Below are 107,146 nucleotides of genomic sequence, written 5' to 3' on the forward strand. Positions count from 1 at the left end.
TACATCCAGACCTGGTAAGACGCTGTTCGCTCCCCGTTTTCCCGCGCAGCAAACTATCGCGCTCGCTTCAGGCTCCCACTCGGTCCAGATCCAGGGGCGCACCGCCGGGACACTCACAATCCGAGGTACTAGTTACTCGAAATTCAAACTCTACATTTTGCCCGAACTCTGCGCGCCACTCTTATTAGGCCTAGACTTCCAATGCAACCTCAAGAGCCTCACCCTCAGCTTCGGAGGGCCCCTGCCCCCACTCACGATCTGCAGCCTCGCTACGCTGCGAATTCCCCCCCCCCCTCCTCTCTTTGCCAATCTCACTAAGGACTGTAAACCCGTAGCCACTCGTAGCAGGCGGTATAGCCTGCAGGATAGGGTATTTGTCGGAGCAGAGGTCCGAAGGCTACTCAGTGAGGGGGTTATAGAGGCCAGCAATAGTCCCTGGAGAGCTCAGGTGGTGGTCGTTAAGACCGGGGAAAAATTCCGTATGGTGGTCGACTATAGCCAGACTATAAATAGATTTACGCTCCTCGACGCAAATCCCCACCCCAGGATTGCAGACATGGTAAACCAGATCGCCCAGTACCGGCTCTTTTCCACGGTGGATCTGAAGTCTGCATACCACCAGCTCCCAATCCGCCCGGAGGACCGCCACTACACGGCATTCGAGGCCGATGGCCGCCTCTTCCATTTCCTCTGGGTCCCTTTCGGCGTCACTAATGGGGTCTCGGTGTTCCAACGAGCAATGGACCGAATGGTGGACCAGTATGGGCTGCGGGCCACGTTTCCGTACTAGGACAATGTCACCATCTGCAGCCATGACCAGCAGGACCACGACGCCAACCTCCACCGTTTTCTCCAGATGGCACAGAAACTGAACCTCACGTACAACAAGGTGAAATGCGTTTTCCGCACATCCAGACTAGCCATCCTCGGCTATGTCGTGGAAAACGGAGTCCTGGGCCCCGACCCGGACCATATGCGCCCCCTCTTAGAACTCCCTCCCCCTCATTTTCCCAAGGCCCTCAAACGGTGCTTGGGATTTTTTTCCTACTACGCCCAGTGGGTCCCTCAATATGCGGACAAAGCCCGCCCACTCTTTAGGACCACACGATTTCCCCTGTCAGCTGAGGCACGCCAGACCTTCGACGGCATCAAGGAGGACATCGCCAAAGCGGCCATGCGGGCGGTGGATGAATCCACCCCATTTCAGATAGAGAGCGACGCCTCAGAGGTAGCTCTTGCAGCCACGTTAAATCAGGCAGGGAGACCAGTTGCATTTTTCTCCCGTACCCTCTCCGCTTCAGAACTCCGACACTCTTCAGTCGAGAAAGAAGCACAAGCCATTGTGGAGGCTATTCGTCACTGGAGGCACTACCTCGCAGGTAGGAGGTTCACCCTCATCAACGACCAAAGATCGGTTGCCTTCATGTTCGAGAACTCGCAAAGGGGCAAAATAAAAAACGATAACATTCTGAGGTAGAGGATCGAACTCTCCACCTACACTTACGATATCAAATATCGACCCGAGAAGCTCAACGAGCCCCCGCTTGCCCTATCCCGTGGGACATGCGCCAGCGTGCAGATCGACCGATTAAAAGTCATCAACAATGACCTCCGCCACCCGGGGGTCACCCGGCTCGCCCACTACATCAGGGCCCGAAACCTGCCTTTCTCCAACGAGGAGGTAAAAGCGGTCACCAGGGACTGCCCGATCTGTGCGGAGTGCAAACCGCACTTCTATAGACCAAACAGGGCCCACCTGGTCAAGGCTTCTAGGCCCTTTGAATGCCTCGCGATTGATTTCAAAGGGCCACTCCCCTCAACTAATAAGAATGTTTACTTTTTAAACATTGTAGACGAGTTCTCCCGTTTCCCATTCGCTATCCCGTGCCCCGACATGACCTCCCACACAGTCATTAGGGCCCTGCATAGCATCTTCACCCTGTTTGGTTTCCCCAGCTACATACACAGCGACCGGGGTTCGTCCTTCATGAGCGACGAGCTGCGTCAGTACCTGCTCGAAAAGGGCATTGCCTCGAGCAGGACTACCAGCTACAACCACAGGGGGAACGGGCAGGTGGAAAGGGAGAACGCGACGGTCTGGAAGACCGTCCTACTGACCCTCCGGTCTAGAAAGCTCCAAGTCCCCCAGTGGCACTCCACGCTATTAGGTCCCTTTTGTGTACGGCGACCAACCAGACCCCTCACGAGAGGCTCTTCATTTTTTCCAGGGGCACTACCACGGGAGTCTCACTTCCGGCATGGCTGAGGATGCCGGGCCCCGTACTCCTGAGGAAACACGTTAGGGCGCACAAAACCGATCCCCTTGTTGAGAAGGTGCGCCTGCTCCACTCCAACCACCAGTACGCTTTCGTCGAGTTCCCTGACGGCCGTCAGGACACAGTATCCCTCTGGGATCTGACACCTGCCGGATCCAGCGCACCCTCTACCCCCACAGAAGGACCTCTCACCCTACACCTCATGCTGCCGCCCCCTGGCGCTCCCGAGCCCATGAGCTCTCTCCACCAGTTCCGCGCCCCCGCGCCGGCCATTCCCCAGCTCCCCCTGTCCCCCGTCGAACCAGGAGAGTATGAAGCTCGGATACAACCCTCCCTGGAGTCCCCCATCGTACCCCAGCACACTACACCCATCCAGCCACCGCTAGAGGCTGCAACCCCGGTGCTCCGCAGATCTCAGCGGACAATTCGACCGCCGGACAGACTGACTTTATATACTAGACCACCACCCCCGCCTGACTTGATTTTTTTGCAGGGGGTGAATGTGGTGAATGTAATATAGATGTGTATATGTTAATTCACACTGTCTTTGTAAGCGCAGTAGCGCTATCCTACCACTAGGGGGAGTAGCGCTGGGAGCACTCAGGAACTTGTACTGGGCTCCACCCTTGGCTCCGCCCACGACCCCTCCCCCTAGTGCAGCTGTATAAATACCCGTGTCCAGAGTCAGCCTGAGTTCACTACGAGTTCATCGACAGGTAACAGGCTGGCTCTGAAGTAAGTCGATTAAAGCCTAGATTCACATCAGAAACACGTGTCTGGTGAATTGATGGTTCCATCAATGAGTATGGGGAAAAGGCAAGCAGAATGTTAGCGCACCAGCTCAGGAAAAGGGAGGCGGCCAGGGAGATAGGGAGAGTAAAGAGTAGAGGTGGGAATACGGTCCTGGACCCAGTGAGGGTGAATGAGGTGTTTAAGGACTTTTACAGCATATTATATGAGTCAGAACCCCTGGTGGGTGTGGAGGGGATGAGGCAGTTTTTGGGTCAGTTGAGGTTCCTGAGGGTAGATGAGGATCTGGTGGAAGGTCTGGGAGCCCCAATTGAAATTGAGGAAATAATTGAGGGGCTGGAGAGCATGCAGTCGGGCAAGGCCCCAGGGCCTGTCGGCTACCTGGTGGAATTCTAAAAGAGGTTTTCAGAGATATTGAGCCCAATGCTGGTGAGAACATTTAATGAAGCAAGAGAGAAGGGAGTCCTCCCCCCAACAATGTTGCAGGCCTCAATTTCATTGATCCTGAAACGGGGGAAGGGTCCAGAGCAATGCGGGTCATACAAGCCGATTTCTCTGCTGATTGTGGATGCCAAACTGCTGGCTAAGATACTGGCCACAAGGATAGAGGATTGTGTCCTGGGGGTGATAGGGGAAGACCAGACGGGATTTGTAAAGGGCAGGCAACTCAAGGCCAATGTTCGAAGGCTTTTAAATGTTATTATGATGCCCTCAGAAGGAGGGGAGATGGAAGTGGAGATAGCGATGGATGCGGAGAAGGCTTTTGATTGGGTGTAGTGGGATTACCTGTGGGAGGCACTGGAAAGGTTTGGGTTTGGTGCAGGCTTCATTGACTGGGTGCGGTTGCTCTATCAGGCACCGTTAGTGAGTGTGCGTACGAACCAGCTGAGGTTGGGGTATTTTAAACTACACCGAGGGACGAAGCAAGTGTGCCCCCTCTCCCCGTTACTGTTTGCTCTGGCCATAGAGCCATTGGCCATGGCGTTAAGAGCCTATAGGAACTGAAAAGGGCTGGTTCGGGTGTTTGTGGGGGGGGGGGGGGGGGGGGGGGGGGTGAGGCACCGGGACTCGCTTTATGCAGATGACCTGCTCTGGTATATTTCAGACCCTTTGGAGGAGATGGGGGAAGTTATGTGCGGATCCTCTGGGATTTTGACAACTTTTTGCGGTATAAATTGAACATGGGGAAAAGCAAGATGTTCGCGATCTAGGTGAGGGCAGGAGAAGAGACTGTGAGAGCTGCCGCTTAGAATGGTAGGAATGCGCTTTCGGTATCTGGGAATCCAGGTGGCCCGGGAATGGGAGGCACTGCACAAATGAAACCTATCCCGGCTCGTAGAACAAATGAAAGGAGACTTTAAGAGATTCACGCTATCACTGGCGGGGAGGGTACAGACTGTGAAAATGACGGTCATTTCTGTTTGTCTTTCAGTGCCTCCCCATCTTCATCCCAAGGGCCTTTTTCAAACGGGTGAATAAGGTTATTGCGAGCTTTGTATGGGTGGGTAAAACCCCACAAGTGAAGAAAGTGTTGCTGGAGCGCGGTCGGGGGGAGGGTGGGTTGGCGCTGCTGAACTTTTGCAATTACTACTGGCTGGCTAATATAGCCATGATTAGGAAGTGGGAAGTGGGGGAGAGGTCGATGTGGGAGGGGATGGAGGTGGTGTCATGCAAAGACACAAGTTTGGGAGCACTATTATTGGCACCACTTCTGTTCTCGACGGCCCGATACTCCACAAGTCCAGTGGTGGTGGCGGCTCTGAGAATCTGGGGGCAGTGGAGGAGATATAAGAGAGTGGAGGGAGCATCGGTTTGGACCCCGATTTATAATAACCATCAGTTTGCACCGGGTAGGCTGGATGGTGGGTTCCAGAGATGGCAAAGGGCAGGAATTAGGAGGATGGGGTATCTATTTATAGACGGGAGCTTCCCCAGCTTGAAAGCCTTGGAGGATAAATTTGAATTGGCAGCAGGGAACGGGTATAGGTATTTGCAGGTGTGTGACTTCTTGCGAAAGCAGGTTCCGGCCTTTCTGCTGCTGCCGCCATGTGGGATACTGGGCATGGGTGGGAGAGGGGAAGGTATCAGATATTTACCAGGAACTTTTGGATTGGAGGAAACGCCAGTGGAGGAGCTTAAGGGCAAGTGGGAGGACGAGCTAGGGGGAGAGATGGCGGCGAGTCTGTGGGCGGGTTCCCTAAGCAGGATTAATACATCCTCATCATGTACCAGGCTTAGCCTGATATAATTAAATGTAGTCCACCGGGCACACATGATGGTGGCCCGGATGAGCAGGTCTTTCGGGGTAGAGGACAGATGTACGTGGTGCGTGGGAAGACCAAAAAATCATGTCCACATGTTTTGGGCATGTTTAGAGGGTTTTGGCAGGGTTTTGCTAAGGCAATGTCCACGGTACTCAAAACATGGGTGGTTCCGAGTCCAGAGGTGGCGATCTTTGGAGTGTCGGAAGATCCGGAAGTTCAGGGGGCGAATGAGGCCGACGTCTTGGCCTTTGCCTCCCTGGTAGCCCGGAGATGGACCTTATTAATGTGGAGGGACTCAAAGCCCCCGAGTGTAGAGACCTGAGTTACTGACATGGCTGGGTTTCTCAGTCTCAAGAAAATAAAGTTCGCCTTAAGAGGGTAATGGTCGGGTTCACCCGGAGGTGGCAGCCGTTCGTCGACTTTCTCGGGGAAAATTTAAATGTTAAGCAGAAACAGAATTCCAAAGACGGGGTGGGGGGGGGGGGGGGGGGGGGGAGACTGTTGTTTTATGGTTGGGGTGTGTGAAGATTGTGATGGGGTGGAAATGTTTATTGTTCCATGTTTATGTCGCTGTTATTGTTATTATTATAAAACTTGCAAATACCCTAATAAAAATATTTTTAAAAAAAGATGTGCAGGTTATGTTGATTGGCCATGGTAAAATTTCCCCTTAGTGCCCAAAGATGTGCAGGTCAGGTGGGGTAGCAGGGATAGGACGTGGGGGGGGGGGGGGGGGGGGGGGGGTAGGGTGGAAATTCAGAGGATCAGTGCAGACCCGATGGGCTGAATGACCTCCTTCTGCACTATAGGGATTGCATGAATTTATGATGGAAGAAAGGTCATTGATGAAGTAAGTGAAGATGGTTCAACCTAGGACATTACCCTGAGGAATTTCTGCAACAATGTCCTGGGGCTGAAGTGATTGGCCTCCAGCAAATACAATAATCTTCCTTTGTGCTAAGTATGACTCCAAGCACTGACATGCATTCATTTCAGTTTGGCTGTGGCTCCTTGATGTCATCCTCAGTCAAATACTGCTGCCTACTTTTATAAACTCAATAAGGGATCTTAACTTGATCCTTCATTGGTTTCGCAGTTCAACGAGGTTTTATTTCCAAGACGCTAATTGCATGTGATAATTTCTTTCTTCAACAATATTGCCAAAGCTTTCTTCAGTTCGTGCTGGTTTATAAAGCAAATCTATCCGATCAGGATTGATTTGAGAATATATCTCGCGTTTGCATATCAGCATGCACAACATCAGTTAACTCAAGATTCTGCCAACTCTCTTCCGCAAATTTAAGTTGAAATCATTCCAATCTGTTCATTATAAGCAGGCTCTTTCAAAGACTGCATTTTGTCAAACCCAACAATAGTTTTGTCAGCTGTCAGCAATTCATAGTTAAAGTTCTTTTTGTATCATTATTTGACCCCCCCAACCCCACCCTTACTCCATCATAGGAATTTTAAAGTCATATATTTTTTTCCCCAAAAAAGGGACAAATATGTGACAGAGAACTCGCTGGATGAATAGCCGTATTGCATAACAACATTTAGAGACAGATTTTCATTCTGTTTATGTTTGGAACTTCAAACTTGCTGCCTATGAGGGCGGAGGAAGCAGAGATGATCAATAATTTTGGAAGGAAATTGGATGGGCACTTGAGGGGAACAGACTTGCAGGGTTACACAGATAGAACCAGGGAATGGAACAAACGAGATTGCTCAACTCAGAGCCAGCATGGATACAGTGGGTAGTACGACCTGCTTTTGTGCTGTGATAACTGCAGGACTCTTAAGAGTTTAAGCTCGAAATACAGAAGAGTCAACTTCCCTCTTTAAATAACAACTGCAAAAGCTAACTAGCCTAACCTATCTACTTAGAAGCTTCAAACTGATTCAAAGGAGGTGTATCAATTTGATCGTCCAGGCAGATATCAAGGGACACAGGAATTAAATTCCAATTTGTTTTACATTTCATTCACGGGTTGTGGGCTTCACTGGCATTTATTGCCCATCCCTAATTGCCCGTGAGAAGGTGGTGATGAGCTGCCTTCTTGAACTGCTGCATTCCATTTTGCTTATTTCCTATCCTGCAGCTATGTTCATTGCTGCTCTTTATTTGAGTGGCTGAGGAGCCCACATGACACAGTTGATTGCCTCATAAATGTACGCATGTTGGGATACTATCATTCAAGTAGGATCCCTGCAATTTTAGCATTAAGTGGCGTGTATCCAGTACAGGTAAGAGTAGAGCCTATCCTTGAGGGGCCTGGTGGGCACAAATTTGCCTCTGAACGCTACAAAGAAAGCTTTGATACAGCACCTCAGCCTCTCCCACTACCATCTCCAAGACACTTACAATCTCTCCCCCATCACGTACTTGTCTGTTGTACTGGCACCTTCTAGGTCCCCTGATTCTGGCTCAACGTCAGCAGGTTTCTTGTGGGTTTTCTTATTAGACAATCAGCTGACCAGTGGGCTATGAATGAGGCCTGGTTACAGGCTAGTGGTTCAATGACCTACTGCTGTTCCTTTGCCTGAAGCTTTCAACAAGCAAGACTGACCTCAGGGTCTTCTTGTTCCCCTTGAAAAAGCTTCCCTCCACTCCCACTTTTATCTTCTATCTATTTACTGACAAGTGGCGATAAAAGGTTTTCCAATATGTTAGGGTGCAATGTCTTCCAGTTCTCTTGTCAAACAAACTAATTGAATACCATTTAGTCTCTTAGGGGAAGTATAAAGTCTCATGCCAGCAACCACTTGGAAGTGATGTCTGCAGAAAAGTTTGGTTTTATTCAGGTTAACATACACTCCTACACCCCAAAGGGTCTCCCTTACCCAGCCCAACACTCTGATGTTGCAGATCCCTAAGCCTCCAGTATGGTTAGAACAGCCCTCCAACCCCTCAAGTCTGATACGTCGCCCATGTCGATGAAAGGGGGGAATCCTTTGCACTCTTCGCCAAAGGCTGATTATCCGGCAGCCGCCACTCCGGGCCCAGAAGGGTGTAATGGACTGGGGAGGGCGGCGCTTCCTGGTCAAACATCTGGAAGGTTCCGCTGCCCGTCATTCAGCGGTCAGCCCGGACCTGCATCAATGTTCCTCGTTAGTATAGTGGTTAGTATCTCCGCCTGTCACGCGGGAGACCGGGGTTCAATTCGCTGACAGGGAGTTTGTACCGCTCCAGAAAAGGGATGAGAATCCTGGGGCTGGTTTAGCTCACTGGGCTAAATCGCTGGCTTTTAAAGCAGACCAAGCAGGCCAGCAGCACGGTTCGATTCCCGTACCAGCCTCCCCGGACAGGCGCCGGAATGTGGCGACTAGGGGCTTTTCACAGTAACTTCATTGAAGCCTACTCGTGACAATATGCGATTTTCATTTCATGTCCATTGGCACTCCTGATCGGACTGGTTGAGCTTTGGTCGTAATCAAAAGCGCGTCTGTGCCGCTGTGAGGCAGCAGTGCTAACTACTGTGCTACCATGCCAACCTCAATTTATCTAATGTTTGCGTATTATCTGTCCCTCCCAATACTGTTTGCACCATTGTAACCCTGTCTAGTATTACTTCATGGTTCCTACATCCTGCCAGATTAGTTTTAACCCTCCCCAGCAGCATGGCAAAATCTCACCCAACAAGGACCCTGAAGCCACACAGCCTTTCTTCCTGGGCAACATCATACAATGTGGCTCTTCCTTGTAGATGCAGACATCTCAGTGAATAGTCATCTCATCAACTTTTGGGCAGCACGTTAGCACAAGTGGATAGCACTGTGGCTTCACAGCGCCAGAGTCCCAGGTTCGATTCCCCGCTGGGTCACTGTCTGTGCGGAGTCTGCAGGTTCTCCCCATGTCTGCGTGGGTTTCATCCAGGAGCTCCGGGTTTCTCCCACAATCCAAAGACGTGCAGGTTAGGTGGATTGGCCATGATAAATTACCCTTAGTGACCAAAACAGGGTAGGAGGGGTTAAGGGGATAAGGTGGAAGTGAGGGTTTAAGTGGGTCGGTGCAGACTTGATGGGCCGAATGGCCTCCGTCTGCACTGTATGTTCTGTGTTAACTTTGTCTATGTTAACTTTAAGTTTGATTCTGGTGCTGAGGTGATAGTCCTATTGGACAAAGTAATGTGACTTCAAGACCACTGGGTCAGAATGATTGACACCCCACTCTGCGATTCCTTGGTGGGGTGGGAGGGGGTGGTGGGGTGTGTGGTATTGGAAAGTCAAACTCCCAGTCGTTAAGGTACGGTATAAAACAGATTACTGAGCTGATGTACATTGTGGAGAATCTGCACCTTTCATTCCTCAGCAGAGATGCCTGCATAGCTCTCAATCTCCTTCAACTGGCAGAAGATTCCCGGCTTGGGTCACTGTCTGTGCGGAGTCTGCACGTTCTCCCCGTGTCTGCATGGGTTTCCTCCGGGTGCTCCAGTTTCCTCCCACAGTCCAAAGATGAGCGGGTTAGGTGGGTTGGCCATGCTAAATTGCTCTTAGTGCCCAAAAAAAAGGTTAACTGGAGGTTACTGGGTTACAGGGATAGGGTAGATAGGTGGGCTTGAGTAGGGTGCTCTTTGTAAGGGCCGGTGCAGGCTCGATGGGCCGAATGGCCTCCTTCTGCACTGTAAATTCTATGATTCTATGAAGATGTGAAGATAACCATGGTCCCCACCCTGCCCTTCCAAAGGCCTAAGTACAGCACACCATTTAAATGTTGACATTTTTGTAACCTCCTTTCTCTGTTCATGGAGCAGGTCACCAAACCTAACTAGCACACAAGAGGCTACCTACAGTAACCCCCAGCGGAGGTGACGGCAGCTCCAGAATGACCTCCAGAGAAGCCTCTGCCTCCACCACTAGACGGTGGAGACATTGACCAATGCATGGCCAATGCAATGGCTAACGTGCTGCCCAAAAGTTGATGAGATAACTATTCACTGAGATGTCCGCGTTCTACAAGGAAGAGCCACATTGTATGATGTTGCCCAGGAAGAAAGGCTGTATGGCTTCAGGGTCCTTGTTGGGTGAGATTTTGCCATGCTGCTGGGGAGGGTTAAAACTAATCTGGCAGGATGTGGGAGCCATAAAGCCCAGCAACTACCAACACAGCATGGGTTTCCTCCAGGTGCTCCGGTTTCCTCCCACAGTCCAAAGACGTGCAGGTTAGGTGGATTGACCATGATAAATTGCCCTTAGTGACCAAAAAGGTTAGGAGGGGTTATTGGGTTACGGGGATAGGGTGGAAGTGAGGGCTTAAGTGGGTAGGTGCAGACACGATGGGCCGAATGGCCTCCTTCTGCACTATATGTTCCTTGTTCTATATATTACCTGGAATCAGGTAGCAGCCTCACACAGACACAACTCAACAATGGTGAGCTACCTCCACAAACTTCTTCTATCCCAATATGAAAAGAGCTTTCAAATGTCCCAAAAAGGCGGAAGAAGAAAAAACACCACTGTCAACCGAATGAATATCAGTATCCTCCATCCAGAAAGAAACAATCACGACTCTCTATAATGAGTCACCGCAGCATCCACCAGATTGACCAGGCATAGTGAAACACCAATCAATGGCAGAAATGCATGAAGCTGTGCCTGTCTCCAGATACAACCTCTAAATCACCCAAAGATCACCTTTCCATAAAATCGCAGGTATAACACCTGCCCCTTTACCTCTTCCGTGCTTACCATCCCAAGCCCAAAACACTCATTCCAGGTTAAGCAGCATTTCACTTGCATCTCTGTCAATTCGGTCTATTGCATTCGCTGCTCCCAGTGTGGTCTCCACTATATCAGAGACTGAGTGATCGCTTTGCTGTTCATCTTCGATCTGTGCGCATTCAGGACCCTGATCTTCCCATTGCTTGCCATTTTAACACAAGACCCTGATCCCATCCCCACATGTCTGTTCTTGGCCTGCTGCAATGTTCCAGTGAAGCTCAACTCAAACTGGAGGAACAACATCTCATCTTCCGGTTAGGCACGCTACAGCCTTCCGGTCTCAACATCGAATTCAACAACTTCAGATGGTTAGCTCTACTCCACCTCTACCCATTTGCTTTCATCCCATTTCATTTTAACTCTCTTTTACCATTTATTTCTTTCTTATCTTTCTTTATATACAAAAGGGGGGGTGGGGTTGTTGGGTTACGGGTATAGGGTGGATACATGGGTTTGAGTAGGGTGATCATTGTTGGACACAACATTGAGGGCCGAAGGGCTTGTTCTGTGCTGTACTGTTCTATTCTATGTATCTTCTAACTGCCACTGTTCAGCCGCTGTCCTACCTTTTAGCCTTCCTGCCCAGTCTGAACAGGGCCAAATCTGTTCTTATGCTTATGTCATTTCCTTTGTTTAATTCCAGAACGCAAGTGTGGGAGTCCACTTTCTCATCCCCAAACTGAATTTTGAATTCTACCATACAATGATCACTACTCCCCAGAGGACCTTTAACTATGGGGGCACTGATTAATCCCTCCTCATTACACAATACCAAATCCAGAGTAACGTGCTCCCTGGTTGGTTCTTCAACATACTGTTCCAAGAAACAAACTCTAAAATATTCAATGAACTCTGCCTCCAGGCTGCCCTTGCCAGTTTGATTCTTCCAGTCTCTGTGAATAAATGTGCTCAAACTCATAAAGGAAGTGACAATAAATGTGACTGTGATATAAGAAGAATTCATGAATAAAGGCTGAAAAAGAGAAAGAGTGGTGAACAGTCATTGTTCCTGTTTGCACAACTTCTGCTCTGTGTGAGACAGTTAATACAAAAACAAGCAACTGTGGTTTTACAATTTTGGCCAGTTTATTATGGTGCAACTTATTCCATTATGTATGAAAATATAGGGCTCTTAAGGTTACTTTGGGGAATGAGGCTCAAAAGGATCATGTACTTAATGGTTCATTTGGAATTGCTGTTCTATAAAATAAACTGTTTCTTGACTATAAATGACTGCAGGTGTAAGATTGGTCAAAAGTGGTTAGAAATGGTGAAAAGAGAACAAAAGCACAATTTTATTTTAATATTGGTTTAGAGTACCCAATTCATTTTTTCCAATTAAGGGGCAATTTAGCATGGCTAATCCACCTACCCTGCACATCTTTGTGTTGTGGGGATGAAACCCACGCAAACATGGGGAGAATGTGCAAACTCCACATGGACAGTGACCCACAGCCGGGATCGAATCTGGGACCTCGGCGCCATGAGGCAACAATGCTAACCACTGCACCACTGTGCTGCCCCACAAAAATACACATTAACCTATCCAAACAGATATGCTTGAAAGATTCTCTAAACATGCCGAGCTCCATTTGGGTTTCTAATTTCTCAAAAGCCCTAAAAATGTTTCTACCTCCTTCTCTTCGAATTTTGAGAGAGCCTGTATAAAGTTAAACATATTGCCACTGGATTCTGTTCTAAGATTAATCCCCGCTGTAATTCCTGAAAGCTCCTCTCTAATTTCCAGTGCCTTAAGCTGGAACTCACTATCGTTTGCTTTTTCCCCTTTCTTTAATTCCAATCTTTTCATTTCCATCTCCATTTATTTTCACTTCATCTCCCTTTTATGCTCAAACTGCAACTGAATTCTCTCCAGCTCAATTTCCCCACCAGAAAATGTCCTTGATGCTACACTGCTTTGTGGGCACTCTTTTTCTGTGGCTGTTTAGCACAGGGCTAAATCGCTGACTTTGAAAGCAGACCAAGCAGGCCAGCAGCACGGTTTGATTCCCGTAACAGCCTTCCTGAACAGGCGCCGGAATGTGGCGTCTAGGGGCTTTTCACAGTAACTTCATTTGAAGCCTACTCGTGACATTAAGCGATTTTCATTTCATTTCATTTCATAAATTTAGAGTATCCAATTATTTTTTTTCCAATTAAGGATCAATTTAGCATAGCCAATCAACCTACCCTGCACATCTTTGGATTGTGGGGGTGTGACCTTCGCACACATGGGGAGAATGTACAAACTACACACAGGCAGTGACCCAGGGTCGGGATCGAACCTGGGACCTCAGCACTGTGAGACAGCAGTCTAACCACTGCACCACCGTGGGGTCCCCTTTGAGGGCTCTCCTGTGCTCCTAGCATCTCTTTCAAAATTAAATGTTGAGCAATCACGTTAGTTATCTCCACCTTCCTAGTTTTAGCAGATACCTCCAATTCCCCTGGCAATCCAGCTAACTTGTATTTTCAAAGCTCTTTTAAATAAACCAGAGATAAGTCGCCCACCTTAAAAAAAAACCTCAGCAGCTTCCAGAGCCACACTGTTATATCACTACAAACCTGGTGGGTTTTTTAAAAATTTGTTCATGGGATGTGGGCGGCACTGGCTGAGCCAGTGATCATTACCCATCCCTGAAGACATTTCAGAGTCAACACATTGCTGTGGGTCTGGGTCTGGTCTGTAGGTCAGACCAGGTCAGGATGACGGAATTCCTTCCCCAGAAGACATTTGTGAACCACATGGGTTTTTATAACAATCGGCAATGGTTTTATGATGATATGCATCACTGTAAATACACAAGGGGTTAATGTAAATACACTATAACTAAGTAAACACTAGAGGGAGCACCAGAGACGTCATGAAATGCAGACATACAGCTGATGAGCACATAGAATAGGACACGACCAATGGGCAGTCAAGACACCCAGAGGTGACACTACTACAAGGGGGCATTACACAGCCCATATATAAGGACAGGGCACACATGCTCTGTCTCTTTCCAGAGGCGACACTTGGACAGTAGGACAGGGGCAGATCAGAAGCATCACACACACCTCGTGGCTTAGAGCAGACTGGTTAGTTAGACGGAGTTACTATAGCAAGATGAGCAGGAGAGTTGAACTCATAGAGAACTGTGCTAATGGTTCAATAAATCACATTGAACTTACTTCAAAGTCTGGAGTATCTTTTGGTCAAAGCTGCATCGAGTTGCAGCCTGTGTTATCCCAGAGTACATAACATAACAAGAACTATAATGAAATATGCAGCAAATACAGCTGGTTAACTATTATCTGATCCCTAATCCCCTGCTTTAACTTGCCCTGCCCTCTCTCTCTCTCTCTCTACACACACACACGACAGACAAACACAGGGGGAAGAAAGGGGTAAAAATCATAAGTAAAATGAGTAAATAATCTTTGTTTCAGATGGTGGTAACTTTGCTTTCAGTTCGAGCTTTTACTGTAAATTCATTTAAGAACTGCAGTTTCAGAAATACAACACTCACAGCCTTTCTGGAGAGGGAGACAAGGCAGGTCCTTGTCTTTCTGTGTCTAGGACTCAACTGCTCCTTTAGATCTCTGAGAACCATACCACTGGGATAGGATCCAATTACCACCTGTTACCAGACAGAGTTTGGCCTTTTGGTCAATTCGTTGACTAGCAGCCAATCAATCAAACTGAGTCCCACTCCATCTCTCTCACTAGTGCCGAAACTCCTATTCAAACTAACAGTGACTAGCAGAGTGTTCTCTCCTGTAACTTCTGAATTGCTCATTCTCTCTGCTGCTTGACTTAAACACACATGTCCAATAATCACCCATGGATCAAAAATGATAATGGCAAAATAAAAGAAAGGGGAAATAAGGGAATAACCAGGAAATACCCTGACAGGGTGGTCAGTCTATCACCAGAAATGGAGACAGAGAAGTCAAGGAAGGGAAGTGAAATGCCAGAGATGGACCATGTGAAGATGAGAGATGGGTGGAAATTAAAAGCAAAATTGATGCATTTTTCCAAGACTAGATGAGAGCATGAAGCAGCACCAATTTATTCAACAATGTCATGGAAAAAGAGTTGCGGGAGTGGGCCTGAGTAGGACTGGAACAAGAAATGTTCAACATACCCCATAAAAAGACAGGCTTAAGTGGAGCTCAGGCAGGTGCCCATAGCACAAGTATTGTTTGCAGGAAGTGAAACAAATTATAGGAGAAATTATTGAATGGCAGAATAATTTCGGTGAAACGGAGGAGAGCAGTGGTGGATGGGAATCGTTCAGACTTTTGGTCAAGGAAGAAGCAGAGAGTCCTCAGACTCTCCTGGTGAGGGATGGAGGTGTAGAGGTATTGGACACTCATGTGAAGAGGAGGTGGTTAGGGCCAGGAAACTGTAAATTGGGATATGATGTAGGGCATTAGAGGAATTGTGAATGTAGGTGGGAAGAGACCGGACAAGAGAGAGAGGATGGAAGTTAGGAAGAAATGAGTTTTGTGGGGCATAATGACTTTATGTCACTTTCAGCACCATCCATAGCCCTTTACAATGCCATTAACACTTTCTCTGTCTTGTATTATGCACATCCTTGTTGCAATCTCTACTAGCTCCCACCACTCACTGACCTTCTACTCTGCTCCGGCTGCTCCACCTTCTCTTATATATAATCCATCTCATTTCTCCCTCTCTTTAGCTCTGAAGAAGAGTCATACAGACTCAAAACATTAACACTGTTTGTCCCTCCACAGTTGCTGCCAGGCATGCCAAATTTCTGTTTTTATTTCAGGTTTCAGCATCTGCAATATTTTGTTTTTAATTAAACTGTTTTTGCAATCAATGCCTCAGTCAAGGGTATGTACGTAGGAATATCATGGCCAGGTATGGAGCTTCCCATCATCAGCTCTTTATTGTTATTGGCACAATACAAAGGGGACAGGACAAACAGGAGGAATCTGATAGGCTGGAATAATGGTGGTGAGCCTGACACAACAAAGGGTGGGCGGAAACATTCAGGGAAGATGCAGGCAACTCAAAAATTCGCTCAGGTTAGAGAAATGGAGGCAGGCAAATGGACCAGGTGATAAGAACCCATGGAGCAAAAAGAGAAGGCCCACCACTGCAGCAGATTTAGATCTCTGCCCCCATGACAATGGGTGGTATGATTTGTTGCCTTCTGCATACTTTCACTTCAGTGTCTGTATTGATTCTTGTTTTTGTCCAAATAAAGATCACCTTGAGAAGACTTTGGTATTAGGTTAAGCAAGACATGCACAGGAAAGAATATGCCATATTTTAGAGAATCATAGAATCCATACATTACAGACGGAGGTCATTTGGCCCATCAAGTCTGCACCGACCATTTGAAAGAGTACCCTACCTAGATCTTCTCCTCTGCCCCATCCACGTAATCCCACCTAACACATCTTTGGACTATTTATGTTTCTATCTGTTCCTCTAGAATTTCTACCTTCATCAGCTTGAAGTACAGATCAGCATGATTGATTGATGGTGGGAAGGGGTTGAAGGTTTGAAAGGACTACTCCCTTTCCTTAATTTGAACAAAAAATAAACTGACCGCAGGGCTTTCTGTCACCCCCCCCCCCCCCACCCCCGCCCCCCAAAAAACCTTCAGTTGTAGTCTGCAGAGATTTCATAGGTTATTCATGAAGGTCCCGACGATTCAACGTTGCCCTTGCCTGAGGTGTGGTGATCATCAGGTTCAATCACCACCAGTCAGCTCTCCCCCTTAAAGGGGAAAGTAGCCTCCAGTCATCTGGGATTATGGAGACTTTACCTTTTTTATGCATAGATTTCATGATTGACAGTTATGACACTAAATGTCGAGGCAGTAAATGTTGGAATTTCTTACATAGTATTGCTTGTTTTAGGAAGTCCCACAGTTATCTTGTTCTTGAATTCGAGCGCAGAATGTCATCATTAACTCGTTAGTTTATTGTTGAGAAAAGTTACAACGAACCCAGTTTCTAATGTGTTAACTGTGATTGCTTTCTGTTATTTCGCTGCACATGTTTCACCTCATGAGGAAAGTGCCATTTTTAAGCCTTTACAGCGGAGAAGGAAACCACTTTGCCCGTTGCACTTTACCAGAGTGATCCAAAACTAATGCCATTGCCCACACTCTCCCTATGGCCCTGTAGTTTCCCCTTAGTTCAAGGCTGGGATTCTCTTCCAATGCCCCATCTGAAATTGGACAGAATCATAGTTGGGAATGAGGGAAGATTTGGGCACTGAGGTCCAATTGCTCTCATGGCACTTTCCTGGGCCACAAGGAGAAAATGGTGGTAGGCACCAGGCAATGGTGATAGAGGGCCTTGTGGTGCCCACCGCTCCCTCCAGCCTAGTCCCATGCTTGGGATCACTCAAGGCCTTCAGGGAGGCCGTGATCCTGCTTTTGGGACACGTGCTTCATTCCTTGACCTTTCTTCCGGCGCTGCAGTAATGCCATTCCTGCTCTCCTCTTCATTCTGTGTTGGCAGTGGGACCCCGCCAGGAATTCTCGGTGCCTGCGGGATGAACTCCAGTTGTGGGAAATGAGTTGGAATGAGACTAGAGAGCAGGATGTCTGGCCTGACTTACCCGGAACACCACCGAAAAGAAGAAAATCCACCCCTATTATTATTGTCCACGCGTCTCTTAAAAGACGCAGTGGTCACTTTCTGAAGTATTCCTTGTGGCAAAACGCCTCCACGCTGCAACAGCTGGCGGTGTGAGGAAATATCCCCTCAGCCTGCTCCACATACTGTCAGATGATAATTAAGAAAACGATGTTGCCTTTTCATTGTCTCTCCAAACAGAGCCGGAGGGGATGGTCTTTCCTGGCCTATCAAGATCGCCCATAATTCTTTTAAAAGTCCTTATTACATCTCCTCTGTCCTTATTGTTTCTGTGGAAGAAGCCCCGATATGTCAAGACTCTCCATACCTCCTTTCCCATGTCTGCCACCGTCTTGTGAACCCACGCTGTGCACCCTATGATTTTCCGGAATTTTTGTTTTAAAGATTGCAGCCACATTCTAATGGGGGCAGAACCATTGCCTGTCCGATCCTATTCAACCCATCATTTGTGTACTCCATAATTATACAAACACTGACACCTTGGAAACTCTGTTCAACCTAACTTAAATTGCCTCAACTATCTTAAATGTTAAAATATGGGATTTTAAGTAACCCTATATATATACATATATATATATAATTATTTTTATGGAAGGTCCTTTGTTGATCATGTTCGTGGCGTCCTATCTGGTGTATAAGAGTGTTTAGTACAAATAGTAAAGGCAGTTACCAATCAGTTTCCAACAGTTGTGCTGGAGTTTCTTTGCAGTAAAACTTTCCTCTCCTTTCTCTTCATCATCTCCCCTCTGGACATAAGCAGTGAACACAGACTCAGATGTATACAAAAGGGTCGCTTTAATTGGAATTCGAAGACATACATTATTTTCCAAAGACATATTTACATTGCTGTATATATTTCGTGCCACCTCTTCAACTCGCACACCGTATTCCGTTAAATAAATGCTTGGACCGCGGACTGAACATATAAAAGAGAAGATTCGCCTCCTTCTTTGCACTTTTCGTTATACAGGATCATCGCAAAACATTGAGGAATCTGACACATTGTTAAAGCAGGACATTGTTACGACGTGATTGCCTTACATCGAGTTGAAGGTAAAAATGGAAGACTTTTTAACACCGCAGTATTACACTTAGGCAAAGTCAAAGCTGTTTTAAAACTCCCAAATAAATAACATCTACAGAGCCAGTGAGCAATATACCTACAGTTCACAGTCCTCAAGAGTGTTACTATTCCTATCACCTCGGTCAGTTTGATTGGACTGGAGGGGGCCAGTCTGGTTAGCTTGGTTTTCATTGCTGCTCTTCACTGGCTTTCCTTGACTTCATCCGGAGCTCTAGGACGGCGGGTGAGCGCTTGCAGTCACAGTAAGTGCCACACAGCCAGTCCCAATGCGAGAAGAAAGGGGCGAAGTGGCTCTGAGGTTTCTGATGATGAGCATCGTGCTTCACAGTGCCGCCCCAGAGGCCGAAAGGGACGAGGTTGTGAAGAGCCCAGGGGAAGTCATAGCCACTGTGATCGTCCACCGAAATCCAGATGTTGAAGACCATGAATGTGAAGCCCGTGAGGCAGTGACACTGGAGGATGATTGGGTCGAGGGTGGTCCAGAAGCCAACACTGACCAATTCCCAGGCAGAAAGGTACTGAGTCGACCACGAGAAAGGGGCGTAGTACTCGTGGTGGATAGCATGGAAAGTGGTGTAGAGCCAACGCACCTTGTGGTGCATCATGTGCCAAAAGTAATATTGGAAATCGAAGAGTATTGTACAGCCCAGGATGCCAATGAGAAACTCGGAGACCAGTGGTGCCTCTTGCTGCAGAGGGATGGGTGGCCGCCAGTACCACTGCCCCACCGCTGCTGGGAAGACAAAGATGAGGTGGTTGTAGCCAGTGTGCCACAGGGTCTTGAAGATGTCTTCCCACGTTACATGTTGCTCGGGGTGGATCTTGTATCTCCTGACGAGCGGGCACCTGGGAGCCAGGAGGTCGAGCACCATGTAGAATGTGCACAGGGCGAAATAGGTGGAGACCGAGATGATAACGGGGAAAAGGGGCGAGCGGAGAGCGTCCTGGTGGTTCGAGCGCAGGTAGTCCCACAGGGGTTGCAGCAAGGACTTGTCCCAGATGTACTGAGTGATGTTGGCATTTTGGATTACCTGCACGTAAGGGTCGAAGACTCGGCTCGAACCTATGGAATACATCAGGAGAGAGAGTGGCTGCTTGCGGCAGATCACAGAGGGAAGGTGGCTCAGACCTCACCGAACTGTAAAAGCAAACTTTTGTGAGGTGCTGAAATGGTGGGGAAACAATTCGGCTGAAGCTTCAATTCGAAGCAGTTTGTTTTCCCCTCCGTCCTCTGCACTTTTGCCGAATCCTGCCTCCTTCTGCCAGTTGGTGTGAAGTTCAGCTGGGATAAGGGTAGGTTCGGTGTTCCCTCCCTGTATTTATAGCCAGGGGGTTTGTGCCGAGTGGAATGTGCCTCTGCTTCGGCCCCTTTTTGAAGACGGCGGAAAGCACCGATTGGCCCTGGAGCGAGTTCAAAATCTCAAAGGTCAGAGAGACTGGGGCGGGCGGTGAAACTGGGCCAAATGCACCGTCCATGACTCAACCCTGTTCGTTGCTGTCACTCCCATTGCCTTTGGAGATACATCTGGGCTGAGAGTCAGCGGTGCTGCAGCGAATAGGCAGCACCTTCAGATCCAGACCCTTCATCAAATAAAAAAACGTTAATCGTCCCGTTTGTTTTGTTTCAGATTTTCAACATCTGCAGTCTTTTATCTCCCCCGTGTTGATCAACCCGTTATAAAGAAACTCTAAGAAACAAAACGTTTCCAGATTCAGTTGAACAGAATCCTACCAGTTTCCTTAAAGGTTAAAATAGAACTAATTGTTTTTTAATCGCTTCCTTCAGGAAGAGTTGAATTAAATCCCCTCGCCACACACCTAACTAAAATCTATATGACTGCGCATTAATCATTTTAACAGCGATTAAAGAGGATTGCGAACAAGTGATTGTACAAAGTTCCCCCCCCCCCCCCCCCCCCCCCTCCAAAGAAAGCGGAAAGTATGTGTGTCACCTGGAAGTCAAGCAGTTCACACTGAACTCCACTCATCTCGGAATTAAAAGTCGCCTTTGAGCTCCCAGATTATTATTATTATGATTTGGTCGCTTGTTCCTTCTCATCTCCCTGCATTCATTTTCCCGCCTTTACTACACCGGTCCAAAAATACTTCGGGTAAAGTTAGCTGTGAAGCTGCCGATTTTAAATATCACGATACGGCAGGTACATCATTGGAATCGTCGCAGCAGCAATCAACATTATTAACTCTGAGTTTGTTAGTTTTGCATCGAAGGTTCGGTGGTGTGGATTTTGTAATGGAATGGAGAGAATCCTCTTTCACTCCCGAATCAGACGAGCCATCTGCAGGCTAGCGGTGGTATTGACCTCGTGTTACGTTTTGGCACTTGGCTGGTAGGAATGATGCACAGACAAACGTCTAGTTCTTGACTAGTTAAAGTGTTTTATTATAAAATAAATGTGCGGTAAAGAAAACTATGAGAAATATATTACAAACTAATAATACCGATAAATTATCTTAGAGCTACTGCAAGTATGACTATCCACTAATACGGCTACCTCCCAACTGAGGTAAAGTTACATGGTAAATTTACACTACCACCTGCTGGCCAGAGGTCATTTACATCATTATATACATGATTGCTTATGCATATCATCACATCCCTTTTCCTTTGGAAATGTAACGATTTACATTCATGACTTGTTTTACAATACAATATGATATGCATAATTCTTTAGAACATTTATCTATTTATAGTTCATGACAAATTAAGTTTCTCAGGTTTTCGTCTTTGTCTTGTTGATCTTCTGAGCATTGGTTGAACTTGTGACTTGGTTTCATTTTCATTTGTTGTTGTTGATGCTTCTTGTTAATCTTCTTGAATTTGTGCATTTTTACTTTGTTCTGGCTCTGTATGCTGAAATGTTTATTTTTTAACTGTCTTAGGATTGCTTACAATGTCTTCTTGTGGTTCCGAAACAAAAGGTTACTGAACCTTCAGCAAAGCTCTCCTGTTCCTCCTTAACACTGTTTCATCATCAGTGATGATTAGATACGAATGTGGACCTGTCTGTTGCAGTACCTTAGCATACTTTAATCAACTATTCCCATCAGGACCTTCCATGAAATGAAATGAAAGGAAAATCGCTTATTGTCACGAGTAGGCTTCAATGAAGTTACTGTGAAAAGCCCCTAGTCACCACATTCCAACGCCTGTTCAGGGAGGCTGGTACGGGAATTGAACCGTGCTTCCAGCCTGACTGTATCATCGTTTTACAATGGTTTGAGCCTTCTTGTGGATCTGTCATAGTATCACTTCTGCCTCCTTTTTTGAAAAATAATTTTCCTCTCTAATCTTTGATTAACTGGTTCTTTCGGAATACAGGGCAAGGTCATTCTAAGTTGTCTATTCATCAGCAACTGAGCTGGTAAAAGCCCATCAATTAATGGTGCTGCTCGGTAGCGTGAGCTAAGTGTCTCCTTGGCTATCCATGGCTTTCCTGAGTAGCTGCTTTACAATGTGACCACCTTTTTCAGCCTTTCTGTTAGATTGAGGATACATAGGACTTGAAGTGATATGTTTGAAATCAGAATATGAACTCAGTCTATTCATGACTGCTGAAACATTACATAGAATTTACAGTGCAGAAGGAGGCCATTCGGCCCATCGAGTCTGCACCGGCTCTTGGAAAGAGCATCCTACCCAAGGTCCACACCTCCACCCTGTCCCCACAACCCAGTAACCCTACCCAACACTAAAGGCAATTTTGGACACTAAGGGCAATTTAGCATGGCCAATCCACCTAACCTGCACATCTTTGGACTATGGGAGGAACCCGGAGGAAGCCCACGCACACACGGGGAGGATGTGCAGACTCCGCACAGACAGTGACCCAAGCCGGAATCGAACCTGGGACCCTGGAGCTGTGAAGCGATTGTGCTATCCACAATGCTACCGTGCTGCCCACTAATTGTCACTCATGACAATTAGAGGTATTCCATGGCGGCCAAAAATCTCTCTAGCGTGCTTAATAACGCACCTTGCAGAAGAATTTGCTAACTGTACGACTTCTGGGAAATTGGGACAGTATTCAATTACTAGCAGGTATTCCATATATATAATCTTTATTTGTCACAAGTAGGCATACATTAACACTGCAATAAAGTTACTGCGAAAAGCCTCTAGTCGCCACATTCAGGGGCTTGTCCGGGTACACAGAGGGACTTGTGGGAGAAAACCAGGGCACCCGGAAGAAACCCACGCAGACATGGGAAAACGTGTAGACTCCACACAGGTAGTAATCCAAGCTGGGAATCGAACCTGGGACCCTGGCGTTGTGAAGCAACAGTGCTACCCACTGTGATACCGTGCCGCTCATGCTAAATAAAAGAGATCCATGCCCACCTTCCGCCATGGAGTTGCATGATCTCCCCCATTTGCATTGGTTCTTTGCTCTGTTTACACTGAAACGTTTGGTAAGTTTCACACTTATCACCCATTACTTAAATATCGTGGTTGATACCTGGCCAATAAACTGTATCTCTGCCTCTTTGATTGCACTTTTCTATTTCCATTTGCCCTGCATGCCGTTTTTGAAGAATCATCGACCTTAACGATTGTGGAATTACAATTCTTTGTTGTCGAAGCAAAAACTCATTGGCATCACTTAATTCTGCCCTTACATTATAATAGCTGGAGCAGGATACTTTTGGCCATCTGTCATGGAGTTATTTTATCACCTTTTGTAAGACTATATATTTGGTCATTTCTTTCTTTATCAGTCTTCATTATCATCAGATACTGGAAGTGACTCAGTGACAAGATTGATGTGGACTTGAACATCCTCATCCATCTGGTGCATCTCTTTGATGCCTGTGGCTTGAGATAGTGCATTGGCTATGACAAGATGCTTGCCTGGGGGAAGGTTAGATCAACATCATATCTTTGTAGCTTCATCATCATTCGCTGGATTCCAGGGGACATCTCATTCAGATTTTTAAAAACTATTGCTACAAGTAGTCTGTGGTCAGTTTCCATTGTACAAGTTGATAGACTATATATATAGTCATGGAACTTAGTAAGACCATATATTAAACCTAAACATTCTTTTTGAATTTGCGCTTAGCTGCATTCCGTATCTGATATTGATCCGAAAGCATCAGCAATTGGAAGGCAATTTTCATCATTGTCTTGTCACAATGACAACGCTCCCAACCCATCCTTCGATGCATCTGTGGATATTTTCATCTTCCTGGCAGTGTCAAAAAATGTCAGCACTGGAGCTGTAGTCAATGCTTCTTGTAATGCTTGTTGTCAATCCTGCTCATGTCTAGTAGACCATTGAAATGTTGTGTCTTTCTTGATTGTTTCTCTGAGGTGTGAGGTTTTTGCTGCAGATTAGGGATAAATTTGGCAACAAAATTTATAATTCCTAATATTCTAAGTATACCGTTTTTGCCATTGGGACGTGGCATATTCAAATTGCCTTTTAATTTTTTCTTGATCCGGTTGTATATTCTTTTGCAGAAAGCTTATCTTGCAAGAGCGTGATATTGCTAACACAAATTGGCATTTGGCTTTATTCAACTTTAAGGCATTCTTTGAGAAGCCTTTTGCCGTGCTCTTCTCGTGTTGATCCCCAGACGATTATATCATCAACATACACTCTGACTCTCGGAATTCCTTCTACGGTGTGTTCTATTGCTTGGTAGAAAATTTCTGATGCAGAAATTATATCAAATGGCATCCTTAAGAAACAATATCACCCAAATGGAGTGTTGAAAGAAAATAGCTTTGAGCTCTCCTTATCCAACCTGAGCTGCCAAAAACCTTGTGAAACGTCTAAAAGAGGTTTCTCCTAACATCTCACATGTGATTTCTTCCCTCTTCAAAATCGGATAATGTTGTCTTTTAATGTTGGGATTCAGATCTTTGGGGTCCATTCTTAGGTCATATTTCTCTCCTTAACGCAAACCATAGAATTGACCAAATCGTAGGCTCTTCTATGCATTTCATTACGCCTAAAGCCGTCATCCTTTCTAGCTCATCCTTTAACCTGTCTTTCAATGGAGCTGTATGCGTCTTGGTGTGTGTATTACTGGTCACGCATTCTCTTTTAACTGGATTCAATACGTGAAAGGTAAAGTGCCAAAGCCTTGAAATATCCCGGGAAATTCCTTCAGTGTGGAATCTACTGATGCATTTTGTCTGCTTACAACACATTCTGCACTGTAAACTCGCTTAACAAGCTCACATGCTTCTACTCCCAGTAGAGATTCACGTTCCGCCTCTACAATGGAAGATGTTACTGTGTGAGCTTTGTTATTCACATTTACATTGAGCTTGCATGTTCCTAGTGCAGTAATTTCATTTCCGTTGTAGTCTTTCAGTAGCACTGCTTTATTTAACACTTGCGGTTTAATTCTCAGCTCTTTTAAATCTGACAAACTGGTAAGATTAGCCCTTGCTCTTGTGTTGAGTTTGAAGTTAATTAATGTGTGATTAATCATTAATGGAACTGTCCATTTGTCTTTTGGTGTATTTGCATTTAATTCACTGTTGCTGCAAATCGCCATTAAAACGTTGCCTTTTTGCATGCCTTGACTATCCTTGTCCTCACTAAAAATCATATTGAAGAAGAACGTATCTCCGAGACATACTTCATCAACCATGATGATTGATTTTTTTTGTTCCGTATTTTTACTGATAAAGCATTATTTAGCAAAATGATTTTTGCCTTTACATTTGGAGCATACCTTTCCAAACCCTGGACATTGCAGTGGCAAATATCTATTGCTGCATTGGTTGCATGAAATAAAGGTTTCGGTCGGTAGCTTAAAATGGCCGCCGGCGCTGGGACACGTTTTTTACTCGAGTGCGTCACCACACTAATGCCATCGGCTGCCGCTCATATCTTCGTGCCACAATGTTTGAGATTCAATAATTTTGGCGTGAAAACCTTTTCTCCTCCCAATCGTTCTACCCGATTCCAGCATCAGCCGATGGAGAATCCTGTCCAAGATTCTTTTAAAAACATGACTACTGAGTCAAACACACTCGAACCCAGGCAGTTAACCCTTAAATTGCCAAATGTTTACAATCCGATACATCTAAAATCCTGCATTCATTACAAATCATTCTTCCAGCCCGGAAAACTCCACTGACCGTCACTCTTTGCTTCCTATTCAAATCCCAAAAGTGCAGAAGGAAAGAACAAAGAACAAAGAAAATTACAGCGCAGGAACAGGCCCTTCGGCCCTCCCAGCCTGCGCCGATCCAGATCCTTTATCTAAACCTGTTGCCTATTTTCCAAGGTCTACTTCTCTCTGTTCCCCACCCATTCATATGTATGTCCAGATGCATCTTAAATGATGCTATCGTACCCGCCTCTACCACCTCCGCTGGCAAAGCATTCCAGGCACCCACCACCCTCTGCATAAAAAACTTTCCACGCACATCTCCCTTAAACCTTTCCCCTCTCACCTTGAAAACAATCCTAATCTACTCAACCTTTCTTCATAGCTAGCACCCTCCATACCAGGCAACATCCTGGTGAACCTCCTCTGCACCCTCTCTAAAGCATCCACATTCTTCTGGTAATGTGGCGACCAGAACTGCACGCAGTATTCCAAATGTGGCCTAACCAAAGTCCTATACAACTGTAACATGACCTGCCAACTCTTATACTCAATACACCGTCCGATGAAGGCAAGTATGCTGTATGCCTTCTTGACCACTCTATCTACCCCTTCAGGGTACAATGGACCTGAACTCCCAGATCTCTCTGTACATCAATTTTCCCCAGGACTCTTCCATTGACCATATAGTCTGCTCTTGAGTTAGATCTTCCAAAATGCATCACCTCGCATTTGCCTGGATTGAACTCCATCTGCCATTTCTCTGCCCAACTCTCCGATCTATCTATATTTTGCTGTATTCTCCGACAGTCCGCCTCGCTATCTGCAACTCCACCAATCTTAGTATCATCTGCAAACTTGCTCATCAGACCACTTATACCTTCGTCCAGATCATTTATGGATATCACAAACAACAGTGGTTCGAGCACGGATCCCTGTGGAACTCCACTAGTCACCTTTCTCCATTTTGAGATACTCCCTTCCACCACTACTCTCTGTCTCCTGTTGCCCAGCCAGTTCTTTATCCATCTAGCTAGTACACCCTGAACCCCATACGACTTCACTTTTTCCATCAACCTGCCATGGGAAACTTTATCAAATGCTTTACTGAAGTCCATGTATATGACATCTACAGCCCTTCCCTCATCAATTAACTTTGTCACTTCCTCAAAGAATTCTATTAGGTTTGTAAGACATGACCTTCCCTGCACAAAACCATGCTGCCTATCACTGATAAGTCTATTTTCTTCCAAATGTGAATAGATCCTATCCCTCAGTATCTTCTCCAACAGTTTGCCTACCACTGACGTCAAGCTCACAGGTCTATAATTCCCTGGATTATCCCTGCTACCCTTCTTAAACAAGGGGACAACATTAGCAATTCTCCAGTCCTCCGGGACCTCACCCACGCTCAAGGATGCTGCAAAGATATCTGTTAAGGCCCCAGCTATTTCGTCCCTCGCTTCCCTCAGTAACCTGGGATAGATCCCATCCGGTCCTGGGGACTTGTCCACCTTAATGCCTTTTAGAATACCCAAAACCTCCCCCTTCCTTATGCCGACATGACCTAGAGTATTTAAACATCCATCCCTAGCCTCAACATCCATCATGTCCCTCTCCTTGGTGAATACCAATGCAAAGTACTCATTAAGAAGCTCACTCATTTCCTCTGACTCCACACATAAATTCCCTCTTTTGTCTTTGAGTGGGCCAATCCTTTCTCTAGTTACCCTCTTGCTCCTTATATACGAATAAAAGGCTTTGGGCTTTTCCTTAACCCTGTTAGCCAAAGATATTTCATGACCCCTTTTAGCCCTCTTTATTGCGCATTTGAGATTTGTCCTACTTTCCCGATATTCCTCCAAAGCTTCATCAGTTTTGAGTCACCTCGATCTTATGTATGCTTCCTTTTTCATCTTAGCTAGTCTCACAATTCCACCCGTCATAAGAACATAAGAACTAGGAGCAGGAGTAGGCCATCTGGCCCCTCGAGTCTGCTCCGCCATTCAATGAGATCATGGCTGATCTTTTGTGGACTCAGCTCCACTTTCCGGCCCGAACACCATAACCCTTAATCCCTTTATTCTTCAAAAAACTATCTATTTTTACCTTAAAACATGTAATGAAGGAGCCTCAACTGCTTCACTGGGCAAGGAATTCCATAGATTCACAACCTTTTGGGTGAAGAAGTTCCTCCTAAACTCAGTCCTAAATCTACTTCTCCTTATTTTGAGGCTATGTCCCCTAGTTCTGCTTTCACCCGCCAGTGGAAACAACCTGCCCGCATCTATCCTATCTATTCCCTTCATAATTTTAAATGTTTCTATAAGATCCCCCCTCATCCTTCTAAATTCCAACGAGTACAGTCCCAGTCTACTCAACCTCTCCTCATAATCCAACCCCTTCAGCTCTGGGATTAACCTAGTGAATCTCCTCTGCACACCCTCCAGTGCCAGTATGTCCTTTCTCAAGTAAGGAGACCAAAACTGAACACAATACTCCAGGTGTGGCCTCACTAACACCTTATACAATTGAGAATATCAAACTAAGCAAGAGTCACAGACAGACTCTCGGCGGTTGTGGCAAGGACTAAACAACATAACAGGCTACAAAGCGAGTTAGGAGTTAAACTAAAAAGTAGGACCTCAAAGGTAGTAATCTCAGGATTGCTACCAGTGCCACGAGCTAGTCAGAGTAGGAATGTCAGGATAGATAGGATGAATGCGTGGCTCGAGAGATGGTGCAAGAGGGAGGGATTCAAATTCCTGGGGCATTGGGACCGGTTCTGGGGGAGGTGGGACCAGTACAAACCGGACGGTCTGCACCTCGGCAGGACTGGAACCTATGTCAAAGGGGGGGTGTTTGCTAGAGCTGTTGGGGAGGGTTTAAACTAATGTGGCAGGGGGATGGGAACCGATGCAGGAAGTTGGAAGGTAGTAAAACAGGGACAGAAGCAAAAGGAAGTAAGGGGAAAAGTGCAAGGCAGAGAAGACATAGTCAAAAATCAAAAAGGGCGACAGTACAAGGTACAGTGACTGAGGGGAGCTCAGTGAATAGGCCCAGTAATACTAAAAGGAATAAAACTGGAGATGTTAAGATTCAAAACAGAGGTAAAAAAACCAACATAAGTGTACTTTACCTGAATGCTCGTAGGATTCGGAATAAAGTAAATGAGTTGATGGCACAAATCATCGTGAATGACTATGATTTAGTGGCCATTACTGAAACATGGTTAAAGGATGGTCACGACTGGGAGTTAAATATCCGAGGGTATCAAACTATTCGAAAGGACAGAGTGGATGGTAAGGGAGGTGGTGTTGCTCTGTTATTTAAGGATGACATCCGGGCAATAGTAAGGGATGACATCGGTGCTATGGAGGATAAGGTTGAATCCATTTGGGTGGAAAGCAGGAATAGTAAGGCGAAAAAGTCACTGATAGGAGTAGTCTATCGGCCACCAAATAGTAACGTTATGGTGGGGCAGGTAATAAACAAAGAAATAACTGATGCATGCAAAAATGGTACAGCAGTTATCATGGGGGATTTTAATCTACATGTCAATTGGTTTAACCAGGTCGGTCAAAGCAACCGTGAGGAGGAGTTTATAGAATGTATCCGCGATAGTTTCCTAGAACAGTATGTAATGGAACCTACGAGGGAACAAGCGGTCCTAGATCTTGTCCTGTGTAATGAGACAGGATTGATTCATGATCTCATAGTTAGGGATCCTCTCGGAAGGAGCGATCACAATATGGTGGAATTTAAAATACAGATGGAGAGTGAGAAAGTAAAATCAAATACTAGTGTTTTGTGTTTAAACAAAGGAGATTACAATGGGATGAGAGAAGAACTAGCTAAGGTAGACTAGGAGCAAAGACTTTATGGTGGAACAGTTGAGGAACAGTGGAGAACCTTCCAAGCGATTTTTCATAGTACTCAGCAAAGGTTAATACCAACAAAAAGGAAGGACGGTAGAAAGAGGGGAAATCGACCGTGGATATCTAAGGAAATAAGGGAGAATATCAAATTGAAGGAAAAAGCATATAAAGTGGCAAAGATTGGTGGGAGACGAGAGGACTGGGAAATCTTTAGGGGGCAACAGAAAGCTACTAAAAAAGCTATAAAGAAGAGTAAGATAGAGTATGAGAGTAAACTTGCTCAGAATATAAAAACAGACAGTAAAAGAGTGGCTAAGGTAAATATTGGTCCTTTAGAGGATGAGAAGGGAGTTTTAATAATGGGAGATGAGGAAATGGCTGAGGAACTGAACAGGTTTTTTGGGTCAGTCTTCACAGTGGAAGACACAAATAAAATGCCAGCGACTGACAGAAATGAGGCTATGGCAGGTGAGGACCTTGAGATGATTGTTACCACTAAGGAGGTAGTGATGGGCAAGCTAATGGGGCTAAAGATAGACAAGTCTCCTGGCCCTGATGGAATGCATCCCAGAGTGCTAAAAGAAATGGCGAGGGAAATTGCAGATGCACTAATGATGATTTACCAAAATTCACTAGACTCTGGGGTGGTCCCGGTGGATTGGAAATTAGCAAACGTGACACCACTGTTTAAAAAAGGAGGTAGGCAGAGAGCAGGAAATTATAGGCCAGTGAGCTTAACTTTGGTAGTAGGGAAGATGCTGGAATCTATCATCAAGGAAGAAATAGCGAGGCATCTGGATAGAAATTGTCCCATTGGGCAGACGCAGCATGGGTTCATAAAGGGCAGGTCATGCCTAACTAATTTAGTGGAATTTTTTGAGAACATTACCAGTGCAGTAGATAACGGGGAGCCAATGGATGTGGTATATCTGGATTTCCAGAAAGCCTTTGACAAGGTGCCACACAAAAGGTTGCTGCATAAGATAAAGATGCATGGCATTAAGGGTAAAGTAGTAGCATGGATAGAGGATTGGTTAATTAATAGAAAGCAAAGAGTGGGGATTAATGGGTGTTTCTCTGGTTGGCAATCAGTAGCTAGTGGTGTCCCTCAGGGATCCGTGTTGGGCCCACAATTGTTCACAATTTACATAGATGATTTGGAGTTGGGGACCAAGGGCAATGTGTCCAAGTTTGCAGATGACACTAAGATGAGTGGTAAAGCGAAAAGTGCAGAGGATACTGGAAGTCTGCAGAGGGATTTGGATAGGTTAAGTGAATGGGCTAGGTTCTGGCAGATGGAATACAATGTTGACAAATGTGAGGTTATCCATTTTGGTAGGAATAACAGCAAACGGGATTTTTATTTAAACGATAAAATATTAAAGCATGCCGCTGTGCAGAGAGACTTGGGTGTGCTAGTGCATGAGTCACAAAAGGTTGGTTTACAGGTGCAACAGGTGATTAAGAAGGAAAATGGAATTTTGTCCTTCATTGCTAGAGGGATGGAGTTTAAGACTAGGTAGGTTATGTTGCAATTGTATAGGGTGTTAGTGAGGCCACACCTGGAGTATTGTGTTCAGTTTTGGTCTCCTTACTTGAGAAAGGACGTACTGGCACTGGAGGGTGTGCAGAGGAGATTCACTAGGTTAATCCCAGAGCTGAAGGGGTTGGATTATGAGGAGAGGTTGAGTAGACTGGGACTGTACTCGTTGGAATTTAGAAGGATGAGGGGGGATCTTATAGAAACATTTAAAATTATGAAGGGAATAGATAGGATAGATGCGGGCAGGTTGTTTCCACTGGCGGGTGAAAGCAGAACTAGGGGACATAGCCTCAAAATAATGGGAATTAGATTTAGGATTGAGTTTAGGAGGAACTTCTTCACCCAAAGGGTTGTGAATCTATGGAATTCCTTGCCCAGTGAAGCAGTTGAGGCTCCTTCATTACATGTTTTTAATGTAAAGATAGATAGTTTTTTGAAGAATAAAGGGATTAAGGGTTATGGTGTTCGGGCCGGAAAGTGGAGCTGAGTCCACAAAAGATCAGCCATGATCTTATTGAATGGCGGAGCAGGCTCGAGGGGCCAGATGGCCTACTCCTGCTCCTAGTTCTTATGTTCTTATGCTCTTACAGCCTGTGCACCCGTGATTTCTGGTTCATCAAAGAATGATTTAAATGGCCAAGAATCAAACTGATACTTTCGTGATCACCTCATTTGTGAAATACTCATTGGTTTCGAACTTAAACTCCAGAGTGAAGCTTCATGGCTTCTCATGCTCTGTCCATTTAACATTCACATCTTGCAGCTGCTTTAATACGTGCTCGTCATGCTCCTATATCATGCCACTAAGCACATGCATGTTCTTGAAGACTGTTAACCAGAATTGCCGAATGCTCGCTGGCTATTTGTCTCTTTGGCTGATTTGTCGTCCTCCACTTGGATTTCTTCTGAATACTCATCAAATGTGCACACCCAGATATCTCCTAATTCTGGGACATGCAGGCGCTCAAGTAAGTTCAGGGATTCACATGCATCCGCACCTATGATGGACTCAATTGTCATGTCCACAATATAAAACAGTAGCATGTCCGTCATGTCTCCATCTTTTCTGTACTGTAGTATACAAGCAACCCCGGCTGAACTGCGACAATCATCTGCACTTTTAGCTTTTGCAAAGCAGACTGGCTGAGGAGGTTCGCTCTCGTTTCCATGTCAAAGTCACATCGTAATAATGTGTTATTCAGGAACACCATCGATTTCCATGTAGTTTTAATGGTTTCCAGAGAGTTTTGTTTTCATCATTTTCATTCGGACACTTCTGGTCCCCGGTCATGACAAGGTCGATGAAACACTGTTACATAGAACATAGAACAGTACAGCACAGAACAGGCCCTTCGGCCCTCGATGTTGTGCTGAGCAATGATCACCCTACTCAAACCCACGTATCCACCCTATACCCGTAACCCAACAACCACCCCCCCTTAACCTTACTTCTTAGGACACTACGGGCAATTTAGCATGGCCAATCCACCTAACCCGCACATCTTTGGACTATGGGAGGAAACCGGAGCACCCGGAGGAAACCCACGCACACACGGGGAGGACATGCAGACTCCGCACAGACAGTGACCCAGGCGGGAACCGAACCTGGGACCCTGGAGCTGTGAAGCATTTATGCTAACCACCATGCTACCGTGCTGCCCTCCATGCTACCGTGCTGCCCTCCATGCTACCGTGCTGCCCTTCAGTATTTCTTCAGTTCTTCAGTATTTATCTCATCAACTACATTTACTTGGCGTACACGGTCCATTGTAGGACGCTTTGCAAAGTGCCCCATACGGTCGCTCCTGGAACAAACTTTTCCAAAGGCCAGACATTGCCATGGGCCATGCCGAGTGCCACACTTTTGACACAAGATGGTGGATGGGGCTTGTTGCCCAAAATGGCTGCCCACATTGAGACTACATTTCTTCATGATGTGCGTCACAGCACTGAAGGGGCTGGCGTCTTCCTCTGAGTTGGCGGCAAATGTTTGTGAGCTAAGTGTGTTTTTTTGTTGTGCAGGCACCTCGTTCGCAAGACACATTTTAATGTGGCTTTCTGATTGAAGCCCTTCTTTCTAGGTACGCATATGTTACGTTACGTTCACATGCTTCGTCATGTTTTAACTTTATTAAAAATAAAGTTTTAACGACTTTATTGTAAATGGGCTTGTTTCACTTTGATAGTTTAAAAGTATCTTTGATGTAAACATCTTACTACAACTAATTATTCATTTTGGGCATATCGTCTCCTCTCAGATCTGATTAAAAAATGCTTTGGTTTCAATAGTTAACTTTTATTTCTGTGATTTCGAATCGTTTAATTTTCCAATTGTCCCCAGCTCATAACTTTGCCTTTGATTTTGACTTAAATGATGTGTCTCATAGACAGGTCGTCTCCAATTTTCTTTTAATTGACTTGATGTTCGTAGAATTTTACACTTTAAAATTGACACCAAATTCGACTGGGCATCTTCCATCCTTTCCAGCTGTTTACTAAGAGAGTTTATTTCAATTAAGGTGTGAAACTTTGCTTTTAGCTGTATGCTAAAATTTAACTTGGTTATGACTTGAAAGACTTGCCTGTTTTAAACATTCGTCACTTAATGCAATTGAAACTCTCATCCATGCTTTTTCAGATGCTTCCTGAGATAGTTACATTCCATGAAGGTGTGAGCCATTGTTTTAGCTTACCACATGAAACCTGTGTGTCTGCGAAACCTGCTTGTGAGCAAGAATCTGCATTTTATAACCCTGCTCTTTGAAGCTGCTATTAAACTTTTGTGGGATCTTTCCCTGTATCCTCTCAAACCAGATATTGCCAGACTTCCATGTTTCAAATGACACATTTTTCTGTATTTTCAAGAACACTACACACTATGAATCTAATCTCCTCGAGCTCCAACCTAATCTCACACAGACGTCCACGAGCCTGTGCAATATGTAGCACTGTTCCTTAGCTCCCTCTAGTGGCTAGGCTTAACATAACATTAACTCTTTACATGCTGCACATTTGTATACTATCACAGTCGTTATCTTTAAATCTTCAGCACTCGTGGTACCATGTTGTGTTTGGTCTTCTATACGTTGCAAAGGAATCCACCAAACACCTTGACTTGTCCAAACCAGGATCTTTATTGAATCGCACATGGTAAGATAGCAATGTGTTACAGAGTAAGATATTGTGGATTTGTTTGAACTCCTCTGGAACTACATGCAGCACGACTGTTCACCTGTATGTCTTACTACCATCTCCTACAACCATCTGCTGATGGCCGGATGTGTCTCCACTTATATGAGAGTCCCTGATCACATAACCATGGTCTTGAGACCGCATGGTATGTCTGCATCGCCACCTGCTGGTTGGAGGTTACACACCATCCATCTATGATATTACCTGCAGGCATATCACCACACTCTCCACTTTTTTAATTATCTGTTTCTGGCTCATTACCAATTATATAGTAATTCTTGTTCAATACACATGTGTGGCTTTTGTAGTTTGTATGGTTATATAAATTACAAAATGGCTTCCTTGACCAAGTGTGAGGACAAAATGACTGCCTGATCTTCTTAGCTTACTACAGTGAAAATAATGTGAAAACATGCTAAAAATGGCCAAGTTAAACTAAAATCTACTGCTCGGCCCTATGCCCCCTCCCCATCACCCCCTCCCCATCACCCCCTCCTCCACCCTCTCAGGTTGCGGGTGAAATACATTGCCAATATATCTGTGTATCTTTGTGGGCCCAAATACCTCATATGTCACCAAAAATACAACAGTAAAGTGAGTATGTGACTGCATCATCTTATAAAGGGGTTAATGAGAGTGAAGTAAGCAGACTTAACTGAGCTGGGTATTTCAACCCTTTGTAGACTTTTGATTCCGGTAGATAATCAACTGAAAGAAATTTGTCCATTCCAAGAGGTCCGAGAGGCAATTATTCCACTGATAACTTTTTCTAATTGTAAACATTTGCTTGTTTCATCCAGCTTTAAAATGCTATACTTCGGCTTGGCACCAGAGGGAGCTGTGGCAGCATAAGTGTGTCTAAATTTATGGAAACATCTTCCGAGTATTTTGTTCCAAAACAGAAACCCTTTGAGGATTTGGCTTGTAATAACAAATGCACACCATACCCTCACCTATGCACGATTCAAACATTTCTTAGATTGATAATTATACTGTGCAATGTTATAGATTCATAGAGTCTTACAGCACAGAAACAGGTCCTCCCATCCACACTGTGCCGACCATTGCAGGGACACTTGTATTAAATTCCTCTATTCACCATTTTAAATGAATTAGTACATCCAACAGAGGGCGGTATTGAGACGTGACTGTGGAGGATTCTGGGACAAGTCAGCTCGCTCACAATAACTGAGACGGGATTGTGGAGGAGGATCAGGTGCTCAGCAAGAGGAAGAAAGGGCATCCAAAAGAGGGCGGTAGTGAGAAGTGACTGAGGAGGATACTGGGAGAAGTCAGCTTGCTCACCACAACTGAGAAGGGGATTGCAGAGAATCCAGTGTCAAATGATGTGTGTGCCATGCAAGATGTGGGAGGATTTTGATGCACAAGGCAGCCAGGACAGTCATATCTGCAAGAAATGTCAGAGGATAGCAGTCCTTGAGCAACTTGTAGCTAATTTGAATCAGTGACTCTCTTTACTGGGCCTGATTTTTTGTGATTTGATTTATTATTGTCATATGTATTAATATACAGTGAGAAGTATTGTTTCTTGCACACTATACAAACAATGCATACCGTATATATGGAAGGAAGGAGAGACTGAAGCATATAATGTTCCAGTCATAGCAAGGTGTAGAGAAAAGATCAACTTAAAGTAATTGAATTAGAACATTGTTAGAGAGTTTGAAAGAGTTAGAATGAAATTTTAGAAACATAGAACGAGAGTAAAAGATAGAATTAGAGGGTATACTGCGCACAGCCTGCAAGAAGTCGCCTTGCTCCGTCGACATCTTGGATTCTTTCCATAGAAGAGGGAGGGAGATTTCTTGAACAGTTATACCAGAGACTTGACACTCCACGTTGTGGTAGGCAGGCAAGGAGGAGTTTAGGGTTGGCAGGAGAGTGGAGACCATTTGTCGAAAGGAAAAGAGGCAGCAGGTCCAGGAAACCCAGGTCTGCTTCGAGCTGTCTAATGGGTATGAAGTTTTAAATGCCTATGAAGTGAGTACGGTGTAAATGACTCGAGGGAAAACCTGTACCTTCTAACAAATCAAATCAGAGAAATTAAAAGTAGTATTGTATAAATAATTAGGTTTGGGTATAATCCAGGCAAAACTAAATACATTTTGTACATATTTTTCAAAGATCTAACTGATTAGACTGATCTTTGCAGATTCCTGTAATTCCTAGATATCTTATGTGCAGGGTTCAGGAAATTGCACCAGCTCTGTAAGAGAATCCGAGAGCAGCCCATTTGGAGCTGCAGAAAAATTCTTTGCAGATGGGGGTAGGCAGGATTTGATGGCACCCATCAAATTGGCAGAGATCACAATGCATGATTAATCAGCGCCCATTACATCCAGTGTAGGCAACACAGCAACTTCACTTAAGCAGGTGTCGCAAAATTGTGAGAGGCGAGCGTGAGTTCAAACTAGCCCACGCTATTGAAAGCCAGCTTGCCCCTCTTAAAGGGCAAGTTCATCTTCAGAACACAAGAAATAAGAGCTTTGCAAAGGCACATTCCACAAGGAGGTGTGTGACTGTCTCATTTCCCCCACATCCACTCCGAGGGCAGCGTGCATTGATGCTGAGCCTTCGGGTGTACATGAAGAATCTGACAGGGAGGGCCCTTCTCACCACCAGCCAAGCTAGGTCTTGGTGCTTGTTTGAAAGTTCTGGTGATGAGGCATTCTACCAGATGGCTCTGACAGTCTGCTCAGGGAACCATCCAACGTCCTCCACAGTCTCCTTTTCTCTGAGGGTCTCGAGGACATTACGTGCTGACCACTGCTTCATTGCTTTGTGGTCAAAGGTGTTTTTCTTCAAAAATTTTTCCACAAAGGACAGGTGTTTCGGCGCGGTCCAACTGCTTGGAGCGTTCCGCGGCTATGAGGCCAGGCCCATCCTTCGTAACACCGGGGACAGGTAGAACCTCAGTATGTAGTGACACTTGGTGTTTGCATACCCGGGGTCTACGCACAGCTTGATGCAGTTGCACACAAAGGTGGCCATCAGGATGAGGGCGGCGTTGGGTACGTTCCTCCCTCCTTTATCTAGAGGCTTGTACATTGTGTCTCTTCGGACCCGGTCCATCTTGGATCTCCAAATGAATTTGAAGATGGCCCGGGTGACTGCTGCGGCGTAGGTCCGAGTGATGGGCCAGACCTGCCCATCAGGTCTGGGTACAGTAACACCGAGAGTACCTCACACCTGATGACCAGGGGTTTGCCCGCAATGGAGAGGGAGCGTTGCTCCCACCAGCCCAGTTTCTGTTTTGCTTTGGCAATTCGTTCCTCCCAGTTTTTGGTGCATGCCCCAGCCGCTCCGAACCATATCCCCAGCACTTTCAGGTAATCTGACCTGACCGTGAAGGGGACAAAGGATCGGTCGGCCCAGTTCCTAAAGAACATGGCCTCGCTCTTGCCGCGGTTTACCTTGTCTCCTGACGCCAGTTCAAACTGGTCGCAGGTGTCCAAGAGCCTGTGTACAGACGCGGGATCCGAGCAGAAAACGGCGACGTCGTCCATGTACAGGGAGGCCTTGACTTGCGTGTCTCCGCTGCCTGGGATCGTCACCCTTCTCATGTCCGGATCCTTCCTGATGGACTCGGCAAAAGGTTCTATGCAGCAGACAAACAGGGCCAAGGAGAGAGGGCAGCCCTGCCTGACTCCAGATTTGATCTGGAACTTTTCTGATTCCCACCCATTGATTGAGACTGCGCTATAGATGTTTGTGTAGAGCAGTTTGATCCAATTGCGAATTCCCCCCCCAAACCCCATTTTGGAGAGCACATCCATCATGTAGGTGTTCGATATTCTGTCAAAGGCCTTCTCCTGGTCAAGGCTGATGAGGCAGGTGTCCACCCTCCTGTCCTGCACGTAGGCGATCGTATCCCTGAGCAGCGCGAGGCTGTCAGAGATCTTCCTGCCGGGTACAGCACAGGTCTGGTCAGGGTGGATCACCGACTCTAGAACAGACTTGACTCGATTGGCGATGACTTTGGCTAATAATAATAACAATAATAATAATCTTTATTATTGTTATAAGTAGGCTTACATTAATACTGCAATGAATTGAAAAGCCCCTAGTCGCCACATTCCGGCGCCTGTTCGGGTACACAGAGGGAGAATTCAGAATGTCCAATTCACCTAACAAGCACGTCTTTCGGATCTTGCGGGAGGAATACGGAGCACCAGGTGGAAACCCACATGACACAGGGAGAACATGCAGATTCCACACAGACGCGACCCAAGCCAGAATCAAACCTGGGACTCTGATGCTGTGAAGCAACAGTGCTAACCACTGTGCTACTGTGCCGCCCATAAAAGGATTGGCTCAAGAGACTGAAATGCAAATCAGCTGACATGGTGGCAGCGGTGGGATAATGTGGATAAATATGAGGTTATTCACTTTGGTACCAAAAATGAGAAGGCAGACTATTATCTGAATGGCCATAAATCAGGAAAGGAGAATGTGCAATGAGACCTGGGTGCCCTCGCACACCAGTCACTGAGGTTAAGCACGCAGTACAGCAGGCGGTAATGAAGGCAATTGGCATGTTGACCTTCGTAGCAAAAGGATTCGAGTACAGGAGCAGGGATGTCTTGCTGCAATGATACAGGGCCTTGGTGAGGCCACACCTGGAATATTGTGTGCAGTTTTTGTCTCCTTATGTGAGGAAGGATGTTCTTGTTCTAGAGGGAGTGCAGCAAATGTTCACCAGACTGATTCCAGGGATGGCAGGACTGAAGTATGAGAAGAGAGTGAATCGGTGAGGATTGTATTCACTGGAGTTCAGAAGAATATGGGGGGATCATAGAAACCTATAAAGTTCTAACAGGACTGGAGAGGGAAGATGCAGGAAGGAAGTTCCCAATGGTGGGTGTGTCTAGAACAGGGGTCACAGACTGAGGATATAGGGTAGGCCATTTAGGACAGAGATAAAGAGAAATTTCTTCACTTACAGAGTGGTCGGTCTGTATCATCCGTTACCACAGGAAGTAATTGAGGCCAAAACATTGTGGGCAGGATTCTCCATCCTGCTGCACCCATTTTCTGGTGCGACGTGCCCCCCCCCCCCTGTCAGCAGGCCAATGGGGTTTCCCATTGTGGGCACCCCCACCTCATAGGGAAATCCACAGACGTGAGCGCACTGCCAGCGAAATGGAGGATCCCGCCGATGGAGAATCCAGCCCTAACTGTTTTCAAGAAGGAGTTAGGTAAAGAGCTTGGGACGAAGGGCATCAAAGGATATGGGGGAAAGCGCGATTAGGCTATTGAGTTGGATGATCGGCCATGATTGTAATGAATGGGGGTACAGGCATAGTAGGGTACAGATTTGATTTGGCGGATGCCACACCCCTTCGGGTAGTCCTCGAATTTAACAATGTGAACTGCATACTGCTAATGACACCAGAAAAACTACATATTTCACAACACAATGTTCACCGGCTATACTGATGTTCAAAAGGAAACTACGCACACAGTTCAACTTTTTGACTCCCCCTTCAACTTCAGAGATAGTAAGACAACAACATCAGACGCTAGTGGCGAGAATGGAACAACATTCCAATAAGTCTTTGACTGGGGGGGAATCGTGATCCTGTGAGAAATTACACCTCAGGCGGAAAATGGGCTCCAGCAATTGGGCTAGCCAAAACAGGTCCGATTTCATATACTGGACAATCGGACGATGAACAAATTTGGCATCAGCACGCTGACCAATTATTGTCTGCAGGCAGTGAGAGTGCAGAATCTGTACCATATGTTTACACCACAGAGAGCGTGGACAGTGACATGCCCGACTTGAGGATTACAACTTCTGAGATTATGGAACTACTTATGACAAAGTCATCCACACAACCAGAGACAGTTCCTGAGTTGGTTTTGTCAGATGTAACACTGACCAGAGTGCAGAAAGACACACCTAGCACCCCTAAGAGCCAAGTTCCTGAACATCGTGTTCTGCCAAAATGAGACAGATGTCCACCCAAGGGACTGTTTTACTAATCTACATATGTATCTGTAAGGTAACAATGTTAGTTATAGTATAATGTGTTTGATCTGTTTAAAAGTGTTTGATTAAGTAAAAAAGGCTGCGGACACCAAAGGAGTAAAGAGGGAGGCGTGTTATGTATCAGAGTAACACCATTGGCTGGTGTAATGTCACGTGTTATGCAACAGCACGGTAGCACAGTGGTCCCAGGTTCGATTCCCTGCCTGGTTTACTGTCTGTGCAGAGTCTGTGGGCGCGATTCTCCGACCCCCACGCCGGGTGGGAGAATCGCGGGAGTGGCGGGCGAATCACGCCACGCCACCCTGGCACCCGCACGTGATTCCCCCCCCCCCCCACCAAAACGGCGTGTGGCGTTTTGCGACAGGCCGCTCGGAGAATTGCTGCTCCAGTCGAGCTGCGATTCTCCGGCCCGGATGGGACGAGCGGCCTGCCTAATCCGACCGGTTCATGCCGGCGCCAACCACACCTGGTCGCTGCCGGCGTGAACAGCGCGCGACCGCTGCGTGTGGGGCCTGTGGGGGGGCGGAGAGACGATCGAGCACCTGGGGGGTACTCAGGAGGGGTCTGGCCCGCGATCGGTGCCGTCTCTGAAAGACGCACTCTTTTCCCTCCGCCACCCCGCAAGATCAATCCTCCATGTCTTGCGGGGCGGCGGAGGGGAAGACGGCAACCGCGCATGCGCGGGTGACGTAATTTAGGCACCGCCGGCCGCGTCATTCAGGTGGCGCCGCTTTGACACGGGCGGCAAGGCCTGGCGCGCGAGATTGACACGCCGCCGCTCCTAGCCCCCGGGGATGGGAGAATAGGGGCTGAGGAGTGGCCTCCGACGCCGGAGTGAAACACTCCGGTTTTCACTCCGGCGTCGGCACTTTGTCTCCCTTTGGGAGTATCATGCCCTGTGTGTTCTTCCTGTGTCGGTGTGGGTTTCCTCCAGGTGCTCCGGTTTCCTCCTACAAGTCCCAAAAGATGTGCTGTTAGATAGTTTGGACATTCTGAATTCTCCCTCCCTGTACCTGAACAAGCGCCGGAATGTGGCGACTAGGGGCTTTTCACAGTAACTTCATTGCAGTGTTAATGTAAGCCTACTTGTGACACTAATAAAGATTATTATTATGATGTCACTGGAGCGCTTTGCAGGTTTTTGTTGTGTTCACCATTGTACCCTATTTGAGCAGCATCTTGTATCCCTTGTACTATGTTATATAAACAAAGCTCTCAATAAAGCCCTTGTACTATGCTATGCAAACTTGTTGTGCCCCCCTCTGACAACAAAGGGCATAATAAAACCAAATTAGATCATGGCTGCCTCATCAGTCTGCTTTCAACCAGCAGCAAAATGATGGAAGGTTTTGCTCGCTAACAGTGCTGTCAGCAATAAACTGTTCACCAATGCTCAGCTTGGTTCTTCCAGGGCCACTCATCTCCACACCTCACACTGAAACCTGGGCCCAAACATGAACAAAAGAAGCAGGGGGGGAACTGACAGTGACTGCCTTTGACATCAAGGCAGCATTTGAAAAAGGATCCCGAATAATAGTGAAGTCAATGGGAATCAGGAGGCAAACTCTTCACCAGAAGGAAGGTAACGCTGGTTATCGGTGGCCTGCCATCTCAGCCCCAAGACATCACTGCAGAGGTTCTTCCGGTCGCATCTTAGGTGCAGCCATTTCCATCAATGGCTTTCCCTGCATGAGAAATCAGAAGTGTTTTTTTTTGCTGATGTTTATTCAGTTCTTTTAACAAGCAATCCATGCCCACATGTAGCAAAACCTGTACAACGTTCAGGCTTGGACTGTTAACTAGCAAGTAACATTCACAATGACACTGTCCAATAAGAGAAAATTCAACCGCCACCCCTTGACATTCAAGGCATTGACATCTCCAACTCCTTCACCATAAATGTCCTGGGAGTCGCTATTGACGAGAAACTTAACTGGACCAGCCATATAAAAACTAAAGATATGAGGATACATTGGAGGCTGGGAATTCTACGGCAAGTAACTCACATCCTGATTTCCCAAAGACTTCCAGTCATCTACAACATGCAAGTTAGGATGTGTTGGGATATTCTCCACTTGCCTGGATGAGTGCAGCTTCAACAACACTCAGGAAGCTCAACACCATCCAGGACAAAGCAGCTTATTTAATTGACACCCAACTTCAGCCTTAAGAATTCACTCCCTCCACCACCATCTCACAGTGGCATCAGTGTGTACCATCATCAAGATGCGCAGCAGCAATTCACCTAGGCTCCTTCAACAGCATTTCAAAAACAGTGGCCAGTAGATGGCAACTAAAGTGTCGTAGTTGGGGCAAGGACCAGCTTCCCATCCGAAGGCCTGCCCACCCCAGCACAAAATCACAAACCAGTCTGAGGCGGGTAGGAACCCAGAGTGAATCCTGCCCATGTAAATTCACGCACCACCTGCGTCTTAGAACATGCCAGGGGGTGGAGGGGGCGTGGTGGCGGACATGGAATTCTGGCCATGGGAAAGATTTTCCAGTTCTGATGAAATGTCATCAACCAGGGATATTGAACATGATTTAATGGAAATGAAAAGAATGCTGTTTCTGGCGCGTTTAGAGGGGTGTTTCCCAGCGCCTCCAGTGTCGAGAACAACCTCGCTATTAAATGGGACTGTCAAAGACCTGCCAAAGCCCGCTGAGGCTCATTTCCTGAACTAACGAGTTCAGCTCGCCAGTGCAGGAAGATATCGGGGCGACATTTATAAATGGCGGCCTGATATCTGGGAGCCTCCTTCCATAGCCTCTGGACCCCCCCCCCCTCCCCCTGAATGCCCCAAGTTACCAATCAGGGGGGTCCTCAAGCCACCCGCACCCCACCTCATAAGAGCAGGGCACCTCCAGGCCCGATCCCTGACATGGGAAAAATGCCACCTGGGTGCTGCCAGCCTGATGGCAGTGCCCCATCAACCTGGCAGCACCTCCTGGGCACCCTGGCAGTGCCAGAGTAGCATTATCAGGATGCCCTGGTGGCACTGCCAGGATGTCAGTGCCACGGTGCTCAGGTGACATTGGGAGTGCCAGGGTACCACCCTGCCCAAAACCCCATCACCCAGGGGCCCCCGATCACCTGCGTGAACCCACCCCAGGTGCCAGTACGCCTGGTCCACATTTGTGGAAACCAGTATTAAACGGCACCCATTTGAGGTCTCCGAGGCAAAGTTGGTAGGTCCCACGCTTGGGTAACTCTGGCACTAACATATTTAAGTGAGCTTAACTGCACGCTTAAATATGAAAATCTGGATCCTGTCCATTGCAACGCCTTGCGGGATCTCGTTAGGGCAGCACGGTAGCATTGTGGTTAGCACAATTGCTTCACAGCTCCAGGGTCCCAAGTTCGATTCCCGGCTTGGGTCACTGTCTGTGCGGAGTCTGCACATCCTCCCTGTGTGTGCGTGGGTTTCCTCCGGGTGCTCCGGTTTCCTCCCACAGTCCAAAGATGTGCAGGTTAGATGAATTGGCCATGCTAAATTGCCCTTAGTGTCCAAAATTGCCCTTAGTGTTGGGTGGGGTACTGGGTTATGAGGATCGGGTGGAGGTGTGGGCTTGGGTAGGGTACTCTTTCTTAGAGCTGGTGCAGACCCGATGGGCCGAATGGCCTCCTTCTGCACTGTAAATTCTATGAAATCTCGTGAGGCCTAAGGAGCGCTCACGAGATTTACCGGCCTTGTTGCGTTGCGGGTCGGGCACGATGACGCCGCTAGATTGCACCGGCTAACTCTGTTTGTTTCTCCACAGATGCTGCCAGACTTGTTGAGTGTTTCCAACATTTTATGCTTTTATTTCAGATTTCCAGAATCCATAGCATTTTATATTGATAATACAATTGTTTGTTTTTCCATCACTTTAGGGGCAGTGGGTGTTTAAATTGTCGGGAATTTTTATTGTCACAATGAGAACTGAGTGATTACTTGGGTTACACAGGAAATATTCTGAAGCTACATAAATCGCTGTGTAATATTTTCTCAATCCCTATAACTGCCATGTTGGAGCTGGATAGGAGCAATCACCTTCTGTAACATCATTCAACACTCCAGCACACATCAGGTGAAAACAGAAAGTGCTTGCAAAACTCAGCATGTCTGGCAGCCTGTGTGGAGAGAAAAACAGAGTTAACTTTTTGAGTCTAATATGACACTTCTTCAGACCAGCTGAACAGTTTTTTAAAAAATATTTTTATTCTCCTCATTTTCCATTTTTTCATCAAATATACACCCACCAAAAGATAACCAACAGTAACAAATACCTTCAACATACAAACCCAAACATCACCCCAACATCCCAAATACAAAACAAGAAAGACTAAAAGAGAATCCACGCTCATCCCACACATGGTAAACAATAAACAATACACTCAACTGGGTGGGCCTCAACCCATTTAATGTTCAATGGCATCCAATTCTTGAAAGTGGAAGATATACAATACCCATGAATTGTAGAACACTTCCATCCTTCCCCTCAACTCAAACATCACCTTCTCGAGTATCAAAAATTCAAGCAGGTCCTCCCGCCAAGCCGAGGCACAGGGCAGAGAAGCTGATCTCCACCCCAACAGGACCCACCTTCGGGCAATCAGTGAGGCGAAGGCTAAGACATCTGACCCCGCACCTGCCTGCAGCCCGGGCTGGTCCGACACCATGAATATGGCTTCACTGTGAATTTCAGGTCATAGAAGGCAGAGAGTAGCAATGGAAGGGTGTTGTTCGGATTGGAGGGCTGTGACTAGTGATATTCTGCAAGGATCAGTGCTGGGGCCTTTGCTGTTCATAGTATATATAAATGATTGGTCTGATTAGTAAGTTTGCAGACGACAGAAAGTTTGGTGGAATTGCGGATAGCGATGAGGACTGTCAGAGGATACAGCAGGATTTAGATCATTTGGAGACTTGGGCGGAGAGATGGCAGATGGAGTTTAATCCGGACAAATGTGAGGTAATGCATTTTGGAAGGTCTAATACAGGTAGGGAATATACAGTGAATGGTAGAACCCTCAAGAGTATTGACAATCAGAGAGATCTAGGTGTACAGGTTCACAGGTCACTGAAAGGGGCAACACAGGTGGAGAAGGTAGTCAAGAAGGCCAACGGCATGCTTGCCTTCATTAGCTGGGGCATTGAGTATAAAAATTGGCAAGTCATGTTGCAGCTGTATAGAACCTTAGTTAGGCCACACTTGGAGTATAGTGTTCAATTCTGGTCACCATACTACCAGAAGGATGTGGAGGCTTTAGAGCGGGTGCAGAAGAGATTTACCAGGATGTTGCCTGGTGTGGAGGGCATTAGCTATGAGGAGCGGTTGAATAAACTCGGTTTGTTCTCACTGGAACGATGGAGGTTGAGGGGCGACTTGATAGAGGTCTACAAAATTATGAGGGGCATAGAAGAGTGGATAGTCAGAGGCTTTTTCCCAGGGTTTGGGGTCAATTACTAGGGGGTCAGGTTTAAGGTGCGAGGGGAAAGGTTTAGAGGAGATATACGAGGCAAATTTTTTACACAGAGGGTAGTGGGTGCCTGGAACACGCTGCCGGAAGAGGTGGTGGAAGCAGGGACGATAGTGACATTTCGGGGCATCCTGACAAATACATGAATAGGATGGGAATAGAGGGATACGGACCCAGGAAGTGTAGATTTTAGTTTAGACGGGCAGCATGGTCAGCAGAGGCTTGGAGGGCCGAAGGGCCTGTTCCTGTGCTGTACTTTTCTTTGTTCTTTGTTCTTTGTTCAATCCAAAACTCTGGAATTTTCTGTAGCAGCCATTTCCTGGCCCCACCATCCCCCGGCATGCTCCTTAAACCTTCAATGACACCATCCCCTCCTTGCTCGCTGATCTACCAATCATAATCTCTCATTTCCCCCTTGCTCGCTGATCGACCAATAACAGCTGCCCCTTCCCTTCCATGTTCACGAATCCACCAATCAAAACAATCAATTCCCGTTAGTGCTCACTGATCCACCAATGACACCCAAACCAGGTGTTCTGATCCTCCAATCGTAGCCTCCTATTTCTCTCCATGTGCTCACTTGCCATTCAGTCTTAACTTTTCCATTCCTGCCCCTCCCACAAAAGCTCACTGACCCTCCAATCACAGTTTGCCCCCTCCTTTGCTGCTCTCTGCTACCATTCATGCCGGTTACTGAAAAAGTCCATGATTCCATCAAATCAGAAAGCTCCTGAGTGTTCAGGTTTTGCAGAGGGGAACGTACAAATATAGTGAGTGGAACCAAGGTAGCATGGTGCTGGAGAACAATGGGAGGCTGAGACTGGAGGGAGAGCAGGCCAACTATTCCAACTACCCGTGAGTTTGACCATTTTTAGCAGTTGTGTGAGAGGGTTGCTGATGGGGAGCAAGTGTTAGCACCACTTTACTGAATTCACTGTCGATAGTTAATTGTCGGGGAGGCGACAGGAGATGCAAGACTGAAGGATAGCATAATACTTTTACAGTGGCACTGGTCCTCAGCACTGGAATTCCTTCTCCATACCTCTTCATCTCTTTCCCTCTCTTTCCTCCTTTGAGACACGGCTTAAAACCTACCTCTTTCACGCAGTTTATGATATTTCCTGATCAAATTTTGATTTAAAGCACTCCGGAAATGAAATGAACATCGTTTATTGTAGGCTTCAAATGAAGTTCCTGTGAAAAGCCCCTAGTCGCCACATTCCGGCGCCTGTTCAGGGAGGCTGGTATGGGAATTGAACCGTGCTGCTGGCCTGCTTTGGTCTGCTTTAAAAGCCAGCTATTTAGGCCACTGTGCTAAACCAACCTGTGAAACTCCTTGGGACATATTACAATGTTAAAGGCACTATGTAAATGCCAGTTGTTGGTTGCTTTTGGTATCAAATGCTGCAGAAAGGTCAAGTAGGACCACAGGCGGAGTCACAACAAATGCCATTGGTAACTTGGAAACCAGGATTATCTCAGTGCTCCAAGTGGGAGAGAAATAAGAATAAAAGTATTTGAATCTGAATAAAGTGATAGGACAGGTGGACACAGAGTTTGATAGAGATAGCACATTCCATAAGCTTGGGAAAAAAAAGAATTGGAGATAGAGCAGGGGTGGATTTGGGGCCGATGTTGACTTCCTAAGAAGCAGGATGATGTTCCACCGCCCCCCCCCCCCCCCCCCCCCCCCCCCACCTTTACAATACTGCTTAAATCTGACCTTATTGATCAAATCTGTCTCAATACTTCAACAACAACAACTTGCATTTTGTAGCATCTGTAACAGAATAAAGCATCCCAAATCACTTTCCAGGAGCATTAAGGAACAAAAAAATTGATACTGATCCACATAAGGAGATTCTAGGCCAGACGACCAAAAGGTCCGTGAATGCAATAGGTTTTAAAGGGGATTTTGAAGGAGAAAAGCGGGATTTAGAGAGGAAAATCCAGAACTTTGGCTTTAGTAGGCAACTGATTGTCCAGCCGCCCTTAGTGCAGAGTAATTGTTTGGTAATTCAGAACTTGAGTATTGCTGATAAAAACAGACATGTTGAAGCTTTTCAACTTGCATACATCAGGACACCTCACAAGAATACCCTTATACTGGTATTAGAACAAAGAACAAAGAACAATACAGCACAGGAACAGGCCCTTCGGCCCTCCAAGCCTGTACCGGTCATGATGCCACCCTTGAAATGAAAAATGAAATCACGAGTAGACTTCAAATGAAGTTACTGTGAAAAGCCCCTGGTCGCCATATTTCGGCGCCTGTTCGGGGAGGCTGGTACGGGAATTGAACCGTTCTGCTGGCCTGCCCTGGTCTGCTTTCAAAGCCAACGATTTAGCCCTGTGCTAAACCAGCCCCCTGGCCAAAACTCTCAGTACTTCCTAATGCTGTATCCCTCTATACCCCTCTATACCCATCCTATCCATGTATTTGATGAGATGCCATTGATGTATCTGCTTCCACCACCTGCCCTGGCAACGCTTTCTAGGCGCTCACGACTCTCGGCGTAAAAAACCTGCCTCGCATGTGTCCTCTAAACTTTGACCCACAAACCTTAAACCTATGCTCCCTGGTAACTGACCCCTCCAACCTGGGAACAAGTGCCTGCCCATCCATTCTATCCATACGCCTCATAATCTTGTAGAGCTCTAACAGATCACCCCTCAACCTCCGTCGTTCTAATGAAAACAATCCGAGTCTATTCAGCCTCTCCACATAGCTAACCCCCTCCAGACCAGGCAACATCCTGGTAAACCTCCTCTGCACTCTCTCCAAAGCCTCCACATCCTTCTGGTAGCGTGGCGACCAGAATTATGCGCAAAATTCCAATTCTTGACAAATGTGCTGGTGCGTGCTAGATAAAAAGTTTTGACATATCTCTTTTATTCAGCCTTGGTGGAGAGATTAAAGACAAATTATTTAAAGGCCAGAGTTGGTGGAATGCACAGATCCAAGGGGAGGTTAAGTGATTGGAAGTGATTGCAGAGGTGGTAGGGTCATGGAGGCATTTGACAACAAGGATCAGAATTTTAAAACTGAGGTGTTGCTTTAATAAGAAACCAATGTGGATCAAACAACAACACAGCAGAGAAAGGAGAGTGGAACCTGGGTGCGATTTAGCACATGGGCAGAATGGCATCACGTTTCTGGAGGGTGGGTGTGGTGAATTATATGCCTTGTAATTCACACTGTATTGCCTTGCATGTATTGTGTCCTTGTGGGCTCTGTATGTGAGCAGTTGCGCGGCTCTGCCCATAGGGGGAGATGAGGTGTTTGTACTGGGCTCCACCCTTGGTTCCGCCCATGGCTCCTCCCACTAACCAGAAGTATAAAGTACTGCTGCCATAAGCCTGCTCTCAGTTCCTCTGGTCGCAGGCTGGCTTAGTTGTAAGACTATTAAAACCATAGTTTACTTCCAATCGTGTGTCTAGTGAATTGATGGTTCCATCAATTTAATAGTCTTAGAAAACTTGAAGAAAACTACTATGGAATCAGCCCTCAAACCTGACCGACTAGAACTCAACCCGCAGGCTGCAGAGGCGAAGGAAATCTTCCTACATTGGCTCAGATGTTTCAAGGCCTACCTGGCTGAATCAAGCACCTCAGAAACTACAGACGAGCAGAAACTCAGCCTACTGCACGCAAGGGTGAGCCATCGTATCTCTGCGCAACTTAATTGTACCATCTCATATACGGAGGCCATGGCCATGCTCGACCGAATGTACGTGTGGCCCATCAACGAGGTCTACGCGCGGCACATTTTCACGACCCGCCGCCAGCGCCCCACGGAGTCGCTGGAAGACTTTCTGCGTGATTTAAAAGCCCTAGCTCGGGACTGCAATTTTCAGGCTGTAACAGCCGCCCAGCATATGGAACTCGCTGTCCATGATGTATACGTGGCAGGGCTCAGGTCCAACTATGTGTGCCAATGGTTGCTTGAGAAAGGGGCCCAGAATGTGGAGGACACTGTAGTGTTAGCTACAACTATGGAGGTCTCGTTCCGCAGTCTCACCTCGTTCCCCGCAGACCAAGCGACCCCATCATGAGCCTCCGACCAGTGACTGCCCCAGGCCTGCGCCGCGCGGCCATCCACTCACTATGCAGCACCAGCGTGCCATTTTTGTGGGCAGCCCCAACACCCACGGCAGCAATGCCCGGCCCGCAACGTGACCTGCAGCAGCTGGGGTCGCAAAGGACACTATGCCCGGGTATGCCTAGCAAAGAAAACTCCAAACTCTCCCGCAGCCCAGATCACTCGCTTCCCAAACTCACAGGCCCGCAGGCCCCGTAATGCTGCAGCGTGTCTGCCGACTCTGCCCCAGCTGACATGTGCGATTCATGGGGGCCGCCATCTTGGCAACCCTCCTCCACGCGGCCGGCCACGTGCGTCTCATGGGGGCCATCATCTTGGACGCCATCTTCCTCGCCGTCCGCCACATGCGTTACACTGTGGCGGCCATCTTGGGCTCCATCCTCTCCAGCCTCCGAACCTCATCTCGAAGACTACGACCTCAGCGGACAGTCATCACGGGGCCACTCCAGCACAGCTGATCGAGCTGCCGACTACCCGCAACTCAGCGCGGTCACGTTGGACCAGTCGCATCCGGAACACCTCCGGAACTCTATGATGACCGTTAAAATAAACGGGTACAGGACACCGTGCCTCTTCGACTCCGGGAGCACCGAGAGCTTCGTACACCCAGATCTGGTAAGACGATGTTCGCACTCTATCTTCCCTGCATGGCAAACTATCTCCCTCGCCTCGGGCTCACGCACTGTTCACATACAAGGGCGCACTGTCGCGACCCTAACGATTCAGGGCGCCAGCTACTCTAATTCCCAGCTGTATGTACTCCCCGAACTCTGCGCCCCACTCTTATTGGGACTCGACTTCCAGTGTAATCTCAAGAGCCTCACACTCAGCTTCGGCGGACCCCTAGCTCCACTCACTATCTGCAGTCTAGCGACGCTAAAAATCGACCCCCCTCCACTCTTTGCTAACCTCACTCCGGACTGCAAACCCGTAGCCACTCACAGCAGGCGATACAGCCTGCAGGACAGGGTGTTTATCAGAACCGAGGTCCAGAGACACCTACGTGAGGGAATCATAGAGGCCAGTAATAGCCCCTGGAGAGCTCAGGTGGTGGTCGTCAAGACCGGGGAAAAATTCCGAATGGTAGTGGACTATAGCCAAACCATTAACCGGTTCACGCTCCTCGATGCGTACCCCCTCCCCAGGATTGCAGACATGGTTAATCAGATCGCCCAGTACCGCATATTCTCCACGGTAGATCTGAAGTCTGCATACCACCAGCTCCCAATCCGCCTGGAGGACAGCCCCGACACGGCGTTCGAGGCAGACGGCCGCCTCTTCCACTTCCTCTGGGTTCCCTTTGGCGTCACAAATGGGGTCTCGGTGTTCCAACGGGCAATGGACCGAATGGTGGACCAGTACGGGGTGCGTGCCACGTTTCCGTACTTGGATGACGTCACCATCTGCGGCCATGATCAGCAGGTCCACGATGCTAACCTCCACCGATTTCTCCAAACTGCCCAGAAACTTAACCTCACTTATAACACGGAGAAATGCGTTTTCCGCACGACCAGACTAGCCATCCTCGGCTGTGTCATGGAAAACAAAGTCCTGGGCCCCGACCCAGACCGTATGCGCCCCCTCTTACAACTCCCTCTCCCTCATTGTCCCAGGGCCCTCAAGAGGTGCCTGGGATTCTTCTCCTATGCCCAGTGGGTCCCTCAGTACGCGGACAAATCCCGCCCACTATTTCAGGCCACACTCTTTCCTCTGTCAGCTGAGGCCCGCCAGGCCTTCAACTGCATCAAAGATGACATCACCAAAGCGGCCATGCGGGCGGTGGATGAATCCATCCCCTTCCAGGTGGAAAGCGACGCCTCAGCGGTTGCTCTCGCAGCCACTCTGAATCAGGTAGGGAGACCAGTCCCCTTTTTCTCCCGAACCCTCTCCGCTTCGGAACTTCGACACTCCTCGGTTGAAAAAGAAGCACAAGCCATCGTGGAAGCCATACGACACTGGAGGCACTACCTCGCAGGTAGGAGGTTCACCCTCATCACCGACCAGAGATCGGTTGCCTTCATGTTTGACAACTCGCAAAGGGGCAAAATTAAAAATGATAAAATCCTGCGGTGGAGGATTGAACTCTCCACCTACAGTTATGATATTATGTATCGACCGGGGAAGCTCAACGAGCCCCCAGATGCCCTGTCCCACGGCACGTGCGCCAGCGCGCAAGACGACCGCCTGAAAGCTATCCACAATGACCTCTGCCACCCGGGCGTCACCCGGCTCGCCCACTACGTCAAAGCCCGAAATCTGCCTTTCTCCACCGAGGAGGTAAAAGCCATCACCAGGGATTGCCCGATCTGCGCGGAGTGCAAACCACACTTCTATAGACCAGACAAGGCCCAACTGGTAAAGGCATCCCTGCCCTTTGAACGCGGAGCATCGATTTCAAAGGGCCACTCCCCTCGACCAATCGAAATGTGTACTTCCTGAACGTCATCGATGAGTTCTCCCGCTTCCCGTTTGCCATCCCGTGCCCCGATATGACCTCCCACACAGTCATTAGGGCCCTGCACAGCATCTTCACCCTGTTTGGTTTCCCCAGCTACGTACACAGCGACAGGGGTTCGTCCTTTATGAGTGACAAGCTGAGTCAGTACCTGCTCGACATGGGCATCGCCTCGAGCAGGACTACCAACTACAACCCCAGGGGGAACGGGCAGGTGGAGAGGGAGAACGCGACGGTCTGGAAGACCATCCTACTGATCCTCCGGTCCAGGAATCTCCCGACCTCCCATTGGCAGGAGGTCCTACCCGACGCGCTCCACGCTATTAAGTCCCTCCTATGCACTGCCACCAACCAGACCACTCACGAACGGCTATTTGTTTTCTCTAGGGGCACTACCACGGGGGTTTCGCACCTAGCTTGGTTGAAGACACCGGGCCCGGTTCTCCTCCAGAAGCACGTCCGGGCACACAAAACTGATCTGCTCATAGAAAGAGTGCTCCTACTCCAGTCCAACCCCCAATACGCTTTCTTCGAAAACCCTGACAGCCGTCAGGACACTGTTTCCCTCCGGGACCTGGCGCCTCCAGGATCCAACTCCACCACTACCACCGCCGAGGTACCCCTCACACAACACCCCACCCAACCCTCCATGCCCTGCGCCCCCACACCTATAGGTTCACTGCCCGTGCTCCGCGCCCCAGCGCCTATAGGTTTCCTGCGCTCCCCGCCGCCCATCGCACCGGTCAGGTATGAAGCTCAGACCGAATCACACCCAGAGTCCACGATCGTACCCTCACCGACCGCCACCACCCAGCCACCCGAAGAGGCTGCAACCCCGGTGCTCCGCCGATCCCAAAGGACGACTCGGCCACTGGACCGGCTCAATTTGTAGACCCGTCACCCCTGCCGGACTTGATTTTTTTACAGGGGGTGAATGTGGTGAATTATATGCCCCGTAATTCACACTGTACAGCATTGCATGTGTTGTGTCCTTGTGGGCTCTGTATGTGAGCCTTTGCGCGGCTCTGCCCATAGGGGGAGATGAGGAGTTTGTACTGGGCTCCACCCTTGGCTCCGCCCATGGCTCCGCCCATGGCTCCTTCCACTAACCGGAAGTATAAAGTACTGCACCCATAAGCCTGCTCTCAGTTCCTCTGGTCGCAGGCTGGCTTAGTTGTAAGACTATTAAAACAACAGTTTACTTCCAATCGTGTGTCTAGTGAATTGATGGTCACATTAGTGGGATAATGAGAGACTGGCCACAAGTGCATTGGAATTGTCAAGTCTAGAGGTAACAAAGATCTGAATGAGGGGTTCAGCAACACATAACCTGCGGCCAGGGAAGGATTGAGTGACCTTAGAGAGGTGTGTGGTGAATGTGATTCACACTATATATAGTTGCCATATCACTCCATGTATATATGTTCGTTATCGACCCATTGTAAGTGCAGTTGCACTATCCGACCATAGGGGGAGTCGCTCTGGGAGTACGCGAGAGTTTGTACTGGGCTCCTCCCTTGGCTCCGCCCAGGACTCCTCCCCCTGGGACCGATGTATAAAGATCAGTGCCTTAGAGCCAGCCTGCCAGTTCACCTGAAGTTCAACGACGAATAGGCTGGCTCTATTGTAAGTGTATTAAAGCCTCTGTTCAGATCCAACTACACGTGTTCGCTGAATTGATGGTTCCATCAATTTAATACACTTAAGAAGCTGCCGAAGTAAAGCATGGAATCCGCTCTAAAACCAGGACGTCTAGAACTCGATCCGCAGGATGCAGAGGCGAAAGAAACTTTCTGCCACTGGCTGAAATGTTTGAAGGCCTACCTGGCCGAAATCAGCACCGCTGAAACTACGGAGGAACAAAAGCTCAGCCTACTGCACGCGAGGGTAAGCCACAGAATTTCTACACAACTAAATCCAGCCGGTTCCTACATCGCTGCGCTGCCGATTTTGGACAAAATGTATATTAGGCCCATGAACGAGGTCTTTGCCCGCCATGTGTTCACGACTTGCCGACAACGGGCTACTGAAACTTTAGCTGAATTTGCACGCGAGTTGAACAATCTCTCAAATGACTGCAATTACCAGGCCGTAACCGCGGCCGAACATAGGGAGCTTGCTGTGCGGGATGTTTTTGTAGCGGGTCTTCAATCTAGCTATGTACGCCAGAGACTATTAGAAAATGGGGCCCAGGGCTTAGAGACTACCGTAGAGGCTGCTATCACGATGGACGTTGCCTTCCGCAGCCTCAACTCATTTCCTGCGGACCCTGCTAACCCCGCATGGGCCCCCGACCTGAGGACCCCCCAAGCCTGTGCCGCAAGACCCCCCAGCTATCGCGCTGCCACAGCCGGCCGCCCTACTGTCCCAGTCAACTACTCAAACTATCCAGCTGCTCCAGCTAATTACTCAGTTCCCCCAGCCAGCTACTCAGTTCGCCAAACCAGTTATTCAACTGCTCCAGCCTGCCACTATTCAGCTCCCCAAACCAGTTATTCAACTGCTCCAGCCTGCCACTATTCAGCTCCCCAAACCAGTTATTCAACTGCTCCAGCCTGCCACTATTCAGCTCCCCAAACCAGTTATTCAACTACTCCAGCCTGCCACTTCTGTGGACAAAGCCAGCACCCGCGGCAGCTCTGCTCAGCCCGATCCGCGACCTGCAGCAGCTGCGGGAAGAAAGGCCACTATGCTAAAGTGTGCCTCGTCAGAAGGGCCCCAGCCCTCAACACCCCAACAGTCCAAAAACATCGCCCCCAGCACCAGCAGGCCCGCGGGGCCTGAAACGCTGTGGCCTATGCTCAGGCTCCGCCCTCTCCCGCCACATGCGATCCATGGGGGCCGCCATCTTGGCAAACCTCCACCATGCGGCCGGCCATGTGCAATTCATGGGGGCCACCATCTTGGACGCCATCTTCATCACCACCCTCCACGTGCGATCCACGGGCCCTAGCTGCATCCCCAGACTCAAACAGCTCATCGGAGGAGTACGACCTCCCCGGGCAGTCACCACATGGCCCGCAACTCAGCGCAGTGTTCCTGCATGAAGCTCGCCAGAACGCAGCGGCATCTACTCGACAGGACGCCCGATCGGAAGAATTCGACTCCTCCGGGCACCCACCACGCGGCCCGCAACTCAACGCGGTCACCCTCGACCAATCTCACCCCAAGCATCTGAGAAATTCGATGACGGAGGTCCAGATCAACGGGTACAACACATCGTGCCTCTTCGACTCCGGGAGCACAGAGAGCTTCATACACCCAGAACTGGTAAGACGCTGTTCCCTCCCTATTTATCCCGTCAACCAAACTATCGCCCTCGCTTTGGGCTCCCATTCCATCCAAATCCAAGGCCGCACTACAGCAACGCTAACGATTCGAGGCACTCGCTATTCCAAATGTAAACTGTATGTCTTGCCCGACCTCTGTGCGCCACTCCTCTTAGGCTTGGATTTCCAATGTAATCTCAAGAGTCTCACCCTCAGCTTCGGCGGGTCCCTGCCCCCACTCACTACCTGCAGCCTCGCCACGCTGCGCATCGCCCGCCCTCCTCTCTGCGCCAACCTCACCCCGGATTGCAAACCGGTAGCCACCCGCAGCAGGCGGTACAGCCTGCAGGATAGGGTATTTATCAGAACGGAGGACGGAGGCTGTTCAGTGAGGGGATCATAGAGGCCAGTAACAGTCCCTGGAGCGCTCAGGTGGTGATCATCAAGACCGGGGAAAAATTCCGCATGGTCGTCGATTATAGCCAGACCATCAATCGCTTTACGCTCCTAGACGCGTATCCCCTCCCCAGAATCGCAGACATGGTAAACCAGATCGCCCAATATCGGCTATTTTCCACGGTGGTTCTGAAGTCTGCATACCACCAGCTCCCAATCCGCCCGGAGGACCGCCACTACACGGCATTCGAGGCCGATGGCCGCTTCTTCCATTTCTTCCGGGTTCCCTTCGGCGTCACTAACGGGGTTTCGGTGTTCCAACGAGCAATGGACCGAATGGTAGACCAGGACGGGCTGCGGGCCACGTTTCCGTATCTGGATAATGTTACCATCTGCGGCCATGACCAGCAGGACCACGACGCCAACCTCCACCATTTTCTCCAGACGGCCCAAAAATTAAACCTTACATATAACAAGGAGAAATGCGTGTTCCGCACAAACAGACTGGCCATCCTTGGCTACGTCGTGGAGAACGGAGTCCTGGTCCCAGACCCGGACCGCATGCGCCCCCTCTTAGAACTCCCCCTCCCCCATGGCCCCAAGGCCCTCAAACGGTGCTTGGGGCTCTTTTCGTACTACGCCCAGTGGGTCCCCCAATATGCGGACAAAGCCCGCCCACTCATCAAGGCCGCACTATTTCCCCTGTCTGCTGAGGCGCGCCAGGCCTTCAGCTGCATCAGGGGCGACATCGCCAAAGCAGCCATGCGGGCGGTTGATGAATCCACTCCCTTTCAGGTTGAGAGCGACGCCTCAGAGGTAGCGCTAGCAGCCACTTTAAACCAAGCAGGGCGGCCCGTTGCATTTTTCTCCCGTACCCTATCCGCTTCAGAACTCCGACACTCCTCAGTCGAGAAGGATGCACGAGCCATCGTGGAGGCTGTCCGACACTGGAGACACTACCTCGCAGGTAGGAGGTTCACCCTCATTACCGACCAACGGTCGGTCACCTTCATGTTCGACAACTCGCAAAGGGGCAAAATTAAAAATGACAAAATTCTTCGGTGGAGTATTGAACTCTCCACCTACAATTAGGATATCAAATATCGACCGGGGAAGCTCAATGAGCCCTCGGATGCCCTATCCCTCAGGACATGGGCCAGAGCGCAAATCAGCCGCCTAAAAGCCATCCACGATGACCTCTGCCACCCAGGGGTCACCCGGCTCGCCCACTACATCAGAGCCCGAAACCTGCCTTTCTCCAACGAGGAGGTAAAAGCGGTCACCAGGGACTGCCCGATCTGTGCGGAGTGCAAACCGCACTTCTATAGACCAGACAGGGCCCACCTGGTCAAGGCTTCTAGGCCCTTTGAACGCCTTGCGATCGATTTCAAAGGGCCACTCCCCTCCACTAACAAAAACATTTACTTCCTTAACATTATTGACGAGTTCTTCCGATTCCCCTTCGCCATCCCATGCCCCAATATGACCTCCCACACAGTCATTAGGGCCCTGCATAGTGTCTTCACCCTGTTCGGTTTCCCCAGCTACGTGCTCGACAAGGGCATCGCCTCGAGCAGGACTACCAGTTACAACCCCAGGGGGAACGGACAGGTGGAGAGGGAGAACGCGACGATCTGGAAGACCGTCCTACTGACCCTCAGATCCAGGAAGTTCCAAGTTTCCCAATGGCAGGAAGTCCTCCCTGACGCGCTCCACGCAATTAGATCCCTCCTGTGTACAGCTACCAACCAAACCCCCCACGAGTGGCTCTTCATTTTTTCCAGGGGCACTACCACAGGGGTCTCACTTCCGGCGTGGCTGAGGACGCCAGGCCCGGTTCTCCTAAGGAAGCACGTCAGGGTGCACAAGACCGACCCCATTGTTGAAAAGGTGTGCCTGCTTCATTCCAACCCACAGTACGCTTTTGTTGAGTTCTCGGATGGTCGCCAGGACACAGTATCCCTCCGGGACCTGGCACCCGCTGGATCCAGCCCCCCATCTACCCCCACCGAGGAACTCCTTTCCCCGTTCCTTATGCGGCCACCCCCTTGCACCCCCAATTCTGTGAGCTCACCCCACCAGTCCCGAGCGCCAGCACCAGCCCGCCCCCAGTCTTCATTCGACCAGGAGGTGTATGAGGCTCGGACAAGACTCGCCCCGGAGCCGGCAACCGTACCACAGACCTCGACGCCCGCCCAGCCACCGCAAGAGGCTGCAACCCCGGTGCTCCGCAGATCAAAACGGACAATTCGTCCACCGGACAGACTGACTCTTTGAGCCATCGCCTCCGCCGGACTTGATTTTTTTTAACAGGGGGTGAATGTGGTGAATGTGATTCACACTATATATAGTTGCCAATATCACTCCATGTATATATGTTCGTTATCTACCCATTGTAAGTGCAGTTGCACTATCCGACCACCAGGGGGAGTCGCTCTGGGAGTACGCGAGAGTTTATACTGGGCTCTTCCCTTGGCTCCGCCCAGGACTCCTCCCCCTGGGACCGATGTATAAAGATCAGTGCCTTAGAGCCATCCTGCCAGTTCACCTGAAGTTCGACGACAAATAGGCTGGCTCTGCTGTAAGTGTATTAAAGCCTCTGTTCAGATCCAACTACACGTGTTCGCTGAATTGATGGTTCCATCAAGGTGGAAATAGTCGGCCTTCATGATGGTTTAGATATGTGGCAGAGAGCTTATATACCTGTGTGCTAGATTTTGTTGTCTCACCCTCCTCTGCAGCAGCATGAAGTATTTTGCTACATTAAAGGCACTATATAAGTTGATGTATTTTTTCTATATTCCTTCATATGCAACATCACTGGCATGTCTGGCATTTATTACCCATCCTTAATCACATTCTTGAACAAACCCGAGTGGTTTGCCATTTTAGAGAGCAGTGAAGAGTTAACCACATCGCCATGGGTCTGGAAACAAATATAGACCTACATTGGGAAAGGATGACAAATGTCCTTCCCTAAAGGACATAAATGAACCAGATGTGTTTTTTCCAATGATATTTTAGCTTCATGGTCACCATCATTGATACTAGCTTTTCCATATTTATTTAATTAACTGTATTTAAATTCCCCAGCTGCTGTGCTCAGAATATGAACTCATATCTCCGGATATAGTCCAGGTCTTTGGATTTAGGGGCCAATAATATACCCCCAATTGGACAATGCCTGAAGGGCTGTATTGCAGCATAGAGATGAGAGGAGTCAGGGAGAGGAAATGGGGACATTATTTAATTAACGCCGTTTTATCTAGTTGACATCTTTGAATGCTTCTATTTCCCAGAGAGGGACAGAAAGGAAGGAAAAAGTATTTCCAACAAGGGGATTGACACAGCTGCCACTAGACAAAGTAAGGAGAATAACAAACACCGAGAATCTAATACAGTCAATGGAGGTTTGGTAAATGAAAGACCAGTGAGAGAAGGAATTGTTTTAGACTGGGTTACAGTGACTGTATAAAGTGTGAGTTAATAGTTGGTGAGGAGGATTTCAGAAATTATACAAGAGGCTCTATGTGATGCTAACTTACAACGTGCAGGCGAGCCATGTTGGTGAGTAAGTCACCTGAACACATTGGCTGTGAAGGGACAGGAAATTAATACTTGTGACCCTCACAGGTGACATCCCTGAATCCAGCAAACTGATGATCCAGCACTAATCTGGGCATTTAGTTCAGTATCTTGGGAGGGCTGTTGTTTGTGTTTCTGTATTTAACCAACCAAACTGGTTTGTAATTATTATTGGTTGATGCACTCGAATAGGTGTGTTTCAAATCATATTTCAGCTATAAATTGTGCAGGAGGAGAGTTGTCCCTAGTCAGTCCACTATCATCGTGATTGATTCTAACTGCCTTTCCGACAGCAGGTAATCACTCTCTTATTTTGCTTCCTCGTTTACTCAGCTTCTTTCATCTTCCAGTTGGCTAATGTGTTTACATGAGCATCTTTTAGTGATAATTTTCAAGTCAAAATTATTTATTAAGTGCCAGTGTATTGATTATTCACAGATATTCTGCAAAATGCTGGATTTGTAATCACTGCCAATATTCATAGCTGTGGTGGGTACACTAACACTAGCATTGCTGTATTATTAACAGGGATATATTTTACCTGGCTATATTTTTCTGGTAATTAGATTACATGCACCGCCCCTGTTTAGAAGGATCGCCTGCAATTACTACTTTAGTGCTTGTGATGAAGGAGGTAGGTAGAGTTACACTGTGCTAATGTGCTGGTTTTTGCTTGTGCCTTGCTTTTCAGAACTCTGCCAAGATGCCATCCCAGCTGGAAGGTGCCATGGACTCGCTGATCCACATCTTCCACAATTATTCCGGCAAAGAGGGGGACAAGTACAAACTCAACAAGGGCGAAATGAGGGAACTTCTGCAAAGTGAGCTGGGTAATTTTCTGGCGGTAAGAACATGAAAGGGAAAAGGACACAATGGCTCCTTTCTCTTTATTTTTTTTTCTGTCTTACTTTCTCAGTTAACAGTGCATGATTTCTCCATAGTGGCCTTCCTCCTTTACCCCGTTAGTCTAACGTGAAGATTGCTTGAATTTTGAAGTTTCCAGTATTATGTACCAAAGACTGGGGGTGGAATTATAAGGGAATTAAATTGCAGCTATTCAATAAAAGCCAAATACTGCGAATGCTGGGAATTGAAATTATAAAAAGAAAATGCTGGAAAAACTCAGCAGGTCTGGCAGCAACTGAGGAGAGAGAAACAGACAACATTTTGTTTCCATCTGGCTCTTTTTCAGAGCTGAATGGAGATAGAAATGATGAATTTTATACTGCTGAAGATGGGGCGGAGAAAGGGGGAAGCTCAGGAGAGATTTGACAAAGATGCCATGGACACAAGACAAGAGGAGTGTATATGGTAGTGTTAAAGACTAAAGAAAGTACTAATAGTAGCATAGAGGTTAGATAGCACAATGTGTCAATGGCAGAACAAGGGTTAGTGCTCTGAAAGCAAAACACAAGAACAAGTTACAGACTGACCATTCAATGTCTGGTTTCTCTCTGAAGCCCATCCCCATACCTTCTACTTCCCAGCAGGCATAGGTAAAATACAGCCATAATTCAATCATCCAAAAAGGATACTCTTCACTACATCATGCCTGTATTGCCTCTTTCATCCAATTTACTCTGCTCCCCTGCCCTGTCCCTGCAAATAGGTCCTTTTCGATCATATACCCAATTTCCTTTAGAAAGTTGCCGTTGAATCTGCCTTCACCATCGTTTAGCCTTGTGTTACTTCAGATCATAACAAGATCATAACATAGCTTTAAATTGAGGGGAGATAGATATAGGACAGATGTCAGAGGTAGGTTCTTTACTCAGAGAGTATTAAGGGCATGGAATGCCCTGCCTGCAACAGTAGTGGACTCGCCAACACTAAGGGCATTCAAATGGTCATTGGATAGACATATGGACGATAAGGGAATAGTGTAGATGGGCTTTAGGGTGGTTCACAGGTCGGCGCATCATCGAGGGTCGAAGGGCCTGTACTGTGTTGCAATGTTCTATGTTCTATATGTTCTAACTCACAAAGCAAAATATTGTTACTGTGTTCAATGAGCACATGGGGCAGGATTCTCTGCTGGTTGATGCCAAAATCGGGGTGTACGATCGGACGGAGAATAGCTCCCAATGCTCGAAAACAGCGTCATTGCGACGCACGCCGTGCATAGTTGCAACCGCATTCTTATCTCATTAGCGGGCCCACCCGCGATGCTGCGCCTCCAATGGGCCGTGTGCTCCCAACAATCGTGAACCTGGCATGGTGGCGGTTGAGAAGGAGCGGCGAAATAGTTCTAAGTCAGGATGGTATGTAGCTTGCAGGACCTTGCAGGTTATTATGTCCCATTACATCTACTGCTCTTCCCTTCTAGGACGTAGAGGTCACAGGTTTAGAAGGTGCTGTCAAAGGAGGCTTGGTGAATTTCTGCAGTGCATCTTGTAGATGGTGCAGTCGTGTTGCACCTGATGGTGGAGAAGTGAATGTTTGTTGATGAGGTGCCAATCAAGTGGGAATTTGCCCTGGAGGGGTCGAGCTTCTTGAGTGTTGTTGGAACTGCACTCATCCAGGCAAGGGGAGAGTATTCCATTACATTCCAGACATTTGTCTTGTAGGTGGTGGACAGGATTTGGGACATTAAGGGTTGAGTCACTCACGCAGAATATCCAGCTTCTGACCTGCCCATGTAGCCATAGTATTTATACAGTTGGTGCCGTTAAGTTTCTGGTCAATGCTGACCCCAAGATGTTGGTGGTAGGGGATTTGCTGGTGATGTAATAGCTGAAGATGGTTGATCCTGGAAACCATCCCCAAGAATCTCTCCGGCAATGCCCTGGAGTTGCAATGATTGGTCTCCAACAACTACAACCATCTTCCTTTGAAATAGATATGGCTCCAGCTAGTGGACAGTTCTCCCCATCATTCCCATTTTATTTTATTTTATTAGGGCTTCTTGATAACACACTTAGTCAAATGCTGCCTTCATCTCATTCGGCTTGGAATTCAGTTGTCTTGTCCATGTTTAGGCTAATTTTGTAACGATAGTCGGATGGTCTTGATGGAACCAAAGCTGAACATTGGAGAACAGGATATTTTATTTTATTTTATTTTATTAGGGCTTCTTGATAACACACTTAGTCAAATGCTGCCTTCATCTCATTCGGCTTGGAATTCAGTTGTCTTGTCCATGTTTAGGCTAATTTTGTAACGATAGTCGGATGGTCTTGATGGAACCAAAGCTGAACATTGGAGAACAGGATATTGGGTGAATAAGTGCTGTGTGATTGCAATGTTGGTGGCACCTTGCAATACTTTGCTGATGATTGAGATTAGACTGATGGGGCAATAATTGGCTGGTTTGATTTATCCTGTTTCTTTCGTAGACGGTATATACCTGGATGATATTTCACTTTGTTAGTCTGATGCAAGTGTTGTAACTGTACTAGAACAGCACAAGTTTTCAACCAGTTGGTTTTCAGACTCTTTACTTTATCTAGTGCAGTCAGCAGAAAGAAAATCCCACCAAGGAATGTAACCTTTGGGATGAAACATTATCAGGCCACCAATTTGATTTTGTAGGTGTTTGCCGTGAGAGTTGTACTGGGCCGTGAGTGGTGCTTGACGTCAGCTTCTAAAATCATCACTGGACACCTGTAATCAGGTCAGTAGCTCCGGATAAATCTTCACAAAATGGTAACCTTAAAATACCAGTCAATAATTATATTCTTGGATTACATTTTGCTACTTTGTTCAGGTATTTTGCCAAGTGACTACAATAAAACAAGATAGTCCAATGTCAACTCGCTCCTCTTGGTCCCCAGACACCATTTCCTCCACAAGCAAACCTCAGCCAGTGTCACTGTATGTAGATGATTAGAGTTTCAGAAACCTGGCATGGCATAAAGTGAGGCACCCATAATATCTGCAATCACCATGGGTCCCTGACTCAAGGAGAGCCTCTGTTGTAGAAATGCATTAACCTTGGACAGCTTCTGTCTTTAGTTTTATTAAATTGATAATTAGTGTTAACCGTTGCTGGTTGCTCATTGTTAGCTGAATCATGAACACAGAACAACTCATTTCATAATGCTGTTGGTCAACACTGTGAACTTGATGATCACTTTCTCGGTGGTGCTGACTTGCAGCTCACTCTGATGTCTCCTCACCTCTCAAACGCCCGCTGCTCTGTGTGCTGCACGTCTAAGCATTCTGTTCTTGCTGAAATCAAAATAAATTGCTTTAAAGGGAAGAGAATATACTGCTCCTTTGGTTGCTCCCTGTTTCATCTCAGAGCATGAGAAGAACGTTGGGATTCAATAAGACAGAGGAAGAATTAACATGGATAAGAGATAGCGAGCTTAAGAAGGTCAAACTCATATTTCTGATTTGCAAATTTGCAATAGCAGATTTTAATCAAACCCGGAGTCATTTTACGAATTATTCTCATTTTCCGCTCACGGGATCACCTACCAGGAATGCATAATCCCTAATTTTATTTTCACTCTGTCCCTCTGGTTTACAATCTATGTTCATGTGTCATTAAAAATCTTCATGTGTCATTAAAAATCTTTTGCATCTTGTTTGCAATAGAGCATGTCCATGTAATTGCCTATATAGTTATTCACTTTTGTTTGTCAGAACAGAATGCAGGATATTTTTAAAAAATGTGTGAAACTTGTTGAAATTCAAACAAAAGTGTGTGTGCTCATACAAAGAAGACCGAAAGTTAGCATACAGGAGCAGCAAGCAATTTGGAAGGCAAATGGCATGTTGGCCTTTATTGCAAGTGGATTGGAGCACAAGAATGAAACGGTATTGCTACAATTATGCAAAGATTTGGTGAGGCCACATATGGAATACTGTGAGCAGTTTGGATTGCCATATGGAAGGATACACTTGGACCTGAGGCAGTAAATTGAAGGTTCACTAACTTGGTGTCTAGCAGGACTGAGCGTGTTGCCCTATGATGAACAGCTGTATAAATCGGGCCGATACTTTCTAGAGTTTAGAAGAATGAGAGGCAATCTCATTGAAACATACAAGATTTTTGTTAGGGGCTTGAGGGAATCTAAAACACAGGGGCAGAGACTCAGAACAAAGGTTCTATCATTTAGGAATGAGCTGAGGAGGAATTGCCTCACTCTAAGGATTGAACATCTTTGAAGTTCTCTATCCCAGAGGTTGTGGATTGATTACCTTTAAGACTGAGATACACAGATTTTTGGTCTCTCAGAGAATTAAAAGATACAACGAACAGGCAGGAAAATGGAGTCGAAGTCCAAGGTCAACCATAATTGTACTGAATAACGAAGCAGGCTCGACGGGCATATGGTCAACCCCTATTTCTTGGGTTCTTGTGTAAATATTTATAGTGAGGGAACCCTTTCTAAATTTATCAGTATTTTGTAACCAGATAACCATATATAAACATTTGGTTCATCAACAAACTATGATCAAATCATTCAAAATGCATTTAGTTTATTTCTTAACAATTGAAATAGACACACCTAAAATAATATTCAAAAGCATCCATATGTCCCAAAAATAGGATTATATGTGTCAGTGAATTGTCACAGAGCTTAATTGAATCCTTTATCTGAAGGCCTGGGCCTCTCCCAAAAGCCAAGTATTTGGCCTTGCTACTTTTGCCCAGAGAATGGTTTTATAAATTGTAGCCAGATCGTGCAGTTTGAGCAGGGGTTATGCACACAGGTTTCAAGGGAACAGATCCTCAGGGGAAGCCTGGTTGCTGCATTAAAATAATGCAGGATACCAGGAAATCAGTCTGTGAGTCAAACTGATGTTCTGTCCCTTCTGTCAACCGTCCCAACCCCCTCAGGTTTCCTTTTACATAGCACTACCTGGCTTAACAACCTCACTGTGCTGCCACGATCCAGAATTCCTACCCTATCAAGTCCAGGGAATTTCCCCAGGGATACTAGAGTCCAGACCTGTCTCCTGTGCTATGCAATAAAAATAGAATTTGACTATTTAATCACTATAAACCAGTGGCCGGATATTATTTCCTTCATGTGTCTGCATCTGGAATGTGAAATAAATATGTCTGCCAACTCTTTGCAAGCAGCTAGCTGTATATTACTCCGTTAGGATACACTTATTGCTGTTGTGAATTGCCTGCACAATAATTGCCCTAGTTAAATTGCCCCGGTTATTAAGATTATTAATGATATTTCAAAGGAGGAGAAGCTGAGGCCTAGCAAGGGTTTGGCTGGGCCAAGGGGAACAAGAGCTGGCACAACGATGAAGTTGACGTCAAAGTTGCGAATTGTGAATCTGAGTCCAAGGTTGCTTGTGACTATTTGGCAATAGTGTCAGAGCTGTGACTAGGAAGCACTTATAATGTAATATAGAGATTAGGGATGTAAGTCCCTGAAGCCTGTCTATTCATTTAATTAGGTGATGGCTGATATGGACCTTGCCTTTTCCCACTTTTCATGCCCTTACCAAAAAGTAAAGCTCAGTTTTTAAATTTTAAGTCGACCTGTTGTTTGGAAGTACAGTCAGCAGGTTAAGGATGAGATCAGGAGGCAGCAGGAATATTGCTGAAGTAAATAAAATCAGAAGTTTATTAGAAGTGGTATTATGCATTGAGGCAGATATTGGTCATCGAAAGAAAGAGATGAATTCTGGCACGCGTGCATTGTACCGCTTGTCATGCAAAGGCTTCTGGTAATTGTGAACTTTTTGGGAAGTACAGCTGACATGTATTTAGAAAAGCAAAATACTGCAGATGCTGGAAATCTGAAACAGAATCAGAAAATTGTTGCAGCACAGAAGGAGTCTATTCGGCCCATCATGTCGGTGCCGTCTCTGAAGAACCAATTTATGGGCACCATTCCCCTGAAAAAAGGAAATGCTTGAAGTGCCCTGGTCTGGCAGTGCCTACGGAGAGAAAAGCATGGTTAAAGATCCATCTCTTGCTTCTTTACTTTTCCCATTACCACCCACCTTTTGCCTTGCATGATGATCACTTTTATCTTTTAATCTCGCCTGTCTTCCACCCATCACAGACCTTCTCCTTTGTCCTTTTGATCTTTAACCTTTTCCAGTCCTGATGATACATCATTGACCTGACACATGTGAACTCTGTGGTCTCTCTCCACAGATGCTGCCTGATCTACTGAATATTTCTGGCATTATCTGTTTTTGCTTCAGTGTATTTAGTTTGATTGCTTTGAGCTGTTAGCTTGTGCGTCCAGATATCAGGGACATTCTGTAAGAAGGGTTAGGATTGTAATCTTGGTTACAAATACACAGAGGTACCTTGAGGTGCACTGTGTTCTTTCTTGTGGAGGAACAAATTTTATGGGTGCACTTGTTATTTCTCGATTTTTATTTTACGTGCAAAGTTGTTTGTTTTATTTTTAGTATCTAAAGTGGGCTGGGTGAGAAACTACCACAGAGGTTGCATGTTACAGAAATGTATTTTGATCATGATCGGTCAAAGATCATTTGGCAATGGCACTGCGGAGCTATTGAGGGAGCTGACAAGAATCTCGGAACACTTCGGGAAACAAACAAAACTGCTACAGGCACTAAAAACCTAAACTGCTAACAGCAAGCCAGCAATGACATTTGTGGAGTAGTCGTGTGTTAACAAGGTTCAGGCTGGCCTTCGACAGAATCCGGAAGATATTAAAGATGAACAGTCGAAAGATGAAGCAAGACAAGAGAATGTGGAGTGGGGAAGAAGGAAACTCATTATTAAAATAAAGACAAAATGAAGCTGCAAAGTGATTAGAAAATGGTTCAATGACAGAAGCAATAATAATAATAATAATCTAAGGGCAGCACGGTGGCCTAGTGGTTAGCACAACTGCCTCACGGCGCTGAGGTCCCAGGTTCGATCCCGGCTCTGGGTCACTGTCCGTGTGGAGTTTGCACATTCTCCCCGTGTCTGCGTGGGTTTCGCCCCCACAACCCAAAAATGTGCAGAGTAGGTGGATTGGCCACGCTAAATTGCCCCTTAATTGGAAAAAATAATTGGGTAATCTAAATTTAAAAAAAATAAAAAATAAATAATAATAATAATCTTTATTATCACAAGTAGGCTTACATTAACCCTGTAATGAAGTTACTGTGAAAAGCCGCGAGTCGCATCATTCCGGCACCTGTTCGGGTACACTGAGGAAGAATTCCGAATGTCCAAATTACCTAACATCACGTCTTTCGGGAATTGTTGGAGGAAACCGGAGCACCCGGAGAAAAACCCACGCAGGCACGGGGAGAATGTGCAGACTCCGCACAAACAGTGGCCCAAGATGGGAATCGAACCTGGGACCCTGGAGCTGTGAAGTAACAGTGCTCCCCACTGTGCTACCTCTATGTGTGAGCCTATTGTGCAAAATCTTTGGCTTTCCAATACAATAATAATGTTTCTCAGGGGTCCCTTCAGTACTCTGGGGAGGCCAAAGAAATTGCGAGGCTGGAAAAGTTTGGGGAATTCTGCTCTGGAGAGTACGAATGGCGAGTTAATAGTTGATAACAAGGAAATGGCAGATGAAATGAACAAAATATTTTGCTCCTGTCTTTACTATAGAGGATAGAAAAAACATTCCAGTAATAACTGTAAACCAAGAGGTGGAGGGGAGAAAGGAACTTGCTGTAATTACAATCACTAGGGAAGCAGTACTGAACAAACTGATGAAGCTGTGGACTGACAATGGACCTCATCCTCGGGTAGATGCATTGGTGTTAATTTTCCAAAATTCACTAGATTCTGCAACTGGAATGTAACGAATAAGCATAGACACATAGAAAATAGAAGCAGGAGAAGGCCATTCGGCCCTTCGAGCCTGCTCCGCCACTCATTATGATCATGGCTGATCATCAAGTTCAATACCCTGATCCTCCCTTCAACCCCCCCCCCCCCCCCCCCCATCCCTTGATCCCTTTAGCCCCAAGAGTTATGTCTAATTCCTTCTTGAAATTACACAACGTTTTGGCCTCAACTACTTTTTGCGATAGTGAATTCCACAGATTCACCGCTCTCTGGGTGAAGAAACGTCTCCTCACCTCAGTCCTAAAAGGTTCATCCCTTATCATAGACTTTACAGTGCAGAAGGAGGCCATTTGGCCCATCGAGTCTGCATTGGACCTTGGAAAGAGCACCCTACTTAAGCCCACGCCTCCACCCTATCCCTGTAACCCAGTAACCCCACCTAACCTTTTTGGACACCCTGGGCAATTTATCATGGCCAATCCACCTAACCTGGCGTTCTTTGGACTGTGGGAGGAAACCAGAGCACCCGGAGGAAACCCACGCAGACACGGGGAAATTGTGCAAACTCCGCACAGACAGTGACTCAAGCCAGTAATCGAACCTGGGACCCTGGAGCTATGAAGTAACTGTGCTAACCACTGTGCTACCGTGCTGCCCTAAACAATGACCTCCAGTTCTGGACTCCCCCACCATCGGGAACATTCTTTCTGAATCTACTCTGTCTCATCCTGTTAGAATTTTGTAAGTTTCTATGAGATCCCCTCTCACTCTTCTAAACTCCAATCAATATAATCCTAACCGACTTACTCCCTCCTCAAATGACAATATAACCCTTCTATACAAGAAGGAGGTAGGCAGAAAACAGCAAATTAAAGGCCAGTTAGTTTGACATCTGTCATGAGGAAGGGAGCTAGAAACAATCATTGAGGAGATTATAACTGGGCACATAGATAAACTCAGGTTAATCGGGAAGAGTCAGCATTGTATTATGAAAGGGAAATCATGATTAACCAATTTATAGGAGTTCTGTGAAGGGGTATCACACTGAGGATAAAAGGAAGCCTGTAGGATTTCCAGGACACATTTGATAAGCTGCCACATCAAAAATTATTGAGAAAAATGAAAGCTGATTGTGCTGTGGATAATGTATTAGCTTGGATAGAAAATTGGCTGGCTGGCAGAAAATAAAGAATATGCTTAAATGGGCCTTTTTCCGATTGGCAGGATGTGACAAGTGAAGTCCTGCAGGGCTCTGCGCTGGAGCATTAACTTTTCATAATCTTCACAATTTATATCAATGACTTAGATGAGGAGAGTGAAGGCATGGGGCGGGTTTCTCCCGGATTGGCGGGATGGCCCGACGCTGGCGTAAAAAACGGCACGAACCACTCCGGCGTTGGGCCGACCGGAAGTTGCGGAATCCTCCACACCTCCGGAGGCTAGGCTGGCCCCTGAGGGGGTTGGCGCCGCGCCAGCCGGTGCCCAAGGGACTGTGCGAGCTAGCACATGCACAGAACTGCCTGCGTGGTTCAGCGCCTGTGAAGACCGGCTGGCATATTCTGGCGCATGTGCGGGGGTTGTCTTCTCTGCACTGGCCATAGCGGAGCCCTATAGGGGCCTGCGCAGAAGGAAGGAGTGCCCCCACAGCACAGGCCCGCTCGCAGATCGGTGGGTCCCGATTGCGGGCCAGGCCACCGTGGGGACGCCCCCCCCCTCCGGGGTCGGATCCCTCCCCCGAGGACCGCACCAGCCAACCTACCTGCCAGGTCCCGTCGTGTGGGACCATGTCCAATCCACACCGGCAGGACTGGCCAGAAACAGACGGCCGCCCGGCTCATCGGGGCCCGGAGAATTGCCGGGGGGGCCGCTGCCAGAGGCCCCGACCGGTGTGGCGTGATCCCAGCTCCCGCCCGAAACCCAGCACCGGAGAATATGGCAGCCAGCGTCAGAGCGGTGGGGCGGGATTCACGCCACCCCCCCCCCTCCCCCCGGGTATTCTCCGACCTGGCGGGGGGGCCAGAGAATCCCGCTCGTGGCTATTAAGTTTTCAGATGACACAAAGATAGGTAGGAAAGTATGTTGTGAAGAGGACATAAGAGTTTGCAGACGGAAATAGATAGGTTGAGTGAGTGGGCAAATATCTGGCAGATGGGGTATATTGTGGGAAGATGTGAAAATGTTCACTTTGGCAGGAAGAATAAAAAGCGACGTTTTACTTAAATGGAGAACAACTGCAGAACTCCGAGGTACAGTGGAATCTAGGTGTTCTATTACATGAATCACTCCTCCCAACCCCACACCATGGAAATAACAGGTCACTCCCCACAGCATGCATGCATGAGGGTGGCCCAAAACCCTCCCTGATCCCCTCAGCCACCCCATCAGACTGTCCATCAATCCTCTCCATCAGAGACCCCCCCCCAATAAGTCACCCCCTAATAAGAGACCCTTTTTGGATGCCCCCCCCCCCCCCCCCATCAGATACCCCCATCAGACCCCTCCCTCATCAGAGTCCCCTGCCTGAGCGTTTAAGAACAATCCAGGCAGTAAAGTGAATAATCACAGCATTTTCACTGATCCTTCTCTTACATCTGCTGCCTCCGACAAAAGTGTCTTCAACATCAGCTTCAAGTGTCAGGGGCTTCCTCAAATGACAAGTATACTTCAAAGGGCTTCAAATCCCTTGACAGCCTTTGAAATGCAAATCTTCCATTCAATTTCACACAGTAATACATTGTATTAGCCAGTGATTTAGTTTTATTACTCCAGAGACAGATGTTTGGTGGATTGTTGATGTATCCCTTCACGCATCTCAAGTACCCTGCTTTGTCGCATGAGGAAAGTTTGGACAAATTGGGCTTGTTACACTGGAGTTTAGAAGAGAGAGGGGTGACTTGAATGAAGTATATAAAATCCTGAACGCTATCAACTAGATGATCGTGGAACGAACGTTTTCTCTTGTAGGTGGGTCCAGAACAAGGGGGTACTGTGTCAAAATTAGGGGTCACCCTTATAGGACAGAGATGAGGAGAATATTTTTCTTTGAGAGAACTTTGGAATTCTCTACCCAAGAAGGGGCTGGAGGCAGGGTCATTGAATATTTTTAAGGCAGAGGTAGATAGATTCTTGTTAGTGATGTGACCATCAATTCACTCGGAGACTCGAGTTGAAGTAAACCGTGGTTTTAATCAGCTTACAACTTTGCCTGCCTGAGACTGATACAATACTGAAGGCGGTCCCGCAGGACTGCTGCACTTATACTTCCTATAAGGGGCGGAGCCAAGGGCGGAGCCCGGACATGCTCCACATCTCCCCCTGTGGGTGAAGCCACACAGTGGCCCATAGATGGAGCCCACAGGGTTAATAGCAAGGTACAATGCAACACAGTATAGTGGTGAATTAACAGTGTTTATACATTCACCACAGTTAGGCAAGGAAATCTGGGGTAAATGGGAATATAGAATTCAACGTAAAGAAATCAGCCATGTTCTCATTGAATGGCGGAGCAGGCTTGAGAGGCTGATTGACTTACTTCTGCTCTTATTTACTATGTTTATAGCCAACTTTCTATCCATGTTGCCACCATTCTTCTCATTCTATTTGCCCAGTTATTGTAAAACCACCTTCTGGGAAGTACTTTATCGATGGTCTTCTGAAAACCGACTGTGTTGCCTTTATTAATTCACTCAGTCACCTTGAAAAAATACCTTTTAAAACTGTCTAACATGACTTGCCATTTAACAAATCTGCATTGGCTGCCTGATTAACATATGTATTGCTAAACGCTCATGAATTTGTTGAGGCAAAATCAGACCTATTAGTAAATATAAGTATTAATCCTTCAGTGTGTTGCATCACTGTGATACTCTGCAGGTACACATTCTGGAAAGAATCAGTTCAATACGATCAGGAGAAAAAGGGTAGTACAAAAATAAGGGCCGGGATTCTCCGAAATCCCGGCCAAGTGTTGACGGCAGCGCCAAAACCAGCACGAGTGATGACGGTGTTAATGGGCCTCCAAGCCCAGTCATTCTCCCCTTCCTCAGGGGCTAGCATGGCGCCGGAGTTCTGCCCGCTGCTCCGGCGCCAAAAGCCGGCCCAACACGGCCGGCGTGGGTCCGTGCATGCGCGCCACGGCCGTCTCCGCACCGGCCCCCCGGGCAACATGGCGGAGCCCTACAGGGCCGCATTGCGGAGGAAAATAGGCACCCTCCCGGAATGAGCGTGCCCGCCGATCAGTTGCCCCCGATCGCGTGCTTGGCCACAGTGGAGGCCCCCCCCCCCAGAGTCAGCGATGCCCGGCCCTCCACCAGCGCAGCCCACAGCCAGAATGGTGAGGTCCCGCCGGGTTGGACCATACGCGAACGACTCCGGCGGGACTCGGCGGGCACTCGGCCCATCGAGCATGGAGAATCACCACGGGCCAGCGCGATTGCCGCCAATTCTCTGGTCGCTGGAGAATCGGCGGCCCAGCGTCAGAGGGGCGTGGCGAGATTCGCGTGCCCCCCCACCAATTCTCCGACCCGGCACGTGCTCGGAGAATCCCGCCCAAGATTGATTTTGTATTAATGACTGTGCCGAAGTTAATTTTGGTGAACAAACTCTTGCCATGGTGATACTTCCAATTAAGAATGAGTAGATGACGGCAGCACTTCCGGTTGGGGCAGGGTCAAGGGAAATGCCGATTCGGGCCACCATAGATTTGAGCCAGGGAAGTGGGTGGAAATTTCCGGAGATGGGAGGAGAAAGGAATTAGGACACTAAAAGATTTGTTTCTTGGGGGTCGGTTTGTGGGATTGAAGTAGCTGGGAGCGAAGTACGGGCTGGAGCAGGGGGAAATATTTAGATACATGCAGGTTTGAGACTTTGCCAGAAAGGAGACACAGAGCTTCCCAGTAGAACCGGCTTCCAGATTGCTGGAGGAGGTGCTGACGACAGGGGGACTGGAGAAGGGGTAGTATCGGAGGTTTACGGGGCTATTTTGGAAGAGGAGAAGGCGCCGCTGGAAGGGATCAAGGCAAAATGGGAAGAAGAGTTGGGAGAGGGTATGGAGGAGGGGTTCTGGTTGAGGGGCTCTGGAGGGTGAACGCCTCGTGTGCGAGGTTGGGGCTGATACAGCTGAAGGTGGTGTAGAGAGTGCACCTTACAAGGTAGAGGATGAGCCGGCTCTTTGAGGGGGTAGAAGATGTGTGAATGTTGTGGCGGGGGGGGGAACCCGCAAACCATGTTCATACATTTTGGTCCTTTCCAAAGCTGGAGGATTACTGGAAGGAGGTTTTTAGGGTAATCTCTAAAGTGGTGCACGTGAAACTAGACCCGGGTCCTTAGGAGGCCATATTCGGGGTGTCGGACCAGCCGGGGTTGGAAACGGGCGCGGAGGCAGATGTTGTAGCCTTCGCCTCGTTGATCACCCGAAGGCAGATCCTGTTAGGGTGGAGATCAGCCTCTCCACTCTGTGCCCTGGCGTAGCAGGGAGACCTACCGGAATTCTTGATGCTAGAAAAGGTCAAATTTGACTGAGGGGAAGGATGGAGAGATACTACAATTCATGGGCGTCATTCATTATGCACTTTCGCGAATTGGATTACATCGAACATAAGGGGGGGGGAGGGTGGGCTGGGAGGGTTGGGTTGGAGCGAGGGGGACTGTATGTGTTAATGGTGACTATGGGTGATTCCTGATTCCTTTTTGTCATTGATTTATGTTAACATGCGGACTCATGTTTGGGGTTTGGTGGAAGAATGGGATCGTTGTTATTGATATGGAAGTTGACATTGCATTCATTACTGATTATTGTTTATTGTTGGGTGTAAATTTGGGAGAAAAAGTGGAAAAGGAGGAGAATAAAAATATTATTTAAAAAAAGAATGCGTAGAAGAGCATCTAGTAAGTGGATCTTAAACTGTGGTGTTCTTCAGATCTCTATTCCTAACTTGGGAGGATATTGATAGACTCCAAGGAACAATCAAAGATATAACCATTTTTAGCCTTTGACGACATAACTCCAGTGGCTTGCCAATCTCCCACTGGAGATCTGCAATGGAAATTCCAGGCAATGGTATTTTATTTTTATAACAGATGGGTTGGTCTGCTTGTGTCTACAAGTGTTTAGTCAAGTGATTTAACCTCTATTTTCACCCATCAATTTGTACACAATGAAATCTTGAACGGAATTAGATTGTCAGGAGAAGGACTGAATGGAATTGAAGAGATTCTCCGGATTGTGCAGAAGAATGGAAATCAAAGGGCAAGTCAAATCAACCAACATAATTCTTAACCATCTCACAGTGTTTTAGCCTCGTACCATCCTCATCTCTGCTCCTTTGATTAAAGGGATAATGAAATGAAATGAAAATCGCTTATTGTCACAAGTAGGCTTCAATGAAGTCACTGTGAAAAGCCCCTAGTCGCCACATTCCGGCGCCTGTTCGGGGAGGCTGGTACGGGAATTGAACCGTGCTGCTGGCCTGCCTTGGTCTGCTTTAAAAGCCAGCGATTTAGCCCAGTGTGCTAAACCAGCCTCTGATGACTGTGCTAAACCAGCCCCTCATGACATGAGAGAATATGGCAGACAATTGATTTAACCATCCACCGTCACATCTGGTTGGATCATATTAAACACTATTGGGTACTGCTCATTATTCCAAGATTGTCCAAGAATACAAACATAGAAAATAGGAGCAGGAAGAGGCCATTTGGCTACTCCAGCCTTCTCCGCCAATCATTATGAACATGGCTGATCACCCAACTCTGCAACCTGTTCCACTTCCCCCCATAACCGTTGATCTGTTTTGCCCCAAGAGCTATATCTAACTCATTCTAGCTCACCTTATTTCAGGCCTAGTTGATCCCCTATCCTCAGACTGTGCCCGTGGTTCTGGTCCGTGGTTCTGTGCTAACGAATTCCACAGGCCGATCACTTTCTGGGTGAAGAAATTTCTCCTCATCCATGTCCTAAATGGTCTACCCAGTAACGTCAGACTGTGATCCCTGGTTCTGGACACACCCACCATCGGGAACATCCTGCCTGCATCTACCCTGTCTAATCCTGTGAGAACCCCCCTCATTCTTCTAAACTCCAGAGAATATAATCCTAACCAACTCAATCTTTATTCATATGTCAGTCCTGCCATCCCAGGAATCAGTCTGGTAAATCTTCACTGCACTCCCTCCATAGCAAGAACATCCTTCCTCAGATAAGGAGACCAAAACTGCACACAATATTTCAGGTGTGGTCTTACCAAGGCCCTGTATAATTGCAGCAAGACATCCCTTCCCCTGAATTCGAATCCTTGAAGGTCAGCACACCATTTGCCTTCTTGAAGGCCTGCTGCACCTGCATGCTTACTTTTAACAACTGGTGTACAAGGACATCCAGGTCTCATTGTACACTTCCCTCTCTCAATCGATACTAATGCAGATAATAATCTGTCTCCCTATTTTTGTCCCCAAAGTGGATAACCTACCATTTATCCACATTATACTGCATCCGCCATGCATTTGCTCACTCACTCAACTTGTTCAAATCACACAGAAGGATCTCTGCATCCTCCTCACAGCTCCCCCTACCCCCAACTTTGTGTATTCTGCAAATTTGGAGATACTACATTTTGTTCTCCCATCTAAATCATTAATATACATTGTGAATATCTGGGGTCCCAGCACTGATCCCTGCGCTACCCCACTAATCACTGCCTGCCACTTGGAAAAAGATCCATTTATTCCTACACTTTGTTTTCTGTCTGCTAACCAGTTTTCTATCCATCTCAAAACACTGCCCCCAATCCCATGTGCTTTAATTTTGCAAGCTAATTTATTGAGCGTGATTTAACTAAATGGGAACAAAGTCCCATAATGCGCATGTTTAGCCGTGTGTTTCCCGGCACTCACAGCGCCGAGTAACACAACGCTATTAAATAGCATGAGGGTCCGATAGGGTGAACGCACAGCCATGCCACACAAAGTTCTGTTTTCAGCACCAAAGAGCTCTGCTCACGAGAACTCCTCGGTGTAGCGAGAGATCGGGATGCCATTTTATATCTGGAGCCCCCAAAGGGACCAGCAACAACCCCCCCCCCCCCCCAAGTCCCAACGTACAACGTGCTTTGCTCCCACCCTCACCCCCCCTCCCCAGTACCTGCACAGGGCACCCCCAGCCTATTCACCACCACACAAAGAAATGCCAGCCTGGCACCCTGGCAGTGCATTTGCCCACTAGCAGTGCAATTGGACACATTGGCAGTGTCAGGTTGGCACCCAGGTGGCATTGCCAGAATGCCAGACTGGCTGTTCCAGGGTGCTTAGGTGGCACCAGTAGTGCCAAGGTACCACCCTGCCCGCGGGTGCCCTGGGCAGGTATTGGGGGTGTGTGGGTAGGAGCACGGGGACCCTCCCATAGTGTATGCACCTGGGGATCTCTGACCCCCTAGGAGTGCCGTTCCGTCAGGTCCCCACTTGTGGAGACCACTACTGAATGGCACCCGCCCGAGGTCTTTGAGGCGAAGGAGATAGATCCCAATGCTTCCAGTACCTCGAGAAACTGCATATTAAAGTGTGACTCACTTTAATATGCAGATTTGTCAAAAGGTGATCCAGTCCACAATGGGCAGGATTTACAACGTCTCGCAAGATCGCGTTAGATCTCGCGAGGCATTGCGAGCTGGGTAGATCCCAGGAGCGGGGTCTTCTATCGGCCATGCTGCACTATGGTGAGCTGCTTTCTGGGCGCAGCTTGACCGTTCGATTGCGCCCCTTATGTGGGACCTTATCGATATCAAAAGCGTTCTGAAAGCCCAAATAAACCACATCCACTGGCCCCACCTCATCAACTTTACTAGTTACATCCTTGAAGAATTCTGGTAGATTTGTCAAGCATGATTACTTTTTCGGAAATCCATACTAACTATTCGATTCTGCCACTGTTTTCCAAGTGCTCTGCTATTGAATCTTTTATAATTTTCCCCACTACTGATGTCAGGATGGCTGGAATATAATTCCCTGTTTTCTCTCTACCTCCCTTTTTAAATATATTAGCTACCCTCTAATCTGTGGGACCTACATTTGTTTTAACTGATCATTTTCTGCTCACATGCCGAGAAGCGTTTGCAGTGGGTTTTTATGTTCCTCGCAAGCTTATTCTTGTACCCTATTTTCCCCTTCTTAACCAATCCCTTTGTCCTCCTTTGCTGAATTCTAAACTGTTCCAAGTCCCTCAGGCTTGCTGGTTTTTCTGCCCAATTTGCATACCTCTTCCTTGGATCTAATTTCCCTTGTACACCATGGTTTGGCCAGCTTTCCCATTTTATTTTTGCACCAACAGAAATGAACAGTTATTGCAGTTCACCTATGCGCTCTTTCTATGTTTGCTATTTCCTATCCACTGTCATCCATCAAAGTAATATTTCCCAATCCATCATACCCAACTTGCACCTCCTGCCATCATAGTTTCTTTTATTTAGATTCAGGACCCTAGTCTCAGAATTAACAACGCCACTCTATATCTTGATGAAGAAGTCTATCAAATTATGGTCACTCATCCCCAAGCAGCCTCACACAACTAGATAGATGACCCTAGTTTATTTTCTTCACAATAGATTGTCTTCTCAAACTCCATTCCCCTGTCTCTTCCACCCTCACCTCAAAGAATAAGTACAAGGTGCTCACAGACTTCTAGGCCACTAAGATCAAAACCATTTGATCAGCTTCCTCTGCTGCATCCCTAACTTCCATTAGTCTACCGGATTGAACTTTCTTTAATGGTCTCCCCTGCTCTATACTTAAACTAGCATCTTTCTGTCTTTCCTCTCCTATAGATTCTCCCGCATCTTTCCTTGCTCCATCTAACTCTTGCCCCTGTGACCTTATTCCCACTAATATGTTGATCACCCTCTTTCCTTCCTGGTCACCACGTTAGCCAATTTTGTTTATAGTTCTCACTCTTCAGCGGGTGGTGTCCATCTCTCTAATTCTGCCATCAATATCCTTTTTCCTGAAAGGAAATCCTTGACTTTATCATTGTTGAAAACTACAGCCCCCATCTCAAAACTCGCTTTCCTCTGCAAGCCAATGAACATGTTGTAATGTCAAAATCCATGCCCATCTTTCCTGAAGTTCACTGTTTGAACCTCTCCAATCAAATTTCTGTACTTGCAACAGGACTGAAATGACATTTTCACTGTCGTTCAGCTGGGTAGGATTGCTCCCAGCTGGTTCCATTCTTCTGTATCTAATTGTATCCAGGCTATCACTGTATTTTCTCTCTTCCTGCTCCCTCATCGATACCTCTGGTGTCTACCAAAAATCTCTCCTTGGCCCCATCCTCTCTCCGCATTAAGACCGAGACAATATCTTGGCTTGGGCTAATAAGTGACAAGTAAAATTCATGCCACACAAGTGCCAGGCAATGAACATCTCCAACAAAAGAGAATCTAAACTTCACCCCTTGACATTCAATGTCATTACCATCGCTGACTCCACCACTGTCGTGTGGGTTACCATTGACCAGAAACTGAACTGGACTAGCCATATAAATACTGAGGCTACAAGAGCAGGTCAGAGGCTAAGAATCCTATTGTGAGTAACTCACCTCCTGACTCTCCAAAGTCTGCCCACCAGCTACAAGGCACAAGTCAGGAGTGTAATGGAATACTCTCCAATTGCCTGGATGAGTGCAGCTCCAACAACACTCAAGAAACTCAACACCATCCAGGACAAGGCATCCCTTCCACAAACATTCAATCCTTCCACCACCAATGCACAGTAGCAGCAGTGTGTACCATGTACAAGATGCACTGCAGGAATGCACCAGGCTCCTCAGACAACACCTTCCAAACCCACTACTACTACTATCACAAAGGACAAGGGCAGAAGATGCATGGGAACACAACCACCTTGAGGTTCCCCCCCAAGCCACTCATCATACTGCCTTGGAAATATATCACTGTACCTTCACTGTTGCATGGTCAAAACCCTGGAATTCCCTCTTACCAGCACGGTGGGTATACCTACACCACATGGACTACAGCAGTTCAAGAAGGCAGCTCACCACTACAATGAGGGCAATTAGGAATTGGCAATAAATGTTGGCCTAGCCAGAGAAGCCAACGATTCATAAATGAATAAAAAGAATTTACATTTTGCCTGTCAGCGACATCATCCGAAGGCACAACATTAGAATTCACGCGTACACTGACGGCACCCAGATATATCTCTTCACACCTGTCTCACCTCGACCACTACTGTCAAATCATCAGACTGCTTAATTAGACATTCTTCCATTAAATATTGGGAAGACCTTTGGTTCCCCTACCAAGCTGCTTCATAGCTCTATCTATGGAAACAGTTTGAGACTAAACCATACATTGGTGTCATATTTGACTCTGAGCTGAGCTTCCAAACACATATCTGCATCATCATTAACATTATCCATTTCCACCTCTGTAATATTTCCTGACTTCACCCTGTCTCAGCTCATCTACTGCTGAAATTCTTCAACATGCCTTTGTTACCTATAGACATGATTGTTCCAATGCACTCCAGGCCAGCCTCCCATGCTCTACCCTCCATAAACTGGAAGGCATCCAAAGCTCTGCCAAGTCCCTTATACCAAGTCCCTTTCACCTCACACCCCTATACTCACTGTCAAGCAAGGGTCTTGTTTTTAAATCTCTCCATGGCCTCACCCCTCTCTATCTCTGTAATCTTCCCCAGTTCTACAACCCTCCGAGATATCTGCGCTCATCTAGTCCTGACCTGTTCAGCATCCCCAATTTTAATTGTTCCATCATTGGGGGTCATACCTTTAGTTGCTTAGAGTCTTAGCTCTGGAATTCCCTTTGCATACCTCTCTGTCCCTCTACATCGCTTCTATCCTTTAAGTCTCTCCTTAAAATGTGTCTCTTTGATTAAACATCTGGGTCATCTGATTCTCCTGATATGGCGCGGCATCATATTTTGTTCAAAAGTGCTCCTGTGAAGCACCTGGAGACATTTTATCACGTTAAAGGTGCTCTATGAATACAATTAGTTGTTGTTTTGTTGGTTACAGTGCATCATTGACAGGGATCAACAAACAAATCCAAAAAGCCAAATTACTGGTATATAGTGAACAACAAATAGTTAAACTTTAGGTACTGCATACTGTAGGGCTAAAATATCTACTGATACTAAGAAGTTAACTGCTTAGAATGGCTGTTAAAGTCATTTGTGTGCAGACGGGATAAACAGCTATGTCAGCACTGGGCAGAATTGTTTGGTTTTCTGTTACAAACAAAAAAACTGAAGAATCCAACACTGGCGAAGCATGTCAGTACAGTCTCTCTGACTGTAAGATTAGATTTTTAAAAAAGTTATTTATTGATTCACAGGAAGTGGGCACCTCTGATTTATTGCCCGTCCCTAATTGCCCTTGGGACAACTGAGCGGCTTGTTCGGCCATTTTAAAGGGCTGTGCAGAATCGACCATATTAATGTGGGTCAAACTCACAAAATGCCAGGCCTGATAAGGACGACAAATTTCCTTCCCTAAAGGACATTAGAGAACCAGATGGGTTTTTACAACAGCTCGGTAGTTTCACGATCAGCATTCCTAATAATCAGGGACATAAAGGGTCAGCAATCATGCCAGCTTTAAAAGTCATCTATAAAACTACAAGGCCACTAAATTAAGAATCCAATGTTATTCCGTAGCCTACAGGGTAATTAAAATAAATTATTTTATTTTTAGTCAGCTAACTCACACTGCTGGTGCTCAAGCTGAGGTTACCTACACAGGCAAGTACACAGTGTGTTCAGGTAATGCATTTTCCAGTGAGAAACAGATTGGAAGTGGTGAAATGATTTTCTTCAGCAGAAGAAAAAGAGAATTAAAGTTTTCTGTGCTGTTTTTCTTTTTTTTTCTTATAAATTTAGAGTACCCAATTCAATTTTTCCAATTAAGGGGCAATTTAGCATCGCCAATCTACCTGCCCGACACATCTTTGGGTTATGGGGGCGAAACCCACGCAAACATGGGGAGAATGTGCAAACTCCACATGGACAGTGACCCAAAGCCGGGATCGAACCTGGGACCTCGGCACCGTGAGGCAGCAGGGCTAACCACTGTGCCACCGTTCTGCCCTCGCTGTTTTTTTTAGAGCAACTACCAGACTTACCTTTAAACACCCTATAGAAGTGGACAAAGTGTTCAGAGTGTGGCCATTTGATCCTTAAAATGGCAATTGGGTCCTACAGTGTAGCAGAACAGCAGCCTGCATATTTAAATGACATTCTGTTTGGATGTCATTTGTCTTTTGACAGGGAAGCATGAAAATTGCTTCCCTGCAATCTTCATGTGAATTTGGCGAGTATGTGCTTTGTCAACATGACGGGAGTCGTACTATACACGCTTTCAGATTATGAAGAATTAATCAGACAGGTTTTCTGAGTTTAAATCAAAGAACGAGAGAAGTTTGTTGATCCTATTTCCAAAATGTAAAAAAAACTAGGAAAATTGTGACCCTCATTCATATGTCACACATATTACCTGGGCCCACATACACTAGTACAGCTGGTAGAATACAAGGATAGACTTAAAGACTTTTTACAGTTCATGGCGAAAAAAACATAATGAAAGAAATATACTGTAAACTGTCCTTTTGCTGTTTGCAATGCAGCGATTCCATGCTGCGGCCGTTTAATTCTTCCTGGGTGTAGTTGCACGGAGAGGATTTCCAGGTTTTATTCCCAAAAGATCTTGATTTGTGGTAGATTTCTCTTCTCAGGATGTTTGCAATATCTAAGCAAAATACTTCAGAGAGAGAGACATGCCTCTTTTCTGCCTTTCAGTATATTCTTCTTCTCTACTCTGACTTGGCGAACAGTTCTTAAAAAGCCTACTAGCTGTATATTCAAGTGGAATTTGATTATCGTGTCTGCTGTAGTCATTGTGGAACAAGTCATTGCATATTTAATGGCTCATCTCAAAAACTGTTGAAGAGCAATAGTATAAAAAGCAAGAGGAAATGGAGTCTTTCATGCTCCCCGGAAGGTGAGAGGGTTTAAGAGTCTGTTCCTTTTCATTCCCACTTTGATGGAACGTAAGTATATTGTGCTGGCTGGCAGTCTTCCCATTATCTTAATGGGATTACAGTTTATTAAAATCCAGTCAGAAAAAAGGCATTAGAAATCGTTTATTTTTCTTCAAACAAAAACACATCCTCTTAACACATCAGAACCCTGCCCCTATCCAACTATCAGTCGAGAGACAAGTTTGGGGTTACATATGTTTAGAGTGTGCTGGTGTAATTATTTTAAATAAACAACCACTGTTTTTGAGGAGTTGCTGGATGAATAAGAGTGAATCAGCGTCATTGAAAAAGAGAAAGTAGAACTGAGATCTGATAAAGGGTCATACATCAACGTTAACCTTTTTTAGATGCTCATCAATGTGCTTTGCATTTCTAGCATTTTCTACCGAATGAAGTTGAGTATTACCATCGGGGATAAGAGCAGATAGAGGCTTACTATGCCCAAATGGTAACAGTCTGTTATTCTAACAGAGTGATTTAATTTGCTCAACTAATGGCTTTAATGTTTGCCATTAATATGGTAGATGAAGAAAATTATTTAAATGTATTCATCTGCTATTATTCTGAAGAGCTATCTGGTTTCTGCTTTATTGAAGTTTTAAGGAAGAGTTCTTCTATTGGAAATACAAACCTATTCCATTGTGCAATCATTAAAAAGTCCAATTGTGCCCAAATATGCATTTCTGGTGTCCCTGTTCCCCTTTTTGAAGTATCGGGGAGGGAGCAAAAATGCAGCTACCATTGTGCCCTGAGTTCATTACATTTTAGATAATAATAAGGGGACAGGATCATTTAAATACTTGGGGTGGGTGATCTATTCTTACAGAGGCACAATTGAGGTAATCACTACAATGCCACCCCAACTGGAGGAACTCAAGAACTGAGCAAAGGCCAAAGAAGGGGCAGTTTTATTGCCTTCCCCGCGGACGTTTTCATTGAGCCAGTAATCCCTCCTTACATGTTCCTGTGAATGTTGTCTGCTCTGGTATGAATTATGTGAGTTTTGTTGCTGTTAACGTATGATAGTAAAGGCGCATCCACCATGAGTGTGAAGTTGGTTTGGTTGATGTGGTGCACAAGGACTTCTAGAAGTCCATTTAATAATATGCCATATGATCGGCTTGCCCACAAAGCTGAAACATGTGGAATAAAAGAGACAGTGGCAGCTGTGATGCAAATTTGGCTGATCGAGTGACAAGAAACAGAACACAGTGGTGAATGATTGTTTTTTGGAATTGAGGAAGGTGCATAGTGAGATTCCCTGGGGGTGGTTGGCACTGGGACCACAGTGTTTTTTCACATATATATAATGACCTAATACATATATTAATGTGCAAGCTGTAATTCCAAAATTTGCAAATGACACAAAACCTGGAATTATTGTGAACTGTGAGGAAGATAGTGGTAAACTTCAAGAGTGAGTGGGCATATGGCAGATTAAATTTGATGCAGAGAAGTGTGGCAGGAAGAATATGACAAGGCAGCATAAAATGAAAGATGTGACTCACTTTAGGTACCTGGGGGTGCAGGTTGCCCAGGAGAAGGGGGGCTCCGCAGGTACATTTCTAGTTTGGTGAGGAGAGTGAAAGCTGATCTGGCAAGGTGGGATGGTCTCCCTCTGTCACTGGCGGGTCGGGTACAAACGGTTAAAATGAACGTGTTGCCGCGATTTCTGTTTATTTTTCAATGCCTGCCGATTTTCCTGCCAAAGGCTTTTTTCAGAGAGATTGAGGGAAGGATTACTTTGTTCATATGGGGAGGGAAGGTGGCCAGAGTTAGAAAGGTGCTACTACAGAGGGGAAGGCAGGCAGGGGGTTTGGGGCTTCCGAACCTGATGTATTACTACTGGGCGGCGAATGTGGAGAAGGTGCGGAGCTGGGTCAGAGGGGTTGACTCCCAATGGGTCAGAATAGAGGAGAGTTTGTGCAGGGGGTCAGGACTGAAAGCACTAGCAACATCATCTCTCCCGATAGCCCCGGGGAAATACGCAGGGAGTCCAGTAATAATAGCTTCATTGAAAATTTGGAGACAGTTTCGCCAACACTTCGGGTTGGGGGCAGGATCAATGGAAATGCCGATTTGGGGGAACCACAGATTTGAGCCAGGGAGGTGGGATGGAAATTTTCGGAAATGGGAGGAGAAGGGGATTAAGACACTAAAAGATTTGTTTCTTAGGGGTCGGTTTGCAGGATTGAAGGAGCTGGAAGCGAAGTTTGGGCTGGAGCAGGGGGAAATGTTTAGATACATGCAGGTTTGAGATTTTTCCAGAAAGGAGATACAGATCTTCCCGGTGGAGCCGGCCTCCACATTGCTGTAGGAGGTGCTGACGACAGGGGGACTGGAGAAGGGACTAGGTCAGCAGTTTACAGAGCCAATTTGGAAGAGGAGAAGGCACCACTGAAAGGAATCAAAGCAAAGTGGGAGGAAGAGTTGGGAGAGGATATGGCAGAGGGGTTCTGGTGTGAGGTGCACCGGAGAGTGAATGCCTCCACCTCGTGCGCGAGGTTGGGGCTGATACAGCTGAAGATGGTATACAGAGCACACCTCACGAGGGCGAGGATGAGTCGATTCTTTGAAGAAGTAGAAGATGAATGTGAACGCTGTGGGGGGCGGCCCGCTAATCATCTTCATATGTTTTGGTCCTGTCCAAAGCTAGAGGATTACTGGAAGGAGGTTTTTAGGGTAATTTCTAAAGTGGCGCACGTGAAACTGGACCCGGGCCCCCGGGAGGCCATATTTGGGGTGTCGGACCAGTCAGGGTTGGAAACGGGTGCAAAAGTCAAATGTTGTAGCCTTCGCCTCGTTGATCGCCCGAAGGCGGATCCTGCTGGGATGGAGAGTAGCCTCTCCACCCTGTGCCCTGGCGTGGCGGGGGGGGGGGGGGGGGGGGGGGGGGGCCTGTTGGAATTCTTGACTCTTGAGAAGGTTAAGTTTGAACTGAGGGGAAGGATGGAGGGGTTCTACAATCCATGGGCATTATTCATTATGTACTTTCAAGAACTGGATAACATCGAACATTAGTTGGGGCGTGTGGTTCGGAGGGTGGGGGGAGGGGGGCTGTGTGTGTTAATGGCGACTATGGGTGATCACTAATTCCTTTTTGTCATTTATTTGTGTGAACATGCGGGCTAATGTTTGGGGTTTGGTGGGAGGATGGGATCGTTGTTATTGTTATGGGGATTGACATATTTGTTACTGATTATTGTTTATTGTTGGTGGGTGTAAATTTGGGAGAAAACCTGAAAAAGGAGCAGAATAAAAATAGTTTTAAAAAAGAAATGAAAGATGTGATTTCAAAGTGGGTGCAGGAACATAAAGACCTCGGCATCTATGCGCATGAATTACTGAAGATTCAGCAAGTGGTTAAAATAACACACAGGATCCTGGGCTTTATAAATGTAGGCACAGAATACAAAAGCAAGGAATAATAAATTATTACAAAACACCAATTTTGCCTCACCTGGGGTATTGTGTCACCGCACTTCATGAAGGATCTAAAGGCTTTGGTGACAGTTTGGAAACGATTTATGGGAATGGTTCAATGAATGAGGGACTTCAGAGACATGGATAGATTGGAGAAGCTGGGGTTGTTCTCCTTGGAGAAGAAAGGTTGAGAGGAGATTTGATAGAGATGTTCAAAATCGTGAGGGTCTAGAATAGATAGGGGCAATCTATTCCCATTGGTGGAAGGATCGAGAACCAGAGGTAACCAATTTAAGTGATTGGCAAAAGCAGCAAAGGTGACATGAGGAAAAATATTTATACGCAGAATGTAATATGCATTGCCTGAGAGTATGGTGCAGCCAGATTCACTCAAAAGAGAAATAAATAAGAAACTGAAGAGAAAGATTTGCAGGGCTACAGGGAAACAACACAGGAGTGAAGCTAGCTGAGTTCCTTCTGCAGAGAATCAACATGGCCATGATGGACCTTCTGTAACTATTCCATGGTTCTTTGATTCGATGAACAAACCGAAAACTGCTTTTAAAGTTACCAGATCTTGTTGACAATTGAATCTTCTCCAAAACAGGCCAACCGTCTGAGTTATATTTCAGAGTACAGTAAAATCGTATATGTATGGATCTCAGGGCAATTATTTAAGCAAAGTAAAATGTATCATCTTTCAAATTCTGCTCTCTACTCCCAATTCTCAATGTTGTTTCTAAATTTCTTCGGCAGGAATTTAAGGCCTTGATGGGTCCGGGGGGGGGGGGGGGGGGGGAGTGCAGAGACAGGCAGTGTCAAAATTCACTCCCTGGCTTGTATGTTGGTTTGCTGACACCATCCTGCCCCCGGGCTACTTTACTAGACAGTTGGGGTGAGGAAATGTTAGGGTTGCCCATCTGCACGTGACAGATAACCAAATAGGGCATTTCAACGGCCTAATTAAGGTCTATTGCCAGAGGTCAACTTTGGGACCCCAGAAGCAGTGGGGATCAGGCCAGCTATATGGTGGCAGCCTCCTATTTGGTAGAGCAGGGTCCAGAAGCTCCAGTCAGGCTTTGGGGCCTTCCTCACCTGCCTGGTCACAGCTGTAGCCTCAGACAGCTCTGTGGAGGGTCTCCGGCTCCAATATGGTGACCAAGCTGCTGACGACACTTTTAAATGTAAAGATTTTAACAAATTGGAGAGAGGTGCCTCAAAATGCCTGCTAGGTAACTGTTTACAACATAGTGTGGGGTTGCGATTCCCATTTGTCCCAACCTAAAGTAAAAATCCTGCCGCTTGTTTCTACCAATTGGGCAATTTGAGCAACCCCACTGCATGCTGCATGGGCAGCATGGTAGCATTGTGAATAGCACAAATGCTTCACAGCTCCAGGGTCCCAGGTTCGATTCCGGCTTGGGTCACTGTCTGTGCGGAGTCTGCACATCCTTCCCGTGTGTGCGTGGGTTTCCTCCGGTGCCTCCGGTTTCCTCCCACAGTCCAAAGATGTGCAGGTTAGGTGGATTGGCCATGATAAATTGCCCATAGTGTACAAAATTGCCCTTAGTGTTGGGTGGGGTTGCTGGGTTATGGGGATAGGGCGGAGGTGCTGACCTTGGGTAGGGTGCTCTTTCCAAGAGCCGGTGCAGACACGATGGGCCGAATGGCCTCCTTCTGCCCTGTAAATTCTATGATAACCTATGATGCTGGAATTCTCTGCCCACCAGCATGGTGAAAGCAGAGACAATCAGTTGATTTCAAAAGGAAAATACTGACTGTCAGCAAAATAATATAACTAATATGCCTAAAAGTCTTCAGGAAATATTTGATGAAATATTTCAGTGAACAGGTTCTTCACACCGAAACAAGTATTTATTCAGAACTTGCTAACCCATAATGATATGACAGCTATTGTAATTTTTATATATGTCTTGTCTTCCATTCTGTACGAAGTGCTGGATAAAGATTTAACCAAGCATTTTCCTACCTGAGTATATTTTGGGACAGGGGTAGGACAGCCTACCCAACTCCAACTGAAATATTGTGACCAGATATTCATTTTTTTCCATGCTATTGTAATCATTTATTTTTCCTTTTTTTTAAATAGTCACAAATGTGCTGCATGGGATAGTGGTACCTAAATAATTGCCGTATGATTAACATTGATTGTCTTCAATGAGTTGTACTATTCATTAAGCTAAATGTGTCTAATTATCTTTCTTTCTTTCTCCAGGCTCAGAAGGATCCATCTCTTGTGGACAATATCATGAAAGATCTTGATTCCAATAAAGACAATGAGGTGGATTTCAATGAATTTGTTATTTTGGTTGCTGCTCTGACTGTTGCCTGCAATGACTTCTTTGAAGACCAACTCAGAAAAAAAGGAAAATCCCAATAGAACTGAAAATATCTTAAACAGATATCTTCATGAACACATGTTAAAAAATGATACACACCTGTCCCCTTTCCTTTGTAGAACCGCTGTAACTTCTATGTCTATGTATTTTGTAAGTAAGAATGTATGATTCACTTTGAAGGTAATAAAATGCCTCAAGTTGCACAAATGCTTGTTTTTAAAGTCATTTTGCACCAGTCTATATTTTTTTAAAAACACCCCAAAATCCAGAGCGCAATGGATGGCTTCCGTCTCAGTCAGTCATAAAGAATGATCAAGGCATGGTGAAATAGATCTATTATAGTTCGTACCCCAACGTCTGTTTCAATTAAAATGTTAACATTTTATTAAAAATTGAAGTAGGAATTTTTACGCAGATAATGTACTAAGACAAACACCAAAATATTGCGTTTATTCCATTTTTGTGTCATGACCTCATAAACACATATCAATATAATATTAATGAGCGCATGCTGACACTTGGGAGCCTTGCAAGCTGGATATGTGTATTAAGAAATCAATGGCATGCTGCTTTGCTTCCTTTACATATGTACCTTGTATCAGACAATTCTCCCAGTCTGTAATCTGAATTTGTAAAATCAGCCATTATAATGTCTCCCACACACGGGATACGTTAGGCATTTAGTGTTCTTCAGCTTTGAATGAGTTGGTTTGAAATTCGGGTTGAATTGCACATAATAACAATAATAATCTTTATTGTCACAGGTAGACTTACATTACCACTGCAATGAAGTTACTGTGAAAAGCCCCTAGTCGCCACCTTCCGGTGCCTGTTCGGGTACACGGAGAGAGAATTCAGAATGTCCAATTCACCTAAAAGCACGTCTTTAGGGACTTGTGGGAGGAAACCGGAGCACCCGGCAGAAACCCACACAGACACGGGGAGAACATGCAGACTCCACACAGTGACACAAGTCAGGAATCGAACCTGGGACCCCGGTGCAATGAATTAACAGTGCTAACATCTGTCTTACCGTGCTGCCCTATTTTAAATTTAATGTTAATCAGGATTTGTCAAAGTATTGAAAAGATAAATATGCACCACTAACAATTGACAAGCAGCAAACAGCAAATATAATGAATGACCCGTTAACTTGTTTTTTCCTGGTGCTGATCGATGGAACAGTACCCACAACAGGGGAACTTTTAGATCTTTGTTGACTAGCGCAAGAGATTATTTAACTTAGAATCTCAATTTAGTATTTTATAAAGCAAGTAGTACCCCTAACAATGCAGTACACACGCAGTATTGCACTAATATGTCAGCCACAATTATGTGCCAAACATCCTGGGGTAGGGCTTGAACTCACAATCCACTGAGTTCGAGGTGAGAGTGATAGCAACTGAGCAATGCTGACACTTTAAGTGGTTTTCAAGCTTCTCACCAGCCCGAAATAAAACTTCTAAATTAAGTTTTAAATTAATGGCATACCTCAGCCACAAATAACCTCCTGGAGCTGGCATACAATAGTTTTATTCCTAACTCTACAAAAAGTAGAAAATGGAAATGTCAGGACACAAACGGGAAATTAAGCCGTTTGCTGAATAAGAGCTATGCAAGAGGCCATTCTTATTATCGCTACTGTGACATGTTTCATGCGGCAGCTTTATCACACCAGTGAGAATGAGACAAACGCGTTATCCGTAACAGCAGCACCTATTAAGATGACCAAACACTTATTTAAATGCAGAAACTGAAATTTACTTTACAATCCGATCACAAACAAGTTAAGTGGTGTTTCAAAGTCACATGTCTGTGCCCGGAATTAAGTAAGAAGAGTGCAGTGTTGTGCTCTCCAAAAAACAAAATTATATTTATCTGAAAATATAGTTGATAAAGGCTAGAAAGGGACATTTATTAAGTCTTATGCAAACCTATTAACTTGATGGTTCAAGTTGGTTACCTCAGCAGTCTGATAAATGTGCATATAAATTTCACTTTTGTACATTTGCTTAATCACCAATGCACCCATCAGGCATTTTCAGATTGGATAAATGATAGATATATAGTGTACACTACTTGTGTAATGGACTCGATTTATCTCCATGCATTGGTTCCAACCTCTGATATAACTAATAAGGCTTGGCTACTTCTCGGGCAATCTATGTCAAGAGTCATTCACAACAAGCAAAATAGCAAATGAACAAACCTGCATGCCTGCAATTAAAAAAAGAACAACAATAAAGAATACCACCTTTTAAATAAAGTAGCTGATTCATATTCTGTCAAGAGTATCTTTGGGTGTTATTATGAGTGAGTCACCTCAGCCATTATTTTTATGACTAGCCACAGGAAACATCGGTAAAGGACAAAGTTAAAGAAAGCACATTGCTATCACATTCCATGGTCAAGAATACAGTATATTCAAATTCATCTCAATATTAAATAGCACAAAATGATAAATCATTTTTTTTTCCCCATTAATGGGTTTTGGGTGTCACTGGCAAGAGCAGCATTTATTGCTGCGTCTCTATTTTCCCTTGAGACGGTGGTGGTGGGGCTGGTTTAGCACACTGGGCTAAATCGCTGGCTTTTAAAGCAGACCAAGGCAGGCCAGCAGCACGGTTCAATTCCCGTACCAGCCTCCCCGAACAGGCGCCGGAATGTGGCGACGAGGGGCTTTTTACAGTAACTTCATTTGAAGCCTACTTGTGACAATAAGCGATTTTCATTTCATTTCATTTTTCATTTTCATTGCAGTCCATATACAGGAGATCACAGTGTTTCTGCAGTTAAAAGATAACTACATTGCAGGGGGTCTGGAGTTATATATGGGCCAGGTCAAAAAATGTCAGATTTGCATCCTCAAAGGACATGAGTAAACTAGAAGAGAGTGGGCAAAAGACTGGCAGATGGAGTACAATGGGAAAGAGTGAAGTTGTTCACTTTGGTAGGAAGAATAAAAAGACAGAGGAGTGATTTAACGTAAATGAAACAGTCTCATGTCGAGCGCGTTTAGACCGGTATTTCCGGATGCTGGCAGCGCTGAGACTGACCCCGCTATTAAATAGGACTCTGCTTCATTTCTGGGCCCCGGCAAGGAAAGCCCCACCAAGGTCACACTTTGTCCCATGCCCTGCACTTACAAGCTCCGCTTGCTGGTGAAGGAGAGATTGGCGTGCCATTTAAAAATGGCACACTGATCTCTAGACCCCCCGGGGCGGCCTCCACTTCCCTCCCAATGCCCCAACTCACCAATTACAGGGTCACGAGACCCCCTGTACCTCACCCCACCATTGGCAAGATGCTACCTGGGCACCTTGGCACTGTCATCCTGGCACCATGGCAGTGTCCCTGCCAGCCTGGCACTGCCAGAATTGCACCCAGGTGGCACTGCCAGGGTGCCCAGGTAGCACTGTCAGGATGGCAGGTTGGCAGTGCCCGGGTGGCATCAGGGGTGCCCAGAGCCCGATCACCTAGGAATGCCAGAAATCGGGACGCCACCTCTCTAGACTGAGGAGATCCGGCAAGTGGAGCACCTCAGTGCACAAAACAGGACTATCTTCCTCACTATACTGTCTCCTACTACTACATTCCTTTTTGCTCCCTTCCTGTAACACGGTGCTCAGTTTGCTCCTCTACTACAGTCCCTACTCCCATCCAAACAAGTTGAGACAACCGCAAACCTATTGGAATATTGCAATGGCTGACACTCCTGCATTTCTGCCCTCTAGGTCCCCTTAGCGGCCTGGATAGCAATCTTGCTCTCCTGTCCCTGTTCATTGGCCAAATTAGAAGAATCTATCCTAAGAGGTGTGACTGGCTCTTGGTAAATGTGCCCTGGTAATGTTCCACCTCCCTGCTATGTCACAGTGTCTGCAGCACAGCCTCCAGCTCAATTACTTTGAGCTGAATCTCCTCAAACCACAAACACTTACTGCAGACATGTTTGTCCTGGATCACAATGGGTCAGTCTTCACCTGAATCAAGCTGGGACCAGAGTCCTTGTGAATCGCATAACTTGGGCTGTAATTAATCTAAATAGTGGGGGTGTGGGGGGGTGGAGAGTTCAATAGTATGGAGAATTAAAAATTCAAAGTTAAAGGAGAAGGTGACAGTGCAAGTTAATTAGATGCCTTTTGAACGCCGTTAATGTATCTGTTTCCACAACCTCCCCTGACCACATTCCAGGCACTCATCACCCTCTGTGTATAAAAACCTGCCTCGCACATCTCCTCGAAACTTTGTCCTACGGTCCTTAAACCTATGTCTCCTAGTGACTGACCCCTCCACCCTGTGAAAGAGTGCCTGCCCATCTACTCTATCCATGCCTCTCATAACCTTGCAGACTTCAACCTCCGTCGTTCTAATAAAAGCAGTCTGAGTCTATTCAGCCTCTCCACATAGCTTACACCCTCCAGACGAGGCAACAACCTGGTAAACCTCCTCTGCACACTCTCCAAAGCCTCCACATCCTTCTGGTACTACAGCGACCAGAATTGTGTCTCGGTCGCACAGTAGTTAGCACTGTTGCTTCACGGCGGCAGCATCTGAGGTTTGATTCCCGCTTGGATCACTGCCTTTGCTGAGTCTGCACGTTCTCCCCTTGTCGCGTGGATTTCCTCCGGGTGCTCCGGTTTCCTCCCACAAGTCCCAAAGGGCATGCTTGTTATGTGAATTGGACATTCTGAATTCTCTCTGTGTCCCAGAACAGGCCGCCGGAATGTGGCCACTAGGGGCTTTTCACAGTAACTTCATTGCAGTGTTAATTTAAGCCTTCTTGTGACAACAATATAGATTATTATTATTATAAGAATACAAGGGTAGGGATGTACTTTTGAAGCTGTATAAGGCTCTGGTCAGAGCCCTTTTGGAGTATTGTGAGCAGGTCTGGCCCTGTATGTGAGAAAGAATATGCATGTAGATGGTCCAGAGGAGGTTCACAAGAATGATCCCGGGAATGAAGGCCTTTTCATATGAGATGGGGCTGAAGACTCTGGGTCCGTGCCTGATAGAGTTTCGAAGGATGAGGGTGATCTTATTGAAATTTACAGAATAGAGAGGCCCAGATAGAGTGAACTTGGAGAGGATGTTTCCACCAGAAGGAGAAACTGAAAGCTGAGGGCACAGTGTCAGGCTGAAAGGAGGATGTTTAAAAACAGAGATGAGGGGGAATTTCTTCAGCCAGAGGGTGGTGAATCTGTGGAACTCATTGCCGCAGAAAGCTGTGGCGGCCAAGTCACTAATTGACTTTAAGACAGAGATAGATAGGTTGGCCACAATTCTCCGCAACCACAATGGGTGGGAGAATAGCGGGAGGTCCGCTCACGCACCTCCCGCTATTCTCCCACCCCCCCCCAAAATGGCGTGTCTGGTTTTCCGACACGCCGCTCGGAGAAATGCGGGCCACCGTTTTTCACGGCAGCCCGCGATTCTCCGACCCGGATGGGCCGAGCGGCCTGCCTTTCCCGACCTGTTCACGACGGCGGCAACCACACCTGGTCGCTGCCGTCATGAACATGGCGCGCCAGGTAAGTGTGGGGCCTAGGGGGGGGCGGATCGGGGATCGAGTACCACGACCGTGCTCGGGAGGGGACTGGCCCATGATCGGTGCCCACCGATCGTCGGGCCGGCGTCTCAAGGGGACGCACTCTTTCCCCTCCGTCGCCCCGCAAGATCAAGCCGCCACGTCTTGCGGGGCGGCTGAGGGGAAAGACAGCAACTGCGCATGCGCGGGTTTGAGCTGTCCAACCCGCGCATGCCCGGCTGACGTCATTAGGCTCCGCCGCGGCGTCATTCTTGGCGCGCCTGGCCTTGAAGCCAGGGACAAGGCCCAGCCGCCGAGTTTCCCGGTATGGCCCACCTATCCCCCCGGGTAGGGGAGAATGGGGGCCAGGAGAGGCTTCCGACGCCGTCGTGAACCTCTCCAGGTATCACGACGGCGTCGGGCCTTGCGGAGAATTCCACCCGTTCTTGATGAGTAAGGGGATGATGGGTTATGCAGAGAAGGCAGGAGAATGGGGATGAGGAACATATCAACCATGATTGAATGACAGAGCAGCCTCGATGGGCTGAATGGCCTAATTCTGCTCCTATGTATCATGGTCTTATGGTTATCCAGGAACTTCCATATGCTGCAGTCTTGGCACATCACCTGTCCTGTTTTGAATAATTACTTAATTATATTATTCACTTATTCATCATGTTTTAAATATATATATTTTATAAAATTTTTCGCCAATTTGTGCAGTATTTTAAACATGAAAAATAGAATAGAATTTACCAACTTACCAGCTACTCACCAAACAGCTGAATCCTGTTCCTGCAGTACCATTAGAACAAGGTGAGAAACATAGAAACAGAAACAAACCCTTTCTTCCCCCCTCCCCCACTTCACTTAACTCCTCCACTCACCAAACTCCAAGTCTGCACTCAGTGTTAGGAAAACAAATGCAGTTTTAAGGGATTTATATTTGTATTGGTAAACATCAGAAATAAGGTGTAGTTTTAAGCGTGTTTACTTCAATGTTTCTGTATATGGAAGGGTAAAACCTATAGTTGGATTAATGCTGGACAAAGTCTTTGTGTGTCTGGAAGTTGGTTTCAAATTCAAATTGCGATTCCATTGTGCTTAGAGAGGGCTCCGGTGTGAAGAGTAAATAAACCAGCAGTGGATGCTTAGCAACTGGGGCCTTTTCGGGTGAAGACGCTTGTAAGTTTTAGATTAGCTAATTTGACTACAGTTGGGGATAGGTAGTGAGAGACAAGGCAGCTCTCATGGCTCTGCTGGAAGCAGTTGGATTTAGAAGGCTAAAGAGGTAACATCTCTCTCAGCTTTGCAGAAGAAAAAAACATATTACGCAGTAATGGATAAGAAAACAAATTCCAGAAACCTAAAGTCCAGCTAGTTAGGTAAAATGGAGAAATGAAGAGAAGTTTCCAAGAAGTCTGAAGTTAGCAGAACAGAGGAAAATGGGAACCAGAACAGATCACATTTCAGTAAAGTCACAGAGAGTTGAACAGGCATTTGATCGTGAGAGGCCAGAAATTCATCTGCGGTAGTGCTATAGTTTGTGAGAAATTGTTACAGTTCGGGAGACATATTTGAAATAATTGGGAAAATCGGTGGCTGGACTATGAAGTTTGTGTAAAGCCTTTACGACAAAGTAAACCTGAAAGGAATGGTTTAAACCCTGAAAGCGAAACATTGATTGAATCAGCAGAGGGAAAGCATGATTTAAAATAAAGATTTGAAAGTGTGACTTTTGAAAGTGGAATTTGAAGTCACTCGTGTGGAAGCCAGAGTTCAGTGAGACAAGGTAACTCATGATATAAGAATTATTTAGAGGGATTTTGAAGAGAAACCCATAGACATTCACTTGGGTTCAGAGCAGAGTGTGTCTGACCACGGTCATCTTGTGTGCTTAAAGGGGACTGTGTGTGGTAATGGGATCATTGTAGTTTAAAATGTACTTTGCAATCTGTGTTAATCTTAAAATCCACACATATTTAAGATAAGAGAGGAGGAAATGAGTATTGTATAATAATCTGTCTTTTTGTGTTTAACAAATTATTTTTTCTTGTTGTTAAAACTAATCAGAGGTCCTGTAACTCTGTCCTTCCATGTTTTATTTTTTAAAAAGTATAACTTACGGTGTTTTGAGCCAGGGTTCCATTCTGTGATCTTCGCATCCAGTTATACACCAACTGGGATCGGAACACTCAATTTGCTCAGTTGCACTCCCTTTCACTCCAACTTTACTGTGAAGTGTACAAAGGGAAGACCGATCTCTGTTTAAAAGCCCTGATTGTTTGAATTTGAACCCTGGGTTTCCTAGATAGATGTTTCCAGCAGAAACTGGAATATAAACTAGCGAACATACCTCAAGTGAGGAAAATTTTGTTTGCACCCAGAGCCACAAGAAGGAAAGCAAGCATTCTTTCAATGAGATGCTTGGCTAATGGTGCCATGAGTCAACCATACTTGACTGCCGCCTTTTCAGCACTGATTGGCGGTTTACTGATGGATGCCATCCAACTACCTCACCAAGTGGTGCATGCGGCTGGCAGACAATGCTGTAAATCTTCTGCCGTCACCTAAATACTGATTCCAGCTCTAGATGCAGTGAATGGTGTTTTGTGCATGTGGGAGTGTCCCAGCGCAGCCATTTAATGGTTGGCAACCGGGTGGCATTCTATTACCCAGGGTGCAGCACGGTTCAGCACAAGCGGGTTTGTTTTTTGGTTTGCTGGCAGTAAATAGACCTCGAGGGGTGGGCTGAAGGGGAGGGACTCAGCGAAGCGCAAAACCAGGACATTCGGGAAACTTAGAGAATGCTATTGAGACACTGAAGCGTTTAGTAAAAAATCAGGACTGTCTTGGCAAAATCGGGCCATCTGATCATCCAAGGTTGTGGAGGGAAGTCGGTGACGAGAGGTGGGGGCTCTGGGATTTAAGAGGTCATGAGGTGAGGGGTACCTTGGGGTGCCCTCCAATGTCCCCAGGTGCAGGCCTCTTCTGCCGCCAGTTACTCTAATTGGGCACCTACCAAATCCCTGGTGGATGGGCTGCCCAGCGCCATGCCTGGCTGCTGATAAAATTGTGGTGGGGCAGGGACAGGCAAATAGGTGTTGGGCACGTGCAAACACTGCATCGAACATGGGTGACATGGTTTACAATGTATTAAGCAACTGGTCGTTAAATCCATACTTTGCTTGATGTGGTTGTTGAATGTAAAGTTGCAAATTCTTTAAAATCCCTTAGAACCATCATCCCGCAAGTTAATTTGAGTTTTTTTCAACCAAACGTTATGAAGGGTGGGCAATAGAATGGGACTGTTTTTTTGAGAACATCAGGTATCTCTTTATGCAGATGACCTACTTTTATACATTACGGACCTAATTCCTTCCATCGATGGCATACCTTTGACTCCTTCTCTGGCTACAAATTATATCTCGGTAAGAAAGAATGTTTTCCTGTCAACCCCCCTGAAACACGAGCCCATTTAGGTACATTTCCCTTGCTCCTCTCTAGGACAAGTTTTTATTACTTGGGATCAGGGTGGCCCACAGTCGGGCTTCACTTTACAATTCGGCCGCTAATTTCCAAAAGTTCTCACTGTAGATCAGTGATCCTGATTCAATTTAGGGCCGACTGGAGGCTCGTTCTGACACTACATCCACTCTCCTTGCCATAGTTACTGCATCATTGCCATATACTCCCACTAGATTTTCCTCAAACCCAGTGGTGGTCTCTTCTCTTAGAATCTGAAACAGTCTCGACAACATTTTAAACTCCTTTCTCTGTCTTCACTGACCCCTTTCTGTAAAGAAAGTTGACTCTGTAAAGGGCCTCTCTCCAAGCCTCACTAGTTAGGGGCAGCACGGTAGCATGGTGGTTAGCATCAATGCTTTACAGCTCCAGGGTCCCAGGTTCAGTTCCCGGCTGGGTCACTGCCTGTGCGGAGTCTGCACGTCCTCCCCGTGTGTGCGTGGGTTTCCTCCGGGTGCTCCGGTTTCCTCCCACAGTCCAAAGATGTGCGGGTTAGGTGGATTGGCCATGCTAAATTGCCCGTAGTGTCCTAAAAAGTAAGGTAATGGGGGGGGGGGGGCGTTGTTGGGTTACGGGTATAGGGTGGATGCGTGGGTTTGAGTAGGGTGATCATTGCTCGGCACAACATCGAGGGCCGAAGGGCCTGTTCTGTGCTGTACTGTTCTATGTTCTAGTATTAGGCCCAGTTTATTCGCCCATTTCACCCTCATCCCGTCTAGTGGGGAGGGGTCAGACGATTTTTTTCTTACCTTCTCGGCTGGACTCAACATTAAATTTGTGAAAATTAAAGGGACTTGCGCACTTCGGTGACCTGTTCATGGAGGGGAGCTTTGCTAGTTTTCATGAATTAGCGGACAAATTTCAGCCACCCAACTCTGGTCTTTGGCTCTGCTTTCAAGTTTGGGATTTCTCTCGTACGGCTTTCTCCTCCTTTCTTCTGGTTCCACCTTCCTCCTTGCTGTAGAGGATTCTATCCTCAGTTCAGCCTGGCAAGGGGTCTATCTCAGACCTATATTGGCACATTCTCTTGTCTGATCCCTTGCCACTAGACGAGGTGAGGGCGGAATGGGAGGATGTACTGGGCCTAATACTAACTAGCGAGGCTTGGAGAGAAGCCCTTTAAAGTATCAACTTTATGTCTTCATGTACCCAGTTGAGCCTAATTCAGTTTATGGTGTCAGATCGGACGCACTTGACCAAGGCGAGGCTGAATGGATTTTTTATAAGTGTTGAGAACAGATGTGATCACTGTTCACTTTCCCCAGCTGTTCATAAGTATACGTTTTGGTCCTCCCCCAAACTCGCTAGTTTCTGGGCTTCCTTTTTAGCACCATGTCAGAGATACTCTGTTTGGAATTACTCGCATGTCCGCTGGTAGCCACAGTTTGGGGTTCAATTCACTGGCAATTCACTCTGGGGTAGAGGCGGATGTTGTCGCCTTTACCTCACTGATAGCCTGGAGGAGGATACTGTTTGGTTGGCGGTCTCCCATTCCGCACAGCGCCTCTGGCTGGCTGAGGGACTTAATGTACTCCTTGCACTTGGAGAAGATTGAATTCACCATCAGGGGTTCAGTCGAAAGGTTTTCTCTAAGATGGCAACTGTTTATCTCCTTTCTCAAAGATCTAGACACCGTCAGCTGTAAGGGGTTTAGGTATAGTCCTTAATGTTAGTTACTTTTTCTTTGTTTGCAATATTTGCATTCTTGTGTTTCTGTTGATTGCTAATATAAAAAACTTTAATAAACATACTTTAAAAAATAAATGATGGGTGGGGAAAAACATACCAATGATATTTCGGCGTATCATGTAATCTCATCAATACTTGAACTGGCTTCCCCTATCTACAATCAGAGAAACCTTGGTATGGAGAGGGATCTTGAGAATGTCATTTCTTGCACAGCATTCTATAGCCTACAAATCAATATTCAGCAATGTCTGTTATGGCTAGATATTGAAAGGTTAGAAACGATATATGCCACTGAACACATCAGTATCTGTCTGTCCTCAAGGCAATGATATTTTTATATTTTACAGCGCTAAATCAGATTTGTAGAGTGTGTCATTCCATTTGCTGAGAACAACCCCAGGAACATGTTTCATTTTCACATGCATTTGAGAAGAACTATTGCCGCGTGAATTGACTTCATCACATTCAACCCGGACAGTATTTGTTTTCTTTTAAATTTTAGTCAATCTTCAAAGTGACAGGGATTAACTGCTATCAGTACTGCTGTTGGTCATGTTCTACAGATAAATCAATAGGGATTAAACTTTAGCCTGCTAAAAAAAAGAATTAAATGTATGGCAGAGAAAATGAGTGCCTTTCGGAAGATGGATAGATTTATGAACAAAAGAAAGGTCAACATAAACATTCCACTTCACTGGCTCAAAGCGAAGGTCATTAGTGAACTGTGATTATTATTTATATTTTATAATTTACCAAAACAAATGAAAGATGACACTTTGACAGCAAAGTTTGAAATATAAGAGGTAAACTGAACCCAGATTTTGAAGGATTCTATGACTAGCATTTCAATTTTGGTAAAGAACTTGTATGAAGTAAATTATAAGCTAACAATGCAGCAGAAGGGAGCCTCACCCGTCCAGAATACAGAATGGAAATTCACAAGTGTAATGACCTTGAAAATAGTTGCATACCTCAGTTTATGACATGTGCTTCCAGCAGACAAGGTTCCCTGTAGGAACTTGACCCCTTATTTTTTTCTATGTTCCATCTGTGGTGCTTGGGAAATGACCAGATGTCAGCCAGCAATTTCCTGAGGTGCACCCACTGCTCTCGAATGTCAGAGCAGCAGATCATGGAACTGCCCCACGACTGAAAAGCAGGATATTCAACCACCACATGCTTCCATAATTATACTTTTCCATGTGCATTGTCACAGAATCGCAGAATTATTACTGTGCGGAAGGAAGCCATTTGGCCCATCGTGTCTGCACCGGCTCTCCAAATGAGCATCATGGCATGGTGCCATTCCCCTGCCTTTTCCCCGTACCTCTGCACATTGTTTCTACTCAAGTAATCATCTGATGCCCTCTCGAATTCCTCGATTGAACCCACCTCCACTGCACTTCCAGGCAGTGCATTCCAGACCCCAACCACTCGCTGTGTGAAAATGTTTTTTTCTCACATCACCTTTGCTTCTTTTGCACATCACTTTCAACCTGAACCCTCTTATTCATGGAATTTACAGTGCAGAAGGAGGCCATTCAGCCCATCGAGTCTGCACCGACCCTTGGGAAGAGCACGTTATTTAAGCCCACGCCTCCACCCTATCCCCATAACCCAGTAACCTCACCTAACCTTTTTAACACTCTTAATCCTTTTATGCACTGGAACAGCTTCTGTCCATCTACTCAGTCCAGCCCCCTCATGATTTTGAACAACTCTATCAACTCTCCTCTTAGCCTCCTTCTCTCCAAGGAGAACAGTTCCAACCTCTCCACTGTACCTTCATAGCTCAAGTTTCTCATCCCTGGAACTATTCTTGTAAATCTCTTCTGCACTCTTTCCAAAGTGTTCACTCCCTTCTTACAGGGTGGCACCCAGAACCATACATAATATCCCAGCTGAGTTCTAAATAGTGTCTTGTATAAGTTCAGCATAACCTCCTTACTAGGGGCAGCAGGGTAGCATGGTGGTTAGCATAAATGCTTCATAGCTCCAGGGTCCCAGGTTCGATTCCCGGCTGGGTCACTGTCTGTGTGGAGTCTGCACGTCCTCCCCCTGTGTGCGTGGGTTTCCTCCGGGTGCTCCGGTTTCCTCCCAGTCCAAAGATGTGCGGGTTAGGTGGATTGGCCATGCTAAATTGCCCGTAGTGTCCTAATAAATGTAAGGTTAAAGGGGGGGGGGTTGTTGGGTTACGGGTATAGGGTGGATATGTGGGTTTGAGTAGGGTGATCATGGCTCGGCACAACATTGAGGGCCGAAGGGCCTGTTCTGTGCTGTACTGTTCTATGTTCTATGTCCTTACTCTTGTTTGTACTCAGTGCCCGTATAAATGAAGCCCTGAATACTACATGCTTTATTAACTGCTCTCTGCACCTGTCCTGACACCTTCAATGATCTATGCACCCAGATCCCTCTGCTCCTGCACCCTTTCAAGAATTTTACTCGTTATTGTATATTGTCAGATGGGTGTCATTGGATAAGAAAGTAGAAACTTTGACTGATTTTGTTTCTCCATCCCTAACCTAACGATGCTGAGACCGACAATAGCCTGAAACTGCATCCCTACCAGAAACCAGCAATGCCAGCGCCAATCAGCAATTGGATCATATATTGTTCAATGGTAGTGGCACCGCATAGGAAGAGCAGTTTTATTTCTCAACGTGAAGTGTGTGCATTGATTTATTCTTAAGTATTACAGATGTTCGCAGCCAGATATCACATGCACAATTGTGCTGCTGCCCATATGAATTGAGAAGCTTGAAGATAAATCTTTTATTGTGCATTTATCATGCTCTTGTGACATTTATATGAAGTGTGGTGATATTTGCTGTGAGGATCACAAAGGCTGCACACGAGACGCAGATCAATTCATTCTTCCTGGAATTATAATGCCAAATGTTTTGTCAAACTTTTTAAAGCACCAGTGCAGAAAGTTCTGCAGCAATTACTCAAAACCAATAAAGCTGCTAAATCTGATTGATGCCCATCTTTCCCCAAGGCTAGGTCTGCAAAATATCTATTGCCTGTCAGGCATAAAGCATTGAAGGGAATTTTTCAACTTGGAGGAACCTTGTCCGCACCAACTTATTGGTTATGTTACAGCTATTATATACACACTGCAAACAATTTTCCTCCTTTGAAATGTGGTTGCCATATCTTGTTGCATGCTTCAGAACATTTGATATGTTCGCTAAGCGTGTGAGGCTTCCCTCTATTAAATCAAATTTAGGACATGACCCCTTACAAATGTTGACTGAGAATAAATGTATATCCTAATTGAGTGCCAATTTTCTAATTACACCAGGTTCCTAAACTAAAGAAAACATTCACATATACAATTTTGAGCCAAGTGTAAGATGCAATCCAATTAATACAATTCAGATTGCTCAACATCAGGTTTAATCCACTGCCAAATTTTTCATGAAGACATTTCATAAATCTGATCCACTCTGTGTAGGTCATGTTTGCATTGGATGCTTTCTTTCGGTGCGTTTAAATAACAACATCATTAATAGTTTTGTTGCGATAAAAATTGTATTGCCAGATTATTTAAGTCAAATGTATCTGCACATTTCTTAGCACATTAGTAACACATTTTCAATGATTCACTTCCAATTTAGTAACTAGGCTTGGTTGCTTGCTAAATACAAAATCAAACAAAACCTGACTCTTGTAGAAACACTCACGAGCTATATTAGACACCATTCCTGCCTGACACACTGATATTTCAAAATATATTCTCACATTTCTCTTCAGATACAATTTTAATATACTGCTTCAACCTGTCATGTTCAAAGTACCTTTGGTTAGTGTATGACAATGTTCCACAGCTTTATGTACCTCTCTAACCATCTCCCTATCTGCCAGCTTAAACTTGTATTGGTGATCTAATGCAGTTACCCATGGGCTGGCACGGTTGGACAGTGGTTATCGTGATTGCTTACAGCACCAGTGTCTCAGGTTCGATCCCCGGCTTGGGTCGCTGTCTGTGTGGAGTCTGCAAGTTCTCCCCGTGCCTGCGTAGGTTTCCTCCGGGTGCTCCGGTTTCCTGCCACAAGTTCCAAAAAACGTGCAATAGGAAATTTGTGCAATCTGAATTCTCCCTCCGTGTACCCGGACAGGCGTCGGAATGTAGCGACTAGTGCCTATTTACAGTAACTTTATTGCAGTGTTAATGTAAGCCTATTTGTGACAATAAAGATTATTATTATATAATACTTTTCCCCCATATTTTAACTCAGTTCTATTTTTCTCTGCATCTGGCATAGATGGGGACATTGCCTATCTGTGACTTTCTCCTCACTGGATTACCAGGTTCCACAATACATAAATGTGACTCAATAATGTATTATCTACATCCTATGGGATGAAAGGGAGAAGGCTGCACAGTGCGATTGTGACTTGACTCGTAATCCAGATGCCCAGGCTAATGCTCCAGAGATACCGGTTTAACAGCAGCTGGTGGGACTTGAATTGACTAATAAAATCTAGAATCGAGAGCCAGTGACCATGGTGACCATGAAATTATCATCAATTGTTGTAAAAAACCATCAGGTTCAAGAAGTCCATCAGGGAAGGGAGTCTACCATCCTCACCTGGTCTGGCCTATATGTGACAGGTTCATATTAATGTGGTTGACTCTTAAGTGTCCTGTTGTTTCACAGCTTCAGGGACCCAGGTTTGATTCCCAGCTAGGGTCACTGTCTGTGCAAAGTCTGCATGTTCTCCTCGTGTCAGCGTGGGTTTCCTCCAGGTGCTCCGGTTTCCTCCCACAGTCCAAAAATATGCAGATTAGGTGGATTGGCCATGCTAAATTGCCCTTAGTGTCTAAAAAGGTTAGGTGGGGTTACTGGGATAGGGTGGAGATGTGAGCTTAAGTAGGGTGCTCTTTCCAAGAGCTGGTGCAGACTCAATGGGCCGAATGGCCTCCTTCTGCACTGTAAATTCAATGATTTTATGATTTATATTGAATGATAAGATTTAGGTTGACTCTGGAAAAGGAAAAGGAACAATCCAGAGTAAGAACAGTAAGAATGATCTCATTTTCTCTGTGTGCACGCTATCAAAACCTTTAATAATTTTTAAAACGTGTACAGTGTCACTCCTCAGCCCTATTTGTCAAGACAAAACATTCAGCCTGTCTATCTTTTTCTGATATGAATACTCATGCATTTCTGACATTGTCCTTGTAAATCTTCTCTACACCCTCTCCAGTGCTTCTATATAATTTTTTTAATCATATGGTGACCAGAACAGCACGCAATGTGTTCTAACCAAGGTACCACACAAGTTTAGCTTAACGTCCACTTTTCAATTCTATCTCTCTAGAAATGAAACAAGTGCGTTCTTTCCTTTTTTTCCTGATTTTGCTAGCCTGTTACGCAACTTTTAGTGATTGATGTATTTGTCCTCTGAGGTCGCAGTTTTTCTCTACCCCAGCTAGACTTCCACCTTACAAAAAATAAGTGGCCTATCTGTTCTTCCCACCTATCTGTGTTGAACTCAATTTGCCAATTATTTCCCATTATGGAAGTTCATTAAAGCTCTCTTGTAATTTGTTGCAGTTATCCTCAGTTTTGAACATCACCTCGCCCAACACCACCAATTTGGTGTCATCTGCAAATTTAGTTTTTGATTCAAAAGCCCAAATTGTTAATATAATTTGTAAACAACAGTGATTTCAGTACTGCACAGTGTGGAACAACACTTCCTTTCTTCTGCCACTCTGAATAACTACCCATTACTCCCATTCTCAGCTTTCTATCTTGAAGCCAACTAACCATCCATTCTGCCACTTGTCCCCTGACTCCACATACTCTAAGCTTTAACTGACATGTGATGATCCTCAGGTGAAATCACCATCAGTCAGCTCGCCCCTCAAAGGGGAAAGCAGCCTATGGTCATCTGAGACTATGGTGACCTTGCTTACTATTACCACCTTATCAAAGGTCTCTTGAAATCGCGATAAACCACACCTTCTACCATTGTCTACTTTCTCTCTTGCCTCTTTAAAAACTTCAATAGGTCAAGCATGATTTCCCCTTCTGAAATCCATGCTGACTATTCTTATATTTCTCATATCTAGATCTTCATCTATTCTCTCATTTAGTAAGGATTTAATTAGTTTCATATCACTGATGTTAAGCCGATGAGTCTATAATTCCCGTTCCCTTTCTTTAATAAAGGAATTACATTAGCTATATACCAGTCCTCTGGTACTACAGCTTCTCCTTCTATTATCATTAAATATTGTAGCAACGTGCATGCCTCCGTTATCTCTTCCTGAGATTATCTTGAAGCATGTGGATTCAATCAGTACAGACCAAGGGCTTTATCCTCTAAGGGTTTGTTTAGCTTATTCAGTGCATCCTTTTTTATTTTAGTCACACATATCTCAGAACTCTGCATTCAATGTTCTGTTCTACCTCCCTGGGAAATACTGAAGCAAAAGTAATTATTTAATATTTCTGCCATGACTACGGTTATCATGGTTTTTCTTTTCAGAGAAATAAACACAGATAGACTGTCCCAGAAATTGAAATTGATCTACATTCTTAATGCCTCAGACTGAATCATCACACAGCTCTCACCATGAATTCTCATCCAGTATGTCTTGCTGTTGTTAATCATAGAATTCATAGAATTTACAGTGCAGAAGGAGGCCATTCAGCCCATCGAGTCTGCACCGGCTCTTGGAAAGAGCACCCTACCCAAGGTCAACACCTTCACCCTATCCCCATAACCCCATAACCCAGTAACCCCACCCAACACTAAGGGCAATTTTGGACTCTAAGGGCAATTTATCATGGCCAATCCACCTAACGTGCACATCTTTGGACTGCTCAACAATTAATGCTCAACGTAGACTTCAGACTTTGACTTTCTCAGCTCCTCAGCCATTATGGAAAGTTCTGTAGAAGTAATACAGACTAGAAATGTTAACTCTGTTTCTCTCTCCACAGACACTGCCAGGCCTGTTGAGTTTTTCCAGCATTTTCTGTTTTTGTTTCAGACTTCCAGCATGCGCAGTATTGGGCTTTTATTTATTCTTGCCTGTCCTCAGCCATTAGGGCAGTATCATCAGCTTGTCCGATGTTGCCAGATACATACATAAATACATTGAAGATAGGAGGAGGCCTTTTGGCCCTTCGAGCCTGCTCCGCCATTTATCACGATCATGGCTGATTATCCAACTCAATAGCCTAATCCTGCTTTCTCCCCATAGCCTTTGATCCCATTCTCCCCAAGTGCTATATCCAGCCGCCTCTTGAATATATTCAAAGTTTTAGCATCAACTACTTCCTGTGGTAATGAATTCCACAAGCTCACCACTCATTGTGTGAAGAAATGTCTCCTTATATCTGTCTGAAATGGTTTAGCCTGATTCCTCAGACTGTGACCCCTGGTTCTGGACACACCCATCATTGGGAACATCTTCCCTGCATCTACCCTGTCTAGTCCTGATAAAATTTTATAAGTCTGTATGAGGTCCCCCCTCATTCTTCTGAACTCCAGCGAGAACAATCTAGTCAATCTCGCCTCATATTCCTGCCATCCCTGGAATCAGTCTGGTAAACTCACAACAGATGCTGTGGCTGACATACTGGCCCCAAGATGTTTTGGGAGAGCAAGAGTTGGCTTCTGGTATGACTTTGTCCCAATTTCACCCATCCCCAAAACCAAACCAAAGTGCCCCATTTCACTCACTAAAGAACTTAAACATAAATAGCAAAAAAAATTAAAAGACTTGTTTATGCTAAGTATGTCTTTTCACCCTGTTTATACCACTAATAGAAATTAAGGCATGTCAATGGGCACAACCTCTTTTGTCTATGCATTGGTACGGCATTCAAAATAATTATATTTCATAAAGATGCTCTCATTCAGCCGAATGGCATCAACTGAGATGTGCTTTTTTTTCTCCCCTGCTTTAGCTTTTCCAGATAGACAATGGCAAGATGTGGGATATAGCAGATCAACACTATGGGCACATTGCCCAAAGACTGGGTCAGACCCGTGCCTTCTCTATTCTTTAAAGAGTTCCCATTTGATAATAATTCATGTATAATTAGGTAGTGGAAAGCGTTGTGCATGTGGGGGGTAGAAATTCAGAGATTATGTTGAATGAAAATTAAAATGC

At 46.2% G+C, this 107,146-nt stretch overlaps 2 protein-coding genes across 5 annotated transcripts; one reads left to right on the plus strand and one right to left on the minus strand.

Annotated features, from left to right (window-relative positions):
* Nucleotides 1-18,419: 18,419 nt before the first annotated feature.
* ch25hl2 (cholesterol 25-hydroxylase like 2) lies at nt 18,420-20,027 on the minus strand. The gene has a single exon (XM_038805532.1). It carries the CDS (start codon nt 19,799-19,801, stop codon nt 18,893-18,895), a length of 909 nt encoding a protein of 302 aa, XP_038661460.1. The 5' UTR covers nt 19,802-20,027; the 3' UTR covers nt 18,420-18,892.
* Nucleotides 20,028-20,712: 685 nt separating this feature from the next.
* On the plus strand, nt 20,713-88,469 carry s100z (S100 calcium binding protein Z). Of its 4 annotated transcripts, none has more exons than XM_038805537.1 (3): nt 20,713-20,884; nt 60,410-60,562; nt 88,139-88,469. In XM_038805537.1, the coding sequence occupies exons 2-3, from the start codon at nt 60,422-60,424 to the stop codon at nt 88,301-88,303; spliced, it is 306 nt and encodes a 101-aa protein (XP_038661465.1). In that variant the 5' UTR covers nt 20,713-20,884; nt 60,410-60,421; the 3' UTR covers nt 88,304-88,469. The 4 variants fall into 4 exon arrangements, with proteins under 4 accessions (XP_038661465.1, XP_038661464.1, XP_038661461.1 ...); XM_038805536.1 differs by lacking the exon at nt 20,713-20,884 and adding an exon at nt 20,908-21,073; XM_038805533.1 differs by lacking the exon at nt 20,713-20,884 and adding an exon at nt 35,720-35,856.
* Nucleotides 88,470-107,146: the final 18,677 nt, after the last annotated feature.

The sequence above is a fragment of the Scyliorhinus canicula genome, chromosome 8, assembly GCF_902713615.1.
Source record: "Scyliorhinus canicula chromosome 8, sScyCan1.1, whole genome shotgun sequence".
In the NCBI taxonomy this organism is placed as follows: domain Eukaryota; kingdom Metazoa; phylum Chordata; class Chondrichthyes; order Carcharhiniformes; family Scyliorhinidae; genus Scyliorhinus; species Scyliorhinus canicula.

Coding starts and splice junctions, on each gene's coding strand:
- ch25hl2 (XM_038805532.1), bottom strand. CDS start 19,801: ATGTATTCCATAGGTTCGAGCCGAGTCTTCGACCCTTACGTGCAGGTA.
- s100z (XM_038805533.1), top strand. Junction 60,563..88,138: donor AGCTGGGTAATTTTCTGGCG/GTAAGAACATGA, acceptor TTCTTTCTCCAG/GCTCAGAAGGATCCATCTCT.